At 38.0% G+C, this 144,179-nt stretch overlaps 5 protein-coding genes and 2 long non-coding RNA genes across 9 annotated transcripts in view; 2 read left to right on the forward strand and 5 right to left on the reverse strand.

The window, feature by feature from the left end:
• Nucleotides 1-7,506: 7,506 nt before the first annotated feature.
• On the reverse strand, nucleotides 7,507-58,805 carry LOC136249043 (uncharacterized). The gene is made up of 4 exons (XM_066040950.1): nucleotides 58,755-58,805; nucleotides 42,751-43,455; nucleotides 27,785-27,900; nucleotides 7,507-8,994 (listed from the first exon to the last, which is right to left on the reverse strand). Exons 2-4 carry the CDS (start codon nucleotides 43,081-43,083, stop codon nucleotides 7,689-7,691), a joined length of 1,755 nt encoding a protein of 584 aa, XP_065897022.1. The 5' UTR covers nucleotides 43,084-43,455; nucleotides 58,755-58,805; the 3' UTR covers nucleotides 7,507-7,688.
• Nucleotides 58,806-58,950: 145 nt separating this feature from the next.
• LOC136251772 (uncharacterized) lies at nucleotides 58,951-63,977 on the forward strand. Its single transcript, XM_066044185.1, has 2 exons — nucleotides 58,951-61,486; nucleotides 63,823-63,977. The coding sequence occupies exons 1-2, from the start codon at nucleotides 58,951-58,953 to the stop codon at nucleotides 63,975-63,977; spliced, it is 2,691 nt and encodes an 896-aa protein (XP_065900257.1).
• A 1,371-nt stretch (nucleotides 63,978-65,348) lies between these two features.
• LOC136251774 (uncharacterized) lies at nucleotides 65,349-70,949 on the forward strand. The gene is made up of 2 exons (XM_066044186.1): nucleotides 65,349-67,610; nucleotides 67,671-70,949. The coding sequence occupies exons 1-2, from the start codon at nucleotides 65,349-65,351 to the stop codon at nucleotides 70,947-70,949; spliced, it is 5,541 nt and encodes a 1,846-aa protein (XP_065900258.1).
• Nucleotides 70,950-78,112: 7,163 nt separating this feature from the next.
• On the reverse strand, nucleotides 78,113-81,258 carry LOC136251677 (uncharacterized). Its single transcript, XR_010699147.1, has 4 exons — nucleotides 80,996-81,258; nucleotides 79,646-79,699; nucleotides 78,631-78,763; nucleotides 78,113-78,463 (listed from the first exon to the last, which is right to left on the reverse strand). It is a non-coding gene; the product is annotated as an uncharacterized lncRNA (long non-coding RNA).
• Nucleotides 81,259-85,412: 4,154 nt separating this feature from the next.
• On the reverse strand, nucleotides 85,413-85,933 carry LOC136251562 (uncharacterized). The gene is made up of 3 exons (XR_010699126.1): nucleotides 85,849-85,933; nucleotides 85,742-85,790; nucleotides 85,413-85,528 (listed from the first exon to the last, which is right to left on the reverse strand). It is a non-coding gene; the product is annotated as an uncharacterized lncRNA (long non-coding RNA).
• Nucleotides 85,934-94,191: 8,258 nt separating this feature from the next.
• On the reverse strand, nucleotides 94,192-130,404 carry LOC136251777 (uncharacterized). Its single transcript, XM_066044188.1, has 27 exons — nucleotides 130,178-130,404; nucleotides 125,212-125,268; nucleotides 125,085-125,156; nucleotides 124,566-124,616; nucleotides 124,419-124,473; nucleotides 124,180-124,367; nucleotides 123,991-124,123; nucleotides 117,745-117,852; nucleotides 116,366-116,454; nucleotides 115,414-115,470; nucleotides 114,121-114,360; nucleotides 113,587-113,652; nucleotides 113,448-113,525; nucleotides 112,796-112,864; nucleotides 112,563-112,644; nucleotides 109,661-109,836; nucleotides 107,277-107,330; nucleotides 105,646-105,757; nucleotides 105,472-105,596; nucleotides 104,648-104,900; nucleotides 104,272-104,462; nucleotides 104,170-104,208; nucleotides 104,006-104,119; nucleotides 103,658-103,872; nucleotides 102,817-102,857; nucleotides 101,361-101,463; nucleotides 94,192-96,238 (listed from the first exon to the last, which is right to left on the reverse strand). Exons 1-27 carry the CDS (start codon nucleotides 130,352-130,354, stop codon nucleotides 96,010-96,012), a joined length of 3,174 nt encoding a protein of 1,057 aa, XP_065900260.1. The 5' UTR covers nucleotides 130,355-130,404; the 3' UTR covers nucleotides 94,192-96,009.
• Nucleotides 130,405-137,769: 7,365 nt separating this feature from the next.
• Nucleotides 137,770-144,179, reverse strand: part of LOC136249046 (uncharacterized) — a 27,639-nt gene continuing 21,229 nt past the window's right edge. For all 3 annotated transcript variants that reach the window (XM_066040953.1, XM_066040952.1, XM_066040951.1), the window contains 4 exons: nucleotides 139,581-139,756; nucleotides 139,048-139,107; nucleotides 137,985-138,099; nucleotides 137,770-137,937 (listed from right to left, as the gene is read on the reverse strand). In XM_066040953.1, the coding sequence (XP_065897025.1) occupies nucleotides 137,867-137,937; nucleotides 137,985-138,099; nucleotides 139,048-139,107; nucleotides 139,581-139,756 (422 nt within the window). In that variant the 3' untranslated portion in view covers nucleotides 137,770-137,866. The remainder of the gene's footprint in view (nucleotides 137,938-137,984; nucleotides 138,100-139,047; nucleotides 139,108-139,580; nucleotides 139,757-144,179) is intronic.

The raw sequence follows: 144,179 nt of genomic DNA on the forward strand, positions 1-144,179 counted from the left end.
AGGTAGCGGTGTAGGCGACCTGGTTGCCAACGACAAAGGGTGTCTCAGAGCCAGATTATTTGGGATCAGGCAGGCACTAACTTTCAAAGGCCCTTCATAGTGACCGAGCGACCTACAGTCAACAGGGATAAGAATGTTGGCAGAGGAAGCCAATGGGGGAAAGGAGAAGCCTGGTGAGAGTGCACAGGTAGAGCCTCAGGACCTTAGCGAGAAACCTGTAAGCAAAGCAGCACCTCTACAGTTGCTACTGCCTGCACCAGGCTTGCCTACAATCTCCCACAAGCTAGTCCAGAGGATATGGGGCTTAGAATTCATAGAGATGGAAGAATTCCTGCCTACCAACAAGACAGTCATGATGCTAGAAAACCCTACCTCAGTACAGCAAGGGGTATTGGGAGCTCTCCAACAGTTGCAGCTAGTGGGCAGTGGCAGGAGAGTGGGGGACATAATGACTTAGCTACAGTGTTATTCACTATATGTAGCTGTGATGAGCAAACAAAGACCGGAATTGGTGGCACCCATGATAGCTCACATGCACATGGTGATGCATGTGCATGCAGTGAAGGGTGGCATGTTATGGCTACAATATGATTGGAAAGTTTAGAGTGATGAATGCAGATGGCCCAACATCATGGGAGAAATGTGACCCCTGGTCATTGTTCTCCTGTTTTCCGGGGGTCGGAGGTGTTGAGGACCCTTTCTCTCCAGCCCATAGCCCAGGTATGGGAAACTAGAATGCCTATGGCATTGGAATGGGCAGTAGCCAGTTAGCTGATCAACAGACTCCTGGTGGGAGAACCCGTCGACTGAGCAAGGCCTGTGGACTTTTCAACTAGTCTCCGTATGGGTGCTATTTTGGGGAAGAGTGCATTTATGCACGCACACAGGTGTACCGTGTGCCATAGTGAGGAACATGGTAGACAAAACTGCCCAGCACTAGCCAAGGAGACACAAGGGCGGCCCACCTCGTCATGGCAACTAACAGGACACATCTTTCAGAGACAGCAACCACGTGTATTGCTTGGCACAGGAATGAATGTTATAAATCACAGTTAATAGTAGGCAGGAACAATATTATTGGAGTTGCAGTGTGGTGGTCAAGGGTATCCTCACTCTTTCCGTCTCTTTAAGGTGTGACTCAGAGGGGGGTACCATGGCTGCACAGTAACTAGGAGGGTCCCAATAGCTAGTTATTAAAGGGGAAGGGTTTGCATGCCACTAGATAGAAATGGGAAGGGGGGGTAGGCACCTGGGTATAGCATATGAAGAAGTATTTTACATTGGCTGTTCCTCTGTTGGCAGGGGTCAGAGTCCATCATAATATACAGCAACTGCTACAACTGGATTTGTGCAGGTGCCAGGGTACAGTTCCACCAATGCTGAGGAAAGGAAACTCGCCTTTAAACATAGAGGAGTGGAGGCAGTTGCTGAGGGACCACCTGGATGTGGAACTGGTTCAGTACCTACTGGCTGGTATTATTGAAGGTTTCCAAATTGGTTTGGACTATAGCAGGATCTGTACATCAGCTAAGTGCAACCTTTCATCGGCAGAAGAGAATCCAGAGGTGGTAACAGCTTACCTACACTAGGAGGTAGATTTGGGAAGGGTGATTGGTCCATTACCAAAAGTAGTTACTCAGGAGGTTCACATTAGCCCATTTGGAGTAATCCCGAAAGGCAACTAGCCTGGCAAGCAGAGGCTAATTGTCGACATGTCTAGCCCTTGGAACCACAGTGTCAGTAATGGGATATCAGAAGAACTGTCGTCATTATCATACATCAGTGTGGATGACGTAGCAAGGGTGGTGGCCCTGTTAGGCAAGAACACGTTGCTAGGAAAGAAAGACATTAAGAGTGCTTACAGGATGGTATTGGTTCACCCAGAGGACAGAATGCATGGAGTGACAAGGATATTATGTTGACACTTGTTTACCTTTTGGGCTGCAATCAGCCCCAAGAATTTTTACAGCCTTGGCAGATGTCATTGAGTGGGGAGCTCAACGCTGGGGTGTCACTTGGCTATTACATTATTTCGATGATGACATCACCATTGGGGCACCAGGATCCCAGGAGTGTGCTGCAAATATGGCAACCCTTCTAGAACTGTGCAGGAGGTTAGGGGTACCAATAGCCAATTAAGGAGAAGTGTGATGGGCCAACTACGAAACTGACTTACTTGGGCATTGAAATCAACACAGTTGCTATGGAACTGCGCCTTCCTGGTAAAAAGCTACAAGTAGTAAAGGCAGAAGTTCAGGAATGGCTAAGCTGTGAATCAACCAATAAAAAACAGTTAGAATCGTTAGTGGGCATATTGCAGTATGCAACAAAAGTAGTCCGACCAGGTCACAGGTTTGTGAGAAGGATAATAGAGCTCATGGCATCAGTAAGGAATTCCAAACATCCTACACGGCTGAATAATGAAATTCGGTCTGACCTGTAATGGTGGGGCCAGTTCATAGAGAGATGGGCCTACTTCTTGCCAAGGAAGACAAACTGTACACCTAGAGACTGATGCATCGGTAAGCTGGGGATGTGCAGCAGTGTGGGGTTCACATTGGTTACAGTGGGAATGGAATGACGTGGCTAGTCATTGGCAGATTGCTCCCAAAGAACTACTACCAATACTCTTTGCAAGCATGTTATGGGGGAAGCAATAGTCAGAAAAATGGGTAGTCTGTCACCATGACAACATGGGCAGGTGGTGGAGACCATGAATGGGGAATATAGCAAAGATCCCCTGCTAATGCAGCTGCTGAGGTCCCTATTCTTTATCACTGAACACTATAAGTGCCTCATAGAGGCAGTACACTTCCCTGGGAAAAATAATACTCGTGCTGATGCACTATCACATAATAAATTCCACCAATTTTTACAGGCCTCAAACACCGTGGATCAAGCAAAGACCAGAATCCCACAGGAACTCCTAGATCTGCTAGTGAATAAGCATCCGGATTTGGACATCACCACATTAGACCAGGCACTATTGGACAATTTGGCCTTGAAAATCCAACAAAATTTTCAAAGAAACCTATGAAAAGTCAAAATTTCATTGGTGGCCCAATGAATTTTATTTTCATAGTATTTTCATTGGACAAATCGATGAATATCCAATGAAAATAACCAATGAAAAAAATAATTAATGGAGTATTCATTGGTATAATTCCAATGGATTTTCATAGGTTTAGTATTGGAAAATGTAATGAAAATTCTAGGCCACCCATTGAAATTTTGACTTTTCAGAGGGTTTTCAAAATTTTTCATTGGATTATCATGAGAACTCTTCCAGTAGCAAGGTTGTTCACAGCTTGTACCAAACTGGTCTAGCACAATCAACACACAAGGTCTATGCAGCAGGTAAGAACTATTTCCTAAACTTCTACAGTAAATACAATGTGACACCACTTCCAGTAACTGAGAAAAAACTGTGTTATTTTGTAGCATATCTGAAACAGGAGGGCCTATGACACCAAACTGCGAAATTTTACCTATCAGTGGTAAGGCACTTGCAGATTTTGCCTGATCTGGGAGACCCGACCCGAAGATGGGTGACTGGAGTAATTAGGGGTATGAAAAGAGAGCAAGCTGGTCAGCCACCAAAGAAGAGGCTTCCCATCACCCTTAAAATCCTGCGGCTTATACTTCAGCAATGGAAAGAAAGAGTCACAAATTGGGATATCATCATGTTATGGGCGGCAATGTGCTTATGTTTGTATGGTTTTCTCCGAGCAGGGGAAGTGGTAGTTCCCTCCGATAGTAGTTTTGATCCCTCATAGCATTTATCATACAAGGACATTGCAGTAGATAGTCTGAAGCAGCCTTCACTCATCACGGTTGACATCAAGCAGTCAAAAACAGACCCTTTCCGTAAAGGTGACCAGATAATCATTAGCCGTACAGGAGGCCTCCTGTGCCCAGTGGCAGCAGTATTGGTTTACATAGCATTGAGAGGCCCAGGAGATGGCCCATTATTCCGTTTCAGAGATGGGCATGCCCTTACAAGGGAGCGTTTTGTTGGCCAGGTGAGGAAAGTGTTACGGAAGGTGGGCATAGACCAGAACGCATACTCAGGCTATAGTTTCCGAATTGGGGCAGCAACAACTGCAGCAGCTCAAGGAATCCAGGACTCACTAATTAAAACAATGAGTTGATTGCAGAGTGTAGCATACCAGTTATATATAAGAACACCACTGGTGGCAGTAGCCTCGACACTAGCTGGAGCAGAATAACTTGAAAAACTCAGTCATAGTTTATGTATATATGTGTGTTTAGATTGTGTGCACATGTGCATTGTAAAGTTCTGGGGGTGTATATCAGACTGGGATGGTGAGCCTATGGGTCCTATGTACATTGTTTGGGGGGGACTTCGTCTTGGGCCTGGTCCACCTGTGGAAGTTTCACATTAGGACTTTACCAAAAGATATTTTGCCCTCCCCCCCCCAAAAAAAATGTTTATAAGGGGGGTGGACTAGTTCAGAGAGGTAAAGCAGGCCACGCCCAGTCACAAGCACACCAAACTTGAGGTTTGGCAGGTGCAGCAACATTGGAGTATAACTGTATACTGAGCGAATGAAAGTTAAATGAACAGTGAAACAGAGTTAAGGTTATGGAATATTATAAAATGCGTGGGCGGAACAAATTACAAAACTTGCTTTAAACCAAGCAGGGATAAATAATTTCAACAACTGTGTAGTGGTAGCAATACAACTAATTGCGCTTGTTTGTTTTTACTGCAGAACAGCGACTCTTCTTGGGTGTGTTTTATAAAAACGCGCCGCCAAAAACCAGATTACCGAATCCTTATAATTTCAACACAAGCAACTAATCAACTAAAATATCTAGGTCCTGTGGAAGCGATTTTTAAAGTTACTGGTTGTATAGATGTTTTATTGAACTTAGTATTTTTTTGAGTGAAACAAGCGCTTTGAGGCTTGTATCTCTGTCACTGGGAAGAAACACGCCTAAACGCTTCCACAGGACCTAATTATAATAAATTTAATATACAGTATCACTATGCCCCAGAAATTCCAATAGAGCCTACAGCTTTTGCCATATTTGGCGGCAGAAAAACATGGTAGTGACAGCTGGAGCTGAGCGATGTACGGGCTGGGCTGGCTTACCCATAGGCGGCGGAAAGGGAGGGGGGGGGGCTAGGGGGCTAAAGCCCCCCCTCAGAATGATATCACACCGAAATTATCTTTCTTGGAGTGGGGCTGAAAACCGTGATAAAGATCGAGATACTCTAATAGAGCAGTCACTCTAATAAAGTAGTCAGTGTGTAGCGAGCTATGAAAGGATTTTTATGTAGTTTATCAGCTAGAAATGGTAGCTGGTGAGGTGGAAAGCTCTTGTCAGTTGGTTGCGACCTTTTTTTTTTTTTTGGTCTCACCTTACCAAACTATAGAAATAAGTCTGGGTCAGCCCAGCCCCCCCTCATATCAACTACTTCCTCCGCCGCTGGGCTTACCTGTCTTACTACAACAACTTGTAGTGTTCCATCTGCCTCAAACTACACTGTGACTACATCAAAACATTAAATATGAAGGGCTTCACCTTCATTTTAAACTTTTCACGCTGCTAGACTGGTTTTATGGGCTTCTCAAAAAGTATCGATAGGCATTCAAAATTTTGAATAATTGCCCGTGACTATTCCATAACCTTAACAGGAGGAAGCAGTGCCCCAGGTGGGCTTTAATAAGCACTAGCGCATGCGTGGAGATTGGTAGTGAAGTCTAGGCGTTCTGTCACTTACTGGAAGATTGTCTCGCCCACCCACCCTCTACTAGAATATGGTAATGCCCCTAGTAAGACATGACTGGGTCTAGTCCATCTGGGGAAGTTTCATATTAGGACTTCACCAAAACCCAAAGGGGGTGGACTAGTTCAGAGAGGTAAAGCAGGCCACGCCCAGTCACAAGCTTGAGGTTTGGCAGGTGCAGCAACATTGGAGTATAACTATACTGAGTGGACAAAAGTTAAATATTGCACATGGATTGGAAACGACTCCATAATTGCACAAAACGGTGAAACATTCCTTGTATTAAAGTGTATGGGAAAACTTATTTCATGGTGAAACTATAGCCGTTTACACAGAGGAAGACAGTGTTTTATATGAAACCAATTCTAGTACTTATTCTTCTAGTGAATAGTAATGAAATGAAGAACCCCCACTTGACTTTGTGAGCGCGTATTGGCAGTTTCTGTGGCCAGGTGCATAGTTGTCTGAATGTTTCACTATCGTGTAGCCTCACACGATGCCAACTCACCATGTTGTGTTGCTAAAGAAACAAAACAGATACTGCTCTTTCACGTGTGCCAAGCGTGTGTAAGTACAGTTCCCAATGCCATGATTTGCCTAGTGCCTACACAAACATTCCGTTACATTCACATTTCATCCACTCGATAATTCAGCATTAACTTATCCTACATCAGGTTTTAATAACTAAAGAAATAAAACACAGTCATGTTCTTTAAATTGAGTGGCTAGAATATCCTTTCTTTCACCATTACCAGTGTTGGGCAAGTTACTTTCTAAAAGTAACTAGTTACATATTACATATTACTTGCAACTGAATTATTTAGTTACAGTTACATATTACCCATAAAATAAAGTAACTATAATATTACATATATATTACTTTGTGTCCACAGCCTTAAGCTGTCACGTGTGAAACTACCACCTTATCACGTGACATGATTGCGTTGTTGGACAATGTGCAAATCTTGGTTATTAGTAAGAAGCTGGTGAATAAGCTTCATTCAGTAGGCTTCATTACTTCGTTGTGGCTAGGCGTTACTCCGTGGATTACTAACGAGATTAGTAACTTCGTTACTTGTAGTAATAATATCACGTAATATTAGATTCGTTACAGTAACTATAGTACTTAGGTAAAGCGTTACATTTGTAAGTAAAGTAACTTGAGTTATATTACCTGTTTTTATAGCGTATTTCGTTATATTACTTAATTACCACAAAAGTAATAATATTACGTAACGCGTTACATAAGTAACGTGTTACTCCCAACACTGACCATTACCTAGTCAGAGATTACTCTACACAAACATACCAGAGCAACATACTTACCACAAACAGTGTAATTAACCATAACCTATGCAATGCCCAGCAACGAAACAACTTTAGGGATGATAACAAGACACTACTACTTGATGACAAGGCCCTATATTTAGAAAATCGTTCTGCAACACAGCTATTGTTACAATATATTAATAAAGTATAGAGAAAATTAAAAAAACACTTTCAGTCACTGCACGATACTCAAGCAAGTAGCTATAAATAATTATTAAAAATTACATGTTAATAGGGCATAACAGAAACACCTGCTGCTTAATCAACTCAACTACATCAGGGTTAGATGTGAGGAATGTTATGAAACAATAGCGAAGCAATATATTACCTGTCCCAGCTGGCATACATAGCTATACGAGAGGTCTGACACCAGTTGGAATTCTACAAATATTATTTGTTACTTTTTAAAGACTCCTAAATAAAATTAAAATCAATTGGTATAATTTAAAATGCATGATGCTACAATGAACAGTACATGCATGTAGAAATAGTGCAAACCTCAGTAGCATCCCAATTACAAAAATACATAAAATATTACAATTACACCACAAGTATAAAACAAGCATTTAAATCCTACGTATATACATCATCCATTTACCACCTACAACAGTGGCTGCACACTACTGGAGGCATCATTTATATACTGATGCCAGATGCAATCCATAATCAGATTATTATCCTGCATGGCCTTCTCAATCCAAGCTATCATGCTTGCATCATCAATTTTTTGCTGTCCTTCAATTTTCATGCTATTGACCTCATCTGTAATGCCATATATACAACGGTTCCATTCTGATATGTTCAGTGTCTTTACATCATAATTATCAGCTGTCACTGCTTCAGATATTTTATGCATGCATTTTAAAATTTTGTGACGCTTCTTTTCGATCTCAGCCTTAAGGTTTGCAAGCAGAACTTTCGCTGCTGTTTCTACATTTAATTCCTTGAACAATTTGTTATGTACCCACTTCAGGTGACTTTTTCTAGACACTTCAAGGTTTTTGTCAACCTGCAGGCATTCATCAATATTTTGTTTCTTAATAGAAAAGTTGCTATAAAGAGTAGACTCGGTTCCTTTCTGAGGGTTTAAAGTGAGAATTGATGGTCCTGCATGTCTACGTGAATCTGCCATTGCAACAAGACTATCTCTCCGTCCATCCCATTTTCTGGTACATTTTGCATCCAAAACTGTATCGCTTGTTTCATGGGACTCAGTTGCTTGGATGATTTTTACAAGGTGCATTGGCCTGAAGTTAGGCTTAATATCAGTTGGATTATATACCTTCGATTTTATGATTGGAAGAGGGAAAACATTACCAAAATCAGTTCTCTGATGCTGGATAAAATTTTCACCGCAAAAAATGATAACACTTTCAATCAAAATAGGTTTCTCAATTACATTGATTAAATGGCTGACATATCCTTGAATTCCCATTGTTGCACCAATTAGGATCCTTGAACTGCAAGTTGGAATGTGTGGAAACTCAGCAAATGGCATTTTCCATTCCATGCATGGATCCTCTTGATTACGAATAAAGCCACACGGAGGTTCTGTTACTAGTAAATGAAAAGTAACACCAGATTTTAACACGAAGCCTGCATTGTGAGTAAGTGGGTAAAATATTGATTCTTCACCTTTCTGTGCTTTCAACATCTCGTCCATGAAATATTTAGGTGCCGCTGCATATATGATACTGGGGGCATGTCCATCACATGATCCATCCAAATAACACTTTTCTTTGTCATTTTTATGAACTCCTGTGCTCAAAATGGCAGTATAAGGAGATTTTCCGTTTTCATGACATATCAATGCTGCAATGATCTTGTCATGCTTGCCCTTATCCCGAGTAGATATATTCTTTATTTTCCTTATTTTCTCGTAGCAAACAACCAAGTCATCATAGTACCTACATATGTAAAAATTCACTGCTAAAAAATAACAAAAATCAATTCTAAACCACATAAAACGACATATGTGATCTAGACTGGGAAAACTGATCTCATCGCCTATTTTATAAAGTATCATTAAGTATTCAGTCTTTTAGCTCACCAATGGTTGAAATTATGTGTACCACAGTTTATACCAACTTTTTACTTTCCAGAGCATCATATCCACTGCACAAGTATCCAACAGTTAACTTTCCTGCCACTTTAGATTGACTGTATCAATTGAGCTCCTAACAGGGTGGGTGGTGGTGGCTGGAAGGAGGGAAAGTAGCTGTATACAAAATTAAAAGGGAAGGCATAGCAATGAAACAGGCCAAGTTATAGGCCATTCAGGTCTCAAAACTGGCTAAAATGAAAGGACTTTTATAGCACAGGTCTTTATTCAACACCATGCACAGCAGCCACATACAGCCATCTCCAAACTGCATGGCCAGAGCTTCATTAGGGTCCCAGATCACTCATATGGATCACCACTGTGCTTGGGAATAGCAGCCAGCAAAAGCAAACCACTCACATCTAGCTAATTTTGATTGTGAAATTTTATAGTTCATTCATGTACTGTAGCTTACTAACTTTGTGTTCTTATTGAAAATCAAATTTGCTGCCATGGGCCAGTTTTCCCAGACCCAATCACATATGTAAGTACATTGTTACATATTTTTCACACCTCAGATGAAAGGTAAATAATCAGTGTATATAAATCACATTTGTACTGACTCTAGAATGCTGAAAGGAATATCATACACACACCAAACTGCGCTATATCAAAATATTCCATACTTAAGTATGCATATACCTTGTTAATACACAATGCCTAGAAACTATCATACTTCCTTATTAGGGACCCACCGATTATGCTCATAATTTTACCTATTATGCTATGCTGCACTGCTCAACAATTCACCTATTATGCTTAAATTAATGCTCAATATTTACCTATTATGCTCGATTATGCTCAATGTTCATGCCTTGTTAGTTCATATGCTTTGCTACTAGTTTAACACTGTATAGAAAAAAAATGAGTGGCTGGAGCATAAATAATAAATTCTTGCTGCATGTAAAAGAAAAGATCGATATACTCTAATAAAACAGTCAGTTTGATGATTGTTCTATTAGAGTTACTGACTGCTCTATTAGAGTATATCGATCTTATTTTGCAATTGTCATTTTCCAGCAAGAATTTATACTATCGTACAAATATTTAACCTATTATGCTGGCATTATGCTCAATGCTTTTAGGTACCTATTATGCTCAAAATTATGCCAGCATAATCGGCGGGTCCCTATTCCTTATTATCTCTCTTCTATATATATCATACAGTATAGTAGAATTGACACAATCGCAGTGAGTTACTACAGAAGTTTAAAAATCCACAAAATTATGGATTATTCTACTATCCATGTTACATGGATAAAATCGCAAGTAAAATACAGGTAGTTGGGACTAACCAGCACACTTGTCTGCGCCATGCATTCAATTGTGTCTGATAAGATACCGGACTATATACACCTAATAATACTTAGATATGTCAGTTTATAGAATTATGGAATTTTATGGCTTTATTTTAAAAACCATACAGGTGGTGGATGGGAAACTGGAAATAAATTTGGAGTGGTCAACTCATTATAAGATTGTATAAAACTTGAAAGAACTTATACTTCATTTAAGAGCAGATCTGCAAAAACCCAACATAATCACACAAGTATAAATTTTAAAAATTCTGTAAATTATTTTGCTTTGTGTTTAGTAAAGGAAGGGCCTAATAATAAAAACCTGGATATTTTGTTTACTCAAGAGCAGTTTGAAAATCTTTTATTTGTTTAGTAGATGCAAGGATATGGAAGTTATGGGCATTTGTTTACGTCACATCGAAGTGATAATATGCGATTGATCTTTCTCACCCTTTTATGTAGTGAAGAAAGACGATACAAGTAAACACTTACCCAGTAATTGATTCCGTTACTCATGGCAAACATGATGGTGTAAATTTCAACTCCACGTGTCATTCTGCTTGTAAGTTACAACCATTTTAGTAAGCGTCCGTAATTAAACAAATCAATTGTTTCTGTTGTTGGGCTATAACTCTCAAATTAATTAGCACATGAGGTTGAAATTTTGCCAGAACATGCATTTGGTTAAGTAGATTATAAATATTTAACAAATAGGAATTTGAAAAATAGACGATTGTGTTGGGTTTTTGCAGATTGGGTGACATTTGTAAGCACAACTAACTATTTGTTTGAGATAACATCTCTAGAATAATTAACAAACCATGCATGAATTGACCTGGTGTTGTTGCACAGCTTAATTCAGTTTAGTCTTTTTTGCATTATAGGTGTAAAGTCTGTGATGCTTTACCCCTGATGTTTTGTGAACAAACTATGAAAGAGCGCATGTTTCAAAATAATAGAACTGTATTAGTAGAGGTGTGTTTACTTGAGCAATGTTGGTGAACCATGCTTTCAAGGTAGTCAAAGCTATGGCTACTGATTAAAGAAGAAAAAAGCTTACGAAGTACAACTATACTGCACACAATATCCATGCTTTGGAATGCCATAAAGCACTTCTCAAATACAGGCAATGATTCTTCATTGGGTGCATATCTCCAGTTATTTATCTGGTAGTGTTGTCTGAAAACAACAGTGAGTAACAAACCTCACCATATTTAAACAGTCAGTTACACACAAAATGCTGAATGTCTTTTAGCACAGTGCGCCAGCCTGAAGCTTCCCCTTGTAAAATCATGTCAGCTGGAAGGATTTTCCAGGTATCCACAGCTGTAGCCAGCCAACTGCATTTGAATCTATCTAGTATTCTAAAATTACAGGAGTTTATAAAGCATAAATGTTCATCTGGGTCCCGGGAGTGAAGGTGATGAGATTTGCGATGAGTTGGATTATCACACAACTGTGGACGGTAAGTAGGTTAATCCTCACATCCTTGTCCAGCTAATAAATGACAAACCACAGTGGCATGTTGAGGGGTTGAAAAAAAAAAGGAAATGAGCAAGTCCGTTCAATGCGAGACTGCAAATCATCAAGTCAACATAAATGAGTATTGGCAGCTCCTAAATAAAGATGTGTAGACATGTACAACTGTAGTGGTGTACATGGATAGTAGTTAACATAATAAAATAACGGAATTTGCTGCCCACCACGTGGCAAAACAATCAAGTTGGAGTGGCCTTGTCTATAAATAGTAGTGAAACAAGTGGAAAGAAAACTTGGGAATATTACAACCTAGTAGAGATCCTCACAGTAAAAGTGAAGAAACTAGGAAAATCATCACTTGTGAGATGTGACTATACTACGAGTAACAGGATGCATTTTGCATTCTAATGGGGTTAAAAGGTGGAGAAATTAGGGAGACCATCACATGACAATGCATAGTTTTAACTAACATAATACTAGTTGTACCCACGCAAAATACGCTGGGTTACTAAGACTATCAATATGTATTAAACACTGTATCCAAAAGGTGCATTTGAACATTACAATTGATCAAGTAGTAACCACATCATACCATACCAACAGAGACATGATTTGGTATACAATATTTGATATGTATACACATGATTTCTTCAATGAAGTATTTCTATAATGTCACATGTTGGTGACGTGGCACATCAACAAAGAGTGACTGATGTCACAGTTTTGATACTGTTGTTTGAAAATATGGTATTAACACTGGAATTTCAGCTCTGCCTGAGCATCTATGCAGTCCTCATGCAGGTAGCATCTCAAGACTGATGTGTCCCTTATAGCCAGCCATACACAAAGAGATCTACATTGATGCACTCTATTATGCTGATGGCCCTGGAATATGTTTTGAGCATGCGACAAGCAAATTTCACAATTGGTATGGAGTTAAAGTAGTGTTGAATGTATTCTACTTCATTTGGATGGTGTTGCCTAGGCAAATTGATCTGTAGCTTACTGTCAGAGGAATGATCAGTTTTCATTGCTAATGATCGGTGCATCACCCACAAAGAACAAACAGTAGATCAGTGATTATATGGATATCTGTAATCAAGACACACGGTAGTGTGTCGTGCGGCCCAAGAAGCCGGCGCGCAACACCCGTGAGTATATTGACAGGAAGAACAAAAACGCAATTTTCGCACCTCCGTAGCTCTGTGCTGCCTTGATGAAACAAGACGATTTTTACTGTGGACACGCCATCCAACTTCAGCACTCCACATTCCAAATTTGAGCGAAATCATTTCAAGCGTTCCCAAGATATGCGACTTCAAAAGTTGGCTTAGTTTCTTCGTTTTTTTCTTCTAATTTTTCTTCCTCTTTTCGCACACTTACAAAAACTGCTATAAAACGCGAACGCCATATCTGATTGCCTTGAAATTTGGCACACAGAAGGGGGGTATAAAGGCGCATCTTGGTACCAACTTTGGCTTGAATACGATAAACAGGCAAAGAGTTATGAGCGATTATTCACGAAAAATAACACCAATATGTTGTCACGCCTACAGGGTAAACCGCTTATGGGAAGAAGCTGAAAATCGGTGGGTGAATAGGTCAACTATTGAACCTCCAAGCCTTTTGTGGTTTGAAAGAAATCGAGCTAAAAACCAGGAAGATACAACGAAAAAACCAACAGTGTGTAACAATTATGCAATCGAGATTAGCTAATAAAAAAAAAACGACTGCTCGGCACGCCCACCAGATAAACCACTTGGGGTAATGCTTTGAAAATCGTTGTACAGATGGAGTAATCATCTTAGAAAGGCTCTTCAATGGTGTAGAAGAATCAGACTTAAAGTTATAACACGAAATCCAACTTGGTGCAGCAAGTGCAAGATTGAGATACTCTAATAGAGCAGTCATCCTAATAGAGCAGTCACCCTGAAGAGAATTCAAGAGATCAGCTAGAAACAAGTAACCATCAGCTACAAACAAGTCACCCTGTAGAGAGATCAGCTACAAACAATTCACCATGTAGAGAGATCAGCTAGAAGAAGTTACCTTGTGGGGAGTTCATGCAACTATGGATATATAGAGATAGAAGAAATCACCTTGTAGAGTTCAGCTACAAAGATACCACCATGTAGAGAGTTCAGCTACAAACAAATCGCCCTCTAGAGACATCAATAGAAGAAGTTACCTTGCAGAGAGTTCAGCTACAAAGAAAACATCATGTAGAGAGTTAAGCTACAAACAAATCTCCCTGTAGAGAGATCAGCTAGAAGAAATTACCTTGTAGAGAGTTCAGCTACAAAGAAACCACCATGTAGAGAGTTCAGCTGCAAACAAATCACCTGTAGAGAGATCAGCTAGAAGAAGTTTCCTTTTAGAGAGTTCAGCTACAAACAAATCACCCTGTAGAAAGATCAGCTAGAAGAAGGAACCTTGCAGAGTTCAGTTACAAAGAAACCACCATGTAGAGAGTTCAGCTACAAACTAGTTACCTTGTAGAGACATCAGCTAGAAGAAGTTACCTTGTAGAGAGTTCAGCTACAAAGAAACCATTCTGTAAAGAGCTCAGCTGCAAACAAATCACCTATACAGAATTCAGCTACAAACAAATCACCCGGTAGAGAGATCAGCTAGAAGAAGTTATCTTGTAGATAGTTCAGCTACAAGCAAATCACTCTGTAGAAAGATCAGCTAGAAGAAGTCACCTTGTAGAGAGTTCAGCTACAAAGAAACCACCATGTAGAGAGTTCAGCTAGAAGAAGTTACCTTGTAGAGGGTTCAGCTACAAAGAAATCATCATGTAGACAGTTCAGCTGCAAACAAATCACCTGTAGAGAGTTCAGCTACAAACAAATCTCCCTGTAGAGAGATCAGCTAGAAGAAATCACCTTGTAGAGAGTTCAGCTAGAAGAAGTTACCTTGTAGATAGTTCAGCTACAAACAAATTACCCTGTAGAGAGATCAGCTAGAAGAAGTTACCTTGCAGATCGTTCAGCTACAAACAATTCATCCTGTAGAGAGAGTAGCTAGAAGAAGTCACCTTGTAGAGTGTTCAGTTACAAAGAAACCACCATGGAGAGTTCTGTAATAAATATATGTATCATACAGTACGATAGTTCTGTATGGTAGGGACGACAAAGATGTGGGCGTGGTCTACGAAGATAAATCAAACCAAAATCATCTTTGCAAACCCTTCACGGCCACTTGACAGTATTGGTCAGGTATAACCAAGCCCAAACATGCCTTCAGAACAACCAGAAGCATTTTCGATTAGGTGCTACGAAATTAAAAAAAAAAAATTATTTTCGCGAATTTTCTACTGCCTCACTGCCTGCCTGCCTGCCTGCCTGCCTGCCTGCCTGCCTGCCTGCCTGCCTGCCTGCCTGCTGCGTTCAGTCAAGCGTAGCGGAAAATTGGCTACAGCTACAGCCTTACTTCTTAGGCGGAAATGCTTCGAATTCATGGAGATGAAACTTTTAGTATTTTAAATATCCTACAATGTATGCGCTATTGCTTACTGATTTTCCTTTGATCCTTCTTTATCATGGCCATTGCTCATCAGTATCAATAGGGCTTCCATAATCATTGTGAATACACGTGTTATCGCACCAAACTTTTAGAATACGTTTGTGATTTGACGTTTGGTTTATACAGGACGTTTGGTTTATACAGGACCTATTGTACGTCGTCGACAAGATACACGTGTAAGACATCTTGTTTAGTATTAGCGTGTTTGTTGTTTAGCAGCTAGGTTTAACTGCTAGCATTTCTAAACGCATTTCTTTGTGACTAACACATTCTTCGCTATTACAGTATTAACACTCCTTTATGTATCCTTGCATGTGCTTACTACTGTCTACACAAGTCAGCAAAACCATATACATACATGATTGGAATAGTCAAATAACTATCTAAAGCTGTTAACACTATTAAGTGTAAAATGCATATACAAAACTTCTAATTCAATGCATGAATAATAATGTATTAAGTGCATAATCTCATAGAAACCCTGCATATTATGTTTTGTCACAGTTCCTTGTCAGTTGTCAGTCGCCCCAGCAGCATCGTCCTTATGTGCAACAATTACTTATTGTGTTCCGCCATATTCCCACTACAATGATCAATGTGTACTGTATAGCTAACCTATGACAGGTACAAAGAAAGCACAGCTTATTTGGTAACATCATTGTTAACAAAGTTATAGCTAACGAATGTGTAAAAGGTAGAGTAGGGCTTATCATACAGTACGATAGTAACTGTATAGTAAGGAGTAGGCGTGGCCCACAAAATAATATCACCCAAACATCAGCCTCAATTTTCCCTTACAACGATGAGGCAGTATTGGTGAGGTAAAACTAAACCCAAACAAGCTTTCAGATCAACCCGAAATGCTTTCAACAAGTTCTTGATTAAAATGCTGTGTAACGGGTTCAACATAGCTGACTACGAAGTGTAATGGTAACTTCACTTTTCACACGATAATTGATATAGCTGGGGCACGCGGTGCCTTTTCAGATGCGGTATGCGTGGGGTCACCAGCTATAATAAAATTATTTACAAAAAGTTAACAAACAAGTACACGAAAAAATTTGGAATTTTCAACTAGAGTAGGGACGACAGTACAATGATAAAAAGTACTGAAACAAGTGCATAGGGGTAGTGAACAATACTAAAATACAGTTAAATAATAAGACGTGTTATATCCCTACTGTGCTTAAGATGCCATAATGGAAATGCACAGTAGGGATATAACACGTCTTATTATTTAACTGTATTTTAGCATTGTTCACTACCCCTATGCACTCGTTTCAGTACTTTTTATCAATGTACTGTCGTCCCTACTCTAGTTGAAAATTCCAAATTTTTTCGTGTACTTGTTATATATATAACTAGCATTGGTACCTGCCCTATGTGCAGGACCATCTCCACATTGAACATTTTAATGCCACGAAGAGGGACTAAGCATTAAACACCAGCACTGCTAATGTAGCTATGTAGGGTACATGGTGATGTCACATTTTTTAAAGAGCATGAGGTTTTCTTATGTCATTAATGATGCAAAACACTAAAGTTTATTGTTTGTGGTTTTGGCAGGAATGTAGTTTAATTATTCAGTGCATCTTCCCTACCAGTGACTTCAACGTGCTGTATAGAACAAACAAAACCTTTGCTGCTTTACATGAGAACTAACGCAACAATAATTAATATATTGGGAACCAAGCATAAATATTAGTGTCCTATATTTGCTGTGTAGCATGTATGTCGATAGTGCTTTAAAGTACATGATCCTTATGCAGTACATAATAATTTATAGTGAAACATGCATGCAAGGCTAGCTAATTAGTTAAACTGCATGCGAGCTAAGGCAATTGTATACAGTATACCCTACATTACATACAGGTTGTGTACACACGGTACAGTTTCAGTTTCTACATTTTGATGTTTACCTTACCGACTGTCACAAAGAGAAATGAACTTGAGCATAATTTAAAGTCAACACAATTTGCAGTTATAGTTACTGCATGGCAAGCAAAAGTTCAGAACTTGTCCTATGCACTTTCAGTTCTGATGTTGCAGTGACACATATACCTCTTGCCATACAAAAACCCAGTTTTGAAACACCTGCAGTGTAATTGACCAATAAGGTAATGTATGAATCTTTAGAGTGAAAGCATGTAAGCAGGATAGTGAAACAGTTGTGCCAGGTCAGATGCAGTTCCTCGGTGTAAACTATGGATCTGCATGGTTCCAGTATTATCATTTTTCAGATGCACAGTAGTATTTGTTCAATCATGCAAGCTGCCTATTACTACAGCAGTATTGAGGTAAGTCTGAACAAACAGTTTTCCATGTCAGTGCACACCTATGTGCTTAAAACAAAGATGTAGATATTCTGGATACTGGTGAAAGAAGCTTTTACCTACTCTAATACAACACACTGGACCAACACACAGATGGACAAATATGTTAGCAATTTGTCTGCCCTGTCCCAAAAGTGCTATAAGAGTCCCCATTATGTGAGGTAATTCAGTGCCAGTGCTGAAAAACTGATCATAAGAGTTTGTAGATGAAGACTTGCATGGAACAGATAGAGCAAAAAGTTGCATCAAAAAGGTCCCAAAAGTGAAAAAAAAGTTATGACCTAGGCGGGGATTGAACCCTGGCTGGTTATAATAACTTGGGGTTAAGGGAGGTGCACAAATCGCCACAGTTGTTTATCAGTGGTTTTGACAGGAATGTAGCTCAACTTTTCAGTGATCCTTCCCTACACCAGTGCCTTCATCGCCCTATAAAGAGCGAACAAAAGCACGTATTGACTTGCTACAACAACACTCGAGTTGCCAGATGATGGGCGTTTAATTTCGCTAAAGTCCCGCCTCGATACGTGCTTTGCATGCCAAGATATGATGAGCTAAAAGTCGTGTTTTAAAAAGGTGTTCACAAAAGGGTACTGAGTAGAAAGAAAAAATCTGTCAACACGTGGATTTGAACCCACGACCTCTTACACGCTAGTCAGGCGTTCTACCACTTGAACAGTATGTGCTGTGGTTTTCAAAGGAATGTTGCTCAAGTTTTCTCTACACCTTGGCCTTCTACGCGCTGTAGAGACCGAACGGAAGCACGCGTGAACTCGTGATAACAATCTTAGAGTAGGCGGATGGTGAGCGCTTCATTATCAGCACAGACTATGCCGATTCGCACCAAGTCTGGTGAGTAAGCAGCGTGACCGTCAGACAGACAGACAGACAGACAGCTTTTCAGCTTTATATATATAGATTTGTACATTTACTGATAAAATCAGAAATATTTAAAGTACATCTGCTTCATCTTTTCTTCTTCCTGTGGTAAAGAAAAAAAGATAGGTTAAAAAAGTCCCAAAGCCGGTTGGTATACAAGTACAAAAAGAAATGAAATCTAATCCAAAACAGCCAAGCTGTAAAAAAACAGTGCGGCCCTCAAAAAGGCTATGGTGAAAAAAGATGTGAAATCCAAGGTGGCGGCCAAGAAATGGCTGTGATGGTAGGTTAATGGTAAAAATTTTAATAACGACAATTTAGGTGAATTTTGTGCCAATTGACCAAACAGCACCAAAATTCACCTGAATTGTCGTTATTAAAATTTTTACCAGTAACCTACCATCACAGCCATTTCTTGGCTGCCACCTTGGATTTCACATCTTTTTTCACCATAGCCTTTTTGAGGGCCGCACTTTTTTTACAGCTTGGCTGTTTTGGATTAGATTATATTGACCATTAGATTTTGTCATCAGTGTGTGTTCTATTAGAGTATCTGAACTGAGTTCTGTTTCTTCATCAGTGGCCTAGTCATGGTATTGTGTGCATGGCACTGTTGCCACAAGTTGTGGTGTTTAATGAAGTGTGTACTGTATATAATAATGTGTTGTAGTCAACTTAATCAGCTGTAGCAAGAAGTAACTAATATGCAATTGAGTTTTGATAATAAAAAAAAAACAATTGCTTGCCATGCTTACCAGGTAAATCGCTTAAAGGAATGAGCCATAAACCGGTAAATAAATTATGGTAGAAAGTTCTTTCAGTGGTTTAGATGAATCAGATTTAAAACTACTGAGTTACATTTAGCAAATGTGCGATCAGGACACTTTAATAGTGCAGTCACCCTATTAGAGCAGTCAGCTACATAACAAGTCACTGTATTACAGAATTCAGCTATGTAATGTAGGTAGTTAAAGTACATAAAAAGTCACTCTGTATAGGGTTCAGCTACACTACAAGCCACTCCTTACAGAGTTCAGCTACATGACAAGTAACCCGGTAGAGAATTCAGTTATGTTACAAGTTACACAGCTCACCCTGTAGAGAGTTCATTTACTTTACAAGTCACCCTGTAGAGAGCTCAGCTACATTACAAGTCACCTGCAGAGAGTTCAGTCATGTTACAAGTCACCCTGTAGAGAGTTCAGTCATCCTGTGGATATTTAAGCATTACAAGTTGCCCTGTACGTCAGCCACAAACAAATCACCCTGTACAGTGTTTAGCTAACATTTCAAGCCACCCTTTAGAAAGGTTAGCCATGTTACAAGAGAATTCAGCTATGTTACAAGTTTCTGTAGAACGTTTAGCAAGGGAGTTCACTTACCTGTACAGCAGTCAGCTATGTTACAAGTCACCATGTAGAAGCGTGTCACGTGCCTCAAACCACAGGTGAGTATATACCTACATATACCAACCGTATATACACACATACATATACTTATCCAACCACATGTGAGTATATACTTACCTGTTCCCAGGTACATTATATCAAGACACACCATAGTGTGTCATGCTGTCAAGTACAGCCAGTGCGGACATGCAACAGACAAGTGTGTATTTTACAGGAACCAAGAAAATACCGTTTTCACACATCCGTAGTTCAATAATGGTTGAATGAAAATTAACCATTCTCACTGTGGAAATTCCCTCGGGGTAGGGTACCTCCCATTCCACATTTGAGGTGTACACACCCATTCATAACTCATGTGTGCTTAATTAAGTCGATTTGCTTAAAATTTGAAAGGCTGTAAGAGCATAATACTGCACATTCACATTCCAATTTTGGTACCTATCAGACAAAAAACAAGGAAGTTATGATGCGCAACTTTTGAAAATCTAAAGGCGATTTGTTGTCATGCCTCCAAGGTAAACTGCTTGATGGAATAATTTGAAAATCGGTCTGTATATGGAGTAACTATCATAGTGCAAACCTATTGTGGTTTGAAAGAAATTGCATTAATAGTCATGGAGTTATAACAAAAATGCCAACCATGTGTAAATAGCCCACAATCAAGTTTTGTTAATAAATAAGTATTACTGGCCACGCCTACCAGGCAAACTAGTTGATAAAATCAGCTGAAAACAGGTAGAGAGGTAGATTAATTATTTTAGAACGGTCTTTCAGTAGTCTACAAAGAATTAAAAACCACTGAGTTACACTACGGATAGTCAACTAGGTGTAACAAGTGCACAATCGAGATATATAGTCTAATAGTGCAGTAACCCAAATAGAACATTCAACTACGTAATAAATCACTCTATTAGAACGTTCAGCTACAATCAATTCACTATGTAGAGAGTTCAACTACAAGCAAGTCACCCTGTATAGAGTTCAGCTACAAACAAGTCACCTTGTAGATAGTTCAGCTACAACAAGTCATTCTGAAGAGAGTCCAGCTATGTACATTGCAAGTCACTCTGTAGTGAGTTTAGCTACAAACAAGTTAGTAGAGATTTCTGCTACAAGCTAGTCTACTTGTAGGAGAGAGGAAATGTGATAATTTTCATACAGTATTAATTTTTGCATAAAAACTGCATCATAAAAATATCCAGAGAATTCAGCTCTTGATATCTTCTTCCTCCTTCCTGCAAAAAAAGAAAAAGACAAGTAAAAGAAACTCTAAAGCTGGCCACAGGCTGGCTTTGGAGTATACAAATACAAAAAGAAGGGATATCTATAGAAAAACAGCCAAGCTGTAAAAAAAGGGTGTGACCTCCAGAGTGAAAAAAAGATGTGAAATCAAAGGTGGCAGCCAAGAAATGACTGTGATGGTAGGTTAATGGCAAAAATGTTAATAACGACAATTCAGGTGAATTTGGTACCGAATCCTTGGAGGCAACACAAATTCACCTGAAATGTCATTATTAAAATTTTGCCATTAACCTACCATAACAGTCATTTATTGGCCAACACCTTTGATTTTACAACTTTTTCACCCTGGTTTTTCTGGAGGCCACATCTTTTTCACAGCTTGGCTATTTTGTATAGATACTTATGTACCTGTGTACGTACGTATATGCCTAACATCCGGAGTAAATAAAAGAGTATACAGCCGGTGGTTTCTTTAAAGTTTGATGTCATCATGGTATCAAACAGTACAATAGTACTATTTAAGTAGAGAATGCCCTGAAAATTTCATGCCGCAAAAAATTCTGCCTTTAAAAATCATCCTAGAGACATTTTACGCAATGAAAATCACCTTTACAGAATAGTACTAGTCCATATCAAGACACACGATAGTGTGTCGTGCGGCCCAAGAAGTCGGCACGCCACACCGTGAGTATATTGACAGGAAGAAAGAAAACGTCATTTTCACACATTTGTATCTCGGTGATACCTCATCCGATTGGAACCAAATTTGCTGCAGAGTTGCCCGCCAGCTAGGGGACTCTACATTCCAAATTTGAAGGAAATTACTCAAGCCATTTCCGAGATACGAGTGGCCAAAGTTTCGTTTTTTTTCTTCGTTTTTTTTTTTCTTCTTCGTCTTTTCGCACACTTGCAAAAATTGCTATAACACGCAAACGCATACTCCGATCGCCTTGAAATTTGGCACACAGAAGGGGAGTACAAAGACGAATCCTAGCATCAAATTTGGTGCACATCCGGTGAATGATTCAGGAGTTATGACCAATTATTCGCGTAAAACAAGATCGATTTGTTGTCACGCCTACAGGGTAAACCGCTTCATGGAATGAGTTGAAAATTGCTATGTAGATGGAGTAACCATCGCAGGAGTGCCTTTTGGTGGTTTGAAAGGAATCGAGATAAAAACCACGGGGATATGACACAAAACCCAACCTGTGTCACAATTACGCGATCGATTTTTAGTAATAAAAAAGTATTAGTTTTCACGCCTACTAGGCAAACCGCTTAGAGCAATGAGCTGAAAATCGGTGTATAGCTGGAATAATCTTCATTGAAAGTCCTTGCAGTAGTATAGAAGGATTGGATTACAAACCACTGAGTTATGATTCGAAAGCCAACTCCGTGTAGCAAATGCGAGATCGAGATACTCTAATAGAACAGTCACTCTAATAGAGCATTCAGCTAATTTATTTACTCCATTATAGAATTCTATTATCATATTCTGTAGGGAGTTCAGCTGCAAACAGTTAATCTTATAGACAGTTCAGCAAGAAGCAAGTCACCCTATAGAGAGTTCAGCTACAAATATATTTCTGTAGTGATTCATAACACACTGAAGAGAGTTCAGCTATAAACAAGTCATGCACCCTGTAGAGAGTTCGGCTACACTCTCTAGAGAATTCAGCTACAAACAAGTCACTGTGGAGAGAGTTCAGCTACAAAGAAACTATCCTGTAAAGAGTTCATCTATACAAACAAGTTACCCTATAGAGATCACCTGCAAACAAGTAACCCTGAAGAGAGTTCAGCTACAGACAAGTCACTTTATAGTTTATACAGTGTTCAGCTACAAGTAAGTCACTCTGTAGAGAATTCAGCTACAAATAAGTCACTCTATAGAGAATTCAGCTACCACCAAGTCACTCTGTAAAGAATTTTGCTACAAACAAGTCACCGTGTAGAGAATTCAGCAACCAAAATACTACTCTGTAAAGAGTTCAGCTATACAAACAAGTTACTCTGTAGAGAGATCAGCTAGAAACAAAAGAGAGTTCAGCTAGAAGAAGTCACCCTGTAGAGAACTCAGCTGCAAAGAAACCTGTAGAGAGATCAACTACAAACAAATCACCCTGCAGAGCATTCAGCTATAAACAAATCACCCTGTAGAAAGTTCAGGTACAAACAAATCACCCTATATACAGTTCAGCTACAAAAAAATCACTCTGTAGAGAGTTCAGCTACAAAGAAGTTATGCTACAGTGAGATCAGGTTGAAACAAGAGGTTTCAGCTACAAACAAATTAACCTGTAGAGAGTTCAACTATGAACAGATCATCCTGTAGATAGTTCAGCTAGATACAAGTCACCCTATAGAGAGATCAGCTAGAGGAAGTCACCTTGTAGAGAGACCAGCTAGAAAAAGTTACCTTGTAGAAAGTTCAGTAACAAAGAAACCATCCTGTAGAGAGTTCAGCTACAAACAAATCACCCTGTAGAGAGTTCAGCTGCAAACAAATCACCCGGTAGAGAGTTCAGCTACAAACAAATCAACCTGTAGAGAGATCAGCTCGAGGAAGTCACCTTGTAGAGGGATCAGCTAGAAACAAGTCACCTTGTAGAGAGTTCAGGTACAAAGAAACCACCATGTAGACAGTTCAGCTGCAAACATATCGCCTGTAGAGAGTTCACACAGCTAGAAACAAATCACCCTGTAGAGAGATCAGCTAGAAGAGGTCACCTTGTAGAGAGTTCAGCTACAAAGAAACCATCATGTAGAGAGTTCAGCTGCAAACAAATCACACTGTAGAGAGTTCAGCTACAAAAAGATCACCCTGTAGAGAGTTCAGCTAGAAGAAGTCACCTTGTAGAGAGTTCAGCTACAAAGAAACCATCACGTAGACTCTGAGAGTTAAGCTGCAAACAAATTACTCTGTAGAGAGTTCAGCTAGAAGAAGTCACCTTGTAGAGAGTTCAGCTACAAAGAAACCATCGTGTAGAGAGTTCAGCTACAACGAAACCACCATGTAGAGAGTTTAGCTGCAAACAAATAACCTGTAGAGAGTTCAGCTAGAAACAAATCACCCTGTAGAGAGATCAGCTAGAAGAGGTCACCTTGTAGAGAGTTCAGCTACAAAGAAACCGCCATGTAGAGAGTTCAGCCTCAAACAAATCACCGTGTAGAGAATTCAACTACAAACAAATTGCCCTGTAGAGGGATCAGCTAGAAGAAGTTACCTTGTAAAGAGTTCAGCTACAAAGAAACCACTGTGTAGAGAGTTTAACTGCAACAAATCACCAGTAGAGAGTTCAGCTAGAAACACATCACCCTGGAGAGAGATCATCTAGAAGAGGTCATCTTATAGTGAGTTCAGCTACAAAGAAACCACCACATAAAGAGGTCAGCTGCAAATAAATCACTTGTTGAGAGTTCAGCTACAAACAAATCCCCCTGTAGAGGGATCAGCTAGAAGAAGTCACCTTGTAGAGAGTTCAGCTACAAAGAAACCATCATATAGAGTTCAGCTACAAAGAAATCACCCTGTAGAGAGTTCAGCTAGAAGAAGTCACCTTGTAGAGAGTTCAGCTACAAAGAAACCGCCATGTAGAGAGTTCAAATCACCATGTAGAGAATTCAACTACAAACAAATCGCCCTGTAGAAGGATCAGCTAGAAGAGGTCACCTTGTAGAGAGTTCAGCTACAAAGAAACCATCATGTAGAGAGTTCAGCTACAAAGAAATCACCTTGTAGAGAGTTCAGCTAGGAGAAGTCACCTTGTAAAGAGTTCAGCTACAAAGAAACCACTATGTAGAGAGTTTAACTGCAACAAATCACCAGTAGAGAGTTCAGCTAGAAACACATCACCCTGGAGAGAGATCATCTAGAAGAGGTCATCTTATAGTGAGTTCAGCTACAAAGAAACCACCACATAAAGAGGTCAGCTGCAAATAAATCACTTGTTGAGAGTTCAGCTACAAACAAATCCCCCTGTAGAGGGATCAGCTAGAAGAAGTCACCTTGTAGAGAGTTCAGCTACAAAGAAACCATCATATAGAGTTCAGCTACAAAGAAATCACCCTGTAGAGAGTTCAGCTAGAAGAAGTCACCTTGTAGAGAGTTCAGCTACAAAGAAACCATCATGTAAAGAGTTCAGCTGCAAACAAATCACCCTGTAGAGAGTTCAGCTACAAAAAGATCACCCTGTAGAGAGTTCAGCTAGAAGAAGTCACCTTGTAGAGAGTTCAGCTACAAAGAAACCATCATATAGAGAGTTCAGCTACAAAGAAAGCACCCTGTAGAAAGATCAGCTAGAAGAAGTCACCTTGTAGAGTGTTCAGTTACAAAGAAACCATCATTTAGAGAGTTCAGCTGCAAACAAATCACCCTGTAGAGAGTTCAGCTACAAAAAGATCACCCTGTAGAGAGTTCAGCTAGAAGAAGTCACCTTGTAGAGAGTTCAGCTACAAAGAAACCATCGTGTAGAGAGTTCAGCTACAAAGAAACCACCATGTAGAGAGTTTAGCTGCAAACAAATCACCTGTAGAGCGTTCATCTATAAACAAATCACCCTGTAGAGAGATCAGCTAGAAGAGGTCACCTTATAGATAGTTCAGCTACATTTCAAGTCACCCAGTAGAGAGATCAGCTGCAAAATAATATCCTGTGGGGAATAATGGGCATGTAATAAATATATGTATATAATTTGTATAATTACTAATAAAATCAAAAATAATTGAAGTATTAAAAATCTTCTTTAAGTTCTTTTCTTCTTCCTGTGGTAAAGAAAAAACATATGGGTTAAAAAAAAACCCAAAGCCAGCCATTGGCCGGCTTTGCAGTATACAAATACAAAAAGAAGTGATATCTAATCAAAAACAGCCAAGCTGTAAAAAAAGGTGCGGCCCCCAAAAAGGCCATAGTGAAAAAAGATGTGAAATCCAAGGTGGCGGCCAAGAAATGGCTGTGATGGTAGGTTAATGGTAAAAATTTTAATAACGACAATTCAGATGAATTTTGTGCCGCTTGGTCTTGGCACCAAATTCACCTGAATTGTCGTTATTAAAATTTTTACCATTAACCTACCATCACAGCCATTTCTTGGCCACCACCTTGGATTTCACATCTTTTTTCACCATGGCCTTTTTGGGGGCCGCACCTTTTTTTACAGCTTGGCTGTTTTTGATTAGATAATATATAAAATATAACAAAACACAACGGATATAGAATTTTTAAAAACCGCCCAAACTCTAATTTTAGTCTCACTGCCTGACCGACCATAGTCACAAGGTTAGAGGCCAAACGAAGCAGCGCACGGCCACTATTTTACACCACAATAAGAAACTCACCAGTGGGATGTGCCTTTTGGAGTTCTGACAAGTGCAGGCCCTCTGCGCCTTTCTTTTCTTTTATCTTCAATCAGGCTGCTTGTCTTCTTCATCCAACGAAACCATATCGAGGCATTAATTTTCCGTATCAACACTTTCTTTCAGCAATATACACACTACAGAATTGTTTCAGAGCTGGATTTCAGAAGTGCTTCAGTCCTAAGAGATATACTAGCTAGATATCTGCAAGTTCGTAATTAAGATCTGGTTCGCAACCACACCCATCAATTAAAGATCTACGTGAACTAATATTGATAGAGTACAGAGACCACACCTCTTAACAATCTAGTTAAAGATGATCTCACCCATTACTGGTCTAGCTAGCTGCACACCTTTTGGCTGACTCAAGATATACCCTAATACAACAGTCACTCTAATACAACAGTCATGTATGATACTCTAATAGAACAGTCACAAGTTACATTGTACAGTGGAACCTCAGTTATCCGAACCCCTTGGGACCAGGGATGGTCAAAGTCCTTATCTCTGAAACTTTGTATAAATAACCTTAAAATAGCATAAAGGAAAAAAAAATTTATATATCAGTTATTCAACTACCATAATAGAACAGTCACTACTCTAATAGAGCAGTCATTTCAGTAGTTTGGTTAACCGAGAATCCAAACAAGCGGGGTCTGGATAACTGAGGTTCCACTGTAGCTAGCTGTGCTACAACACAAACCTAAATAAACTAGTATTTTTTTTAAATGTTAATTTAAAAATGAAGTAGGGATCTATGCAACAAAAAGTAGTGAAACGAGATGAATGATGGTATTACAGCATAACTCAGTGGGAAAGTCCCTACTTTGGCACATTGGCTATAACAATTATTTTGCTCAATGCCAAAGTAGGGACTTTCCCACTGAGCTATATATACTGTAATAATAGCCATTTGTTATACTGTACTAGTATTTTTAAAAATTGTTAATTTAAAAATGAAGTAGGGATCTATGCAACAAAAAGTACTGAAACAAGAGATGCAAAATGCAGTAAATTGGTGCAAGTTTTCACTGAGCATTACATACATATCATGCAGTACACTGTTAACTAACGTTTTCACAAAATCTACCAGTTCTATTTGTTCAGGTCCCACTTCATTACCACGACTGCTGTTAAAAAACACTGTTCCAGGTAAATCTGATGGGCCACTTAGATAATCAGGCAACAGCTATACAAAATCATACAATAATATATAACTATGTCATTACATAACAGTAAACACTACACAAGATTGGTACCTGCCCTTTGTGCAAGACCATTTCATGTTTCACATTCCATACTAACCACAATGACAAATCAATTAATGCATTGGAAATGAAGCATTAAATATCATGTCCTAAAATGTTCAGTAGCATGCATGGTGATATTGAACCTTATTCCATGGCACAATAGTAAAATGATGAGAACATATGGGATAACTAAACAGCAGAGCTAAATGTAAACTAAAACAATACTTAATATCAATACATGTCCAAGCTATGTGCACTAGTAGTACATATCCTATAATTACATCACACACAGGTGTACACTTCTTGACACCTGGGTGAATTATTTTAATAATTAAGGTAATCAGTTAGCATTCAAAAAGAATTGAAGATACAAAAGAGATGGCACTCTAAGAGAACACACAGGACTGACACACAGACAAATGGACATGCACCCAATTGGCCTACCCATACCTACCTTAACACAGAAAATTTGGATTTTCAACCAGAGTGGAACCATATCGCACATTGATAAAAAGTGCTGAAACAAGCAGGAGTAGTGCACAACACCAAATCACAGCAAAACAATAAGAAGTGTTATGTCTCTACTGTGCATTTCCATTATGGTATCTTGAGCACAGTAGGGATATAAAACACTTCTTACTATACACTACTCCAGCTAGGGCTCTCACGATTAATCGATAATATCAATTATTCGATGAAAATATATAATTGACTTTTATTTTGTAATTGATTAATCGCGTAGTATACACGACATCAATAAAAGTAAATACTAAGTAAAAAGCCTCTTTGCTCACTACAACAAATAGAAAGCCTCTCTGTACTATTCCATAAAGCACTAAGTTATGAGAAGCCATACAACTACATATAAGTAGTACTACTACTAGTGTTAAATATTCTTACCCAGATCTTCTGAAAACTGTAGCTGGTATACTTTAACAATAAAGAACTGCACCACAGGAAAAATAAACTGATTATCTCTATATAGCAACATCTTAATAACTTATCAAAACATGGAGTAATCTGGACAAGGGAGAATGTATTAAAATATTTGTGGTGCCTAATTGTCTGGGAGGCCACACCACCATAGGTAACCAGGTATTGTTGTGCTTTATAGCAAAAGTCGCATCACTTCAGCCTGTAAGTGCTGACAGATTTCCAATGTTGCCATAATTGTAGCTGCCTATCAACTGCTCCAATTCCTTCAACCACTATAATGTTATTCTGGGTGGTGCGTAGACTACCACTACTAACTGTGTACAGTATTGATTAAGTGTAACTGATGCTATATGCATGATGTTCACTACATATAGATTAATCGATTTAGTAATCAATGATTAATAGATTAATAAATTAATTGAAACTGAAAGCCCTAAATCCAACTTGGTTCACTACTTTTTATCAATGTGCTATGGTCCCTACTCTAGTTGAAAATTCCAAAAAAATTGTGTACTTGTGTTAATAACATTTCCATTTCAGGCCAATAGCCTACACTGGATGAGTAATCACCCATAGCAATATGAGTGTAACCACTGGAATTGTTTTATACCGATACAAAATTTTGTTGAAAATATTTCAACATGAAAATTATTTGCTAACCACACCACAAAATAATTTCCCACGCAATAAAAGTATAACGAGCTAGTTACTATACTGCTGTTCCAACAAGCCATCTACTTTGATAATCCAGAGGATTCACAGTAGTGACTAGTGATTCAAAGAAACTGGCAGCCTAAATCAACATCACTAATTTTGAAATTTCCTACATGGAACGTAGGCATCATGGAGGCAACAAGAATGGAGTAATTTGAGTGCAGGTGTTGTGTGCGTGGTTACCACATATGTCTGACAGTATAGGATTCAGTTGTAGGAGAGACACTAGAGTATGCAAGAGAACCACTCAATGAGCATGACAACTTGGTATTCTGTAGCAGCAAAAAAGATGGCATCATCATCATCATCAGACACCTGCCAAGAAAGACTGCAAGGATTTATTTACTATTTTTGCATCAAGGTGGATGTATAATTTGCACAATAACTGGCAGAAGGCATTATTCAGCAGACCGACCACAACGTGGTATGGAAGTTCCATGCCTAGTTATTTTTAGAGCACCCTCTAAAGAAATACAGAAGTCTAAAACAGTTTTCTGTAAATGATGAAGATGAGATAAAGGAAACTCTAACAATGTGTATATAGGCTCATCACACAATGATTTGTACATGTACACAATTATTGCCTAACATAGTACTATTAGTACTTTATTACTGTTAAATTATAGCGTTGCATTTCTTCATCTGAACTTGACAGCAGCATTACACAATCCTGAAAGTAGCTGTTACCGGTAAGCTGTACTCTTGTTGTACCTCGCTCATGCATCATCCAAGGTGATGACAGGACAGTCATTCTTGTTTGATCCCAATTTAAAATCAACCCAGGTGGGATTTCCTCCATTGTAACTGTTTCAACTGCTAATCTAAGAAATGACACTTTGATTTCAGAAAAATCTGCCACACTGTATTTGCTCTTAGCTGTTGTGGCTTTTCTTTTGACATAATTCAACCTCCTTAGGAAAGAATAAGCCCAGTGTCTGTTAAGACGTATATACCCCACACCACTTCCAGCTTCTTCATGCTCTAGGCCAGCCTCTGCATGTCTACCATAGACTTTTAATATCCCACAGGCAGCTGCCATTACCACCTTAGATGACACCACTGCATTACCTTCCTTCACTTTCTTGACACATAGCTGTAATTTTTTATCCAGGTATTTTCCCAGAAGTAGTGGTCTTCCACGTCCCTTCTCAGGCAGAGTCCTTATAGGTTCAGTAATACCACACTGCTGGCAGAGTTTTAAGTCCTCTTGATATGCATCACGTATTGAATGGGTAGTTGTCTCTGTAACACAAAGTTTCAACACCAGCGTCTTGCAGTTGTGGCAACACTATATTGGTGAGCATAACTTCTGATCTTTGCACGTTCTGTGTCTGAGTATCTATACAAATTGCAGGACTTATTATAATAGGCACAATGCTAAACTATGGCCATAGATTATGGCACAATTAGTACCTGTTGTACGCTTCATGCTTTCCAGTGGAGCAGGAGCTGCCACATGTTGTCTTCAACAAGACTTCCTGGTTTGCAGAAGTTATAGCACTAGGAGTAAGCGAAGTAGAAAGTAATAAGCAATGATCTGGTAGGTCCAGTTGATCTTGACAACAGAGTTCGAAGTAATTTAAAATAGACATCATTTTCTCGGTCCGACTTGACGCTTCAAGCCAATGGTAACTTGACCTTGCAATGAACCGGCAACTAACCTTGCAAACACTCACACCTTGTGTGTACTGTGACTGCAGAGTTATTTTCGTAGCTAAATTATTTTTATGCAATATATTTTCATGGGCCTGTGCACCCACGAAAATATTTTAGCATTGAATATTTCCAGACTACAGTAATTCTCACCTTTAACTAATGTTTCCCAACTTGTAGAATAGCAAGGAAACTGAAATTCCTTCATCTGAGAGCTTCTTGTGGCAAGACTCCAATTCATGATAATAGTCACGTTCCATGTGAGCATTAATTTATTCCCTTAATCGATTTCAGTCTGAGCCTTTATAAAACAAACAGGGTGGTACCACTATACCTCATCCACATCAAGGTTATTGCTTTGATGAAATTGGCTTACTCTTTTGAAGTACAACTACTTTATTGGGATACATGTACATTTCAATGTACATCGGTATACTTAGTTACCTCCCTGTGAAGAGGTATCCACTATACCTCATCCACATCAAGGCTATGCTTGTTTTGATGAAAGTGGCTTGCTCTTTTGAAGTGCAACCATTTTGTCAGGATACATTTCAATGTACACTGGTGTACGTTTAGTCGCCTCCCTAGCTGTGAAGAGGTATACATACATGGCAAATGTATCCTCTGGAATTCTTTTAATCTGAGGTGGAAAAGTGTTACATATTATACAAGTAGAAGGAAACATTATTTGGAATAGTGATCAAAGAATAAAAAGAGTAGAGAAACAAGGGAATAACAAAAGTAGGGAAACAAGAGAGGTTGCCTATACCTACATATATACTAGTTGACATTTAATCCCTAATTCAGTCATGCTCTTGTTTCACTACTTTTTTGTTATCCACAACTTTGATTCCTAATCAATCAAGACACATGATAGTGTGTTGTGCGGCCCAAGAAGCCGGCGCGCCACACCGTGAGTATATTAACAGGAAGAAAGAAAACGTAATTTTCACAAGCTATGTAGCTCTGTGATCCCTAATCTGATTGGAACCAAATTTGCTAGAGAAGTGCCGGCCAATTAGAGGAGTCTACATACCAAATTTGAAGAAAATCGCTCCAGCCATTTCCGAGATACGAGCGAACAAAGTTTCGTTTTAATTTCTTCGTTTTTTTCTTCTTCTTCTACTTCTTCTTCATTTCGCACACTTCGCAAAATCCGCCATAAAACACGAATGCGTGCTTCAATCCGGCTGAAATTTGGCACACTTGAAGGGCTCATTAAGGCGGATCTCAGTACCAACTTTGGTAGGAATCCGATGAACATTCACGGAGTTATGATCGATTATTCGCATAAAATAAGGTCGAAGGTCTGTCACGCCTACAGGGTAAACTCCTTGAAGGAATGAGCTAAAAATTGCTATGTAGATGGAGTAACCATCGTAGGAGTGCCTTTTTGTGGTTTGAAAAGAATCGAGATAAAGACCATGGAGATATGACACAAAACCCAACCTGTGTCACAATTATGCAATCGATTTTTACGAATAAAAAAGTATTAGTTTTCACGCCTACCAGGCAAACCGCTAAGAGCAATGAGCTGAAAATCGGTGTGTAGCTGGAATAATCATCATAGAAAGACCTTGCAGTAGTACAGAAGAATCGGATTACAAACCACTGAGTTATGATTCGAAACCCAACTACGTGTAGCAAATGCGAGATCGAGATACTCTAATAGAACAGTCACTCTAATAGAGCATTCGACTACGTTTATAACTTACTCCATTAAAGAATTATATTACATTGCAAGTTATTCTGTATGAAGTTCAGCTACAAACAGTTAATCTTATAGACAATTCAGCTAGAAACAAGTCACCCAGTAGAGAGATCAGCTAGAAGAAGTCACCTTGTAGAGAGTTCAGCTACAAATGTAGAGAGTTCAGCTGCAGACAAATCACCCTGTAGAGAGTTCAGCTAAGAAAAGATCACCCTGTAGAGAGTTCAGCTAGAAGAAGTCACCTTGTAGAGAGTTCAGCTACAAAGAAACCACCATGTAGAGAGTTCAGCTACAAATAAATCATTCTGTAGAGAGTTCAGCTACAAACAAATCACCCTGTAGACAGATCAGCTAGAAAAAGTTACCTTGTAGAGAGTCCAGCTACAAAGAAACCATCATGTAGAGAGTTCAGCTGCAAACAAATCACCCTGTAGAGAGGTCAGCTACGAACAGATCACCCTGTAGAGAGTTCAGATATAAACAATTCACGCTGTAGAGAGATCAGCTAGAAGAAGATACTGTACCTTGTAGAAATTTCAGCTAAAAACAGATTACTCTGTAGAGTTCAGCTATGAATAGATCACCCTATAGAGAGGTCAGCTACAAGCAATTCATCCTGTACAGAGTTCAGCTACCAAGAAAACATCATATAGAGAGTTCAGCTGCAAACAAATCACCCTGTAGAGTATTCAGCTACAAACAAATCGCCTTGTAGATAGACCAGCTAGAAACACGTCACCCTGTAGACAGATCAGCTAGAAGAAGTTACCTTGTAGAAAGTTCAACTGCAAACAAATCACCCTGTAAAGAGTTCAACTACAAACAGATAACCCTGTAGAGTTCAGCAGGGGCGTACGCAGGAATTTGGAAAAGGGGTTTCCACTATATACAGCTAAGTGACTGTTATATTAGAGTGGTTTATATTACCTGACTGCTCTATTAGAGTATCTCGATCTTTTCACCAAAATCATAATTCAGAACAATGCCATAAGTGTTGCTATCATCTTACAAACTATTATTTAACTGAGATAAAAGTTTAAAATGTGTCCTGCTCCATGACAGATTCCAGATTCTGGTAACCTGAAGTTTCAATTTCTTAATATTTCAAGTAGTGTGTAAAATTCAAAGGGGTTTCCTGAAACCCCTGGAAACCCCCCTCGGTACACCCCTGTTCAGGTAGAGTCAAGTCACCCTGTAGAGAGAATCCTGTAAAGAGTTCATCTACGTACAAGCAAATCACCCTGTAGAGAGTTCAACTACATTTCAAGTCACCAAGTATAGAGATCAGCTGCAAATTATCCTGTGAGAATTAATTGACATGTAATAAATATATACATTATATATATAATTTGTACATTTACTGATAAAATCAGAATGAGTTAAAGTATTTATAAAATCTGCTTCATCTTTTTCTTTTTCCTGTGGTAAAGAAAAAAATGTATGTTAAAAAGCCCCAAAGCTGGCCATAGGCCGGCTTTTGGGTATACAAATACAAAAAGAAGTGAAATCTAATCAAAAACAGCCAAGCTGTAAAAAAAGGAGTGCCGCCTTTGAAAAAGCTATGGTGAAAAAAAGATGCGAAATCCAAGGTGGCAGCCAAGAAATGGCTGTGATGGTAAGTTAATGGTAAAAATTTTAATAACGACAGTTCAGGTGAATTTGGTGCCGCTTGGCTAAGCTACAAAGAATCACCCTGCAAATAGTTCAGCTACAAACAAGTCATCCTGTAGAGAGATCAGCTAGAAGAAGTTACCTTGTAGAGAATTCAGCTACAAAGAAACCATCATGTAGAGTGTTCAGCTGCAAACAAATCATTCTGTAGAGAGATCAGCTAGAAACAAGTCACCCTGTAGACAGATCAGCTAGAAGAATTTACCTTGTAGAGAGTCCAGCTACAAAGAAATCATCATGTAGAGAGTTCAGCTGCAAACAAATCACCCTGTAGAGAGTTCAGTTGCGAACAGATCACCCTGTAGAGAGTTCAGTTAGAAACAAATCACCCTGTATAGAGATCAGCTAGAAGAAAGTCACCTTGTAGAGAGTTCAGCTACAAAATAACCACCATGTAGAAAGTTCAGCTGCAAACAAATCACCTTGTAGCGAGTTCAGCTACAAAGAAACCACCATGTAGAAAGTTCAGCTGCAAGCAAATTACCCTGTAGAAAGTTCAGCTGCAAGCAAATCACACTGTAGAAAGTTCAGCTAGAAACAAATAACCCATCAGCTAGAAACAAGTCACCCTGTAGAGAGATCAGCTAGAAGAAGTTACCTTGTAGAGAGTTCAGCTACAAAGAAACCATCATGTAGAGAGTTCAGCTGCAAATAATCACCCTTTAGAGAGTTCAGCTAGAAACAAGTCATCCTGTATAGAGAGATCAGCTAGAAGGATCACCTTGTAGAGAGTTCAGCTACAAAGAATCACCCAGCAGATAGTTCAGCTACAAACAAGTCATCCTGTAGAGAGATCAGCTAGAAGAAGTTACCTTGTAGAGAATTCAGCTACAAAGAAACCATCATGTAGAGAGTTCAGCTGCAAACAAATTACCCTGTAAAGAAGTCAGCTACGAACAGATCGCCCTGTAGAGAGTTCAGATACAGACAATTCATGCTGTAGAGAGATCAGCTAGAAGAAGATACTGTACCTTGTAGAAAGTTCAGCTACAAACAGATCACTCTATAGAGAGTTCAGCTACAAGCAATTCACCCTGTAGAGAGCTCAGCTACACAGAAATCATCATTTAGAGAATTCAGCTGCAAACAAATCATCCTGTAGATAGTTCAGCTATGAAAAGATCACCCTGTAGAGAGTTCAGCTAGAAGAAGTACGTACCTTGTAGAGAATTCAGCTATAAAGAAACCATCAGGTAGAGAATTCAGCTGCAAACAAATCACCCTGTAGAGAGGTCAGCTACGAACAGATCACCCTGTAGAGAGTTCAGATACAAACAATTCACCCTGTAGAGAGATCAGCTAGAAGAAGATACTGTACCTTGTAGAAAGTTCAGCTACAAACAGCTACATGTAGAGAGTTCAGCTGCAAACAAATCACTATGCAGAGAGTTCAGCTATGAAAAGATCGCCCTGTAGAGAGTTCAGCTAGAAGAAGTCAACTTTTAGAGAGTTCAGCTACAAAGAAACCACCATGTAGAGAGTTCAGCTGCAAACAAATCACCCTGTAGAGAATTCAGCTACAAACCAATTGCCCTGTAGAGAGACCAGCTAGAAACAAGTCACCCTGTAGACAGATCAGCTAGAAGAAGTTACCTTGTAGAGAGTTCAGCTGCAAACAAATCACCCTGTAGAGAGTTCAACTACAAACAGATAACCCTGCAGAGAGTTCAGCTAGAGTCAAGTCACCCTGCAGAAAGAATCCTGTAAAGAGTTCATCTACGTACAAGCAAATCACCCTGTAGAGAGTTCAGCTACATTTCAAGTCATACAGTAGAGAGATCAACTGCAAATTATCCTGTAGGGATTAATTGACATGTAATAAATATAATTATACATTATACACATAATTTGTACATTTACTGATAAAATCAGAATGAGTTAAAGTATTTATAAAATCTGCTTCATCTTTTTCTTTTTCCTGTGGTAGAGAAAAAAATATAGGTTAAAAACCCCAAATACAAAAAGAAGTGAAATCTAATCAAAAACAGCCAAGCTGTAAAAAAAGGAGTGCGGCCCTTGAAAAGGCTATGGTGAAAAAAGATGTGAAATCCAAGGTGGCGGCCAAGAAATGGCTGTGATGGTAGGTTAATGGTAAAAATTTTAATAACGACAATTCAGGTGAATTATGTGCCAAGACCAAGTGGCACCAAAATTCACCTGAATTGTCGTCATTAAAATTTTTACTATTAACCTACCATCACAGCCATTTCTTGGCCGCCACCTTGGATTTCACATCTTTTTTCACCATAGCCTTTTCAAGTGCCGCACTCCTTTTTTTACAGCTTGGCTGTTTTTGATTATGATTTTCTAATTTTTTCATTCCACTTGTTTGTTTACTTTTTAATAGCATAGTTGTGACTAATGAACCCATGCATAGGAAAAAATGTGCCAGGCATGCCATAAATGTGATTTTGCATCTGAATGCGTCCCAACAATCAATTACTGAAAAGTGAAGTGGCTATTACACTTCGCCTTCAACTATGCTCTACCTGTTACACACCAACACAATTGAAGAACAGTACCAAGCTGTGGTGATTTTGAAGGGCAAGAACACCCAGAACTCCATGATCCCTACAACTATACTGTATGATTTTGAGAACTAATTTAATTTCAAGTATGGAGAAATGCATAACTTTGTATTATAAGGAAGGTCTTCTGTGAAAAAAGATGGATTATTGTTTGCCATGAACTTAATGGTACTTTTATACACAACAATAATGTCTAAACAGTTTTTGGTCATCGTGACATGAACCATTTTCACCACAGACAGTTATACTTGAGATACCAGAAAATAATTGAAAGTGGTTGTACATGAGGGCACTAGTTGTCTGACAAGTGAATTAGATTGTGCCATGAGTGACCTTGCCAACTGCTAATGGCAAAGTGCAGTTGGGAATGTTGCTGGACAAGCTGTAGAGGAAGAATTTTCACAAGTTGTGTACTGTTGTAGTTGCGAGATCCTTTTGCGGCAGCTACATCTTGTTTTCTCTAGCTGCCAATCTTGTTACACAGGCAAATTATAGTGCCAACGCAAGAAATATCTTTTGCCAGAGGGAGCTAAAATGACAACTATTGTTTGGTTAAATAACTTAAGCTACAATACACTAAAAATTAGGTCATCAGCTACCAACTGCATAATTTACTGTAGCAAACAATATTCATCACAGCTTTGAATTTTGCATTCAAAGTTTACAATCGACATTCATTTAAGCACTATTTGTAACAGTAACACAATCTGTAATTCCATAAAATACATAATATTTTATTTTTTAAACATGCACTACATGAAATGTAATGGACTGGTTATCAAGACTCACGGTAGTGAGTCGCGCGGCCAGTAAAGCAGAAACGCGCGCCGCAGACAATAAATGACGCGACCACTATGTGAGGATTTTACAAGAACGAACGTTGTCAAATTCGGCCTTCCTGTAATCCACCCGTCACTTACGCTATCCCTCTGAAACTCTGGAGTTGAACTCATCGTGTCACTAGTAACTACCACACAAGCAGTGAAGCAAATCCATGCCGATTGTTTCGTGACCGAGGTTGCCGACATCAAAGGTGAAGTTTCATTTTTTTTTTTTTTTTTTTTTTTTTATCGCATGCGGTTAGACGCAACCGCAGGTGTATGCCTTGCGTTCCTTTGTGCATTCCGAACATTGATCGCCCTGTTATCGCTTCAGTATTCACTCAATCACCTCAAGATTCACATCATCGATTTCACCATACATGATTACCCTACAGTCGTGATTTCAGCACCAAACGAAGTTTCAGTCGTCCTCAGTCGACCTAGAGGCCAAATACAAATCCCAGATTGTTGTTTTCCGCAATACTCGCTTGGCATGTAGGGCAATGTGTCTTTAAACTGTTCTAAAAGTTTCGTTCAGATTGAAACATTTGTTTTCGAGAATGGCTAGTTTGAAATTTGAATTTAGTCGCCCCCACGTCATTTGCTCTCTAAGAATTTTACTCGGAATTTAAAGAATGACGCAGAGCACAACTGCGGTCACTGGGTATTGATGAACTGGCGCTCTATGTAGTTAATCAGTACATATAGCCACCAAGAAGTGTGCTGCCATAGATTATAGTCCATAGATATAATCTATGGTGCTGCATACCATCCTTCGTTTTGAAATTAGTCGCCCCCACATAATTTGTCCTCTAAGGGCGCGGCTTAAAGAATGACACAAGAGTACAACTGCGGTTACCAGTTGTTGACACAAGTTGTGAGTAATTAGCACATGTAGCTAGCTTAAAAAGGAAGTGTGCAAAATTGCCTAATACAATTGTCACCATGCATTATTGCATTTTATAGCACCCCCACACAAAATTACACATGTAATTACAACATACAGAGGAGACACATGAATACCAAACACTTTTCACAACAATAATGTAAGAATTGTACAATAATGACTGTAATATAACTGCTATGCAAATGTTTTCCAGTGGCCCGCCATGGTAGCAAGTCTCACATGACGGCATGTATATTCATCCAAGGGAGTAACAAGTAAGTATGATGACAACAAGTTGGTATGACTTCATTTGTAGAATCCAGATGAGTGGGTGTGGCTCCAGCATGTCTAAACGGTTAACAAACATTCCTGTTATAAATACGTGCTAGAGTTGCAATATAATAGTATAGTATTTAAATGCAATAATACATAGTCTCCATTGCATCACTATCAAACGACACTAAGTGGAGGATATTGTTGCATCTCTAGTATGTACACTCTATCTATCAGTACAACCTGTCTTAATGGCCACTATAGTATAGAAAGACAACCACTCTTGAAAAGCCAATTCCAATTGAGAATTTATACACTGTTACCTGCTGAATGAGTGAAGGTGGCAATAAACAAGTTCCACCGTAATTTATACACGTAATCTGATCCTGTATATTCTGTCAGTGGATGAGATCCACTTGGCCAGGACAAAATGTGACTCAAGTGCCCTGGATGATCCAACTTATGACCCAGTGGCACAATGGAACTGACTATTTATAGAGAATACAATTATATTTATTTCTAAGATGTGTGGATGTGTGGACACATTACAACACATTACATGTACATACAAGACATGCTACGTACTGTTTTAGAATTTCAAGTCACCACATTATACACGTACCAGTCAACAATGCTTCATAGTGCCCATCAGTAAACCTGAAGAAAAGTTACGAAAAATAAAAATTCACATAAGTACAATGAAACCTCATTAATATGGCAGGCTGTGGGACCAAAAAATTTGGCCTGAATAACAAGGTGGCCTTATTAATGAGGTCATAAGTAATGCTTAGCTATATTTGGGACCTACTAGAGGTGGTCAATATAATGAGATGGTCTTATTAAAGAGGTGGCCACTAAGTGAGGTTTCACTGTACATATAGTTCACAATATTGTGAACAATATTAATGGTTAACAATATACACTGAAACCTGCAGGTCACTTCTTGTGGAAGATTGCTCTCTACACAAAATGACACATTCAGAGATTGTATTTAGATGGATGATACAGTAATGCATTGTGACTTCAATACTCATGATGTGTCACTGCTAGGCAGCAACCATATACACGGCACTGCCACATCGCACTTGCTCGCACACACAATTTTGCTAAAGATTTTACAAATTGATAATTAAGGGGTGTGGCAACTAGCTGTTTCGCTAGCAAGACTGTGTGGCAGCTGTTTCCCTTCTGTACAAGTGGCCACCAAGACAGGTCCACTGTGGATGAAAGCCAGGCATTAGATATTTGGTATTTCATGTGTTGAAGACATTCCAGGGCTTCTGGTAGTCTCAAATCTCACCACAGTTTAACTTAGGCAGTGTTGTGGTCACCACTAAACTACTGGAATGCTGTGTTATGTTCATCTTATGCTTGGCTACTATATTGTAGAACTGAAAAGGATACTCTGAAAAATATATCCTATGGATAATGACTTCATCACTTTCTTCATCAGGAGCTTATAAGGACCAATAGTGAAACTTTTTACACTTGGGGCTGACAGTCAACTGCCTATGTCTGAAGCAGTGCTTTTGGTGCTCTAACAGATTGGCTGCCCCCTTGCTACCAGCACTCACTATCTCATACGCTGTCATACACTAAATCCATCTCTATAGCCAGTTAGAACAGCATGCTTCTTACCTTTTTTTAAGGCCGCTTAATGCAGCCACCTCTTTAAAAGGCAAGGTCAGAAAATTTTGTCCCTACGGCCTGAATAATGACCAGTTTTCACTGTACTATTAGTGATTAGTGATCATGGGGGATTATTTATTAAGATACTAAGATATACAAACGCTACAACCTCTAAATATAGCAGTAAATTTTTACCCTGGTCCAATGTCCCGTAATAATCGTGACTTCGTGAGAGACTCTACTGTGACAAATACATGTTTATCATGATAATTATGTGCTAATCGCCTTTTTACAATTAAGTTTTACAACACAAATACATGTATAGTTAAACTCACCAATTGCGACTAAATCCTTTCAACACGAAAAGACAAGTAATGAGACAACCTTGGAGACAACAGCTACACAAGCCTATTCTGGTGCGTTTATTTAGTAGTAATATAAATTTTAAAGGCGTTTATTTACAACAGGACATAATTACGCGCCCCTCTATTGTCTCTGTACATACTTGCCTTTTCTCATTTCATTTCACAAGATCTCTTCACTTGAATTAGTCATGATCAATGCTTGAAGTAGATCGAGATACTCTAATAGAACAGTCACATTTCTACAAGTGCCATATTTTTATATTGTAAAGTCTGTAAGTAGCTAGTAATTTAAACTATACAATCCGATGCTAAGCAAAAGTTGTAACTATGCTAAATATTGATTGCTGTGTTACAGCTGTTTTGTGACTGCTCTAATAGAGTATTTTGATCGTTTCAATGCAGTACAAGATGAAAGGCAAGCGTTGTTAAGGGTTTAATAGTTAAAATGGGTGTTAGTTGACTGCAGTTGCATACCACTAACAGGGCCGCCCTGAGAAATTAGAGGGCCCAGGGAAAAGAGTTAAAGAGGGGCCCAGGGGCAAGGAAGGGTCTAGATCCTGACTGCTCTATTAGAGTATATCGATCTTTCTTTAAACAGGTATTCAAGTGGCCCCTTTCGGGCTGTGGTAGGGGGCAAAATACCCCAGTTACCCCCAATGTGGGCGGCCCTGGCCACTAAAATTACAGTTATATTTTAATATTCTGTCACTGTAATCTGGGGTTTCTGTCAAAACCATGGAAACTCACCTACTGTTATCAACAGTACATTGCTTATTCTAACAAAAAGTATTGAAATCCCATCCAAAAACAGCTTATAGCTGTAAAAAAAGTGCGCGTCCAAGTAAAGCAGAGTTAACTGCGACAAAAAGTAATGATATCATAATGCGGCCATGTGCGAGGTGTGCAAGTTGTAAAATTAATATTAGCTAATCAGATAATACAATGTTATTGTTAAAGTGTTAATGAGAACTATGTGATGCTGCTAGTTTTTAAGTGTGTGAGCATCTTCATAAATGCCACATAAATTTAATTCTCAATAAAGCAATGTGTATAGATTCTCTGATAGTAATAAATAGTTTGAGTTTGGCCGCCTTTCCTGTATACAGCAATGCTACGAACAAAGGAAAGGTGGCCAAACTCAAACTATTTATTACTATCAGAGAATCTATACACATTGCTTTATTGAGAATTAAATTTATGTGGCATTTATGAAGATGCTCACACACTTAAAAACTAGCAGCATCACATAGTTCTCATTAACACTTTAACAATAACATTGTATTATCTGATTAGCTAATATTAATTTTACAACTTGCACACCTCGCACATGGCCGCATTATGATATCATTACTTTTTGTCGCAGTTAACTCTGCTTTACTTGGACGCGCACTTTTTTTACAGCTATAAGCTGTTTTTGGATGGGATAAACACTACACAAAATAAACTGCATACACAAATGAACTGCATACACATGTAGGTATCAATAAACCACTTTTGTCACTGTTAAAACTTAATTGCAAATGTAGCAATGAGCCATTTGGGGCAACTTAAAACTATATAGCTGCTACGTACACATGTTTACATTATTCTTATCTATCTTACCTGGTCCCTTTCAGGTGTAAATTGAGCTTGACGTGATTGAGGAGTCATAGGACTTGTAACAGCATTATTTTCTAAAGGAATATTTGGTGGTGGAGGTGCATGAGGTACATCTTGACTTTCTTTACTGCATGACTGTTTAAGATAAGAAGGAAGCTTTGAAGGTGGTTTATGTTCTCTGTTATCCACATCTTCATTTGGAGAAGTAATATCTTCTGGTTGTACTTCAACAATGGGTGGGCCATCATCAGATGGATCCACATGTAACCCTGAGCCCCCAAATTTTGGTTCACCTGATTCAGCATATTCAGAGAGCATAGCTTCATTGGTTTCCATCAGATTAGTACTGTCAGCACTTTCTTCAAACAATAATGGCTGAGATGGTGGTGGTACATGAGCATATTGCACATTTGTGTTTGCAGCAGACACTGGCACAGCCAACTCACTATTACCTTCACTTACAACACTTTGCTCTTCTTTACTATGAGTATCTTCGTCTGTAAGAGTTTCAGGAGCAGATGACAAGTGAGATTGCACAATGCATAACAGTCTCTCAATGGAATGTACATCTTTCAGCTTCAGCTCACAAACTAGCTCTTTTACTTGATCATCAACAATTTCAACAGGACTCCATTCATAGGTACTCAACTTCACCAAACCACTTTCCAGCTGAACACTGTGAAACGTATTGACATCATTGGAAAAAACCTGCATATGATTATTTACGAAGTATGGATTAAACATCATATGACATACAACAGATTTTATGTAATTACCTGTCTACTAAATAATCATACAAAAATTAATGTTTAGTCCCAAATATGATTTTTTCAAATCAAGTGCACAACTGGTTTCCTGAAATTAACTTCTGAAAAACATGCGTGTATGTACATACATATTTATGTACGCAGAGTGAAACCTGTGTATTAAGGACACCTTGGGACCAAGCAGAAGTGTCCTGATTATCAAGGTTTCCTGGTTTTCCAGGTCAGTTTACATGCTAATGGCCATTACCAAGTGTCCAGATTGCACATTTTAAAAGTGTCCTGATTAACAGGTTCCACTGTACATACATACGTGCACATGTGTGTGTGTGTGTGTGCGTGCGTGCATGTGTGAGAGAGAGGAAAGTGGCTAGAGCTTCAGCCTGTTAATCAAAAGGTTCCGGGTTAAGAAACTACTCACATTGCTCCAGTCTACCCAGCTGTATATCGAGGACCTTGTGTCACCTGGGGAAGCAGCCCACACAGCTGTAACATCAATGGGTACCCCCCCTAGGGAAACAAAATTTAATGCCAACTGTCCTTGCCTTATTTAGCAGTGTTGGAGTCATTGTGCCACCTTAGACCTTACCTTTTGCAGTTTACTAGCCATGCCCCAGGAGGATTTGCCTGCATAAGGCTCAAGCGTCTAAGTGGTGCACGGGCATCCCAGTGGTGGTTCGCTGGGTGGAAATAGCTGTGTATTGCACGACTAAGCTTTGTGTGCATGTGTACGTACGTGTGTGTGTACCAAAGCATGATATAAACCATTTGAAAATGTTCCAACTTTAATACAATGCCACTAGCCAAGCTGTAAAAAGGGTGTGCCTTCAAAAGCCTGTGTGAACTTAGAAAAGTTGTGAAATCATTTGCGCATGATTAGCATTAACATCATTACAGTCATTTCATGGCCGACACCTCTTTGACTTCACACCTTTTTTCACCCAGGCTTTTGAAGGCCACACACTACAGAAAAATACCTATCGATCTGATACCAAAGCCACAAGGATCTATGCCTATGGAAATACCTTGGGCCAATCATTGTAGCAGTTCTTTTTTGGTGCTTTCAAAAACAAAAGAATAACACAACAAAAATCAAGCAAATATAAAATTGCAGGGTTCAAGTACTCTAATAGAACAGTCACCACAGGGTTGAAAAATTGTTGTAAAAAGCTTACCATGGTTTGATCCAGGTTTCTCTACACCTAACACCCAAATGTGTAACCACTAAGCAATTACTATCACAGCTGCTCACCTCACTTAATTTCTACTTTACAAATAAAAGTTCTACTCAATCATAATTTCATAGTATGTGTGTTCTACTAGAAGTCCTCAAACAACTGTGGACTCTAAAATATTAGAGTATTACAATACTATAAGTGAACAGTCATGCAATACAATACAATTATAACTTCTGTCTTTAATAATCATTATTGTCTGTAGATAAAACAACATGTGACATAGGGCAGACGTAGGATGGCTTTGGAGCCTTATAAAGTACAAAAAGAAGTGAAATTCACACATAACAGCCAAGCTGTGAAATTAGGTCATGGCCTTCAAAAGCCTGGATGAAAAAGTTGTGAAATCAAAGAAATGGCTGCAATGATGTTTATAGCATTAATAATAGCATTACAGGTTTTTGCAATTGAATTCGTCACTCCATTTGCAGTAGAGTTTGTTGCTTTTGCTGTAGAACTCGTCCTGTTTGCAATTGAATTTGTCGGTAATTTATTGGTTTTGCAATTGAATTCGTCACGTTTGCACAAGAATTTGTCCGTGACAAGATTGGCCGCTGCAGTAAACACAAAAACAAGATGTAGCAGCTGTTTCATGATCTTATTGAAGTACAACTGTTGTAAATAACTCTCTATAAGGCAATAATTGATCCACCTTGTGATGAGCGGCTGGTTTATAGCAGTCAAAGTAACTATGAGGAATTCTTGTGCAAACGTGATGAATTCTAATGTAAAAGTGCCAAAATCAATTGCAAACCAATGAACTCCAATCGCAAACGGCATGAATTCTACTGCAAAAGCAACAAAATCTACTGCAAATGGGACAAAGTAAAATGTAAAAACCTGTAACTTCATCACAGCTATTTCTGTGCTGCTGCCATAATCCATTATCAGTTATAGATCATGGCTTTTTCCCTAACTTTGGTAACGAGAATAGCAATCCACACAAACACAGCCAAGCTGTGAAAAAGGATGAAAAGCCCGGGTATGAAATCAAAGGTGGAAACCAAGATATGATGGGTGCTGTGTGGATTACTATTCTCATTACTAAAGTCACTTTTGAAGAAGCCATAATCCATTACTGGTAACAGATTATGGCATCTTCAAAATACTACACTATAAATAGTAACAAATACATTACTAAGAAGCCCCAAAAGTAATAACTATTATGTAAGTATAACATACAGTACGATAGTACTGTATTTTTTTAGTAGGGACCACAAAAAACAGCATCCAATAACCAGCCTCAATTTTCCCAGACAACAATGAGGCAGTATTGGTTAGGCAAGACAAGCCTTCTGATCAACCCAAAATGCTTTCAACAAGTTGCTACAGAATTTGTAAAAAAATTATTTTACGGAATTTTCTATTGACTGACTGAGTAACTGATTGACTAATGCCTTCAGACAAGCATAACTTGATAACGGCTAAGGCTACGGGCTTGATTTTTTCAGTTTGACATCACTTCGGCCTGAGAAATGCCTTTTGGCATACCACAATATGTACAATGCATTCTTCATGGACTTACCAGTGTCCTTCTGTGTCCCATTCATCTTTACTGACAGCTAAAAGTGTCCATTTGGCGGTAGAACGTAATGGCTTCCCTTCATAACGGAAATCGTCTGTGTTTTTTATAGTGGCTACATTGATTGTAGAAGTACGTACTTTACGAACAGTTCTTGATTTGTACTGCTTAGCCGGCAACAAAGCATAATGGATACTTCACTTTTCAAACAATAACTGACATCACTAGGGTAGAGATGTACCGATAAGGATTTTTCAGCTGTACCGACATCCGATTAGTCTGTACCATTTTTTTTTATAAATTGATTATTTTTTTTACAAAATGAACACATTAAACAAATACAAAATAAAATAAATACGTTAAACAGATGAGTCAAGCTTAACCTCTGCCAAGCGCAGTTCAGCAGAGATAGTGGGGGGTTCCAAAGGTCTCACAGTCCTACTACCCCAGATAGCCAAGATGGCAGAACGGAATAAAGAAAATGAGATGGAGCATCGCATCAGTGAAAGTGTCTTGGTATAGGGTGTGCCATGTTTCTTAGAGAGTAAATCAGCTAAGCAGCTATAGAATATAGTTACTTCCCTACCAAGTCCACCAAACGTAGAAAAAACAAGAGGGGTAAATGAAGCACACCCACACTGCGAACCCTATTGCCATATTCCTGCTTCTTCTCTAACTCATGCATTCGAAAAAGTGATGCAGGCTGAGTCTTAAGGTAGCTTGGTGCGTTGGGGTGAAAAATCCTTATATCAAAAAATGCACCCTGGCGTTTACCCCAAAACCCAGTTGCACAAACATCTGCACGGGCTTCATCATTATGAATAGTAGAAACAGGAGCAATGGTCTCTCCATTAAGAGGTAATAAAGGTGGTTCCATTGCAACATTATAACAGACCTCTTGTAATCATCCAGCTGTCAAGTCACGAAGTTCATTATGACGAATAAAGGTATAAGGCCTCCTACACTGAAGGGGGTGCCACAAACACAGTGACTGGAGACATCATACAATTAACTCCTGCTTATTTAAGTAGAATCCCTGCTCCTGAATAGGAAGAGCTGTCAGTCACAGGAAAGAACACTTCATACTATTCAAACCAACGATCCTCTGCAGCAAGGGATCCAGATGAGACTTGTCTGAATCAGCAACAGAAGACACATATTGTTGCTTAAGCCGGCGAATATCAGATTTAACAGATTATAAATTAAGGATACAGAAGTCATTGGATTGTTGCTCTATCAGGGAAGCCAAGAAAGCACTGATCCACCTAGAACCAGAATATTGAGCATAAGAATATTAATCTGTACCTAAAATAACCGATACCGATTATACTGATCCGATTATTGTATACATAATCTGTAAAGTGTAAAATAGAACAGGTGTATAGCTACTGCATGATGCATATTCTAATGATATTAATTTTAAAGAAAATAGAAGTGTTGTAACTATAAGGTACAACTATACCTGGTTACCTTTAGTTGGTGTGGCCATGCAGACAATTAGGCACCACATGCAAATATTATAATACATACTCCCTTGTCCAGATTACTCCCTTGTCCAGATTACTCAGTGCTTTGATTAGTTATAAGATGGCTACTATACACACATTATCCTGTGGTGCAGTTCTTTATTGTTAAGGTGTAACAGCTACCAGATCTGGGAAAGAATATTTTAACACAAATTAATAGCAGTATTTACACATGTGGTCGTATGGCTTCTTGTAACCTATGGCTATAATGGAACAGTATAGAGAGGCTTTCTATTTTTTGTAGTAGTGAGCAAAAAGGCTTTTCATTGCTGCAAATAATGGTACTCATATTTGCCATGCAAAATTAGCGGCAGCAATATCGGTTCTCAGAGCGTTTGTGCCGATTACCAATACTCTACTTTTCTATTGTCCTTTTTAGTTGTCCAGCACGTGCCTTTCTTTGTGCTGGGGGTGGTAGGCAAGGGCAGTCCATCAAGCCTGGGAAAAAATTACCGATATGGTAGATATTGCCATATCGGCACCCGATCCGATCACCAATCCGATTATCGGTACATCTCTACACTAGGGCACGTGGTGCCTTTTTTTCTTTTGATGCGGTATACATGGATTGCAGAGGTGCTTTTCGAACAGTTCTTGATTCATAATATTGTGAACATAGCTGACAACAAAGAGTAAGGATGATTCACTTTTCAGACGATAATTGATGTAGCTGGGGGGCTTGGCTTTTGATGCGGAATGCGTGGGTTCACCAGTCATAATTATTTACGGAAACAGTTAACAAACAAGTACGCAAAAAAAATTAGAACTACAGTAGGGACCATAGCACATCGATAAAAAGTACTGAAACAAGCTGGAGTAATGCATGATATTAAATCACAGTAAAACAATAAGAAGTGTTATAACTGTACTGTGCTTGTTTCAGTATTTTTTATCGATGTGCTATGTTCCCTACTCTAGTTGAAAAATTCCAAATTTTTTTGTGTACTTGTTACTTTATTAATGTGTTACTTCCAACAAGCAGCAGTCATATTCCTACAATAGCACTACAATCCTGTGTAGTGAATGTGAATTCATGTATGCCTACAGACAGAAACACAATCTGATAAGTGGGGGTGGCTCTACATAAATTTCTTGAGTTTATACAACTGTATTTCCATCAGTTCAACATACAGATCTGATCCATATATTCAAAAGAAGTGAATCAGACCCAGTGACTCAAACAATCCAAATAATCTGGATGACCCGACCCATTTGCAATGCTAAGTAATCACACACGTCTATATCATTATCACTCTCCACCTACCCAAAGTCAGGAAGTAAGTGGGGATTAGTCACCCAGTCATCCCCAGGGCAGTGTTATGGTTACTTGCAACAAGCACTGATACTGTACCCACTTGTTTAATGATTCACGTATGTAGCACATAATGGGATCATGTTTGCAACTCACTAGTTCGAAGTTGCCCCCTGCGTGGGGTAGGTGGGGCATGACTTAAGTTTGTGCATAACTAGCTCTGGGGGTGAACAGAGATTAAATATGGTACTAAATTACTCCACCCATGATCTAAAATTTACAGCTCATTCTTATATACCAAGTTTTTTTTTCTTGTAAAACTACTGTATTTATACAATCAAGTACTAAAGATAATAAGAAATGCGGTTAAAATTATGTCATATAAATAATGTTTGAGAAAACTACAAGGCCTAGAGACATATAGATTCACCTGTGAACGAAGGCACAACCATATAATAATTATGCCTGTTCGTGCTGATGACTTTAACATACGTGTAAATCTATATACATAACACCCAGTACCACACTCATGCTTTAATTTCAGAATTCGCGAAGGGGAAGATTAGCGAACGTTCGCGAGTGATTGCAGGAGAGCCAGAGACCACTTTACACATAAACAACAAGTATTTTTTAATGTTTGTAACTGTATTTTGAGTCCAGCAAATATGTGCTCCAGGCGTCAGTGAACAACCAGCTGATGCGCCAGCACATGAACAATAAGGTAAAGAGTATATTTCAAGGTTTTACTTTTATTGTACATCTTCATTCTTCACTAGCTGGAATTTTTTTTCCACCTTTAGCTACTAATATATAGTCTGTTGCCAATAATCTGCAATCAACAAGAAGATGCATTGCTACATCTACAAAAATGTGTAACTATCTCCTGTATGTTGTGTGTGCATAATATTATCTAATCAAAAACAGCCAAGCTGTAAAAAAAGGAGTGCAGCCCTTGAAAAGGCTATGGTGAAAAAAGATGTGAAATCCAAGGTGGCGGCCAAGTAATGGCTATGATGGTAGGTTAATGGTAAAAATTTTAATAACAACAATTCAGGTGAATTTGGTGCCGCATGGTCTTGGCACAAAATTCACCTGAACTGCCGTTATTGAAATCTTTACCATTAACCTACCATCACAGCCATTTCTTGGCCGCCACCTTGCATTTCACATCTTTTTTCACCATAGCCTTTTCAAGGGCCGCACTCCTTTTTTTACAGCTTGGCTGTTTTTGATTAGATTTCACTTATTTTTGTATTTGTATACCCCAAAGCTGGCCTATGGCCAGCTTTGGGGCTTTTAACCTATATTTTTTTCTTTACCACAGGAAAAAGAAAAGGATGAAGCAGATTTTATAAATACTTTAACTCATTCTGATTTCATCAGTAAATGTACAAATTATATATATATATATATAATGCATATCAAGACACACGGTAGTGTGTCGTGCGGCTCAAGAAGCCGGCGCGCAACACCCGTGAGTATATTGACAGGAAGAACGAAAATGCAATTTTTGCACCTCTATAGCTCTGTGCTGCCTCAATGAAACAAGACGATTTTTGCTGTGGACACTCCCTCCAACTTCAGTACTCCACATTCCAAATTTTAGCAAAACCGCTTCAAGCATTCCTGAGATATGCGACTTCAAAAATTGGCTTAGTTTCTTACTTTTATTTTTCTTCTTATTTTTCTTCCTCTTTTTGCACACTTTACAAAAACTGCTATAAAACGCGAACGCTACATCCGATTGCCTTGAAATTTGGCACACAGAAGGGGGGTATAAAGGTGCATCTCGGTACCAACTTTGGCTATAATACGATAAATAGGCAAGGAGTTATTAGCGATTATTCACGAAAAATAACACCAATATGTTGTCACGCCTACAGGGTAAACCGCGTATGGGAAGAAGCTGAAGGTGAATAAGTTAACTATTGAACCTCAAACCTTTTGTGATTTGAAAGAAATTGAGCTAAAAACCAGGAAGATACAACGAAAAAACCAACAGTATTTAACAATTATGCAATCAAGATTAGCTAATATAAAACGACTACTTGCTACGCCTACCAAAAAAACTGCTTGGGGTAATGCTTTGAAATTCGCTGTACAGATGGAGTAATCATCTTAGAAAGGCTCTTCAATGGTGTAGAAGAATCAGACTTAAAGCCACGGAGTTATAACACACAATCCAACTTGGTGTAGAAAGTACGAGATTAAGATACTCTAATAGAGCAGTCATCCTAATAGAGCAGTCACCCTGAAAAGAATTCAACAGATCAGCTAGAAACAAGTAACCCGTATAGAGTTCAGCTACAAACAAATCACCCTGTAGAGAGATCAGCTAGAAGAAGTTATCTTGTAGAGAGTTCAGCTACAAACAATTCACCCTGTACAGAGATCAGCTAGAAGAAATTACCTTGTGGAGAGTTCAGCTACAAACAAATCACCCTGTAGAGAGATCAGCTAGAAGAAGTCACCTTGTAGAGAGTTCAGTTACAAAGAAACCACCATGTAGAGAGTTCAGCTGCAAACAAATAACCTGTAGAGAGTTCAGCTACAAACAAATCACCCTGTAGAGAGATCAGCTAGAAGAAGTCACCTTGTAGAGAGTTCAGTTACAAAGAAACCGCCATGTAGAGAGTTCAGCTACAAACTAGTGACCCTGTAGAGACATCAGCTAGAAGAAGTTACCATGTACAGAGTTCAGCTACAAAGAAACCATTATGTAGAGAGTTCAACTACAAACAAGTGATCCTGTAGAGACATCAGCTAGAAGAAGTTACCTTGTAGAGAGTTCAGCTACAAAGAAACTATCATGTAGAGAGTTCAGCTGCAAACAAATCACCTGTGGAGAGTTCAGCTACAAACAAATCACCCTGTACAGACATCAGCTAGAAGAAGTTACCTTGTAGAGAGTTCAGCTACAAACAATTCACCCTGTACAGAGGTCAGCTAGAAAAAATTACCTTGTGGAGAGTTCAGCTACAAACAAATCATCCTATAGAGAGATCAGCTAGAAGAAGTCGCCTTGTAGAGAGTTCAGTTACAAAGAAACCACCATGTAGAGAGTTCAGCTGCAAACAAATCACCTGTAGAGAGTTCAGCTACAAACAAATCACCCTATAGAGAGATCAGTTAGAAGAAGTCACCTTGTAGAGAGTTCAGTTACAAAGAAACCACCTTGTAGAGAGTTCAGTTACAAAGAAACCACCATGTAGAGAGTTTAGCTACAAACAAATCACCCTGTAGAAAGATCAGCTAGAAGAAGTCATCTTGTATAGAGCTCATTTACAAAGAAACCACCATGTAGAGAGTTCAGCTACAACTAGTGACTCTGTAAAGACATCAGCTAGAAGAATTTACCATGTAGAGAGTTCAGCTACAAAGAAACCATTATGTAGAGAGTTCAACTACAAACAAGTCACCCTGTAGAGACATCAGCTAGAAGAAGTTACCTTGTAGAGAGTTCAGCTACAAAGAAACTATCATGTAGAGAGTTCAGCTGCAAACAAATCACCTGCGGAGAGTTCAGCTACAAACAAATCACCCTGTAGAGACATCAGCTAGAAGAAGTTACCTTGTAGAGAATTCAGCTACTAAGAAATTATCATGTAGGGAGTTCAGCTACAAACAAATCACCCTTAGAGAGTTCAGCTACAAACAAATCACCCTGTAGAGAGATCAGCTAGAAGAAGTTATCTTGTAGAGAGTTCAACTACAAACAATTCATCCTGTACAGAGATCAGCTAGAAGAAATTACCTTGTGGAGAGTTCAGCTACAAACAAATCACCCTGTAGAGAGATCAGCTAGAAGAAGTCAGAGTTCAGTTACAAAGAAACGACCATGTAGAGAGTTCAGCTGCAAACAAATAACCTGTAGAGAGTTCAGCTACAAACAAATCACCCTGTACAGACATCAGCTAGAAGAAGTTACCTTGTAGAGAGTTCAGCTACAAACAATTCACCCTGTAGAGAGATCAGCTAGAAGAAGTCACCTTGTAGAGAGTGTTCAGTTACAAAGAAACAATCATGTAGAGAGTTCTGTAATATTATATATATAAGTTGTACATTTACTAATAAAATCAGAAATATTTAAAGTATTTATCACTTGCTTCATCTTTTCTTCTTCCTGTGGTAAAGAAACAAAAGATAGGTTAAAAAAGCCCCAAAGCCGGCCTATGGCAGGCTTTGGGGTATACAAATACAAAAAGAAGTGAAATCTAATCCAAAACAGCCAAGCTGTAAAAAAAGGGTACGGCCCTCAAAAAGGCTATGGTGAAAAAAGATGTGAAATCCAAGGTGGCAGCCAAAAAATGGCTGTGATGGTAGGTTAATGGTGAAAATTTTTAATAACGACAATTCAGGTGAATTTAGTGCCAAGACCAAGCAGCACCAAAATTCACCCGAATTGTCGTTATTAAAATTTTTACAATTAACTTACCATCACAGCCATTTTTTGGCCGCTACCTTGGATTTCACATCTTTTTTCACCATAGCTTTTTTGAGGGCCGCACCCTCTTTTTACAGCTTGGCTGTTTTGGATTAGATATTTACTACATGTCAATTAATCCCCACAGGATAATTTGCAGCTGATCTCTCTACTGGGTGACTTGAAATGTAGCTGAACTCTGTACAGGGTGATTTGCTTGTACGTAGATGAACTCTTTACAGGATTCTCTCTACAGGGTGACTTGACTCTAGCTGAACTCTCTGCAGGGTTATCTGTGTGTAGTTGAACTCTCTACAGGGTGATTTGTTTGCAGCTGAACTCTCTACAAGGTAACTTCTTCTAGCTGATCTGTCTACAGGGTGGCTTGTTTCTAGCTGGTATCTCTACAAGGCGATTTGTTTGTAGCTGAATTCTCTACAGGGTGATTTGTTTGCAGCTGAACTCTCTACATGGTGGTTTCTTTGTAGCTGAAGTCTCTAAAAGGTGACTTCTTCTAGCTGAACTCTCTACAGGGTGGTCTTTTCATAGCTGAACTCTCTACAGGATGATTCGTTTGCAGCTGAACTCTCTACATGATGCTTTCTTTGTAGCTGAACTCTCTACAGGGTGAATTGCTTGTAGCTGAACGCTCTATAGGGTGATCTATTCATAGCTGAATTCTCTACAGAGTGATATGTTTGTAACTGAACTTTCTACAAGGTACAGTATCTTCTTCTAGCTGATCTCTCTACAGTGTGAATTGCTTGTATCTGAACTCTCTACATGATGGTTTCTTTGTAGCTGAATTCTCTACAAGGTAACTTCTTCTGTAGCTGATCTCTCTACAGGATGACTTGTTTGTAGCTGAACTATCTGCAGGGTGATTCTTTGTAGCTGAACTTTCTACAAGGTGATCCTTCTAGCTGATCTCTCTACAAGATGACTTGCTTCTAGCTTAACTCTCTAAAGGGTGATTTATTTGCAGCTGAACTCTCTACATGATGGTTTCTTTGTAGCTGAACTCTCTACAAGGTAACTTCTTCTAGCTGATCTCTCTACAGGGTGACTTGTTTCTAGCTGATGGGTTATTTGTTTCTAGCTGAACTTTCTACAAGGTGATTTGCTTGCAGCTGAACTTTCTACATAGTGGTTTCTTTGTAGCTGAACTCTCTACAAGGTGATTTGTTTGCAGCTGAACTCTGTACATGGTGGTTATTTTGTAGCTGAACCCTCTACAAGGTGACTTCTTCTAGCTGATCTCTGTACAGGGTGACTTGTTTCTAACTGAACTATCTACAGGGTGATCTGTTCGTAGCTGAACTCTCTACAGGGTGATTTGTTTGCAGCTGAACTCTCTACATGATGGTTTCTTTGTAGCTGGACTCTCTACAAGGTAACTTCTTCTAGCTGATCTGTCCACAGGGTGACTTGTTTCTCTGATCTCTCTACAGGGTGATTTGTTTCTAGCTGAACTCTCTACAGAATGATTTGTTTGCAGCTGAACTCTCTACATGGTGGTTTCTTTGTAGCTGAACTCTCTGCAAGGTGACTTCTTCTAGCTGAACCTCTACAGGGTGATCTTTTCGTAGCTGAACTCTCTACAGGGTGATTTGTCTGCAGCTGAACTCTCTACATTTGTAGCTGAACTCTCTACAAGGTAAATTCTTTTTTCTAGCTGATCTCTCTACAGGGTGAATTGTTTGCAGCTGAACTCTCTACAGGGTGGTTCTTTGTAACTGAACTCTCTACAAGGTGACTTCTTCTAGCTGATCTTTCTACAGTGTGACTAGTTTCTAGCTGAATTGTCTATAAGATTAACTGTTTGTAGCTGAACTTCCTACAGAATAACTTGCAATGTAATATAATTCTTTAATGGAGTAAGTTATAAACGTAGCCGAATGCTCTATTAGGGTGACTGTTCTATTATATAGAGTATCTCGATCTCGCATTTGCAACACGTAGTTGGGTTTCGAATCATAACTCAGTGGTTTGTAATCCGATTCTTCTATACTACTGCAAGTACTTTCTATGATGATTATTCCAGCTACACACCAATTTTCAGCTCATTGCTCTTAGCGGTTTGCCTGGTAGGCGTGAAAACTAACAGTTTTTTTATTCGTAAAAATCGATTGCATAATTGTGAGACAGGTTGGGTTTTGTGTCATATCTCCATGGTCTTTATCTCGATTCTTTTCAAATCACAAAAAGGTACTCCTACGATGGTTACTCCATCTACATAGCAATTTTCAGCTCATTCCTTCAAGGGGTTTACCTTGTGGGCGTGACAGACCTTTGACCTTATTTTATGCGAATAATTGATCATAACTCCGTGAATCTTCATCGGATTCCTACTAAAGTTGGTACTGAGATCCGCCTTAATGAATCCTTTAAGTGTGCCAACTTTCAGCCTGATTGGAGCACGCATTCGTGTTTTATGGCGGATTTTGCGAAGTGTGCGAAATGAAGTAGAAGAAAAAAACGAAGAAATTAAAACGAAATTTTGTTTGTTCGTATCTCGGAAATGGCTGGAGCGATTTTCTTCAAATTTGGTATGTAGACCGCTCTAACTGGCCAGCACTTCTCTAGCAAATTTGATTCCAATCGGATTAGGGATCACAGAGCTACATAGGTGTGAAAATTGCATTTTCTTTCTTCCTGTTAATATAGTCACGGTGTGGCGCACCGGCTTCTTGGGCCACACGTCACACTATCGTGTGTCTTGTGATCACCAGTGTTGGGCAAGTTACTTTGTAAAAGTAACTAGTTACATATTACATATTACTTGCAACTGAACTATTTAGTTACAGTTACATATTACCCATAAAATAAAGTAACTATAATAATATTACATATTATATTACTTTGTGTTCACAGCCTTAAGCTGTCACGTGTGAAACTACCACTTTATCACGTGACATGGTTGCGTTGTTGAACAACGTGCAAATCTTGGTTATAAGTAAGAAGCTGGTGAATAAGCTTCATTCAGTAGGCTTCATTACTTCGTTGTGGACAGGCGTTACTCAGAGGATAATTAACTAGATTAATAACTTCGTTACTTGTAGTAATAATATTGCATAATAGTAGACTTGTTACAGTAACTATATTACTTAGGTAACGCGTTACATTTGTAAGTAAAGTAACTTGAGTTATATTACCAATTTTTATAGCGTATTTCGTTATATTACTTAGTTACCACAAAAGTAATAATATTACGTAACGCATTACTCCCAACACTGGTGATCACTATGCCAACTAGTGCCAATGTCACACCGCTGATTTACTGGCACATCACCATTGGCCTTTAGTTACAACAGAGTCTATTGTGCCATATTGGCTTGATTGGGATGATTTGCCAGTTGTGCCTTCACCACCTTGTTGTGTCACTTCATTGCATGCTGACTCATCTTCAGAGACATGTCACACCTACAATATAAACAAATCAATTAAAACCACTACAGCTAATTTAACTTGTTTTTGTTGTACTTTTGTGCAAGTTGCATTAATTATTTTTAGTATTGTGATTTTCTGATGCCAGTTAAACTCCTTGCCTGTAAGTTGGTGCATGTACTTGGTTCAATGTTTTGTACATTTTTACTGTACTTTTACTTCACGTGGCTTGCTAGCTGGAATTATTTTCCGCGGTTTCCAATGGTCTGTGATCTATAAGATGCATTGTTGCATATATACAATAATATGTAACTATCTACTGTATGTTATGTAATGTGTATGCATAATAGGCTATGATCACTGTGCCAATGCAACACTGCTGGCACACACCAGCGGCCTCTAGTTACAACAGAGTTTATTGTGATCATTCATAACTGATGTCTCTTTGTTTTACAAGTGTTTCCAGGTGGCACAGTGAGTCCCAAGTTGCTGCAGGACAGCTTTATCCTTCATCTGGCTTGCTATTAAATGATTTTCCACCATCAGTGTTACCAATAGTACATTAAATTGCTGCATACACTACTGCTTGAATGTGTATCTCCAGTGTGTCATCTACGGTTCAGAATATTGTGTATGCACATAGTGTGTACACATTAGCCACACCACTGATGTACTGGCACTTAGCTACCAATTGCCTTTTATTATGCTGATTGTGCTAACCTTCACCACCTTGTTGTGCATAGTGGCCTTACGTTTTGATTGAGTCACCTTCCCACCTACTATACAAACAAATCAGTTAATGCCACTATAGATTTTGTGTAAGCTACATTATAGTATTATGATTTTCTGATGTTAGTTAAACTCTTTCCTGTGTATGTATGCGTATCATTTCTGCCGGCACACCCACTACTCTGAGTGCTGGCTATGGCATTGTTTATACATGCCCTATGGGTAGGTTGTCACATTGGTATATGTACTTGGTTGTATATGTGACCCGGTCCTAGATAATAAATAATAAAACAATTAGCTAAGCAGGAGAAAAGAAGACATCTAACAGTCCATAGGGCCAGAAATATGGCCCATCTCTGGGGAAGCATCTTTGGAGTAAGCATCTTTGTATTTGGATGGGAGAAAAATGGTCTGGTATATAACTCCAATAGCTATTTTGTTCTGAATCCCCAGATTCCTGAGATGAATTGTTTGAAGTGTGGCAAACAAGCCGCGAATAAGAGGTTTTCTTGTTCCATGTGCCTGACTGCCTGTTACAGCTATACTGAGTGATTTCTGTAACAGGAGCATGAAATACAAAAACATTAGTTTACTTTGCTCGCGGCATGTTTACAGTCCTTCAAACAATCCCCAGAATCTAGGGATTAAGAACGAGGGGTACGACACCTTCGCAAATCTGTACATGATTTGAAATCACTTCGTGATTTGAAATTGGATTTGTGATTTGAAACTTGGTTTGAAATGTCACGTGTGATTGCCAGTATGATTTCTAGGGTTATTACTGGGTTCTGAAGGTCTAGGGCATTAGTTCATGATTAAAAACTAGTAGACTATTGTTCGTATTTATCTATGCTGTAAGCTTGTATTGTTTATAAATGTTTTCGAGACTAGTTTTCAAGCAGCATTAATTACTTCCATGGGCGAATCGCTGGAAATTTGTTTTGTGATTTGGTAGCTGAAGGGCGTACGTGATATGTAGAGGTGTCACACCCCCCGATTAAGAATGAAATGGCTATATAAGTTACACCACCCAAATACAAGCAGTCTAGGTACGACACTAGCTATGTTATTTGTTAAACCTTCTGAATCAAAAATTGTATGGCCCTGTTAACTTCATCCGTACCATCATAGTCTATATACCCCTGCATTATATCTATGGTACCACATACCTCATGATCAGTATTGTTTTGTTGGTCACGGTGTAAAACAACAAGTCTGCGACTCTCTTACTCTGATGAGTCGTTGAGCTATGGCGACCATCTTCCCACTTGGGTTACGGATGCAATTCCTGACTGTGATACTTCACTGTTTAACACTGGAAGTATTACTCCTTCATTGATCAAGTCCTGCCTTCGTCATTGTTCCATGAAATCAGCTCCTGGTCCTGATGGGCTTACTTATTACCATTTATTTCATTTACCATGCACCCATCACTTTTTGGCTACATTATTTAATAAGATACTGAATGCTGGAACTGCTCCTGGAAGTTGGGGCCAGGCTCGTATTAAACTGATATATAAAACTGGAGATCGACATGACCCTTTAAACTTTCGTCCAATTGCCCTTACATCGGTGGTTGGGAAACTGTTTCACAAAATTCTTAGTAGGCGGTTAGAGTCGTATTTGAAAGTAAATGGAGTTTTGGATACTACCATACAGAAAGGATTTGTGTCAGGCATGCCGGGTGTATTTGAACACATTTACTCTTTATCAGCAATTATGCAAGATGCTCTGTCAAACAAAAAGCCTTTGATGGTAACTTTTATTGACCTCAAGAATGCTTTCGGCTCTGTTTCACACCATCTTATTTTTGACATGTTAAGGGCAGTCAAAGTACCTTCCTCCTTTTTCAATTATGTTTTTTCATTTTATTCACAGTTGTCAGTTACAATTACAAGTGATCACTGGGAGACAGCTATGATACCATTTCAACGAGGAGTATTTCAAGGAGATACTCTTTCCCCTATGATATTTTTGTTGGTATTTAATCCACTTCTACAGTTGGCAGACTCTTTGAATAATCCATGTGGCTACACATTTCAACTTCCTGTGCCTAATTGTGATAGCCTACCGCCTGTTGGTTCTTTTGTATACATTAAATGGTCCGAGAGTGGTGATGAAGAACCTGGTTGGTATAAAGCTCGTATTGACAAGTATCTGTTTAATGGTTTATGTAAACTTGTGTACAAGGAAGACATAGATACAATGGTATTTGAAGAAGTTGACCTCCACCAGGTGGACTGGAAACCTTGTGGTAAGAGGGCAAAGAGGTTTGTGCCTCTTACTGATAAACCTGCCACTGTTAAATCCAGTTGGAAATCTTCTCCAAAATTTGTCGATTCAATTGCCCATTCAGTGAAGGGTTATGCCGATGATGCTACCTTGATTTCCACCAATTTGGAAACCCATTCTTCTGTGCTCCAAGAGATTGACAAGAAAGCTGCAGACTTGGATCTAACACTTAAGCCTTCAAAGTGCGTTTCATTTCTATTTGATGGCTCTAAACATTTGTCACAGAGAATTCCGTTATCAGGTGGGACCACAAAATTGATTACTGAGGGTGGCACAAAATTTCTGGGAAAACTAATTGATGTGTCTTTGTCAGCTACCAAATCTATTGCAAACAAGAATATGACTTCTCGTCTATCTGGTTTACTAACAGCTACTGATTCTCTTCCTGTTAGGGGAGAGTATAAGCTCTGGATTTATAGGAATTACATCTTGTCACTGTTAAGATTCCATCTATGTGTTGATGCAATCACTAACCATACTATTAAACAACTCGAATCTATGGTCAGTCGTTATCTTAAGAAATGGTTACAGCTTCCAAGGAATGCTACTCGGGTAATCCTATACTATCCGGGAATTTGTTGCCCCAGTGTCTCTTGTGTGTCAAGAGAGGCAAAACTTAGTTTGCTTTCATGTATCTGTGCATCATCTGATCCTCAGCTGCAGGAATTGGGCTTGCATCTCCATCTTGGTAATGATTTTCTGCGGTTCCAGAATCAAGATTATTCCATATTGTCGGCTGCCCAAAGCCAATTGTCCGATATGCCATCAGCACGGTCTCTTTACAAGAGAGCTAAGGATGATTTGACTAGTAAAATTACTTCTGACAGTGAAGCCCATCTCAATCAACTCACTGTGCAATGCAAATTTTTGGATTCTGCTAGGTTAGAAACTAGCTGCAGAACATGGAATAAGTTAATGACTGGATTTCACCCTGGGCAACTTTCTTTCTTGTTGAGAGCATCCTCGGACACTCTGCCTACTGCTGTTAACCTGCGTCGCTGGCACATACAGTGTGGTGCCAAGTGTACCCTTTGTGACTCTAACCGGCCAACTACCGCTCATATTTTAGGTGGTTGCCCAATAGCACTATCCCAACAAAGGTACACCTATAGACATAATCAAGTACTGTTCACTTTAATTTCTCAGTTAATTACTCTCTTTTCTGATTGCCAGATGGTCAGTGTCTATGCGGACCTGCAGGGACATCGTTTTAATGACTCTCCTCCTGAAACCATCCCCTCCAATGTCTTAGTCACTCCTTACAGACCCGATGTTGTCATCTATAACAGACACTCTGCATCGATGGGCATTATAGAGCTTACATGTCCATTGGACTCAATACATCATTTGGAGTCTGCACACAACCGCAAACTTTATAAACCTGAGTATGTACAGCTTTTGGCTGAATTGGATCGTTTGAAGATTCCTCACTGCTACAGAACTGTGGAAGTCAGTGTTTTGGGCCATTTTCAACCTAGTTCTATTGCTGCAATTAAGGATGTGATAAATTTTACCCAGCAAGTATCCCTATTTTCCAAGGGAAGTGCTAGAAATCTTTTGTTCAAGATGGCCAGTGCCTCAATTTCTGCTTCACAGAGAATATTTTATGGTAGGAACTCTAAAGAATGGACAATCAACCCGGACTGTTTTTAATCTGTATATAATTTAAGCTGTAACTTTAGTTTTGTACTTAAATATAATTTTTTTTTTCCTTGCCATGCCCACTGCTGTCCACTGTTGGTCAGACATGTGGTCGCATGTTGTCCGAGGACACATAACACATAATATATAATTTGTTTGTAATCATGCATGTTTTCTCATCAATTATTAGTGATGGTTCTCTCTCACTCTGTATAACGACGTGAGTACTTTGCACGTTCTTTTTCGTACTACTGCCTGCACTCTTTACTGAAAAACTCAGCAATTCCGCTGAAAATTCACCTGCCATTGTTATCTCCCTAGCCGTTTCCAAGAAAAATAAGCGTGCGCCCAATTGAATGGTAATCGACCCCGGATGCTGTGGTTTTCTCAAAAATTACCTGTACAGTTAAGGCCAATGAAACTTGATTAGCAGTTTCGCGTCATCGCCCGCATGCTTTTGATACACCCGCATGGAATTTCATTATTGGTATTTCAGATCGAAATACTCTAATAGAACGGTCACTTTTACTCTAATAGAGCAATCAGCTATACCCTAATGGAAAAATCACTTGTTATAGATTAGTGACGTACCTTAGCTATTTAATGCAAGAGTAACCAGTGTAGATCTCACTGCTTTTGGAAAAATAATGAATAATGAATAATAACCGCCCGCCTGCATCAAATTTTCAAACATCTGAGCGAGAAACTGGTAATCAAGTTTCATTGGCCTAACGAGGTCCACAACGTGAAAAATGATGTTGTAAGAAACAAGTACGGTAATCGCCGACTGTTGCAGAATGTTACCCCTTAATACCCCATCACATGATACCACGCACTCAAGTGCCGCGTACCACTGGAGCTAAACTTTGGTAAGATTTAAAATTGTCAGTTTCTACTACATGATCAGGAAGAGAATTCCACGATCTAATAGTTCTAGGGAAAAGGAGTTCAGATAGGAATCAATTTTGGAGGGTAAGGCCCGAGGGGTAGCTCACAAGCTGGGACTCTCGCACACCAACTGTGAAATCCAATTATAAATCAATTAAATATTTAGAAATCCTGAAATCTATAATTGCTTTTAAATACGGTTCAGTATTTTCTTTTCCATCCGTTCACGCATTAATTTCACGAACTACGGGACAGCAACCAGCTATAATTATCGAAGATGAGGCTTTCAGACAATGGCTAGGCAGCTACAATGACTATTTGGAGTATTAGAGTACTGTATGTATATAGGGTTGGCAATGAAAAAATCAACCTCTATAGTTTCTCCTCCAATTCTGGGTGATCAATCTACCCAAGTCTACATTAAAACCGTAGGGTAATAATACGGTGATTCCCCTTGCTGTTTATGTAGCGCACATTTTAATTTTTCGCGATTTTTCAGGTTTTTAAATAAAAATGGGCAGCAGCATCAGTGATGCTGTTTAGAGCATTTCAATGTTTCCATGAATGGCGCATTACATGGTGGTCACTATACTATCAAAGACGGATGCGTATTCTTGGTGAAACAGATGCTGCGAGTTTCTAAATCATATCATGAGCAAGGGCATCATTCTTTATTAATTACTAGGCAGACAGCACAGCTGGTTTGCCTAGGATGCAAAATCAACAATAGTGCAGTGCATGTTACAATCAATAAGAGTATGTATGTTATAATTACTAATTGTGAACAAAAAGTTACAGTATGTGTGTTACATAAGAAAAAGTTAGCTATAGTGCGTATGCTACAATTACTAATTAAATTATAGTATGTGTGTTACAATCACTAATTATAAACAGTAAGTTACAGTACACATGTACAGCTACTAATTACAAACAGTCAAAGTTATAGTGCATGTGTTACAAGTTACGATATGTATGTTACAATTACTAATTATTAACAATCAATAACTTACGTAATTGATTTGTAAAACAATTTAGAGTACTAGCTTCGATAGCAGGGATAGGTAGTAAGTTCCAATCACGAAAAGTCTTTAAAAAGTAACTATTATGATAATGATTAGTTCTAGCAGTAGGTATGTTAAAGTGAAATGGATGTTGAAATCTTGTTAAATGGGCGGTGGGTGGTGGTTGTGATGTAGGTTGGTATTTCTAGTGATATTAAATTATGAAGTCCTTGGTATAGGATTATGAGCCTTGAAATTTGTCTTCTAATGTTTAGTGCTGGCCACTGCAACCCGGAGAGCATACTGGTCACACTATTTTCCCAGTTACAAATGGGATTTCACCCATCTAGCTGCAATTCTCTGCACTCTCTCAATAGCTTGAATGTCTTTAGATAAGTGGGGTCCCAAACTGAAGATGCGTATTCTAGTTTTGGTCGGACTAATCCCAGGAAAGCAGCAGATTTTACTGATTCATCACATTTGTTTAAGTTGCGTCTCACAAAGTTTAGTGACCTTATTGCGCTACTTGTAATGTTGTTGATATGTGGAGAGAATGACATTGATGAATGAAATAGGACTCCAAGATACAGATGCTGATTTGTACGAGTGAGTGCTTCATTGTCTATGTAATACTGGAATTCAGGTGGTGAGGTAGATAAGTATAACACATTTGTCGATATTTAGGCTCATTTGCCATTGTTTAGTCCATTGAATAATATAATTTAAGTCTTGTTGTAGATGACAATGATCCTGTTCTGAGTGAATGACATGGTATAGAACACAGTCGTCTGCAAATAATCTGATAGATGAAGTAATATTGGTAGTAATGTCGTTGATGTACGATAAAAACATAAGTGGGCCTAGAACTGTTCCTTGGGGAACACCTGAATCAACATGGATGTAAGTTGAACTGTGGCCCTTGATGACAACCCGTTGTGTTCTCTTCGTAAGCCAGCTGAATATCCAGTTATACACATTACCTTGAATTCCATAATGGTATAGTTTCTTCATTAAGCGTTGGTGTGAAACAGTATCAAATGCCTTACGGAAATCAATAAATATTAAGTCAACTGAAAGATGGTGATCCAGTGCTAGTTGGATTTCTTCTACGATATTAAGTAACTGGGTCTCACATGAATGATTGGGCCTAAAACCATATTGTTTGTCACTAAGTATTTGGTAAGTGGTTAACTGTTCCATTATGCAGTGGTAGAGGATGTGTTCTAACAGTTTACTACATATGGAAGTTAGAGAAATAGGTCGATAATTACTAGGGTTAGCTCTGTCTCCTTTTTTGAATATTGGCGTAACATTGGCTGTAAGCCAGTCTTCTGGTAAGTTGCCTGAGTTCAAAGATTGAGTAAATATCACTGTTAAAACTGGAGCTATTTCATCACAACAAAATTTGAGAATTCGAGCTGGTATGTTATCAGGACCACACGATTTGGATGGGTCCAGAGTAGATAGTAACTTTTTAACCCCATCAACTGAGATTGGATCATTAAGCAATGGTGTTGTGATGTAATTGCTGTGCATTATTTAGAGTATTAAGAGAGATCGCATGTGACGTTGCCTCGTGCTAGTTGTTGTAACGAATGAAGTAGTCTTAGAGGTATACGAGAACCAACGAATCCCTCACATGGTCCTTCGAGTCGACTACGAGCTAGTGAAAAACAGCAAGACAGTCAGCAGCAGAAATTTGAGCTAAATTTATCTCGAAATTTATTTCTAACCACAAACGCGGACACCTTGGTACCAGGTTATAAACGGTACCCAACCAGCTAGTGTATTGCGTTAAATGATCGCGTAATTCTCTGCTGACCCCTTACAGGTTGATCGGATTCAGTTGGTGGACATTAATTAGAATACATCGTTTAAGACACTTCTACCGACAGTTGATGTATAAGAGTAACATTATTAGACATTAAGTTAATTACAACGATGGCTGAAGCCCTTGCAAGATTGAAAAAAGTTCGAGCAGGACATAGATCGTCTGCTTCAAGACTCATGAACCAACTAGAGGAAGCTAGTGCTGTCACAGGAGGACCGGCGCCTGAGAAGTTACAACAATGGAAGCTTTCTTTAACAGAAAAGCTAGACAAACTTCGTGCATTAAATGATGAAATATTAGCATCAATTGAGGAAGATGCAATTGCATATGAAATTGAGCAGTCTGATGTGTTTTCAGAACGGATACAGCAATGCATATGTCACGTGGAGCAACTAATTTTATCCAAGCCACCACTACCTGCACGCACTCATCGAGCCTCCCCACCACATGACAGTCCAAGCAAGCCACCTGACGAGCCACCAACAACTGTTACTGATACAACTACTCACACAGATACCTTACTGGCACCAGGGCATGATACAAGAGATAGTGGTAGCAAAGTAAAGCTTCCTAAGTTAGTGCCAAAGACATTTAACGGCGACCTTACTAAGTGGGAGGCATTTTGGAGCACCTTTGAGTCATCCATACACCTCAATCCAACCTTGTCGGCCGTTGACAAGTTTACGTACTTGGATTCCCTGTTAGAGGGCCCTGCAATGCGAGCTATAGCCGGACTTAAGCTCTCTGCTGGTAACTACACAGAGGCGATTGACACTTTGAAGAAACGCTTTGGCAACAAGCGACAAATTATCTCCCATCATATGGACACCTTGTTAGAATTAGAGTCTGTCTCATCAGTTAACAACATCAAGGCTCTTCGTCGTTTTCATGACCAGGTTGAGTTTCAAGTGCGCAGTCTGAAGTCACTTGACGTCCCATTAGATTCATATGGGAATTTGTTGTCATCCTTGTTTATGAATAGACTTCCCCAGAAGCTTCGTTTGATCATTAGTAGAGAGGTTGGTGATGCAGAGTGGAATATTGATCAATTAATGGGTATTGTTGAACGCGAGATAAGCACACGTGAGAGATCATCCAGTGGTGGGTCACATGTGCCAACTACCGCGGCACTGCTGATAGGTGATGGTCAATTGAAGTGTTCTTATTGTAGACAGGGACATTCCTCAGCATCGTGTGGTGTTGTTACTGATACTTCACAGAGAAAGGTGATCCTGAAGAGAGCAGGGCGTTGTTTTGTGTGTCTTAAAAGACATCATATGAGTAAAGACTGTCGATCCTCTATCAGATGTGCACGTTGTGGTGGCCGGCACCATATCAGTATTTGCAAGAGCAGTTATACTGCCAATAAGGGTGATGGAGACAAGCAGCGCTCAGACTCACAGGATCATGTTGGTTCCGGCCCAACCTCAGTAGTCCAACCCCAGCCACCACCCAGTCAGCATGTCCTGCAGCAGACTATCCCACAACCTCTTCCACAGCAACAGTTACTACCAACACCAGGGCAGCAGACGCCAGTGACAACTCAGCTCTATTGTGTGAATACGCAAGTGCCAGTGTTACTACAGACAGCCAAGGCTTATGTGCACAAGTGGAATGATCCAGGATGTGGGATGACTATAAGATTGATGCTGGATGGGGGGAGTCAACGTTCTTACATAACCCAGAGAGTGAGAGATGCCTTGGGATTGCAACCAGAGCGTACTGAACAAGTACAAATTAAGACCTTTGGCTCAGATAGTACCACAATGCAGACTGTTGAGGTGGTCAGACTTGCTGTCCCTCTTAAGACTGGCACTACCATCTACTTTGTGTTCTCCACAGTGCCACTGATCTGTGAGCCATTATCATGCCAACCAATTGCTTACACCAAGGAAAAGTACCATCATCTTTCAGACCTTGATCTTGCTGACTTTTCTAGGGTTGGTGAGGAACTTCAAGTAGATGCCTTGATTGGAGCGGATCACTATTGGCAGTTGGTAACTGGAGAAATCATACATGGAAAGAGTGGACCAACGGCAATCAACACCCATTTAGGCTGGGTACTGTCCGGCCCAGTTTGTAGTGAAGCCAATGTACACAACTTGAATTCCTATCACTCACTGCTTGTTCAATCGTCAGATACATCTTCCCTGGACAGTGTGCTTAAGAGCTTTTGGGAGCTGGAGTCACTAGGCATTCAGTCAGTTGAACCATCTGTCCATGATGTTTTCAAGGACTCAGTAATGTTTAGAGATGGCAGATATGAAGTTACACTCCCATGGCGAGATAAACAGACAAGGCCTCCCAGTAACTTTAAACCAGCTAAGAGGCGACTCCTAACACTGCTTAAGAAGCTGCGTCATCATCCTGAGGTACTACAGGAATACCATGCCATCATACAAGAGCAGTCATGACTGGGTATTATTGAGAAGGTCAGTGAGGTGTCTACTCACAAGAATGGCACTGGAACACATTATCTACCACATCACGCAGTCATCCGCCAGGACAAGTCAACAACCAAGTTGCGGATAGTCTATGATGCCTCTGCAAAGGCAGAGGGCCGTTCACTCAATGATTGCTTGTTTTCTGGGCCCAAGTTTAATCAGAGTATCCTAGACATCATTTTGAGGTTCCAATGTTACCGAGTCGCACTAGTGGCAGATATAGAGAAAGCCTTCCTAATGGTGTCTGTTACCAACTCAGACAGGGATGTGCTGCGGTTTCTGTGGGTGGATGATGTACACAAGGAATCACCAGTAATAGTGCAAATGCGATTTACCAGAGTAGTTTTTGGTGTGTCTGCCAGCCCTTTCCTACTCAATGCCACTATACGCCACCACCTTGAGAAGTATCGGGATGAAAACCCAGATCTAGTAGACACTCTAATGAAATCAATCTATGTTGACGATGTTACGTATGGTGCTGATGGGGAGGATGAGGCTTACAAGCTTTATGTGTTGTCTAAGAAAGTGTTTGCAGAGGGTGGATTTAATTTGCGTAAATTTGTCACCAATTCATCGACCTTACGTCAGAGAATAGCATCTCATGAACAGATCTCGTCACCTGATGTACATTTCAAGAGTAGCGTCATGGAAGAGGACGCAACCTATACAAGTGATCTCCTGACAGGAAGTGTACCTGGCGGACAGAAAGTTCTTGGCGTAAGTTGGAACTCAATAAATGATGTGTTAGAATTTGATATCAGACAAATAGCCATTTCTCTGCATACATTGACACCAACCAAGCGTAATATAGTTAGTTTTGCTTCACGTTTTTATGACCCTTTGGGCTTTTTGTCTCCAGTGATAGTGATGCTGAAAATATTTTTTCAAGAGTTATGCAGGTTCAAGCTTGGTTGGGACGATCACCTACCAAATGAGTTGCTAACTAAATGGACAAGCTTGCTATCAAAATTCCAGGGTAGTGTCGTTACCCTTCCGAGATGTTACTTTCACTTACCAGGTAAACCAATGGCAAATGTCCTGTATGGGTTCTGTGATGCCTCCACTGCCGCATATGCAGCTGTGGTCTACTTATGTGTTGGCTCAGAATCAGCCTATTTTGTAGCGTCTAAGACACGAGTGTCACCCCTTAGCCATCAGACTGTTCCTCGGCTTGAATTGTTATCTTGTCTCCTACTATCTAGGCTCATTTCCACTGTAGTTGCGGCTCTTGAATCAGTTATCAGTGTTCAAGTGGGTTCATGTTTCACGGACTCAAAAGTAGCTTTGTTTTGGATTCAAGGAGAGCATAAGCAGTGGAAACAGTTTGTTCACAACAGGGTAACAGAAATCCGACGACTAGTGCCAGCACAACACTGGGCACACTGTGCAGGGAAGGAAAACCCGGCTGATATGCCGTCTCATGGTATTTCATCTCAGGAACTAGAGACAAGCCTGGTGTGGAGACATGGCCCTTACTGGCTATCGAAGTTCTCTCCAGCACAAGTCACTGATGAGCTACCTATACCAGAAGATTGCATGTCAGAAATGAAACTGACCAATCACACCTTACTAATAGCAACAGATCGTAGTGGCATAGGGAAACTGATAGACTGTGAACGTTACAGTAAGTTACGTAAGCTATTAAGGGTGACAGCACTTGTGAGGAAATTTATTGCAAGGTTTAAAATGCTAGTTCAACACAATGGCCCTTCTATTGATTGGACACTGACAGCTGCAGACATAGAAATGGCAGAACTGGACTGGATTAATGACTGCCAGAATCATTTGACTGATGATAGCAAATTTGAAGTGTGGAAGAACCAGCTAGACTTGTTTCTAGACCAGTATGATGTTTGGAGGTGTGGAGGAAGACTGAAGAAGGCAAACTTGCCGTATGCTCAAACACATCCAATTTTGCTCCCCAAGCAACATCCTTTGACTGCTTTGATTGTAAAGAGTGCCCATGACCGAACCTTGCACGGCGGTGTGAAGGATACTTTAACGGACATTCGCTCCAAGTATTGGCTTGTCAAGGGCAGACAATTTGTTAGAAAAATAATTCATCAGTGTGTGACATGTCGCAAAGTGGAAGGCCCTCACTACAGAGCAGTACCTCCACCGCCACTACCAGACTTCCGTGTCACTGAAGCACCACCATTTTTGTACTGTGGAGTCGACTTTGCTGGGCCTCTCTATTTTAAGGAGAGTGATGGATCAGGAAGCAGCAAGGTATGGATAGCATTATATACGTGCTGTGTTACACGTGCTGTTCATCTGGAATTGGTCCCAGACATGAGTACTCAAACATTTATCCGTTCATTTAAGAGGTTCAGTGCCAGAAGAGGTGTACCCGCACAAATAGTCTCGGATAATGCCAAGACGTTTGTATCTGCAGCACAGACACTTCAGGATGTGCTAAGGAGCCCAGAAGTACAGCAGCATTTCGCAGGTATTAATGTTAAGTGGGTTTTTAACCTGGAGAAAGCACCATGGTGGGGTGGTTTCTTTGAGAGGATGGTCCAGTCAGTTAAGAGATGCCTAAAGAAGTCTATCGGCAAGGCTAGGCTTTCGTATGATGAACTAATAACAGTATTGACGGAAATTGAGGCAATAATCAACTGTCGACCCCTTTCATACTTATCTGCAGAAGACTTGGATGAGCCACTTACACCATCTCACCTAATGACTGGACATCGTCTATTATCCTTGCCAAATGTCACTGGATCAGTTGACAGTAATGATGAGGACTTTGTAGTGAGTTGTGATGATCTCAATGACAGGGTACAGCATCTGAACAGTATTCTAGAGGACTACTGGATTAGATGGAGAGATGAATATCTTCTTCAGCTCCGGGAACGTTACAATACTGTGGACAAAGTGGGAGTCCCCAGATCGCCAGTACCTGGAGAGGTAGTTATTGTCCAAGATGAGAATCATCCACGTAATTTATGGAAGCTTGGTAAGATAAATGATACGATGAAAGGTGATGATGGCCAGATCCGTGGAGCTATATTGGATGTTATCACTAATGGGAAGCACAAAACAATCCGTAGACCGATAACGCAATTGTATCCACTTGAGGTGATGTCAAGGTCAGATGTCGTTCAGAAGCAAGGCTCTAAGGATCAGGATGACACTAGGGAGGTGACAGTTGATCCTCCAGTCTCTCGACCTGTTGACAACCCAGCCTCTCGACCTGTGCGGACAGCAGCTCAAAGAGCTCGGCAGCAAGTACATGAGTGGATAACTGATGCTAATCAAACCTGACAATATGTATTGTAAGTGTATGTTATGTTGTAATTAGGTAACCATTTAGGAACCCTCTTAAAGTTGACCTGGGTCAACTTAGGGGGAGTGTGATGTAATTGCTGTGCATTATTTAGAGTATTAAGAGAGATCGCACGTGACGTTGCCTCGTGCTAGTTGTTGTAACGAGTGAAGTAGTCTTAGAGGTATACAAGAACCAATGAATCCCTCACAGGTGTTATGGGAAGTCCAGAGCATTCAGGAATATTAGATAGATTTTCTTTGGTAAAAACAGATTGAAATTGTTTGTTTTCTACTTTGAGTGGTGCAATTCCATGAGTATCTTTACGAATAGTTTTGACATACCTCCAGAATTTCTTATAGTTCATGCCCTCATTATTGGAGAACATCTTGTTTTGATACTTACTGTGAGATTCACGGATAAGATTTGTTATATTGTTCTTCATGTTACGGTAGTCACACCATGCTTCCTCAGTTTGTAAATGTTTTGCTTTATTGTATAACTTTTTTTGTTGTTTCATTTGTTTCTTGATGTCATGAGTTATCAGTTATCCAAGGTAGTTCTTTAGTAAATCTAGACATTATTTGTGGTACATTTTTGGTTACTGCATTATTAATTGCCTGCTTGAATTTGTCCCAGTTTTCTTGTACACTGTTGGAATAGGGGTCTGTGGAAAGAAATTCAGTTTGGAAGTCTGACATGTCAGATTTAAGTTGAGTCATGTTACCCCTGTCATAAAGAAATATTGGATGTCTAATATCATCAGATTCAGGTCTGTTATTCAGTATAAGTTCACAGTACACAGCTTCATGATCTGAGATGCCAGGAATTACTTCTATGTTACTGATTGATTCAGGGTGTGATGAAAATATTAGGTCAAGAATATTCTCTCCACGGGTAGGTTCTGTAACTAGTTGATCTAGTCCAAACTCATTTATGGATTCTAACAGTGACTGGTTAACATCAGTACCATACATTGGGTTAGGATTGATTTGGCCTGTACCATCTATCCAGGAGATACTAGGTAGATTGAAATCTCCTGCTAAGAGTATTTGTGGTGTTTGAGATGACGGAGATGTTTGACAGAAAATTATTCAACATAGCAATAGGTGTGACATTGTTATTTGGTGGTCTATAAAATGAACACAGACATAGTGGTTTATTCTTAGGAATCTGTAGTTTGGCCCAGACCATTTCTACTTCACTGTATGGATTTGATAATTCTGAGGTAATAAGACTATCTCTAAAACCAATAAATGCACCACCACCACCTAACGAGCGGTCTTTTCTGATAATTTTGTAGGAACTAGGTAAAATTTCCAAAGATAAAAAAATGTTGAGTCAATATGAGATTCATTTCCGAGTACAATGTCAATGTCATAATGTAAGAGTAGTGCAGGTAATTCATTTCTTTTATTCTGGCTTCTAACACTTTGGTAATTAATAATTAGAAATTTAAGAGTATGATCATTTTAATTTCTACTTTGTACTTCTGGGTCTAGTCAATTATTACTTGTTTGATCCATTTGCTGGTCTCGGGAGGTTTGCAACTGATTCAAGACAAGATTGGAGTTTTTAACTTCACCATGAAGTTTTTTATTTACAAATATTTTATTGCCCCATATTTTAATTGCTCTACATTCAGTGTCTTTGTGGATCAAAGTCCATCTTTCTTTCAGAAGGATAGATTCAATATGTTGTTCTTCAGGAGTCATATCGGGTTTGATCCTGATACCACTGGGAAGGGAACTTGTTTTAGATAACAGTAAGGATACATCAATAGCCCTGTTGAACCTAGTTAGGATGGGCCGAGGACGTCTAGATTTTTCTTGGTATTTGCTAAGTCTATGAAGATCACGAACTGATAAAGGGTTAATGTTCTCATCTACTTTGGTAATGATTTGAACAACATTACTGAGGTCAAGGCCTGAGCGTTCATGTCTTGGAGTACCCTTGGGACATTCATCAATACCATAGATGACAACCTTAAATTTACGGTCCTGTTGGGAGTTGTCTTGAAATGTTGTTTTCTTTGTACCAGTGATGTCAGCAGTGGCGTTTGATGCCTGGTCAGGGGTAGAGGATTGCTTAGTAACGGAAGACTGTAACAAAGTTATGGTTTCTGTCAGTGAAACGATAACAGAGTTGAGATCCTTTATAGTGTTTGCAAGCTTTGATATTTCTTTGTTCTGGCTTACCAACATGCAGTACGAACACAAGTATTCTGTGTCTGGCTCACCCAATTTGTCGAAGGCGAGATGAGTCACTCCAGCACACTTTCTATGTAGCTAACCCTGGAAACTTCCTTCACAAAACATGGCTTCATCACCCACACAGTGTTCGCCAGGTTCTAGAATAGGTTCTTCGCAAATTAGACAGTCAACTTCGCTGTTTTTAACGCCTTTGGCCTTTCTTTTCTGTGGAGACGTCCCTGGAAGCTTTCTCTTGGCCCTTCGGCTTGTAGTCGTCATAGCACTCTGCTACATAGAGGATTTCAGCATCTAAATATAGCCTTAAAGATGAAAATCTTGAAGAGAAATTCAAAGCTTATTTGTATTCAACAAGCTACATGCCAAAATACAGAATCAACAATTACATCTTACAAGTACTGATCATACATCATTACAAAACACTAAACCTTCTGACCAAACCTCAAATTGACTATCAGATTCTAAGATACAAAGTGATTCACCATTGTCTATTCCTTCTCCTGATACAATTGATTCACATATTTCAGTTAGTTTTGATACTCAAGATTATACATGTGTCTCTGATGCCACAAATACTTACAGAAAGCTAAAAATACTAAGTCTTAATTGTTGTAGCTTAAGAAGCAATCTCAAGAAAGCAGCTCTTTTGGCCCTGATCAATGAATATGACCCTGATATAATTTGTGGTTGTGAATCTCATTTAGACGAATCTTATCTGTCTGCAGAAATTTTTCCTAAAAACTATAATGTATTTAGAAAAGATCGCACTGAAGGAGCTGGAGGAGTTTTCCTATGTGTGCAGAAAGGTTTTTCTGTAGCTGAAGATCCTACACTTAGTGTCGATGCAGAATTGGTCTGGGTTAAAATCATTTTGTCCAACATGAAACAGTTATACTTGGGTTCATTTTACCGTCCTCCAGATCACAGAGCTTATCCCATGCTAGAACTCCAGACACCACTAAATAAATTAATTGATCAGTGTTCCAGCTCACCCAATATCATACTACTTGATGACTTCAATTTTCCTAGCATTGTCTGGTCAGATGGTCAAGGTCAAGTTTGTCCTAGCCCTAATTATGGTACTGAAGTAAATAACTTATTTCTGGACATAGTAAGTGATACTGGACTAGAACAATATGTTGACTCACCTACTCGCCAAGGTAAAACTTTAGACTTGGTGCTTTCTACTAATTCTAATATCCATGATCTAGAAGTGGTACCAGGCATGTCAGATCATGATGCCAGGGGCGGATACAGGGGGGGGTCAAAGGGGGCTCTTGACCCCCCCTCCAAAAATTTTTAGTATACCAAGATCGAGATACTCTAATAGAGCAGTCACTCTAATAAAGCAGTCACAGTATTAGAACAGTGTGTAGTGAGCTATTTAAGGATTTTTATGTACTTTATCAGCTATAAATACGTGGTTGGTGAGGTGGGCAGCTATTGTCAGCTGGCTGTGACCTTTTTTTTTTTTTGGTCTCACCTTATCAAACCAGAGACAATGTAGTGCCTCAGTTCATTTTTGACCCCCCCTTTCCATAAGTCTGGATCCGCCCCTGCATGATGCCGTAGTATTCAGTTTTTCAATAAACCATGTACCTGATCAACAGCCCCCTCTTAAGGCCTTTTTGTGTCATAGAGCTGATGTGGAAGGAATAAAAGCAGATTTATTAAATTTTCAGAACAGTTTTCTGCAACAGGACCCAAGTTTGATGAATGTTGGAATGACTTTAAAGAAGCTGTGTATAATACTATCTCCAAGCATGTCCCTCAAAGAACTATACGATCAAAGAACTATACGATCAAATAGTGGTTTGCCATGGATTAATAAAGAGTTGAAAAAGGACATGAAAGTTCGCAAGCATCTATATGATATTGCTAAAAGAAGCAATAGTGAGGGAGACTGGAGTACTTACCGCAGAATCAAAAACCAAATTAATAACAAACTCAAAGTAGCTCATAACAACTATTGTAGTAGACTATTTGATGACTCCTTTGGTGGTAGCAAGAGACAGTTTTGGAAATTTATTAAGGCTAAGCGCAAAGATGATGTTGGAATCTCCACTATAGTTGTTGATGGAAAGCCATGTACTGATGCTAAAAGTAAAGCTGAGGCCTTGAACAGTTATTTTAAATCAGTGTTTACGAAAGAAGATACAAAGAATTTACCTAATCTGGCAGATCCAAGCTCTGAAGTCCTATTCCCAAATATATCTGACATTACATTTTCAGTGGAAGGCCTACGTCAATTATTGTCTAACCTTGATACAAATAAAGCCAGTGGTCCAGATGAAATTCCATCATTCATCCTTAAACAGTTTGCTGTGGAAATTTCTCCTATCTTACAAGTCATTTTTACAAAATCACTATCTTCAGGCTTACTACCATCAGATTGGAAAAAAGGAAACATTTGTCCAGTCTTTAAGAAAGGTAGACGTGATGAAGCAAGTAATTATAGACCGATATCCCTTACTTCTATATGCTCAAAAACAATGGAACACATCATTTTTCACAACATAATGAGCCACCTTAATGCCAATGACATCCTAATAGAAAACCAATATGGCTTCAGAGCTGGTCATTCTTGTGCTACCCAACTCATTACCCTAACAGAAGATATTCTACATGCTCTAGACCATCAGAAACAAGTTGACATCATATTGCTTGATTTTGCTAAAGCTTTTGACACAGTTCCACACCAGCGATTACTTACAAAATTACAATACTATGGCATTAGAAACAATACATTTAACTGGATCAAAACATGGTTAACTGATCAGACACAATGTGTACTTCTTAATGGCAAATCCTCAACCCCAGTAACAGTTACATCAGGGGTACCACAAGGAACAGTACTTGGTCCTCTGATGTTCTTGTTGTATATTAATGACATTACCAGAAGTATTTCATCCCCACTACGGCTGTTTGCTGATGACTGCTTGTTATATAGAGTAATTGATTCCCAGCATGATGCTTCCATCCTTCAGCAAGATCTTGACAGACTATCAGAATGGGTACACATATGGCAACTTAGGTTTAATGTATCCAAATGTGTTGTAATAAGAGGCACCAGATCTCAGTCACCTATCATTCATAACTATGAACTGAACAACCATACCTTAACAATTACTGATAGACATACGTACCTCGGAGTACTCTTGGATAAACATTTATCTTGGTCACCTCATGTATACAAAATAACAGGAAAAGCATCCAGAACATCAAACTTTCTTAAGCAATTGTTCTACACAAGTGAAAGCAGCAGCATATTTAGCAATGGTAAGACCACAACTGGAATATGCATCAGTAGTATGGGACCCTATTTATAACAGCGATGAACAGAAACTTGAAAATATTCAAAGAAGAGCAGCAAGATGGGTATTGAAAGATTACAGTAGATACAGTTCAGTTACTTCCATGCTCCAACATCTCTCCTGGCCTGAACTTAAAACTCGACGCAAGATATCCAGACTGTAGACATTTTACAAAGCACTTCACAACCAAATTCCCTTATCTATTCCATCCAATTATCTTCCAATGACCAGAGAAACCAGGCAATATCATCAGTACCATTTCATACTCCCTACAACATCTACTACAGCTTACCAAAAAAGTTTTTTCTCTAGAACAGCTCAAGACTGGAACTCGTTGCCACAATTCCTAATTGAATTAAATGATTCTGACTCTTTCTCAGTTAATATTTCTAATTATTGTAGTAATGTACGTGTGTGATTTTTTTTTTCCTGAGCGCATCAGCAGTGCTGGCTGCTCAGTAATAATAAATAAATAAATAAGTAAAGCAACCATTCCCACAATCAAAGCTACGTCGCATCAGTTTGCGTTGGCACGTAAACACTGTAAATCTCCACTTAATAAGGTCCAAAAAGGTGCCTAGGAGTTAGTATACCAACCTTGAACTTTGTTAAGTGAGTTTCAGTTGATGATTTTTCATTGCAGACCAGTCAAGCGCCATTTTAGCAAAAATTGAAGTACAGCGAATCACCTTTTAAGCAAGTGTATTTTGTAGAGCACCTCACCCAATAACCCAAAACAGCAATGGACAACATTCTAGATGTTCCTGCCCATTTCTATGAAAATTAGCCGCAATCCGTCTAAATTTACGACACAGCTATATCCCAAACGGAAGGCATTTGGTCGCTACCGAACCCACCATTTAAAACAAGACCATTGGTAGGCTCCATTCCCTGAGTTACAAGTTAATCCAAAGAGGGTCGATTTTTTCATTGCCAACCCTACATTATGGGTCAGGGGGTATATTGTTGGTCACATACAGGTGTAGCTAGCTTAAAATAAATAATAAATTTAATAGGTTGAATCGTGCAGATTTAAGATGAAAGGAATGTTACCACTTTAGATCAACATAAAGTGATCATAAGCTAACCACAAATCCAATTAAGAGGTTACACAGGACTTCAAACTATGTCACTTTAGAAATACAATTCCAGATTAGCTACCATGTAGTAAGCAGGACAAAGACATGAACTGTATGTACTAAGTTAACTAAGGTGTTTTGGCAGTCTTTGGAGTGCTTCCATAACATTTACTATAATTCGATATGAAATGATGACCTCGTGAACATAGTGACTCATAATGCCCCCATATCAGTTGAAACGCAACCGTCAAAAAATACGCTTTATTACGCGTATTTAGTTGCACAGCTTGTTTTCCCGCATAGAAACAAGCGCTTCTTCCAGTAGAACACCGTCTGATTACAAGCGCTTGTAGCTGCCAGATGCAACGCTCTTTCCTGTTTAAACTGGGGGTCATGCAACATCAGGTCACTAGTCTCTCCCACAGCAACCAAATTCGACAGGTGCAGTAAGTTAGCAACGAACTACAAAGCACTGAACAAAGTTGGTGAGTAATGACAAGGTGGTTTTGAGGTGTGGGTAAAATTTGTTTCAAGCCATATTAGTGTTGCTAATTAATTTGCACAACTAGACAAAAGTCCAAACTTGATAATTATGCTGTAAAAAGTTGTGCACTTTGGCTGCTGTTTACACATACAGTAAGATGACAAATAGCATTTTTGCACACTTTAAATCAACAATTTCTAAAACAGTTATCTGGTGGAGACTTCCTATGCCAGAATACTGCTGCCACTACTCCGAGTTGACCAGAGATGAAAGTTTGTACCATCAAATTCAGCAATAACTTGAAACTGCTTGGGGTACAGCCATCTTCGAGGACTCCATTCTTACTGTGTCCAGGGTAAATCCCACATAATACTGCTCCTGTCGTGGAGATACACAGAGGCCTGGTCATCCATTACAGTCCTAATCCTGTAATAGTTTCAAAGTACATCAAAGATACAACTGGATGTACTAGCCATTAGAATGTAGTATTATTAAATGTGAGGTAAATTGATCAAAAGAAAAAAATCACACTAAAATCTATTGAGGAATGGATAGCTAGCTACAAAGAGACCTCACAACACCGACCAACTTACCAAGGCCACTTTCATCTATCCAAGTCATTGTTACTTCAAAAGGGCCTTCTAATTCCAAAACGGAGTTATCATGGTACGACACTGCATCTGGTACAATCAGTTTGTTCTGGCAGCTTTTACAAACCAAGGTTACCTGTACAGTACAAACGTCACAAGTACACATGGGTACAATACAGTTTCTTACACTACAGCAGTAATGAAAAAAACTTCCGTGACATTTCCCTCATACATACATACATACATGCTACAAAAGTACATTTCACACCATCAAAATCCAGCAAATACAATTCTCAGTGAATTCAGAGTTTAGAAGACAACAACGCCCATCATACTAAATCAGGGGGTGCTAACAGGAACAAAAATTTGTAAAGCAGAGACTCATAAAAGAGATACCGTATGACAAGAAAAATTGATGAATCTACATTTCAGCAGCTTTGGTAAATTAAATGTCCTCAAAAATCAACAAATTATAGATCTAAACATACTTTTAAAGGTATTTACAATTTAAAATTTCCTGCCTTATGGTAATCATCCATTTCAAGTAACTATTATTATTTCCAGCAGTGATTACAAATTTAAAACTTCAAGGAGTTATTTTATTATTATATTATATATACAGTGAACCTCTCTTAACAAACGCCCCGAATTAAGGACACATAATAGAAATACCTCCCTAATAAGGACAAAAAACTTGGTCCCAACAGGTCTGTTTAATACATTTTTTACTTCTGTTTTAACCTCTGAAAGAGAAAAACCTCTATATTACAGCAAAAAAGTGGCCAAAAATTCTGGGTCTCAAAATGTCCGTAATAGAGAGGTTACACTGTAGTAGCTCCGTGCAATTATGTACAGTGGTAAAGCACCATTGTGAAACACATTAAAAATGCAACTACAGCTGGTCTAAATAAAAACTGTAAAAAAATTCAGGTTACCTTGGGACAATATTTGAGTCCACATAACATACAGCAATGTTCTAACTTGCCAATATTTGCTGTAAGCAATGGGAAGCCCTTACCATTGGATGTGAAATCACAAGTTGCCGAATCCAGCTGCACTGCAAGAGTCTGACCTAGTATAAGAGGTTGTAACTGATGATTTATTTTTAATATGTACACCACTGTGTGAAACTAAGATAGCAGTAATGGTTATTATTTTGAAATTACTGTAACACGAAATTTTTGTGGGATGGAAAGATTGTATGGATTTTGCAGGCATCTTATCTACAAAATTTTATCATAGATAATGTAGGGAGATGTCTTTCCCATAGTTTTATGTACAGGCAATCCTTGTTACGAGTCCAGACTATCTCACTAACTCAACTTTGTTTCTTCATGAATTATCTTGTTAGTTTCCTTATCACTTTTACATTGGGTGAGTGTTATCAAATCATGATGGTATGCAGCCAGTTTATTTCAAACTTCATCGTTATGCATGGTTCCACAGGTATAACACCAATATTTTTTGTGGCACTATTTCTAAGCACCAAGACAAGGTATGAGAATTTTTTTCAGTATTAACTAAATGACTAAATAATAGTTATACGGGCACAATGTGGAGTCTATGAAATTTATAAACCCGAAGGCCCAGGCTGTAGCGCACGAGCGAAGCGAGGGTGCTACTACGGGCCTGAGTGTTTATAAATTTCATAGACTCCACATTGTGCCACTATAACTGCTTTAGACTCTATTTCACATTACACTCAGATTACTTACCTCATCCACGGCTGTTTCTGCTGTAGGCTCAGAAAAACCAGCTGGTTTTCTTGCAAAAATACTAGCGCCATGGCAACTATGCGGCCTCACATGACAAAATAATCGCGCTCGTTAAATCACTGCACGTGAACAATGCATAGCAATTGGATAAACCTAGATTTTGAGCATATGTTATATTGTGCCTGAAGGCGTGGAGTACATTAGAAAACAAGGTGGAGTATATGAGATTTATTACCCACCCAAAACGGCCTAAATAGAGTCTAAAGATCTGTATGAAGATTATATTTGTGTAAACTGAGGCTGATACCGTTGACTACTGAACCCGTAACGAAGATTGTCCATAATGATGTCACTGTTGCGAATATTTACTTGTACTTGATTTTACAGTCCATGTACAAAAGGTGTGGAACAACTGAGACATTTTCACAATTGAAAGATCTATATCTGAACTACAAAAATTTCTTTCAAAAAAGTTACTTTTACATTTTGGCAATCCACAACAGTTGTTTAACACCTTATGGCACTGTGGTGTATGGTTTATTGTGTATAACAAGATACTGAATAACAACCTCTTCTATATTAATAACGGAGTACAAATTCGTTTCACAAATGTATACAGTTTCATACAGCTACTACACGTGCTCCATACAAACCTTATCACTTTCGTAGACTCAGATTTTGTGCACTCTTTTTCGTTTATCCACAGCAAAGTGAAACCAGGAGCAGTAAAATTCTTGTTCAGTTCTAACACTGAAATACTCCCAGCCCACACGTTTCAAGATTAAATAAACGGCATAATTATCTTCATAAATCATCTCTTCAAGTGTTTTTATTCGAAAATATGCCAGAAATTTACTGGTTGAACGCCATTTCTCTCGTCCGCGTGGCCTGTCGAAAACGCCATTTTGAACTTCTTGTAAATTGCACGTGCAACTAAAATCGCCCATTTTTTGACGGTTGCGTTTCGACTGATATGACTTGTAATAGTAATACCAACACTTACATGGCTTTAGTGAAAGGATCAAATGCCCAATACATGGTAAGTAATTTTTTTGAAATTTTAGGATAATGTAGCATATGGTTACACCTTTCCCTACAAGTAGTATGAAGTATTGGGGTCACTGTATTAGGTGATAGCGGTGCTTTTAACGTAAGCGACTCTTAATTACCACAGCCACTCTACTAGGTGCTGAATATTTCGTGAATCAACCATTACAAAGAACAATATTGTGTTCCTGTCGAGGCTTTTTTGGTTCCCTCTTGTCTACTGTCCCTGCTTCCTCACAAGCAGTAGTGAAAACGCAAGTGAACCATCTTTAGGAAGCAAATAAAATTTTTAAAATGAATTGCTTATTAAATATTTTGAAATACTTAAATATTGAAATTCTCGTACACAATTTTGGATTTTTAAAGCTTGTGAGCTACCCCTCGGTAAGGCCAGTGGTCTTATACCCTCTTCCTATCTGAACTCCTTTTCCCAGAGCTATTAGATTGTGGAATTCTCTTCCTGATCATGTTGTACAAACTGACAACATTAACACTTTTACATCTTATTAGGCCACTCCAAGAAAATTCATTTTTCCCATTTCCCGCCTGCATGCAGATTCTCTTCCTGCATGGTCGTTCATTACTGCTGTCAACTGAACATTTTATTCATTTGATTGCATAGCAGTAACTAGTTAGGCTTGCGCCAATTATGCCGGCATAATTTCGAGCATAATAGGCTAGCAAAAGCATCAAGCATTATGCCAGCATAATAGGACGGTTTTCAAGAATTTTAATTAAAATGCGCAATGCGTGTACCAAAAATACTGCAAATCATGAACACACTGCACATTATTACTGCACTTCATATCAAAAACCTTGCAGTTTTATTATTTTTACTATTATTCTAGGACCGCTCACATACAACCAAGTACATACACCAAAGTGACAGCCCCCTGGTGAGGCTATTAGGTGGTGAAGGCACGATCCCCAAATCAACTCATTATGTCACAGTAGTGACAGATACAACACAATAGTGGCATCGTAACTAAAGGCCACCAGTAGCTAAGTGCCAGTACGTCATTGGTGTGGTAATGGCACAGTGATGTGTACACAGTATAATATGTAATTATGTATACAAAACATACAGGAGAGAACTATAAATTATTGCAGTGTTGTATGCAGCAATACATTATAGGCAATATCAACAGATAATAGTGGCAGATCTAGAAATTTTCAGAGGGGGTTTCAGATTCCATGTTGTAATTGTGATTTCAAAGGCTAAAGTATGAAGTTTTTTGCCAGTACAGAGTCCTTCTATAACACACGTGGTGATTTTATCACTCACACGACGACTCATCAATAAATTGGAGCGTGCGCTACTTTCAGAGGGGGTTTCAGCTGAAACCATTGCAACCCCCTGTATCCGCCACTGGATAAAAATTATTGGCCAATATACAGTACAGCATCAACATCAACTAGAAGGTTCATCAGTGGTGTAGCAATGACACAGTGACAGGTGACACACTATAATTATGCATACACAACTTGCAGGAGATAGCTACACAATACTGTAGGAGTATGCAAGCCAGATGAACCAGATAAAGGAAAACAGCCAAGCCGGTGCCCTAGCGGTGAAGGCAAAAAAGATTAAGCATGCATTGAATTGCCTGACACCAACACAAAGGAAGTTCGCCATGCCAGCTGCACAAGACAAAATTGTTTACTTGTATTTTATATGTAACTATATTGTAAAGAGTGTGGCATGTGTTTTAATATTTTCTTGTATTGTTAATTAATTACATATTTTATGTGACTGGCAGCTGGCATGGAGACTTGAGCCGTTACAAACATAAAAACTTACTTGTAGTCTTCTTGTTTACGTGTAAAGTGGCCTCTGGCTCTCCTGCAGTCACTCCACAGACATTCGCCAATCTTCTCCTTCGCGCAATCTGTAATTAAGCAAGGGTCACTGTGGTATATAGAATTACACGTATGGTCAAGTCATCAGCATGAACGGGCGCAACGATTATACGTTTGTGCCTTCGTTCACAGGCGAATCGATCCCCGGTTAGTTTATGTCTCTAGGCCTCGTAGTTTTCTCAAACATTAATTACTTATTATTTATTCATTATTATCTAGGACCGTGTCAGATACAACCAAGTACATACACCAACGTTGCAACCTACCCATTGGGCAAGTATAAACAGTACCATAGGCAGCACTCAGAGCAGTGTGTGTGTACCAGTGGAAATGATACATATGCATACGTACACAGGCAAGGGAGTTTAACTGGCATCAGAAAACCACAGTACTATAACACAACCTACACAAAAACCAAGTTAAGTTAGCTATATTGAAAGTAACTATATATTGTAGGTGTGACGTGTCTCTGAAGATGACTCAGCAGTGAAGTGAGGCTATGCAGAACAAGGGACATGGATTGGTGAAGGCACAATTAGCAATTGATCCCAATCAAGGGCACAACAGACTCTGTTGTAACCAGAGGCCATGCACTGGTGATGTGCCAGTATATCAGTGGTGTGGCATTGGCACAGTGATCACAGTCTATAATATTATGCATACAGCCATGCACAACATACAGGAGATAGTTATACATTGTTGTGTATGCAGCACTGCATCGGCTTCTTGTTTAACTATTACAGACTCACAGTAGAGTAGTAGTTAAGCCGAGTGGAAAATAATTCCAGCCGCTAGCAAGCCAGATGAAGGATGAAGATGTATAATACACAGGGGTGGGCATGGGTGGGCATTTGCCCAACCATCACAGTTTCTTGCCCAACCATCACAAGTAGCTTAAGATTCACACGAGGATTCATAGCAGCATGCACAAAACCACCCTACTTTGATACTGTAAAGTGTAAACATGTACCTCATTTGTTGAACCATGACTTCGAAGAAGGGATCGAGATAGATGGTATATCACGTGATCAATTCCCGCGGAAAATCCCTTGGGAAGTCTCATACAAACTCAGACTGGAACAACTGCATCTCCTGCCTCTCATGTATCACTACGAACTCCAAGATATACTGTTTCTAATAAAATCCTTAAAGTCACCCACTGATAATTTTAACATCTACAACTACATTACTTTTGCAAGAGGCAACACCAGATCTGGGATTAACCAAAAACTGAATCATCCAAGGACATCATCAGTAACACAACATCATTTTTACTTTAACAGGATAGCCAGACTATACAATTACTTACCAGTCATTGATCTTTCACTATCTACCAACACAATTAAATATCGTTTAACTAACTACTTATGGTCGCATTTTACTAATAACTTCAACCCTGAGAGAGCTTGTACATTTCACCTTTTGTGCCCTTGCCACCGCTGCTCTAGAGCGCCAATTTCTACCAATTTTAACAATCTCTAGCTATCTATTGTAATTATAAGTAACTAACAGTTGTAATTATTAGTTATTGCACTGTATTGTATGTATGTTTCTTTGGCAGTGGGTATCTATTACCCACTGACCTTTAATGCAGTCCTGAACTGCATTAAAAAGTATTAAAATAAATAAATAAAAATAAATAAATAATAGACGCACGTGCCACGCGCCTTGGCACGGTTTAAATTCGAAATTTAAAGTGGAGTCAAAGCGTGGTACACTGCAGTCGTAGTACTGTATCTTTGAGTCACAGTGAGTGATAATCGTCAGTAGGATTCAGTGTGGATCGTGCTGGTAGCAAAAGATTTCGTTTCAGTGGACTTGTAAGCGTATTTTTTTTTGATAAGGAAAGTACCGTATAGCCTAACTTACTGCTGATGAAAGAAAACAGGAAAACGTACTCTTCTTGATATTGGCATATGCAAATGGAGCTGGAAATGGAGAAAAGGCAAGTCATTATAAAGCGTCACGTACACAAATTGTACTGATTAACCGAGTTGTGGTTTACACCAGATTCATGCAAAATGTACATTGGCTGCTATAAGTCTGGGACAAAGCTTTCTTGGCATGCTGGTATTTGTGTTATAGTTCATAAATTAGCGCCCCCGGCCTTCATTTGGGGCCATGTTTTTTCATATCGCTGTGGTGGTTGGTCTGTAAACTATATTGCCAGTTGATTGTAGTAAATATGTGATGAACTGTTTACATTGTTGGTTCTTGTAGGTTCAGCAGTTTGATGTCACGTGATACTCAGCTACGGCGATCGTCGGTGGATGCCTGCCCTACAAGTTTAATAGATAGCATATAGTCTAGCATAGGTAGCTGTAGGCCTTGTGTGCATACACTTTTTCATATTTTTCTTTGATGATATCTCACATGAAAGTGAGCGTGTTTCTTGTGTGTAGTTAAGTTGATGTTATGCCCAACCATCAAATATTGGCTGGCTACGCCCCTGATAATACAACTACCGGTACAAGTATTACATTACTCATTACCTTGTTGTTCCAGCTGGTTGTTCACTGCAGGACGCCTGGAGCGCATATCCTGCATGCAAAATACACAGTTACCAACATTTAAACATACTTGTAATGTTGTTGTTTACGTGTAAGGTGGCCTCTGGCTCTGCTGTAGTCACTCCGCGGACGTTTACTAATCTTCGAGCAATCTGTAATTAAACAAGGGTGTAGTGCTGGGCGTTATATAGAATTACACGTACGGTAAAGTCATCAGCACGAACAGACGTACTTATTATACGGTTGTTCCTTCATTCACAGGCGAATCTATCCCCGCTTAGTTCATGTCTCTATAGGCCTCGTAGTTTTCTCAAACATTATGCACTTATCAATTTCATGCAATACAGGGGATTTGACAAATCGTGGTGTCAAATTCCCCACTACTGGGGCAAAATCGGCTGTCAAATCCCCACCCCTATAGTAGGGGATTTGACAACACCTCAAGCGCATAGCTATATTTCATGCATGCAACTAATAATAAACCTACCCTGTAGCTAGTAAAATTATAGCAAGTACGATTTTATTGTTTAGAAATGCAACTACCGAAAATCGGTCAGTGAATTGGACAATTGCCCCAGGGGTGGAGACAAGAAGCAATGTCAAACCCGGGTGGGGCATGAAATTGACAAGTGCATTATTTATTAATGACGTAATTTAACCGCATTTCGTATTATTCTTAGTACTTGGTTGTATAATGACTGATTAATCACACTTTATGGAAATAAGTAAAGTGCTAATAATAAGATCTAATCCAAAACAGCCAAGCTGTAAAAAAAGTGTGCGGCCCTCAGAAAGGCTATGGTGAAAAAAGATGTGAAATCCAAGGTGGCGGCCAAGAAATGGCTGTGATGGTAGGTTAATGGTAAAAATTTTAATAACGACAATTCAGGTGAATTTTTGTGCCGCTTCACAAAAATTCACCTGAATTGTCATTATTAAAATTTTTACCATTAACCTACCATCACAGCCATTTCTTGGCCGCCACCTTGGATTTCACATCTTTTTTCACCATAGCCTTTCTGAGGGCCGCACACTTTTTTTACAGCTTGGCTGTTTTGGATTAGATTTCATTTCTTTTTGTATTTGTTTACCCCAAAGCCAGCCTATGGCCAGCTTTGGGACTTTTTAACCTATGTTTTTTTTCTTTACTACAGGAAGAAGTAAAGATGAAGTAGATATACTTTAAATATTTTATCAGTAAATGTACAAATTATATATATAATACATATGTGACCGGATTTGCAAAAAGGGGCCTTCCACACACATCCAATTTGCCAACTTTGACAATTGATAACTTCAGATTGGAAAGAGCTATTGCCTTGAAATTTGGGCAGTGGTGATTTCTTTGCAGCTGAACTCTCCACATGATGGTTTCTTTGTAGCTGAACTCTCTACAAGGCAATTTCTTCTAGCTGATCTCTCTAAGGGAGATTTGTTTGTAGCTGAACTCTCTACAAGGTAACTTCTTCTAGCTGATCTCTCTACAGGGTGATTTGTTTGTAGCTGAATTCTGTACAGGCGATGTGTTTGCAGCTGAGCTCTTTACGAAATGGTTTCTTTGTAGCTGAACTCTCTACAAAGTAACTTCTTCTAACTGATCTTTCTACAGCGTGATTTGTTTGTAGCTGAACTATCTACAAGGTAATTTCTTCTAGCTGATCTCTCTACAGGGTGATTTGTTTGTAGCTGAATTCTGTACAGGTGATTTGTTTGCAGCTGAGCTCTTTACAAAATGGTTTCTTTGTAGCTGAACTCTCTAAAAGGTAACTTCTTCTAACTGATCTTTCTACAGGGTGATTTGTTTGTAGCTGAACTATCTACAAGGTAATATCTTCTAGCTGATCTCTCTACAGGGTGATTTGTTTGTAGCTGAATTCCGTACAGGTGATTTGTTTGCAGCTGAGCTCTTTACAGAATGGTTTCTTTGTAGCTGAACTCTCTACAAGGTAATTTCTTCTAGCTGATCTCTCTACAGGGAGATTTGTTTGTAGCTGAACTATCTACAAGGTAATTTCTTCTAGCTGATCTCTCTACAGGGTGATTTGTTTGTAGCTGAATTCTGTACAGGTGATTTGTTTGCAGCTGAGCTCTTTACAGAATGGTTTCTTTGTAGCTGAACTTTCTACAAGGTAACTTTTCTAGCTGATGTCTCTACAAGGTGGCTAGTTTGTAGCTGAACTCTCTACATGGTGGTTTCTTTGTAACTGAACTTTCTACAAGTTGACTTCTTCTAGCTGATCTTTCTATAAGGTGATTTGTTTGTAGCTTCAGTCTCTACAAGGTAACTTCTTCTAGCTGATCTCTCTACAGGGAGATTTGTTTGTAACTGAACTCTCTACAGGTGATTTGTTTGAAGCTGAACTTTCTAAATGATGGTTTCTTTGTAGCTGAACTCTCTACAAGTTAACTTCTTCTACAGTAGCTGATCTCTCTACAGGGTGATTTGTTTGTAGATGAAATCTGTACAGGTGATTTGTTTGCAGCTGAGCTCTTTACAGAATGGTTTCTTTGTAGCTGAACTCTCTGAAAGGTAACTTCTTCTAACTGATCTTTCTATAGGGCAATTTGTTTTTGGCAGAATTTTCTACAGGGTGATTTCTTTGCAGCTGAACTCTCTACATGGTGGTTTCTTTGTAGCTGAACTCTCTACAAGGTAACTTCTTCTAGCTGATCTCTCTACAGGGTGATTTGTTTGTAGCTGAACGATCTACAAGGTAACTTCTTCTAGCTGATCTCTCTACAGGGAGATTTGTTTGTAGCTGAACTCTCTACAGGTGATTTGTTTAAAGCTGAACTCTCTAAATGATGGTTTCTTTGTAGCTGAACTCTCTACAAGTTAACTTCTTCTACAGTAGCTGATCTCTCTACATGGTGATTTGTTTGTAGCTGAATTCTGTATAGGTGATTTGTTTGCAGCTGAGCTCTTTAAATAATGGTTTCTTTGTAGCTGAACTCTCTCAAGGTAACTTCTTCTAGCTGATGTCTTTACAGGGTCACTAGTTTGTAGCTGAATTCTCTACATGGTGGTTTCTTTGTAACTGAACTCTCTACAAGGTTTTAAAGAATGGTTTCTTTGTAGCTGAACTCTCTACAAGGTACCTTCTTCTAGCTGATGTCTCTACAAGGTCACTAGTTTGTAGCTGAGCTCTCTACATGGTGGTTTTTTGTAACTGAACTCTCTACAAGGTGACCTCTTCTAGCTGATCTTTCTACAGTGTGATTTGTTTGAAACCGAACTCTCTACAAGGTAACTTCTTCTAGCTGATCTCTCTACAGGGAGATTTGTTTGTAGCTGAACTCTCTACATGATGGTTTCTTTGTAGCTGAACTCTCTACAAGATAACTTCTTCTAGCTAATCTCTCTACAGGGAGATTTGTTTGTAGCTGAACTCTCTACATGATGGTTTCTTTGTAGCTGAACTCTTTGCAAGGTAACTTCTTCTATTGATCTCTCCACAGGGCGATTTGTTTGTAGCTGAACTCTCTACATGGTGGTTTCTTTGTAGCTGAACTCTACAAGGTGATTTTTTCTAGCTGAACTATCTCTTTCCATAGTTGCATGAACTCCCTACAAGGTAACTTCTTCTAGCTGATCTCTCTACAGGGTGACTTGTGTGTAGCTGATCTCTATACAGATTTCTTATTTCTAGCTGATCTCTTGAATTCTCTTCAGGGTGACTGCTCTATTAGGATGACTGCTCTATTAGAGTATCTCGATCTCGCACTTGCTGCACCAAGTTGGATTTCGTGTTATAACTCCGTGGCTTTAAGTCTGATTCTTCTACACCATTGATGAGCCTTTCTAAGATGATTACTCCATCTGTACAACGATTTTCAAAGCATTACCCTAAGCGGTTTATCTGGTAGGCGTGGCAAGCAGTCGTTTTTTTATTAGCTAATCTCGATTGCGTAATTGTTACACACTGTTGGTTTTTTCGTTGTATCTTCCTGGTTTTTAGCTCGATTTCTTTCAAACCACAAAAGGTTTGAGGTTCAATAGTTAGCCTATTCACTCACCGATTTTCAGCTTCTTCCCATACGCGGTTTACCCTGTAGGCGTGACAACATATTGGTGTTATTTTTCGTTAATAATCGCTCATAACTCTTTGCCTGTTTATCGTATTCCAGCCAAAGTTGGTACCGAGATGCGCCTTTATATCCCCCTTCTGTGTGCCAAATTTCAAGGCAATCGGATAACGCGTTCGCGTTTTATAGCAGTTTTTGTAAGTGTGCGACAAGAAAAAGAAGAAAAAAAAAAACCAAGAAACTGAGCCACTTTTTGAAGTCGCATATCTCGGGAACGCGCGAAGCGATTTCGCTCAAATTTGGAATGTGGAGTGCTGCAGTTGGAGGGAATGTCCACAGCAAAAATCGTCTTGTTTCATCAAGGAAGCACAGAGCTACGGAGGTGCGAAAATTGCGTTTTCTTTCTTCCTGTCAATATACTCACGGGTGTTACGCGCCGGCTTCTTGGGCCGCACGACACACTACCGTGTGTCTTGATCGAGATACTCTAATAGAGCAATCACTTACAGGGGCAGATCCAGGAGCGAGCTGGCAAGGGGAGAGGCACAAGCTATGACTTAATGCATCACCGAACTTCGATTACTTTTGATGATCACTTTAAATTTAATTGTAACAACACAAGATCTCATTCTAGGACACTTATGACTAAATCATCGGTGATTAGGCCACTCCAAATAAATTCTCTGTTTCCCGTCCTGGACTCAGGCATATTTGCATGCGGGCGGGCGGTCCATTTCCATTATTTCATTATAAGATTGGCTAGCTTTTCAAGCCATTATTTGCCTGGCACTGCCAAAAAGGCTGCATAAAAGCATGCTTAAGCTTGTTCCTTCCTTTGTAAGTTGCAAAAATAACACAAACCTGAAGTTTGTGCTGACTTAATAGCACTGCTAACACGTGAGCTGACACTGTTTCAAGATAGCTTTTACTGAGCCTATCAGTATGCAAGAATAACCGGAAAATAATGAAAGAATACGGAATAATGGAATATTTAGAGCTGGCAGTAGAGTCTAACCAGATGCGGGCGGTGGACGGGAAACAGAGAATTTATTTGGAGTGGCCTTAATGCATATCGTTACTCTTTTTTTGTACATATAATTTTCTTGCGGAATAAATTACCAGCTTCTGTATGTGTTGTAAATTCACGTAAGGTTTTTCGTTCTGCTGTACTTAATCATTTGCATGTATATAAGGCCAATGAAACTTGATTACCAGTTTCTTGCTCAGATTTTTGAAAATTTGATGTGGGCGGCGATTATTATTCATTATTTTCCAGAAAGCACAACACACATCCCAAACATGAAGATTTCTGCCCAAAAAAGTGAGTCTACATTGATTACTCCTGCATTAAATAGCTAAAATACGTTACTAATCCGTATAACAAGTGATTTTTCCATTAGAGTATAGCTCATTGCTCCATTAGAGTAAAAGTGACTGCTCTATTAGAGTATTTCAATCTGGAATACCAATAATGAAATTCCATGCGGGTGTATCAAAAGCATGCGGGCGATGACGCGAAACTGCTAATCAAATTTCATTGGCCTAACTTCTTGTTTGTTTTTTGTTTTTTGCGTTATGTAAATATTTTTGTAGTTTGTGTTGTGATGTTATTGTTTGTTTGGGGGTGTTCTTATAGGTTCTTTAGCCTTTTACTCTCCCCTGTGAATTTCACAAATTAATAAAAATCTAATCAAAATCAACAAGATAGTAGTTGGGGGAGCTAGATAATCTTGTTTTTAAAACAGTTGCTGCATTTTTGAAGCAGCAAATAATCATTTCTTAGTAGTGTCTCGCTGTTGTGGCCTTTGCAGATGGTTGTGAAGTATTTAAAAGGCTCAGAATGTCGTAAACAACATCAGCACGATAATTATTTTTAGAGGCGCTTAGTACGCACGAAGGTGTTGCGTGACAATTTCACTGCTAGTTAACATGAATCTGTAATAAATGCAAGTAAAATATGTATATTTTCATGAGTTTTATAAATTGATCTTAGCCTGACATAAAGTTTAGTATTTTAATCAGAAGTATGGCTGCATGGCCTCCAGAAGGGAAGGGGGGGGGGGGGGGGCATTTGCCTCAAATGCCCCATCCTGGATCCTCCATTGACTTACTCCAATACAGCAGTCAGGAAATGCAGATATACTCTAATAAAACAGTCAGCTCTCAAGCATAATCTTGATTTTTAGAACATAATTTTGAGTATAATAAGCTGGATTTTTGAGCACTGCTCAATAGCATAATAGGCAATTTTCAAAGCATAATTGGCTCAAGTCTATAACTAGTTTTGCATTCAGAAAGCCCATTTAGCTAGCTTTTCACTGTTCAGGTTCTTAGTTTAAATATTTCTACTGTATTCTTACCAGTAAGTTAGTTATGAATTTTGAAGAGGGAAATATCTGTAATGAATAATGGATAATGAACCGCCCACCCACGTGTATTTTTGAGGTCAATGAAATGGGAAACAAGCAATTTCTTGGAGTGTCCTAAGTGTAAATATTTCTTACTATTACTATGAGTGGAGTTCAGTGCTGGGGCAATTACTTTTAAAAGTAACTCGTTACATAATTATTACATATTACTTGCAACTGAACTATTTAGTTACAGTTACATATTACCCATATAATAAAGTAACTATAAAAATAAATATATATTAGATACTATATTATGTTGTGTCCACAGCCTTAAGCTGTTATGTGTGAAACTATCACCTTATCACGCGACATGACTGCGTTGTTGGACAACGCGCAAATCTTAATTATAAGAAAGAAGCTGGTGAATAAGACTCAATAAGTTTCATTCAGTAGGCTTCATCACTTCATTGTGACTAGGTGTTACTCAGTGGGTTACTAATGAGATTAGTAACTTCGCTACTTGTAGTAATGATATTACATAATAGTAGACTTGTTCATACTTAGGTAATGCATTACATTTGTAAGTATAGTGACTTGAGTTATATTACCTGTTTTCATAGTGTATATCGTTATGTTACTTTTTTACCACAAAAGTAATAATTATTATGTAATGTGTTACATAAGTAACGCATTACACCCAACACTGGTGGAATTAGGAGTGATTTGAAGGATGTGATTGTAAGGGATGTCTACTTGATGATTGATAATTTTGTAAAACATTACTAGAGTTAGCTCATCTCTTCTTTTTCCCATTGTTTTCCAGTAAAGTTTGTGTAGCATGGTTGTAATGCTTGAATGTCTCGAATAATCTCCAAATACACATCTAGCGGCATTCGAGTCCTTTGTAACATCTCTACTTGCTGTGTGCTAACTTTTATGTGAGAGGAACAAATCACTGCCGCATAGTCAAGAATAGGACTTATATATTCAGATAGCATTTGACACACATCAAAGTGCAATGGCAAGATGCAGACTCCTCAGCTGCCAAATCTTTTATGCAGCATTATCCTGACTCCCAAGTAATGCTCTGTGGAGGGCATGTGGCCAGAGCTCATACAAATGTTTGGGTGAGCTAGCTAAGCAAAAGAGCTTTTCTTCTGCTTTGCAAGGTATGTACAAAGAAAAGTTTCCTGATGTGGTTACAGTGAAGTGTCATTGTCCTAACTGGCATTTTAAACAGTGTGACTGTTTAACTAAGAGTTTCTTGTGTGGAGCCCATACCAACTTTTTCTACTGTCTTATACAAGCTGGGACAGACCCCAGTGCCTTTGCTTTCCGTTTGCTGTTACTAGGCAAATACCATGCATGTGATGTTCACACATGTCAGTGCAACTTTCATGCTCTGATTGCAGTAGCTATATATATGTATATACATATATGGTAGGTTTGTGCTTCTGAACAACACATGTATTTGTGGTACCTACTGGACTCCTGTAATGTAAAGTTATGTAGCTATATATAGGTATTAGTACCATCATATGCTTGATTGAGTCTTGAGCCTGGTGAGAGCTGTATAGATTAATCTAATGTGGTTGAGTATATAATACATGTGGCCACTGATGACTGTACACTTGAATCATCAGCAAGTTAGTAGCTAAATAATTATATACGATAGTTAGCTAGTTACACACTCCAGTCTTGTGATAATAAGCTAGGAACTCTGGAACTAGAACATTAGCAATGACAATTCACACATTCACAAACATTTATTCTGGTGTGTATGCATGTTTAATGTGACTAATTATTAACATGCATCATGTCATTCTTACATGGTGCTGTGAGTAGTTAACAAGTTCTCAGTCTTCGTGTCATTCTTATACCTAGTTAATTGTTTTATTAGGGTGAATGGTTTTGTAATTAAGCATTTTCTCAAATAGGCACCTTAATACCCAATGACTACCCATTAAATTGCTCTTGTGCCATACTTAATCATACGATTTATTATATAGCTACATTTAGTATGACATGTCCATTGCTATAATTAGAGTGTGCAGTGTTGAATTATTTTTTGCAACAAATCCAATTATGTGCACCTCAAAGTACAAGTAGTAAGAGATGTCAAAAGGGGTATACAAGAGTATGAGTAAGTGTACGTAACTAGACATTGTTACAACATTACAAGAGAAATAAAAACTTTACCATGTACGTACACAGACACAAAAAACCTGGTTAACTATAGAGAGCTTGAAAATAAAACACAAACCAAGTGATATGTAAGATCAGAATCACATACATATGCCAAGAAATTTTGTAAGAAACATTACAAGAAACAGTGTAATTGTTGAGCAGTAGCCAACGGGTTGAAATGTTTCTGGGGTTGAGTGGGCAACTTCACTGATGTGTACCTCCTCTCAATGACTGGCATGTACACAAACCAACTTCATGTTCATCACACTCTGTATCTGTAGTACTAGTTTCACAGACAAGCACTTTAGTTTTCTTATTCAGAGGATACTTGCGGTGACTGATGTATTTGTGTTGTGTAGATCCACACTTACACTCACTAAGCTTGCTGATACTAGTCTTTCCCCTACTATGTGATGCTGAGTTTTCATCGTCGTCATCTTCAGTAGAATCATTATCATCAGAAGATCATCCATAAGTGTGCTGGATAACTTGGTTCCGACTCCAAAGTTTTCACTCTTCTTGTTCTTGGACTCTAGCCTGTTTCCATTTTGTTCTTTTTTTCTTAGCCTGATCAGTCTGTTTCTTCTCAAGATTCCTATAACAAACTTCATTTGCTTTCCTTAGTGCCTCAGCCATACCATCAAACTGGGGAAGTTTCAAGCTAGCAAACAGGTCTAAAAGCCAATAAGAAAGCCTTTGTCAAGTATTTCATATTCAGTAATCCTAGGTTTGTACTGACCATGTAATGGATGCTTTACAAGTACTTGTCCTTAGACCTAAACCTTGTCAGTGCATCATGCGAAGCCTCAGGGTAGTCGGTGTGAATAATCTGCGATGCCTTAGCAGCTCTGTTGCTACACTCTATTTCAAATGCAAGGGAAGAAATGGACAGGTTAATGGATTCTTTGCTTTATAATCTTCGCCCCAACACAACACATTGTCATCTTCACAGCTATCATTGTGTAAGAGGAGTGTCAAGAGAGTGTCGGTTAGTTGTTAGTTGATGGTGAGTGGTGTCCCAAATTGTAATCTGAATTAAGTAGACCAGAGTCAAATATACTCCCACAATGCTTTCAGGAATTTCCCTAAATTATTACCTATTGTGCTCTTCAGTGTCCCCCAATACAATTGCATTATGCTCCAAGGTTTGCAACATTTCTTACCATAATCTTGGAACATTTTAATCAGTGAATGCTCTATTAGAATATTTCACTACAAAGTGACTGTTCTATTAAAGAGTATCGATCTAAGGACCTACACACAATGCATTTGAGTGCTCTATTGTGGTTTGCATTTCTCACTGACTGCTCTATTAGGGAATATCAATCTATTTTCAAGGAATTAAGCTCCATAGTTTGAAATATCCACCTAATATGCTAACATTATACTGGCATAGCACTTTAGCTATTATGCATTTTATTATGCTGGCATATTTGACGCAGGCCTAGAGTTAAGCATTCAGTCCTAAAGAAATGTGGTTATAGGGTGAAACTTGATACTTTGAGGACAATGTGAAAGATGATTCTAAAAGTATGCATGTAGTCTAATTAATGCTTTCATGCATTTCTAGGGTTAAGGTGTTAGTATGTGCTATATTTGTTAAACTCTCTATATGCAAAGGTACATGTTTATGTACACATTATTATGTACTGTAGTTACATGATGATTATAACTATTCCATCTGATCTATACAGTGTCTTCTTTTACGCTGTTCACATTTTCAAAACTAGAACCTCCTTTCTCAACTGTTTGGCTATTGGATGGATGCGTTTCACAGTAAGGAGGACAACCTGCTACTTCAACGTATCGATTTGGATCATAGTCAGGTATCATATTGCTAATTTCTGAAGATAGTGTGTTAAATGATGGTCTTTGTTCAGGATCTGCATACCAACATCTCTCTACCAGTGCATACCTGTATCAAAGGTTAAGCAACACCATAAATAAAATACAGTGGAAATCAAAATAATTTGGGGGAGGGCTGTCCACCATATAATTGAACTGCTTTTGTACAAGCTAGTTCAATTATAAAACAATAACAACAGTTCCCAGCTGCATGGAAGCATTAAAAACTTATTTATTTGTTCATTTATATTACTTGAGCATACACCTATTCCAATAGAACAAATATGTTTCATCAAAGACATGCTCCAACCAAATATTTCCCCACAACTAAACTGACACATGAGAAAGTATCTGAGAAATATGAAAGTGTCTATAACACTTGTAATGAAAAGCATAGGCGGTGGAAAGGGGGGGGGGCTAGGGGGCTAAACCCCCCCCTCAGAATGATACCACACCGAAATTACCTTTCTTGGAGTGGGGCTGAAAACCGTGATAAAGATCGAGATACTCTAATAGAGCAGTCACTCTAATAAAGTAGTCAGTGTGTAGCGTGCTATGTAAGGATTTTTATGTAGTTTATCAGCTAGAAATGGTAGCTGGTGAGGTGGAAAGCTCTTGTCAATTGGTAGTGACCTTCTTTTTTTTTTTTTTTTTTTTTGGTCTCACCTTACCAAACTATAGAAATAAGTCTGGGTCAGCCCAGTCCCCCCTCATATCAACTACTTCCTCCACCGCTGATGAAAAGTTCTGGTATTTAAAGGTCTTACGAAGTGCTATCTCAGAAAAAAAACCCTCATCAGCATTGAATTTGACGAGCAAACAAGCAATTACTGTAACTACATACACACTCATGCACCAACCATTCTCACAGCTGTAAGTTGTTTCAATATAGCTTGGTCGGCATTTCTTGGCTTGATTTTTATGAGGTTGTGTAGATTTGTGGAAGAGTCTATGGTTTTAATCATCCTGGATTGACTAAATTTACCAATAACTTAATTTGCAACTCTTTAACCGGTTTGTGTGGCATTTGTAAGGTTGTTTTTTGGTCCTTTTCCTCCATTTTTCTTGCATTATATTGTTACGCATGAAAATTTGGTGGTTATATATTCAACACCTGTGATTGAGATCAAAAGCACCGCACTGTGGTATATAACTGATATACCATGGCAAACTGTGGTATATAACTGATATACCATGCTTTGTGGCTATGCTTACCATGGTTCATTCCGCGAAATCCTTATCTAAACAGTAAACAAGTCTCTAATAACAAGCTCCCAAGAATTATTCACCTGAGCACTGTGAGCAATGAGAAGGATTTTAGATGAACTCTTGTCTCCTTCACTGAGTTGCAAGTAGATGGGCGTGGCACTGCTAAGGAGTCAAAAACATCTAGGATTTCTACTGATTTCAATCTTCAACAGGTACTGTTTCACTATAAATTGCTATCTATAATCATTTCATCTACTGGGGTGTAGAATATAACAGTTATAACACAATTACTCAAGATATGACAAAAATATATGTACTTGTGCCCTGCGGGTGCTCGTGCATATATTTTTGTCATATTCCTTGTAATTGTGTTATAGCTACAAAATATATATATATATCCACACAAAAGAGCCAAGCTGTGAAAAATGGTGCGGCCTTAAAAAGCCTGGGTGAAAAGAGTTGTGAAATCAAAGGTGGCAGCCAACAAATGGCTGCAATGATGTTAATACTAATAAATTTTAACAATGCACAGCCATTATTGAATTTGATTAGCATTAGTATCATTGCAGCCATTTGTTGGCTGCCACCTTTGATTTCACAACTGTTTTCACCCAGGCTTTTTAAGGCCACACCTTTTTCACAGCTTGGCTGTTTTGTGCAGATATCACTTCTTTTTGTAATTGCAAGTTCCAAAGCCAACCTATAGATGACCTTGATAACTTTTTTCCCTTTACTACAAGAATCATCGAAGACTGCATGGCTATATGAAGAACTGAAATAAGATGAATTTTGAAGGTGTGTATACCCCAATGATAGCTGGACAGATTCGACTCAAACTAGAAATGGGAGATGCCCTACCCTGAGGAAGCTTCCACTGCAGAAATGGTTAATTATACCATTTAAGCACTATGGAGCTACGGATACATCAAAAACTTTTTTATTCAGATGTTTATTATTATTCCCAGGGTTACCAGCACCCCTTGCCACCACCCTGATATCACAGAACTATATGACACTACTCCTTCTGAATAGAGACAAGGAGAACAAGTCTTCTGTAAAATACAGCACTCAGTGTACTTGGCCACACAACACAGCTACTTTCATAATTTTTGTTTGTAGAGCAATCTAGATTTTCCATTGGTAGATCTATGAAATTATGAACTTGACTACTGAGAGGATTTTAGCTAGAATTTTCGTTTATAAAGTAGAATTAAAGTGAGATGATCAGCCGTGATAGCAGTGGCTCAGTGGTTAAGGATTTGGGTGTTCAGTATGGAGGTCCCTGGTTTGAACATGCTCAGTAACTTTTTTTGACATTTTTATGCAACCTTTTATCCTTCAGTGGCTGTTCTATTAGAGTATTTCAACCCTGCGATTTACAGTTGTTTGGTTTTTGCCTTGTAACTCTGTAGTTGTCAATGCAATTTCTTTAAAACCACAAAAGGTTTGAACTATGATGGTTAACCTATGCGTATACTGATTTGTATGCTATTCCCATAAGTGGTTTACCCTGTAGGCATGACAACAAGTCGGCATCTTTTATCACAAATAATTGTCCATAGCTCTATGAATATTAATCAGATTTGCACCAAATTTGGTATGTGATTGTGCCACAATAAGTTCTTAAAGTGTATCAAAGCTCGAGACACTTTAGCTGCACGTTTGCATTTTATAATAGTTTTGTAAAGTGTGTGAAAAGAAGAATCTAAGCCCCCCGAGCTCCCTAAATGAAGAAGAAAAAACGAAGAAATTAAGCCAAATTTTGAAGGCTTATATTTCACAATTGCATTATGCAATCTTGCTCAAATTTGGTATGTGGGGTCCTGAAGGTGGAGGGCATTTGCAGTATAAACATTATTCCAATTTGAGAAGGGAACACGAAGCTACGTATGCGTGAAAACCAAGTTTTGTTTCTTCCTATAAATATACTCATGGTGTGGCGCTCTGGCTTTCTTGGCCACACGACACACTACCATGTGCCTTGATATAGATCAAATGTTTCAAACCATGATTTCTACAAACTATTCTAGTTGCAAACTATGAAGGATTTTGCTGAGACGGTCACAAATTCAAGTAGCACATACAAGTTATAAAGGGAAGGACATAACTAAGTAAATAGAAATACATTATAGCTGCAATGGCTGTCATTTTAATGGCAGCATTTATAACTGAATAGATACCCCAAAACTTTGATGCAGCAGATGGTTATAATTCAATACTTTTAGTCATCATTACTAAAGGTGTTTTGCCTGTGAAACTACTTCTTGCTAAAACCAAGAATTGCATGATATGAGTATGTAAATGTTGTGAAAGGCCACACAAGTGCTTTTCGACTGCAACAATAACTGAAGTTAATAACCAACACATTGCTATTTCAGCACATCAGTCCTTGCATTCTAAGTGACGATAATATTATTATGCACAAAGCTACAAGGTGATTATGTACTTTAGCCCAGAAATACACACTTGCATAATTTTAACATGTGTTTTGTTACCTCTGTCGTACCAGTGTGGGCAATGTTATGTACTACATGACAAAATTATGTTGTCAGTGGTAGATACAGGGGGGTTGCAATGGTTTCAACTGAAACCCCCTCTGAAAACAGTGCATCATGCGCCCAAATTTATTTACAATTTGTGTGGGTGATAAAATCACCAACAGTTATACATAGTGTATTACAATGGGACTTTTTCTATTGGCCAAACTCCATACTTTTGCCTTTGAAATCAAAAATGCCACTACAAGCATTAAGTGACTCTACAAATAATTATCATTTTAATGAGTACAAGTGCCGTTTTGTTTCAAAATGTTCTGCAAAGGCCTGGATCAGTAAGATTCAACTATGAACAATGTTGTGGAGTGGTTTTTACCGATTCATTGCTAGCTAGTTTAAGCTGTAGATCTTTGTACATATAGGCCACTGAGCTATCAAGACCTTGATCAAGGCTGAGTTAACATTCACCCTACCTGGACTATATATACATGTACACTTCTGAAAACTTTCCGAACCTGAAACCTCCTCTGGATCCACCACTGGTTGTGGTAAATACCATATTAGAACTATGGACAGGCATGCATCACTGTGAGGTAATGTTTAAAATGGGTGCAACAAGATTATAGCTATATATACCACTATAGCGTGGGAATTCAAAGGTGCCACTCACGAATATTTCCCAGGGCAATGTCTTGATATTGCCCACGTAATATCATGGGAATGCAGTTTGTTCAAGGTTTTGATGCCCAACCAGTTCAAAGATATGATACGCTTTGACTCGTGATATTGAGCAAGTGGAGTGTTAATTAAATTAAATTGTGGGTTTGGGTTTACAGGTTAGGGAAAAGTTTAGCATAGTTGCTAAGTTTCAACTAGTTAATAGTTACTAAACTAATTCTTATCAGTAAAAATAATCAATGCATGAATGCGTATTGCACCACTTGTCAGCCATTAAATACAACACAAAGATGAAAACTAGATTTAAATAGGTGAGTAAGGTACAGCTGTAATATATTAACTTATTCTCTCAATAGCAAAAACAATTAGTAGGCTTAATGATAAAACTAAAAACTAGATCCCATGCACATCTGGTGCTGTGTGTGCAAGCATAGTGACATGTGAATAACATTCTGAGGGCTATTATCCCACATTATTGAAACCACTATTGATCATCAGACATTGATGTATAAAATAAATAGGGTGAATTATCGTTAGTCATATATACATATATATATACACCCTTAGCCCTTGGACCTGTGGCCCTAGGTGTATTATATCAGTGAAATCCCTTGCAGCCATGGTATAACTAACCTCTGGGTTTACACTACAATAGTGTAATTTTAAGTTATAAGGAAACTAGCAATTTATGATGAAGCACACACAAAGGACTTGAAAGAGCAATATAACACAATTACATAAACAAAGTGCATTAGTTAACAATTCTTGTGATTACTGATGCACATTTAATTGTAACTATATATCACTTACAATTTAGGAGGACACAGATAATTACTAGGACATTCCATTCTGTACCCCTTCAGTAGAGCATCAACAACTTCATAATTTGTCAATGAAGGATAGGGATAATCACCTAGATAACAATTTTTTTTTTTTGTAAATTATGTATACAAAATTAGATGAAGCTGTTTACTCTAAGATTTTTCATAGTGTTTTCATGCAGTATAATGTACACAAAAAATTGGAATTTTCATCTAGAGTAGGGACCATAGCACATCGATAAAAGGTACTGAAACAAGCTGGAGTAGTGCACAATATTTAATCACAGTAAAACAATAAGAAATGTTATATCCCTACTGTGCTCCAAGATACCATAACGGAAATGCATAGTAGGGATATAACACTTCTTATTGTTTTACTGTGATTTAATATCGTGCACTACTCCAGCTTGTTTCAATACTTTTTCGATGTGCTATGGTCCCTACTCTAGTTGAAAATTCCAAATTTTTTGTGTACTTGTTTATTAACTTTTTTGTAAATAATTATTATGACTGGTGAACCCACGCATACCACATCTGAAATGGCACCGCGCGCCCCAGCTATATCAATTATCGTCTGAAAAGTGAAGTATTCATTGTCAGCAGTACAAATCAAGAACTGTTTGAAAAGCACCCCTGCAATCAAAGTAGCCACTATGAAAAATACAGACGATTTCCATTATGAAGGGAAGCCATCATGTGCTACTGCCAAATAGGCACTTTCTGCTGTCAGTAAAGACGAATGCGACACAAAAAAGGACACTGGTAAGTCCATGATGAATGCATTGTACATACTGCGGTATGCCAAAAGGCACCTCTCGGGTCAAAGCAATGTTGAACAGTGAAAAAATCAAGCCTGTAGCCTTAGCCGTTATCGAGTTATGCTTGTCTGAAAGCATCAGTCAGTCAGTCAATCAGTTAGTCAGTCAGTAGAAAATTCCGTAAAACATTTTTTTCTTTAATTCCGTAGCAACTTGTTGAAAGCATTTCAAGTCAATCTGAAGGCTTGTTTGGGCTTAGGTTTGCCTAACCAATACTGCCTCATTGTCGTCAGGGAAAACTGAGGCTGGTTTTTGTGTGATGTTATATTCGTGGGCCATGCCTACTCCTTTGTGGTCCCTACTATACAGTATTATCGTACTGTATGATAGTGATAGCCATCAATTTCAGGTTTAAGTTTTCTTTATCAACCATGTGACTTAACATTACTTTGAAGCAAGATGCATGCATCACGCATTAAGTAATTATCTTTATCATCTAAATATGTCATAAAAAAATTGACATAAAACCTGTCAGCATTATCAAAAACTTTCACATATATTACACAAAATATTCTTCCACACAATTTTTTTTTGTATTTTTTGCACAAAATAATTGTGCGTATTGAAAACTATTCTCTGTGACATAGAACTTCTTTGACAGTATTAAGTGAGAGTATAGTAACTTACCAAAAGTAAATAGCTCCCAAATTACGATGCCAAATGACCATCTGCAAACAACAACAATTATTACAGCGTACAACAATTCAACAAAGTTCTGTAATTCAATGGCATTGGAGTATATAGTTATATCAGAGAGTACAGGATTTTGCTCTTATTTTCAACATGTAGTCCACTAGATTACCACGCAGGACATACAGATTTGAGAGTAGTGTGAGAATATGAAAATACCATTGTGAAAGACACTACTATATGTATTACGTACTTAAGAATAAACTACGATAGTACATAATCTCTGTACATTCCATAGAGAAACATGAATTAGCATTTTATGACTGCATGTATTTCAGAATACTTGACACTAAATAGGACAAAATCAGTATAGTATATTTATAGCAAGTAAATTCATATGAAACATTACGTTTAGAGAAAATGAAGTATATACCAAAGAGGCTAGCATGAAAATTTATGAGTAACTCTCTGGCATTGCCTGCATCTAAAATGTAGTTATTTATAAGTCAAACAAGCATTTAGACATTTTAACCAAAATCTCTTGGTAATATTATACTATAGCTAATTATCTGTATTACAGTTAGTATAAAATAATATATTAATCAAAAGTATAGGTCACTATAGGTACAGTCCAATATAAGATCTTGTATAAACTGTAACAAGTATATAACATTTGTAGCTCATTAAATAGTGTCAGCAATAGCAGCTATAATGAGTGATAAAGTATTCAACTGGGTCACAAGTGAACTGTAAGAAACAAAAAACCAGGCTTCTATACGGGTACACACAAATATTGACAACTCAGTGTTACAGTAACTGCAAATGACACAAAACATACACATCTGATTGAACACTGAATTTCTGCTCTAAAATAGCCTCAATTGCCATCCATCTTATGGGAAGTTTCCCATCTTGATTTTGCACATAAACTGGGTCATCGTAGAGATGTTTAGACAGACCAAAATCAGTAATCTTCATTGTATTATTGTCACCAACCAGGATATTCCTGCAAGCCAAATCACGATGTATAATGCCTTTTCCACCCAAGTATTCCTAGAAAAGTACAGAAAAAAACCATAGCACTCCAAAAAACATGTTATTACAATTTAATTGCTCCATCATATTATACAATGACAATTTTGCAATATGCATTCAACAACAAGTTTGTAATAATGAGCTAACACACCATTCCACAAGCAATTTGGTATGCAAAAGTAATTAATTCTGCAACATTCAGTGACTTCTTTTCTTCATTTATGATTTGTTGAGGCTTCAAGTGTGAATACTCATTGCTGGGTTCCTGTAATGATTTAACATCTATAGCATGACACATAATACATCACTGTTTACCAAATATGGTGCTGCATCCTTATTCATTTCTTGAGAAGGCTACATGTAAAAACATTCCAATAACATCTAACAGGTAATATCTGTGCTTGAAAATGTACTTACTTTCCTTCTATATCTTTTCAAAAACTCAAGCAAATTTCCACATGGCACAAATTCCATTACTAAGGCCAATGGCTCGTTTGTGGTACTACACCCAACCATGTTAACCACAAAAGGATTACTTCCTTCAGCTACTTTCTTCATTACACTGATCTCTTGCAGAAAGTCATATTTTAGATCACCTCCAGCATCCTCTGCATGGGTAATGTACTTAATAATTATACAGGTTTACATACACTTAGAGATTTGAATTTACATGTAAAGGATAACTTCTTAAAAAAATATGCATCATATTTACGCTTCAAGATGAGTCATACAGAAACACACCCCATAATAATTTCTCTGTGCTGCATGTATGTATTTTCATGCATTTCATTACCTTGAAGAATTTTCACAGCAACATGTGTTCCTGCAGTATATGACCCATTGGGTGACTTGGTTGCAGTTGCAAGTTCTCCTCTGTAAACTTGACCAAAGTTTCCACGTGCAAGAAAAGTTGAATCATCCAATAAAATGTTGTCAGGAGAGATTTCCCACAAATCCACAGGAATGGGAATGTGATTGTTTTCAAAGAGATCTGATCTACGGTTATTAGCACTTCTCATGGGTGTCCCTGGACCAACAATGGATTTCTGCAGTTGAAGCATGATGCATTAAACAATAGATTAAAATCTTAATAACATGTTCATACTAAACACATGTGTATATACTAAACAGTGGGTGTGAGGTATGTAATGTTATTATAGAATACCTATCTGGAAGCATTAATATTATTGCAGTGGCAGATCCAAAAGGGAACAAGTGATTGAGATACTCTAATAGAGTATATACTCTAATAGAACAGTCACCACACATAACACTATTGAGAATCCTCCACAGTTGCTGAGTATGTAAAAACTAGCATCTACAGCACCATCCCATGCATGGGAACAATTAGCCTGCTAAGAATATTTTGTAAATGAATTGCACATGGTCTTGTGTATGCCACTCTTTAAGTCCATAATAATTATCACTATAACTACAGTAGCTGAAATACTCATGACTGTCACGTATCCCTATACAACTCTTGATCAATGCAGTCCACTACCTTGGTGCATCCCTTTGCCAAATCCTGGATTCACCCCTGTATTGTCACCCAGCCAGTTAGCATTATACTGTATGCGGTGGAAGTTACATCACATACTCTAGTACACTGATACGTACGTCAATTATAATAGTGCTCTTTTCACGTTCCTTGTGTACATAGCATAAGCAGATTACTATAACTGCCAGTACCACAGCTGCAAAAGCTATACAGCCAACTATGGCTCCAGATGCAATGTAATACCCTGTGATAGAATCATATAGAGATTTTGACAATATATTAGTTGACATTACTGTGATATGGTGGATCATTAGATGACGATTGCTTAGGTGGAAAGAAGTCCACTGGATCAATTAACAGGTTGTTGCTCCAGGTGTAATTATTGCAACCATTATCAGCTCTAACCTGTAATCATGTATAATAGTATATTAAATTGCTAGACATGTAGCTGATTAAGTACTCTCTCCGCCAAATTTGTAGACACTCCACTCTACTACTATAGCTTATAAACCATACAATACATTCCATAATACTACTCAAGAACTCAATTATCCAGTTGTTGTTTACAGAACAGCCATTACATAACTTTAAAGTACAAAAGTTGGCCCAAGTGAAAGTACACATAATATCTCAACAGTCTAGCACTGCTATAATAAATAAACGTTGCTAAACTCTAAATGACTGGTCAATGACCTCACTTTCTGTTTGTTCAATGCCAGAAGCCTAGTCAATAAACTGTCAAGCTTTGTTTATTCATCCAATTTCAATGTAATTGGGGTTACTGAGACATTATCATCTGGTGTAATGAAATTCTGCCACAAGGTTATACAGTGTATCAAAAAGATCATAGTTCAAGGGGAGGAGGTGTCTTACTAGCTATTTCAAATGATCTAGATACTGAAGTACTTCCATCCCCTGATATAACTGTAAGACTAAACATTAAGCATCCTGTAAAAATCTTCCTAATTTATATACCACCTTAATCCTCAGTTACAAATGAGTACTGTGAAGCTTGTCACACACATATTTCTACCATTTCAAATGGACCCGACCCAGTCATTGTCATTGGAGACTTTAATCTACCTGATATCAACTGCATGGGCTACACTTTCTGGTACTCCAACAAATTTTGTGACGCTATCTTTGAATGTAACTTTAAACAGTTGGTGGAACAAGCCTCTCACATTCATGGGAGTATTTGGACTTAATTCTTACAACCTGTTGACAGTTGAAGTGACTATCTCCAAGCCAGGGATTTGAGCAAGTACACATGTGCATATATACACATGAGGCTACTGATTTGAGGTGTACAAAAGTAGCAACACACTATATACTTTTATCTGTCTCCTTACTGTTTCCTTTTGTTAGTAGTGTCATTATCACTGTGAAGAATCTTTTACAGCGCTTATCATTGACCATCAAAAAGTGTGAAATGATGTAAGTTTACCCACAATAGTGTGCGAGGGATCAGTTATCCCTGTTCCTGTTCACTTGAGGGGTGTGACCAGTACAGGAGTTACTAAAATTGTTTACAGAATGCTTAGAAAATGATTCTATGGACATTTATTATTGATTCACCATATTTCCATTATGGCAGTGTTTTATTGATTATAAAATTCATGCACAATCTTAGTATGATTGTGAGAGAGAAGATCCAAACATTACTATCCTATTAAACGTATTTTATACTAATTCATTGGTAAGGGTTAAACACACGTGGCTTTGAACAGCAAAAATCACAAACACAAATATTACGTCAAATTTTTTGGTCCAAAATTATAAATATAAGTCATTTACAAGCAATTTAGTTACTGCCAAATAGTGCCATGTAAGTAGAGCCATGCTTGTCAATGGAAACAGAATAAAGGTGGTTTGCAAATTTATACAGGATCATCAAATACACAAGCATTAACTTGAAACATACCCTGATGATGGTATATTGACCAATATCTTCATCCTTTAAGGTAGGTTCATTATTCTGTAAACCAATAATATATAACTCATCAAACAATACAAACTACAGTATATACATACACAATAATATTATGCTTTGCCATATAATGTAACTGTTGTATACATGGAGGTTCAGCATTTCACCAGTGAAACTACAAACCTTCATGATCCTTAATATACAGTACTACTGTACTGATTACTCATTCAGCATATGTATCTATAATTCCTTTACCTTTACCGACTGTATTATAACTGTGAGAAATAACTGTCAAATTAAAGTGACCACCATGTAATCCCTACTAAATATATACATTATTTGAATCAAAAATCATTAACCAGAAGCCAGCTTCACAATATTTAAATAATTATTTAGTGGAACTTTCAACTGACTGACTAACACATTAACTAATGCCTATAAACAATCATAATTCTTCCTAAGACTATGGGCTTGATTTTTCACCATTAGACATTGCTTCAGCCCAACAGGTGTCGTTTGTATGAACAATACATATCAGCGTTGAAACCGGGTCACTACTGCTGACCGGGATGACCCACTGACCCTCATAGCAATCCAGGCCAGGCCCGGATTTGACCCGGATTAATTAAAGACGAGGCGTGCGATAAGAGCTATGTTTCAGGCTCAAGACTGCATTTTGAGCGTTGATTCATGTTAAGTAAACGAGTAGCTATGTAATTACTAAGCGGGTAAGTTAATCAGTCAGTAGGTTTGGTTCCACATAGCTACTGTGAGTTTACAGACAGCAATTGAGTGTGGCTTTGTGCATACCTAGTATTACAATTTCTCAATATATTAAAGTGGGTGTGGCTCACAAAAGTACTTATCCTGCTGCAAGACTAGACTATGTACAACTCGTACAATAATCGATTAGTGGGCGTGGCTCATGTAATCTTGCAAACAGCAACAGACACAGTTTTTTGTGCTACAGACTGCACTCACTAATAAATGGGCATGGCTGAGCGTATGCTGTAATGTGATAAATGGGCATGGTACATGAAAGAGCTGCGCCACTAGCGTTAATAAGTTCCACATCGTCAAACTAACAATTTCATTTCTCACATGATCCAATCCGGGTCAGACCTGGATGACCTGGAAAAAATGTGACCTGGATGACCCAACCCGGTTTTAACGCTAATTAGGCATGAGGCTATTATGCTCCAAAAATTGAGCATTATGCTTTTGAGCAGTGCTCAAAAAATCACCTATTATGCTTTTGAGAATTGCCCATTATTCCCAAAATTATGCCACCATAATTAATTGGCTAATAATGCCAGTTTATTGCTGTATCAGGCCATTTTCATTGATGTTTAAGCTTCTAATAACCTTGAATTCTTTAGCTGGTTGCTGTATTAGAGTATTTAATTTCAATGTGACTGCTTTATTAGAGTAAATTATATTCAGTGACTGTTCTATTAGAGTTTCTGACTGCCCTATTAGAGTATCTCGATCTTTTTTAACGGAACTATGCAATCTGCAGATTTTCCTACTGTTAAAGCTTTATAATCACCTCAAAATGCTAGCATAATTCCTGATTCCCACACATACCTATTATGCCTGAAATTATGCCGGCATAATTGCCGCATCCCTAACGCTGATACATGTATCATGGACTTACCTTTGTTCTCCATTGCATCCCATTTTTGACAGTGCATGGTGTCAATTTGTGGTAACACATACTGGATTCCCTGTGCACATCTATAATGGCAATCGTCCGTATATTCTCTGTAGTAACTGGATTGCCTGCAGAGGCACTTCTCATACTGTTATTCATTTGTAACACTGTATAACAGGCAGTGAAACATAGCTGAAAATGAAGCGTAATGGCCACTTCATTTTCAGTAATTGATAGTTGGGTGCACAGTGCATGGGACATTCTATCAGATGCAAAATTAATTTTACGATATGTCTGGTGTCATTACTTTAGTGCGGTATAAGTGGGTTCACTAGTCATAATTGTGCTGCAAAAAGTAAACAAACAAGTACAATGAAAAATTAAAAACTAATTTTGATTAGGGATCACAGAAATAAAAAGTAAGGGGAGGTCGCCTACACCTACAACTATACTAGTGTAAATTTAATCCCTACTTCAGTCAACATCAATTAAAAAGTTAGAAATTTTAAATGCAATGTCATTCAAATTTTACACTCGGGTCATCCATCCTATTATATATACATGTTTGTGAATCCATTAAAAAAATGCCATTGCCCAGCTATATCTGTAAATAATCAGGATCACAGAATCAATTGCAACAGTTGGGGACATGGTATATGACCAAGACAGTAAATCTATAGATTTACTAAGCAACCAACAGAACATAATACACAGTATACTGTACCTCTGTTGTTTTTTCTAATGTAGTGGTTGTATCATTAAAATAAAACTCCACAACATAATGAGTTATGTGTCCATAAGTAAGCTCTGGGAGAATCCATGTCAGGTTGACCACTAGAATACCTGTTTGTGTGCTATTTGATTGTACTCTTAAATTTCTAGGAGCAGTAGGAGGACGGCCTACATGTAAATATACACTGGCAATAATGTATGCATTACTATTGGGGTTTTAAGACTTTATCTTTACACATTATCACTGACAATGATGAAATATATGAATGTTTCATGAACAAAATAGTGCATACATACATTCTAAAAAGACACCACACACTTTATTAAAAATTTCACGTCTATATCAGTAACGTATAGCACTTATAATTTCAACAGGGAAAATTTTTGACAATGAGTATCACAATTTGTCAACAATTTCCCTCAAACTTATTAGCTTTAGTGTATTCTTCAATACAGGGGCGAAGCATTTCATCAAAATTTTATCAAAAATGCTTGATCATCCAATTCATCAATATTTTACCTTGTAAAATATTAATTTTGTGCTACGCAGTATGTAATCTTGCTCACAACATGTACAGTCTATAGCTCTTGCTTTGCACCTACTCTGTATAACATTGGCAATGTTTGAGCTTTGAAAGGGTATTATTTTCTAACAATTGCTGCTATGATGGCGACCCGGTTTCAACCGTGATGTATACAGCAATACCCATTAATTTTGTCAGCATTTATGAGCTCCTGTATACTCAAAGTAATAAAATTTCCTAGCTAACACACACCACCCTTCCACCACATACCAAGCTCTAACTATTACTCCATACTTTTGTTTTAATGCTAAACACACAACATATATAGAATGAGCAATCAGCTCCTTCACAAGGTGGGTAGGCACTGCATTTGTGACTTAGTATTGGTGGCAAAAATGAGTGGCAAAAATGGGTGGTGGTAGTAAATCTTGGCTCCTATAAGAAGTCATATCAAACTGTCCAAAAAATGACAGGGGTATAGCTATTGAAAGCTGCTATATATGTCAAACAAGTCAATTTTGGTACAGTTTACTTTTACAAGTACATATCTAGCACTATTGATGATGAACATTAGATGATGATGAATATTGATCAAATTTCAAAAACAGCATTATATGTTACACATAAAAATAATGTAAGGTGTATGTATATCTCATAACCAGTTTGAGTGTATCTGTTTTACAGTGTTTTATGTACATATATATGGACAACTTGGCTACAAAATCCTAAAATACAAATATCTTTCAATTTGTAATCGCAATAATGGTTTAATCTGCCATACCTTAGTTCCAATAGTAGGAATGCAATAAATTCCAAATTACATCATTTGTTTTAGTAATTACACACTGTAATACAGTGACAATATCATAGACCCCTTTAACTACAAATGAAAGTGATATCATAGCTGGCCAATCAAATGGGCTGACAATAGAGTACAACAAGTATTGTTGTTTTGAGTAGCCAATCAGAATACATGGAAGCCTTTCATGTGCAAAAACCAGTAACATTTGAAGTAGCCAGTCAAGCATTTTAAGTGTTGAAAGAATGATGCAATCATAAGATAGAGGGTAATAGCCACACAGAACTGGATAGGTGTGCACTACAAAGCACTATGTAGTTAGCAGGAAATAGTTAATTCTCAATATAAACAACCATGGTATGCAATTAAGTTTATTTGTAACTACGAAACTATGGCCCCTATGTATTTTAGCTTTTTCTTTGTGTGCATATTAAACAGTCCTTGTTGGTAGTTCATGTCATACTGAAGCATGATATAATTATGTAGCATTATAAATAATTGCTCTCATGCGACATCATTTGTGCATGTAATCTAGAAAGCAGGGAAGACAAAGCCTAGACCATAAAGGAATGTTACCAGAAAAAATAGTACAAAGAAAACATCAATTACAATTATATTGTTAATCAAAACTGTAAAACTTGATAGTTAGATTAAAGCAAACACCACTATCAATGCTATCACATGTGAAAACTAGGTTTACTCCGTTGATAAAGCAATACAGTGCTACTAAAATGCCTGAAAGCATCACCACTAAGTGCCTACCTTACTAAAGACCACTTGTCTTAACTCAAAAACAACTCGCACATAAATGATGTCATAATTAACAGGTCACTGATATCGTTATCTTTATTAGTGGTCACAGCACTATCCAACAAGGATCAATTAATAAAGTCGTTCCAGACGTTTCTCAAAATCTTTATCACTAATTGCTACACCAAAGTACACAAAATTATCAGCTAATCAAAAGTAATGTCAAAATACACTGAAGTCTATGGAAAACATACTTTTGGGATAATTCCAGTAAAGCCATACAAGAAGCTAAAAAGTGCTCTGTACACTATAATCAGGAGCTTATGAGCTGCCAAAGGCGGCAAAGAAGCATGAAACTTACGTAGCCAGCTGGGTGCCATCAAAATCCAAATTCATTAGCGATTAGTTTCCATATAAGGAAAGTAAAATCTCATTAATCGACCCCGTATACTAATTGTGCACGACACTCGTAGCAATTTATTCAAAAAACATGATGTAATTTGGATTGTGATGGAACTGAGTTTCATGCTTGAAGGCGGCTCATAAGCTCCTGCTATAATAAAGCGCTATCACACACATCTTCATGCAATTAAGGAAGAATTGTATAAGTAACAGTCAAATTGCACTCAAATGTGTGTGATTTTCTAATCAAAAAATTCATTCATAGTTTGACCATCTGTATAAAGCTTTACAAACACATTGCTCTGTTCATATTCACTATGCGAGTGACAATATGATTTACATTCTAGGAATCCCACGTATGTATCTCATACTTATCTCAGTTGTAGCATGCACTTCATGTATAGAGTTTGTGGACTCACACTCTGCATTTCCAGTATTAATCCTTCGTTGAAAATATGTACATCTGTATGATCTATATTCTGGCTTGTACAGAAATGAAAGCTACAGAAATACATGTATATATATACATAATTACATATTCACATAATTACACTGTTCATTATAGCATGAGACTATCTCAATTGACTATTATACATACTAATATAGTAAACCCTTCATCTAGCTAATATTGTGTACATTCACAAATACATACCATCATTGATAAATTTTGACTACTTGGAAAGGACTGGTTTAAGGTGATGCTGTATTCACTTGCATCTTCCTGCAACACAATATTTATTCAATGTGCATACAATACAGGCTAACAAACACAATATTCTGTTATTATAACTAAATACATGTACATCCCTAAGGTGTCCCTTTTAAAGTGTTCCATTGTAACTACGCAGACACTTATGTAATTTAAAAGGTATGTTGTAAGTGCACAGCAGTGGATTTGACTCAAGCACATGTTGCTGTCAGACCTTCAGTGCTGGCCACTGTAAAGTACTAATAAGAATAAGTGAAAAGATGGTAATTATAATTATAGAGTATGCAAAATTTAATGTTTCTGGATACATGGTGGTTTTATTTGAAGTCTGCCTGTCTAATCATGACCAGGATGACTGCATTGGAGCTATATATCCAGCTAAAGTTACTGCAGTGGTCTTTTAATACAGGTTGCACTATACTTGTACACCTTCATTGTAAGACAAACTTGGCATGGTCTTGTATAGTGGTCATTGGAGGTTTATACTCCATGCAACGAAATAGACTACAAAATTCCATGCAAAATTTCCACTGTTTCTTAGCCACATGACACACTACCAAGTGTTTTGATATTTTATATTAAAATTATCACTTACACATTCCTCTATACATCTCTCATGGTCAGTCCCATTATACTGGAGTGAATTACAATTGTCTGAACAAGTGTAATGTCTCTATAGCAACAAGGATAAGAAATTTATATACACATTGACACAGGTATTCATAAACACTTACATTTCGTTTGTCACTAAAACATTCAGGCTCAAGACCAGTTGACTTGGCAGGAAACAAATAGCTTGGCTGTATTGTATGCAAAAATGTGATCAGTAAAGAGTTCTGTAGAATACACTATTGAGATATCAAAGAATCTACTGCATACTCCATACACAGTGTGATTATATAATGTCATGATTATATACACATAAAGTAGAAATGGATCTTAGACATGCCAAAATTTTAAGTGTATATATGTAGAATTGTTTTTCATGATATCACATTCTATGGCTGTAGTTATTCATTTTATGAATGGACGCAGCCTTAAGTGTAAAAAGACATTATAGGCATAAATCAACTTACAATCCAATTATTTATAACAATAAATGTGTCCCATTATTTCCTTGTAAAAAGACTACAAGCCTACTTCATGAATAATGTTGTATCTATAGGCATTCACTATGATGTTACAGTAGAGCCATCTATACATATGCAGCCACATGACATGTTATGCATAAATTCACTGCCTACGTGCACTGATAATATCATACTTACAAACTTATAAGCAAGTTTATATTCAGTACTGTAGCCATCTATTATAATTCTGAAGTACTGTAATGCCTGTAGTGCTGCTGGATCACTTTCAAGAAATACATGAATGGTATAGTTACTCGTTCCATTGATATTAAATTGCTGGATCAGGGAATCATTATAGTCAGGTATAGCGCATATCCTCTCTGTTGACTGAGTTACCACAATGGTGTTATTATCACTATACCTTGGCATGGAGATGAGCTGAATACAAATGGCACATGAATGTATGAACACTGCAGTACTAAGTGTAATAATTTTAAAATGATAAGTAGGTTTCAGAAATAAAACGTAGTGAAACAAGAGATATGAATGATGATATTATAAGTGGAAAATTCCTGCAGGGATTTTCCTGCATAGCTCTGTTCACTAAAGCCGTCATTCATGTAATTGTCTTGTTTTACTACTTTTTATTGCTAGAACCCTACAGTACTTCATTTTAAATTTATTATTATTATCTAGTTTGTTAACTTTGTGATAAAGAGGTCTTTAGAATCCAAGAATGTACACTGTTTACATCATGTTGATGCCATGAAGTAATATCAGAAAACATGTGAAAATATTAGTTGTGCTCTAATGTTTTAACTTGACCACATTTATGGTTATTACATTCTGTTTCAAGATACAGTAAAGGATGGACATTTCTACATTTCAAAGGAAAGCAAGTCAGTAAGTATGAATGCTTTTAGGCCAAATGCTATATATACAAGCCACAATTAAACAACTTCAGACACAATACTCCACCACAGATAATATGGATATAAAGTGCTTAATATATTCATTTATTAGCTGAATTACATAGGTGGTTTTTTAGAACATCCAATAGAGTTCTGTGTTATATATCATTGTTCTACATAATATTGTATAAATATTGTGGCATACACACTCTCGGATTCTTCTGTGATATATGCATGCATGTGCTATACATTTGGCATATGTGACCGGGCCTGCGATAACAGGGCATGTGGGCACAAACTACATCTCGTCACTCTACAGGTCATATGTCAGTACTGGAACAGAATATCTGGATTCTGTAACTTGCATCATAAAGCCAATCAAATGCTTATCAAGAGCTGAAAGTTGCACTGTAATAACATGATGGCATAAAAAGTTATGAGTGATGGAAATGTGAAAAAGTAGACAAAAATCATGTGCCTACATGCTCTATTTTTGCAGGCCCAGTCACATATAATGGTGGGCACCCTTCATTTTCAAGGGGCTATATACTATACAGTAGATGCCATGATACTCACTTACAGATATTTGATAATCACATCCATTAAGTATTTGTCCAACTATATATTTTGTTTGATCCTACAGTCATACAGCAGTAAAATACACATTAACAATTGCCACAATACCTCCTCAGAAATTGATGCATATACCAGTACCTTGTAATTTTACATACATGCATAGGACTAATGGACTATGTCTGCAAACCAGTGGTCAATTACTGCATTTTCTAAAGAAAAGCCAACTATAGCTAATAGGATGTGATATAAATACCTGGGCTTTTACCTAGGATATAAGTGAAATAGTTTTCATGTCTGAGCCTATTATGCGTTTGAAATTTCCTATTATGCTTTTTGAGCAATGCTCTAAAATTATGTTCCAAATATACCCAACTATTCTCCACTATGCCTAGTCTAGTCTATATGCCTAATTTATGACAGTTTTAGTCCATCAATTCACAAGCCTTCAATGTGGGTCCCTGGTAAGATAGTTGCCATAACATTCTTGACTGCTCTATTAGAGTATTTCAATGTTTTAAGGAAAGGATCCAAACAATGCTGCAAAAACACATTGTGCTACTCGCATATTGCATAATGACCTTTATCAGGCATTTTCCATGGGTCAGTCCATTCCAGCTTTTTGTTCCCATCCCGTTTCCATTTCCCTCAAATTGTACTTACCCCCCCGTGATGCCACTTTGCTTGTCCAACTAATCAGATTTTCTTTCTTATTTGGCAGGAAACTCTACAAGTACTGGAAGTGATCTCAAAGGTAATAAGTTGATGCATTTGTTGTGTAAATTTCATATGCATGCTCACTACCCAAGGTAACTTAAATTCTTTAAAAACCATTAATTTTATCTTGAAATTTCTAATGCGCTATATAATTTGGACCATTTCCAAAATTATTATACATATAATAATATTATTTATACTACACACAATATACTGCTATGATACTGTTTTGCTATACATACCCTTTTTAATGTTATCACATCTAAAGTTTTACAGCGTCGTCTGCTCTCCGGCACTATGCTTAACATAAACCCTTCCAAATATGTTACATCTGCAACAAAAATGGCTTATCATCACTATACACCAAATTGTAGAAATTGAAGATACTTCACCTCTGAATAATTTGTCAATAATGAATTTGATGGCAAAATTACACAATTTATGTACAAACAAAGACAGTGATGGCTATATGTCAATAAACCCCATATATCTATATGTGGCCTAATAAGGAAAAGGGGTCTTCCACGCACATCAAAATTAATTTACCATTCAAAACTATACAGAATAAACTTTAAAATTTCTTCCAATTTGGACAGATGTGAGTTACAGCATTGCTTAATGAATGAAGAAAATTTCAGGTTTACATCTTTCTGTAACATTGTCGCCTTTCAAGTTTGCACAATTGGATGTGTGTGGATGGCTTCTTTCATAAATTTGCTACATATATGAAACTTAGATGCACTGTTAGTTATAGTCAGACACCACATACCAGCCTCTTCAAGGCATAAATGTTGAGTAGGAGGCAACATAGAAACTGAGGTGTAGCCAAGGTTTCTATTGCATCATTCTAACACCTCCTACAAAGCATTTAGTCACTGGTATTGGTCTCTAACTGTTTTAGAAAATGGTCAAAAGGACATTGTAGCTATGCCTCACACCTAGTGATATGAAAGACTGCATGGGAAACTCCACTCAAAATTTTACCTGCCTCTCAAGGTTCAGTAGGTGAGACAACACATTTGCTGGTAACACACACTGCTATCAGCAACTATTACATCAGTTTGAAAAGTGAGTCAAAAATTAGTGACAATACACCTTGGACAGTAATGTATAAACCTGTATAGATGTAACAGATGAGTATCCTCATCTACTACCCTAGTCGAAAAAAACTACCACGAGCTAGACTTGACGGATTGGTTTCACCATGCCTCGTGTAAAAAGAAGTGAAAGTGGAGTCATATACCTAGCAACATTACTGTAAAGGTGCTCATTGTGTCATGGCAATGCAGCCCAGGAAAATAAGACACTAATACCTGCCTTGGAACTCCAGTTACCAGTAACTCATGATCACCGGTATAGGTGGTGAAGAACATGCATCAGCTAACTAATTATTAGGTTATAGTTGTGCTATCGTTTTGTTGTAATTATTACTAAAAGAGTTCTGTTGTAGTCTCTTCGTAAATAAGAAACTTCAAAGCATGGCTCACATACCATTTTCTAATGAGAAAAAGGACTAGGATTTGCAAAGCTAGTGCCAAGTAATTTTAACACGACAATAGAAGTAACATACACAACACACAGTATAGGAACACTATGAACAAATGCAATATTAATTTGTTACCTTTAGGTAATTCCCACTGCAAATTAATTATAAACTTTCTTGATACATTAAATCCAACCTCCTCTCCAAAACAAGACTGTAAATTAGTAGCAGCTTGTGGATAAAATGCTATAGAAATTAAACACACATACTTATATATGAATAGCCACAGTATTCTGCTTGCATTGTTTGTGTATAAGTGCTTATCAGAAACAAAAGCTAGCTTATATCATGTATAATTAAATACAACTGCAAAACAAACTTTCAAATGTCAGCAATTGCAAGGACCACTATAATCAAAAATATAGAATAAATCTGTTTATTTAAATGTATGCAAAGCAGTGCATCTTTCATAATATTTCAATGCATAAGTGCAACATAGAAAGGGACAGGATGGCACATACACTAATGCGTATAAACAAATAAGGTAGTATTGTTATAATTTACAAAATTGTCAGGTAATGATGTTAGAATTGTGACTGTTCTATCAGAGTATCTCAATCTTTAGCACAAAATTTCAAACTTATTTGTCTCATTTTCTTCATAGTGCACAGTTTATAACTGTAAAGTGCATTTATAACTGTTGACTTTTATTTGCCCATTGGCTTTCTGTGCTTCTGAATATAGTGTGAATGCATGATTCCAGTTTCTGGTGCCAATATAGTACAAAAAGAAGTGAAATCCAAGCAAAAACAGCAAAGCTGTATACAAAGGGTGCAGACTTTAAAAATCCTGGGTAAAAAAAGTTGCAAAATCAAAGGTGGCAGCCATGAAATAGCTGCAATGATGTTGATGATAATAAAATTTTATTAATGCACAAAGCCATTATTAAAATTGCAGCCATTTCATGGCCACCACCTTTGATTTCACAACTTCTTTCACCCAGGCTTTTTGAAGGCCACACCTTTTTTATGCATGCAGCTTGGCTGTTTTTGCATGTATATATATATCTAATCAAAAACAGCCAAGCTGTAAAAAAGGTGCGGCCCCCCCAAAAAGCCATGGTGAAAAAAGATGTGAAATCCAAGGAGGCGGCCAAGAAATGGCTGTGATGGTAGGTTAATGGTTACATTTTAATAACGACAATTCAAGTGAATTTTGTGCCGCTTGGTCTTGGCACCAAATTCACCTGAATTGTCGTTATTAAAATGTAACCATTAACCTACCATCACAGCCATTTCTTGGCCGCCTCCTTGGATTTCACATCTTTTTTCACCATGGCCTTTTGGGGGGGCCGCACCTTTTTTTACAGCTTGGCTGTTTTTGATTAGATATCACTTCTTTTTGTATTTGTATACTGCAAAGCCGGCCTATGGCTGGCTTTGGGGCTTTCTTAACCCATGTGTTTTTTTCTTTACCACAGGACGAAGAAAAGAACTTAAAGAAGATTTGTAATAGTTCAATTATTTTTGATTTTATTAGTAATTATACAAATTATATACATATATTAATTACATGCCCATTATTCCCCACAGGATATTTTTTGCAGATGATCTCTCTACTGGGTGACTTGAAATGTAGCTGAACTATATACAGGATGGTTTCTTTGTAGCTGAACTCTTTACAAGGTGACCTCTTCTACGTAGCTGTTCTCTCTACAGGGTGATTTGTTTGCAACTAAACTCTCTACATGGTGGTTTCTTTGTAGCTGAACTCTCTACATGATGGTTTCTTTGTAGCTGAACTCTCTACAAGGTGACTTCGTCCAGCTGATCTCTCTACGGGGTGATTTGTTTCTAGCTGAACTCTCTACAGGTGATTTGTTTGCAGCTAAACTCTCTACATGGTGGTTTCTTTGTAGCTGAACTCCCTACATGGTGGTTTCTTTGTAGCTGAACTCTCTACAAGGTAACTTCTTCTCTACAGGGTGATTTGTTGTGGTTGAATTCTCTACAAGGTGTTTTGTTTGAGGCTGAACTCTCTACATGGCAGTTTCTTTGTAGCTGAACTCTCTACAGAGTGATTTGTTTGCAGCTGAACTCTCTACATGATGGTTTCTTTGTAACTGAACACTCTACAAGGTGACTTCTTCTAGCTGATCTTTATACAGGGTGAATTGTTTGTAGCTGAACTATCTACAAGGTAACTTCTTCTAGCTGATCTCTCTACAGGGTGATTTGTTTGTAACTGAACTCTCTACATGATGGTTTCTTTGTAGCTGAACTCTCTACAAGGTGACTTCTTCTAGCTGATCCCTCTACAGGAGGATTTATTTGTAGCTGAACTCTCTACAAGTGATTTATTTGCAGCTGAACTCTTTATGTGGTGGTTTCTTTGTAGCTGAACTCTCTACAAGGTGACCTCTTCTAGCTGAACTCACTATAAGATGACCTCTTCTAGCTGATCTCTCTCCAGGGTGATGTGTTTCTAGCTGAACTCTCTACTGGTGATTTGTTTGAGGCTGAACTCTCTACATAGTGGTTTCTTTGTAGCTGAACTCTTTACAAGGTGACTTCTTCTAGCTGAACTCTCTACAAGGTGATTTCTTTGTAGCTGAACTCTCTACATGATGGTTTCTTTGTAGCTGAACTCTCTACAAGGTGACCTCTTCTAGCTTATCTTTCTACAGGGCGATTTGTTTGTAGTTGAATTCTCTACATGGTGATTTGTTTGAGGCTGAACTCTCTACATGGCGGTTTCTTTGTAGCTGAACACTCTACAAGGTAACTTCTTCTAGTTGATCCCTCTATAGGGCAGTTTGTTTGTAGTTGAATTCTCTACACAGTGATTTGTTTGAGGCTGAACTCTCTACAAGGTGACCTCTTCTAGCTGATCTCTCTACAGGGTGATTTGTTTCTAGCTGAACTCTCTACAGGTTATTTGTTTGCAGTTAAACTCTCTACATGGTGATTTCGCTGTAGCTGAACTCTCTACATGATGGTTTCTTTGTAGCTGAACTCTCTACAAGGTGACTTCTTCTAGCTGAACTCTCTACAGGTGATTTGTTTGTAGCTAAACTCTCTACATGGTGCTTTCTTTGTAGCTGAACTCTCTACATAACGGTTTCTTTGTAGCTGAACTCTCTACAAGGTGACCTCTTCTAGCTGATTTCTCTACAGGGTGATTTGTTTCTAGCTGAACTCTCTACAGGTTATTTGTTTGCAACTAAACTCTCTACATCCATGGTGGTTTCTTTGTAACTGAACTCTCTACATGATGGTTTCTTTGTAGCTGAACTCTCTACAAGGTGACTTCTTCTAGCTGAACTCTCTACAGGGTGATTTCTTCGTAGCTGAACTCTCCACATGATGGTTTCTTTGTAGCTGAACTCTCTACAAGGTGACTTCTTTTAGCTGATCCCTACAGGGTGATTTGTTTGCAGCTGAACTCTTTAGGTGGTGATTTCTTTGTAGCTGAACTCTCTACAAGGTGACCTCTTCTAGCTGATCTCTCTACAGGGTGATTTGTTTCTAGCTGAACTCTCTACAGATGATTTGTTTGCAGCTAAACTCTCTACATGGTGCTTTCTTTGTAGCTGAACTCTCTACATGATGGTTTCTTTGTAGCTGAACTCTCTACAAGGTGACTTCTTCTAGCTGAACTCTCTACAGGGTGATTTCTTTGTAGCTGAACTCTCTACAAGGTGACTTCTTTTAGCTGATCCCTACAGGGTGATTTGTTTGCAGCTGAACTCTTTAGGTGGTGATTTCTTTGTAGCTGAACTCTCTACAAGGTGACCTCTTCTAGCTGATCTCTCTACAGGGTGATTTGTTTCTAGCTGAACTCTCTACAGATGATTTGTTTGCAGCTAAACTCTCTACATGGTGCTTTCTTTGTAGCTGAACTCTCTACATGATGGTTTCTTTGTAGCTGAACTCTCTACAAGGTGACTTCTTCTAGCTGAACTCTCTACAGGGTGATTTCTTTGTAGCTGAACTCTTTAGGTGGTGATTTCTTTGTAGCTGAACTCTCTCCAAGGTGACCTCTTCTAGCTGATCTCTCTACAGCGTGATTTGTTTCTAGCTGAACTCTCTACAGGTGATTTGTTTGCAGCTAAACTCTCTACATGGTGCTTTCTTTGTAGCTGAACTCTCTACATGATGGTTTCTTTGTAGCTGAACTCTCTACAAGGTAACTTCTTCTAGCTGATCCCTCTACAGGGCGATTTGCTTGTTGTTGAATTCTCTACACAGTAATTTGTTTGAGGCTGAACTCTCTACATGGCAGTTTCTTTGTAGCTGAACTCTCTACAAGGTGACTTTTTCTAGCTGAACTCCATACAGAGTAATTTGTTTGCAGCTGAACTCTCTACATGATGGTTTCTTTGTAGCTGAACTCTCTATAAGGTGATCTCTTCTATAGGTGAACTCTTTACATGGTGTCTAGTTTCTACCTGATCTCTCTACAGGGTGATTTGTTTGCAGCTGAAATCTCTACAGGGTGATTTGCTTGTAGCTGAACTTCTTACATTGTGTCTAGTTTCTAGCTGATCTCCACAGTGTGATTTGTTTGTAGCTGATCTCTCTACAAGTTGATTTGTGTGTAGCTGATCTCTCTGCAGGTTGATTTGTTTGTAACTGATCTCTCTACAGGGCAATTTGTTTGTAGCTGAACTCTCTATAAGATGATTTGATCTCTCTGCAGGTTGATTTGTTTGTCGCTGAACTCTCTAAAGGGTGATTTGCTTGTAGCTGAACTCCTTACATTGTGTCTAGTTCCTAGATGATCTCTCTACAGGGTGATTTGTTTGTAGTTGATCTCCATGCACACTGATTTGTTTGTAGCTTAACTCTCTACAAGGTGATTTGTTTCTAGCTGATCTCTCTACAAGTTGATTTGTGTGTAGCTGATCTCTCTGCAAGTTGATTTGTTTGTAGTCGATCTCTCTACAGGGTAACTTGTTTGTAGCTGAACTGTCTATAAGGTGGTATGTTTGTAGCTGATCTCTCTGCAGGTTGATTTGTTTTAGCTGAACTCTCTACAGGGTGATTTGTTTCTAGCTTATCTCTCTACAGGTTGATTTGTGTGTAACTGATCTCTCTGCAAGCTGATTTGTTTGTAGCTGATCTCTCTGCAGGTTGATTTGTTTCTAGCTGATCTCTCAACAAGTTGATTTGTTTGTTACTGACCACTCTAAAGATTGATTTGTTTGTAGCTGAACTCTCTGCAAAGTGTTTTGTTTGTAGCTGATCTCTCTACAGGATAATTTGTTTGTAGCTGAACTCTCTGCACAGTGATTTGTGTGTAGCTGAATTCTCTAGAGAGTGATTTAATTGTAGGTGAACTCTCTACAGGTGCATGACTTGTTTATAGCTGAACTTTCTTCAGTGTGACTTGTAATGTTCTGAATCTCTACAGTGATATAATTGTAGCTTAGCTCTCCACAGGGTGACTTGCTTCTTGCTGAACTGTCTATAAGATTAACTTTTTGCAGCTGAAGTCCCTACAGATTAACTTGTAATGTAATAGAATTCTATAATGGAGTAAATAAATTAGCTGAATGCTCTATTAGGGTGACTGTTCTATTAGAGTATCTCGATCTCGCATTTGCTACACAGAGTTGGCTTTCGAATCATAACTCAGTGGTTTGTACTCCAATTCTTCTATACTACTGCAAGGACTTTCTATGAAGATTATTCCAGCTATACACCGATTTTCAGCTCATTGCTCTTAGCGGTTTGCCTAGTAGGCGTAAAAACTAATACTTTTTTATTACTAAAAATCGATCGCGTAATTATGACACAGGTTGGGTTTTGTGTCATATCTCCGTGGTCTTAATCTCGATTCCTTTCAAACCACCAAAAGGCACTCCTACGATGGTTACTCCATCTACATAGCAATTTTCAGCTCATTCCATGAAGCGGTTTACCCTGTAGGCGTGACAACAAATCGATCTTGTTTTACGCGAATAATCGGTCATAACTCCTGAACCATTCATCAGATGTGCACCAAATTTGATGCTAGGATGCGCCTTTGGACTCCCTTTCTGTGTGCCAAATTTCAAGGCGATCGGAGCACGCGTTTGCGTTTTATAACAATTTTTGCAAGTGTGCGAAAAGACGAAGAAGAAGAAAAAAACGAAGAAAAAAAAACGAAACTTTGGGCGCTCATATCTCGGAAATGGCTTGAGCGATTTGCTTTAAATTTGGAATGTAGACTCTCCTAGCTGGCGGGCAACTCTGCAGCAAATTTGGTTTCAATCGGATAAGCCATCACCGAGATACAAAAGTGTGAAAATGACGTTTTCGTTCTTCCTGTCAATATACTCACGGTGTGGCGCGCCGGCTTCTTGGGCCGCACGACACACTACCGTGTGTCTTGATATACCAGTAATGCACATCTCTGTTGATGATGAATACTCAGAAATCCCTTCTGAATTAACCACTGCAACTGATACATTAGCTGACTGACAATGAGCAGAGTATTGTGTTAGGTCAACAACATCAGTGCTAGGATTATACTATAGGGTACATTATTCCATGTTAATACAGTCACACAATTCATGAACCTACATACCAGTAAACTGTGGGATGTAACATTGTTATCTAGTGGAGATACTCTTACAATGTAGGCAAATGGACCAGAATTTGATCTTGCGATTGATGTGTTCTGAAAATCATTACTAATCTGAATTTTAGCCTTATACACATAGGGTTTCCCAGGCACTGGTACCAGTGTAATGTTGGTGTTACCAAGACTGATTCCTTTAGTAAAAGAGATAAGCAATGAATACAAACAAGCAGGTACATACTTACCAGATCTGCTAAAATTGATGGTGGAGTTACAACCAACCATACAAGTTGTAAAATCCTATAATTATATAGAAAATTAATAGCAATTTGAATAATATGCACATGGGAAACATTAATAGAAAACCCATCTGATGCACATTATAAACTTACACACTCATTACATTCAGTTGATGTAGTTTCTGATCCATTAATGCAGCTTGACTACAGAAGTTTAAAATAAGATTTACACATTCACTATACATACATTCACTAACATTCTAGTAATGCATATAACGTTACTAAAAGTCAATTAATCAGCACGGCTCTACATACAGTTCATGTGGGTAGTATAATAAAAGCTGGTATTGAATTCTACAGTGTCTAGCTACATAACAACTATGAACATGTTATATACCAAAATTGGAAAAGCACCTGTATGCATACATTACCGTGTACCAGCTACATGGATTCTGCTATGTTAAATATTGTTATCACTATTTATACACCTAAATTAAATGAATCCCTATAGGTATTACATAAACATTGTAAACATCAATTTGCACACACCGTGTGCCATATTGGTTATAATTGTTAATAGCTAAGTACTACAATTGTGTCTCCATTATAGTCAATAATTGTAAGCACATCTATGACATCACCAACACATATGATTACACAATATTTACTTACACATTTCAGTTGACATTCACTGAGTAAACTTGGGTGTCTACTGTGATTGCAACCAGCAACACATCCATTTAACTACATTAAACAGGTGCAATATTAACATAGTATCATCATCAATCTATCTACTAACCATTACTCTTTGAGTACAATTCAATGATGAAAAATTTAATGTGTCAAAACTTGTATCCTATAAAATGAATACACAGAATGACATACAAGGACAGATTAAACTAAAGCACATACATATCCCATACACAGAATTTGCACTGGTCAGATTTTAGAGTGAGTAAGCATCCAACAGCTGTAGGAGCACAATGCATTGCCTGTTATACATTTAAATAGGCAAGTTATATATATATGCGCTGAGAACACACATGATCTACTGGTCCATGAAATGTAAGTGATTCTATATAGTTAAATTAGTAGAAATTTTAGGTTGGATTAGATCAAAATGTAAAAAGCAGTGAAATAAGGGAATAGCAAAAAAGTAGTGAAACAATAAATAAAGATTGCCTATATATACCTGCAGATATGAGATATTCTGATGGACATTTAATCCATCTATAAACCATGACCGAAGATTAAATGTCCATGAGTAATATTATCTGCAGGTATAGCACTCTGTCTAGTTTCACAACTTTTTTGCTATTCCCTTGTTTCACTATGTTTGTTTATTCTTTGATCCTTAAAGTTTAATTTTGTCCTTCTACTACTTGTCTGTTTACTTTTTATAGTATACTTATGACTAACGAACTCACGTTTACTGCAACAGAAGAAAGAATGACGCCATAAAATTAGTTTTGAGTCTGAACATGCACAATTATTGAAAAGTGCATTGCCATCTTAAGCTATATTCCACCTGTTACACAGTGATACAAAACAAGAACAGTACAAGAAGTGTCTTTGCAATCACTACATAAAATATGGGCAATAAGCATAGTAGCTACCACCACAAGCACAGGGAAGCCGTATTGTACTACTGCAGATCGACACTTTACGTCGTCAGCAAAAGGAACTGGACCACAAAGGAGGACAATTGTGTATGTATTGTATGTACTCTGGGTTGGCAAAAGGCTTGTCTCAGAACAAAGCAATGTCAAACTCAAGCCCATAGCCTTATGGATTGTCGAGTTATGGTTGAAAGCAACAGTTAGTCAGTCAGCTAGTAGACAATTCAGTTAAATTGATAGGAATTTTTAAATATAATTCCATAGAAACTTGTTGGAATTTGTGGTCACATATTTTGGCTTGGTTATGCTTAACCAATACCACCAAGCTGTTTTGAAGGAAAATTGATCAGGCTGTTTTGTGGGTGATTTTGAAGTGCAACAAAGCTCCATGATCACTATCATATGGTACTATTGTACAATATGATACTACTGTACTGAATGATGCTAGCCTGATTGGGTACCATTTTTGACAAGGTTTGCATGCTTGTGGTCAAAAATGTCAGAATAGTCTGCTGACTGCTTCTGAATCATAGGCAACATGCTTGCTACTGGTTTCGTCTGTTGTCTCAAAGGACCATGTAGGTGATTTTAATAAGCCACAGACTGTAAATGTACCTTAAACAACTTGATTACTAACACAGTTCACCTGCAGTCACCTGATTTTTATAATCACACAACAATTACATCACATGGAAATATTAATGATGCTATTCCAAACGTCAAAAACAACTTCAAGTCATTTTTGGAATTCTACTTGGCTTATGCATCAGCCAAAGTCATAATTTATGTGCAGACAAAATTAATAATTATAATGACATACGCTTTGACTGCATTATCCCTTCCACATGGGTAATTATAGTGATAGTGATGAAAATCTCTCACCACCAACAAAATCATGTGCATGTTTACACTGTACCATGACATCCTGCTATTAATTATATTATCACCAATGAAGATATGAAGCATCATTCACACCAACTGAACGTTTCTAAATATGCTGGGGTACAACTTTAGTTAGCAACAATCACCTATTACATGCATGCTCTTCATAGTCAAAAAATTGCATTAGAACATTACGCAAGTTATATCCCATTATGAGAGTGATACTGTTGTTACTAAATGAGTCTGGGGATGAGTATTTGTTTATTATTAAAGTGAATTTCTGTTCGAGTTCCCACTTTGTGTGCAAGATTCGTCCAGATTGTGTGATCTAATTTCTACTATAGAGACACTATTATACTGGTTATAATCTATAACAATGGACAATTTTATAAAGCAGCAGTGTCCAGGTGTTATTCAACTTTGTCTGGGATTGATAGAATGGCGTCCCGTGGCATGCAAGGGCTAAAAAGACTAGCAGGAGGGAGACTGACTCGGAGATAGAATGATGGAGTCAGGGGTTATCAGAAAAAGTTGGTTCCTAACCATACACTGCTGGGATTGATGGCCAGACTGAAAAATTGAAATAGACTATTTTTTGTGAGGTTTTAACATTAGTTTTAAAACATTGCAATAGTATAGTGTCACTGTGTCAAGGATTAATCATGTTGTTGTTACTAGAAGGGTTGAACTGGTCTGTATTTTGTAAAACATTTCCATATTATATGGTTGCTTGATCCATTGATAAACAATACCAATTGTGGCTGGTATGTTGTCATGAACTAGTCTGAGTGGCTCCACTACAGAGTAAGTTAGTCATTAACCAATTTATGACATTTCTCTGTCTAGCTGTATGTCCAGCACATTCAGTTGTGTTTTGCTTTTACTTTCCAGCATAATATTCCATGCACTCTGATTGCCAGCTTGCATTTTGGTATATCGCATCACACACTCCATTTTCTTTCCATTCACTATGTATTTAGTTAATTGATAACCAATTAACATATGAAATTCAGGCAAACACATTTTTCAGAAAGGACATCTGGGTCCAGAACAAGGCTGCTTTTATTGTTTTATTATGATAGGGTTGTAACACGGTTACAAGGGATATGACAAAAATATATGTATGACTCCCAAGAGCACACTAGCACTTGAGGGTGAGTGTGTATATTTTGTCATATCTGTCCAAATATCACAGTAAACATAGCCACAAACTTTCAGATTGCCATGATATATCACTTATATACCACAGTTCGCTGTGGTATTATATACCACAGCATGGTGCTTTAATTTTCACCACAGGTGTATATAGTAGATATATGTATGTAGAATCACAGGGTTGTATATATGGTACATATCATTATCAGTGTTGGGAGTAACGTGCTACTTATGTAACACATTACGTAATATTATTACTTTTGTGGTGACTAAGTAATATAACGAAATACGCTATAAAAACAGGTAATATAACTCAAGTTACCTTACTTACAAATGTAACGCGTTACCTAAGTAATATAGTTACTGTAGCGAATCTAATATTACATAATGTTATTACTACAAGTAAGGAAGTTACTAATCTCGTTAGTAATCACTGAGTAACACCTTGTCACAACGAAGTAATGAAGCCTACTGAATGAAGCTTATTCACCAGCTTCTTATTATATAACCAAGATTTGCACATTGTTCAACAACGCAATTATGTCACGTGATAAGGTGGTAGTTTCACACGTGACAACTTAAGGCTATGGACACAAAGTAATATAATATGTAATATTATTATAGTTACTTTTTTTATGGATAATATGTAACTGTAACTAAATAGTTCAGTTGCAAGTAATATGTAATATGTAACCAGTTACTTTTAAAAAGTAACTTGCCCAACACTGATCATTATTATAGTCAGCTAGTGTCACTATCAGTCACATAATCCCAAAGCCATAGTTCAGATGGTTCGGGCAAATCCCTCTTTTCAGTGATACAAAATTACTGAAAATCACACCACAGGGTTTGAGATGGTATATGTGATGTTAAATATATTGGAGTGCAAGACGTCTGGACTGTCCAAACTGACTGTTGTCAGTTGGCTGTTACAGGAAAACCAAGAATATTTGGAAGATCATAATATGTTTTGCCAGCTAAGGGACTTGAGTGTGGACTAGGAGGAGACCAGTGTGAAGTTGGTTATAAATTATTAAAGTTTATAGTGTCTGTAGCTAGCATACAACAGCAGTGCAGATTTCAGCTAGTTGGATGCATACACAGATCATTTTATTCGTACTGGTGTATGCCACATTATTTTCATCTAAAACTGGCTGAAGCAAAAGCACCCTAGACTTCTCCTAGATACTCCACTTCTAATCTGCATCCCCTGAAGGCTGCATCCCCTGAAGGCTACACCCCCGGTGCAAGCGTTCTGCATTAAGCACGCAGAACTCAACTAAGGCACATCTGGCATGGCTTTATATAGGCCGGTTGCCATGGCCAAAAGCAGACTAAATGACTCTGTGCTCGTGTTGGCCTTTGTGCCCACGTAAAAAAAAAACAACGTAATTGATGTTGCAAGATCCAGTTGAAACACATTTGAACTGCGCAAAATGTGACCCAGATGATCCGAATGACCTGCCCAACTTTCATGCCACTTGTGTGGCTATCAGACTATTAGTCAGATAGGCTATAAATGAAGGTCTAGTAACTACGTCATTACTCAATACGTGTAGTCAAGTAATTAGTTTATCATGACAGTAGGTTTATAATATAACTCTGTATATAGCTATTCGTAGCCACACATTCCAGGGGCGGATCCAGGAGCTGGCAAGGGGAGGGGCACAGAAAAGTTCAGATTCACACCATTAAAAAGGGGAATCAACTACTAGCTGCAATCTGTTGTAGTTGATATACACATATAGCAGCAAATAATCACCTCTCAGCAGTGTTTCACTGTTGAATTGTGCCATTAGGCCATTGCAGAAGGTTGTGAAGTCTTAAAAGGTACTACAAAAGCTAAAGCATCTGTCAGACGATAATTATTTCTAGAGGCGCTTAATACGCACAAAGGTGCTGGTGGCGGCAGTTTTTGTAGTAAAGAGAGGTATATGTCTGCCAAAAAGTATTCATTTCTTGAGTAATAAACTAATATTGTCCTAACTGGAATTATCAAAGTGATAACTAGCTATTCTTCCTAAAAGGAAAGGGCAGAGTAGGGGGGGGGGCATTTGCCCCAAATGCCCCATCCTGGATCCGCCATTGCATTTATGATCAGTAGCTTACCGTTAAAGCACACGTCGAATAGCACACACCATCAACAACCACATCGCTTTCGTCTCTTTGAAGATTTGTAGAAGTGATGCCTGGCTTGTAACACTGATCTTCGCATCCGTAAACCAACAGCAACCATCCTATCAGGAATGCACAACCTCTAGGTAAGTAATTTAGGTGGCGCATCATGAGTATAGCTAACTATAGCCACGTATATATACAACGACAAAAACTGACTAGCTACAATGGGATGAATGGTTATATGTACTAGGCTAAGTACTCAGTTGGCCACCTGCAATTGGAAGAACAGGACGTAATTATTGACCTTAGAAAACCTAGAAATAACTCAAATATTTGTACTGCACCTTAGTATTAACGTAATAATAGGAACAAACGTTAATTACTGGTTTCACCACACTACCTTGCATGGTTTCACCATCTTTCAATTCGTCTGGTATTCCGCTTTTTCTAGTAAACTGTTGACTATAGCTGTAATCTAGTGCATCATGCACTGCGCAAGAGTAATAGTGGAGACAGGAAACAGAATAAAGTTGAATGCCTTCAGGTGCTGGCTGAATTTGACCGCCGTAACATCCGTAAGTACTATGAGACAATCGAGATAACAGTGCTGGCCGGGGCCACTAGCTAGCTACCAGCTTTCTACGATCAGAGGACTCGCATTCTTATCTCGGAATGATGTTAATATGTACAGTCAGTGACAACAAAACAACAACAAAAATGCGGTAAGAATCGAGCCCGCATCATCCATGATGGCTTTTCCCTCATACACACAATTCTACGATAGATTCAGACTACTTGCTCTGTAAACTTAATGCCAAATTTAACACATGTAGCTACACTATAACAAGAAATGAAATTAAATCTGTCATATTTTTTGTTGCCATAGTAGAATCCTATGTATAATTCCATTGTATCTTGTCCTGTGCATTACCGCAGTCACATAATAACAGAAATGTTACAATAGCTATCCGTAGTTAATGTATAGCTATAATATGAACATCACACATCTCATGCATAACAATCAGATTAGTTAAAAGAAAACTCACATGCACTGTATGTACCTTAATTAATATTAAATAGCCACCACACATTTATGAGCCAGAGATTAGCATATTGAAATCCCAAGTGCAGCTTGCAATAACTATAAGGAAGTGGTTACTGAACCGAAAGGTTTGTATTTATGCATCTAGTAGTTGCCCCGAGCATGCAACTTTAGGGGACACGATAAGTAGTGTTAGGATTAGGGCCGGGTTCAGCTTTGGTTTCTTTTTTACCTTTAGGTTACACGTTCTTCTGACTATATATTGAGACTACTAGCTACTTGAGTAACATTTATACGGTAGAAAAGTAGGGGAAGCAGTAGTAGCACAGTGGTTAGCACACTTGCCTATAGTTCCAGTAGTCCAGGGTTTAAGCCCCGGTTGAGTTTTGTGGTTGTTGTTTTTTCCATTTAGTGTCTAAGTTTTACTGTAGGTTCAATAGCAAGTACAGCTTACTGAACCAACTTTCCGTTCAGTATCCACTGCCTAACTACAATTGCCTTTACAAATCTGTTGATAGCTTTGTCTGCATAACAGGTGGGATTTGGCATTAATTTGTGCAACACATCAAAATAAAAACTAGATGTCATACACTGGTAACTTGAGAAAATTTGTACTGTATAAGTATGTACAGGGCCGCCCACAGGGGGAGGCAACTGGGGAATTTTGCCCCAGGTCCCAGCCTGAAAGGGGCCTCTTGAATGACTGTTTAAAAGATCGATATACTCTAATAGAGCAGTCAAGATCTAGATACTTTAATAGAGTAGTCACAGTTTCAGAGGAGCAGTGTAGCAAGCTTATATATAAGGAGATATATAGTTGGTGAGGGGTAGCTATTGTCATTGTCAACACGTAATGACCTTTTTTGTTGGTCTTCAACTTATAGCTAGGCTGAAGTTGTGATTCAGAGTGGAACCCTCTTTGCCCCTGAGGCCCCACTTTAACTCTTGCCCTGGGCCCCTTAATTTCTCTGGGTGGCCCTGAGTATGTACTTATAGTATAGCGGCACAACTAAACAATTGTGCACTTTTTCATAAAGCCATGAAACTTTCCACATAAATAGTACTCCTCAATACATGTATTTTTAGATATAGACTAGTGCCATTGCTGATTTGACCTTTGGTGACCTTTACTGCCATTTTTGTACAGAAAATTGATCAATTTTGTTTTTAACTCCCTGAGGCAGGAATTAACTTGTAAAACATGGTGCCAAACACAAGATCTTGCAGATAGAAACAACGTGGTTTTTATTTGAAGTCAATAGATGATTTCATTCTTAAGTTATGAGTATTTTTATTAGCTGTAAATTTGATAAATTTATATGCATAATTATCTGCCCACAGGTAATTCACACCTTGAGGGCAGGTAAATTTATCAAATTTTGCAGCTAGTTTTTTATTTTTATTAAGGCTTTACAGCACAAGTGCTGAAGGTCTGTAGGACACCTGGTCCTACAGCCTGTTTAAAGTTGTTACAGAAAGTGTGTTTGAAAAGGTGGAGAAAGGAGAAAAAATCTATGACTGGACCTACGTAGTAATAATGATCATAACTTTGTAATGAAATCACGTATTGACTTCAAATAAAAACCAAGTTGTTTCTATCGGCAAGATCTTTTGTTTGGCACGATGTTTTAACAAGTTAATTACTGCCTCAGGGAGATAAAGACAAAAATGATCAATTTTCTGTACAAAAATGGTCATAAAAGTCACCAAAGGTCAACTCAGCAATGGCACTATATCTAAAATTACATGTCATGAGGAGTACTATTTATGTGGAAAGTTTCATGGCTTTATGAAAAATGCACAATATTGCTAATTTTGGGGGCTACGCCACAATACTAATATGATACCTAGAGTATTAATTGCTAATCTGCTATTATGGGTACATAATTATGATAATGCATAGTTTCATCTGATTATAAAAACAGTCTACCCCAGGCTACCTATTTTGGAGCAAATCTCCTGGTGTTTACAATCATATTAATTCAAAGTGTATCATATCATTTATGTACTTCACTCTAATAAAGTTGAGAGTTATTGATTTACTGATATGATTTACTCTATGTATTCAGCTAGAGCCATTCTACTGACTAGGGCCATTCTTCCTTGCAGGAGTGACAGCATATATACAGCAATACTAGCTATACACAGCATTAAAAAATATCTACACTGAACCAAGAACAACTGGTCACAACAAAAGCTTAATTATTTCAGACAGCTACGACCCAAATGTAAAGCTGAAAATTATACATCATTAAGTAGATGTGTATGCATGATAATCATGTCAGAATTGCTGGTAGTGAAGATTTTTAATAGCAATATGGAAAAGAATCATATTCCACCAGTGAGAAGTGGTAAACCTGAAAAACCTCTGAGTAAATGAGCAAAATAGTTATTTGTCCTAGTTTTATGTTGAGAATGGCAGCAACCAACTGAACTTAACTGGAGGTGACAAAGGAATTGGTGGTATTGGCAAAACATAAGAAAGGAGAACTGAAATTGAATAAGTTTCCTAAATGGCAACCAACTGAATTGTGGATATATAGTACTGAGATATATTGACCATCTGTACTGCCTGCATGGTTTTTCATACGTTCCAGCCGATGTAACGACTGTTGACAAAATGCAGACCAGGGAGGACATAATACAAGTGAGATAAAGTAACAGGTCAATGCTTTTGACAGTTAATAAGGTAAAGATGCTATATCTTGCAAATTGAGATATTTGGTGGGCCCATGTTATATATATAGCTTACAGTCAAAAAACAATACTGTACTGATTTCAGATTAGAGTTACTTAGGAAGCTCTGGAAACTTCACTTTGAACCACATGACACTGGATTTTGTCAAAATTTTAAGTCAGTTATGTATATAAGTATCAGTTGCAACTGTGTATTCACAGAAGCTGTTGCAAGGGTGGAAGTAGCACTACTGCAATGGGGTCAAATACATGAGTATTTGTGTTAATTACAAATTTTGAGTAATTGTATTTGTAGTTTAAAAACTGGATGTATTTGTAAGTAAATACTTTCCTGATGTATTTAAAAACTTACAGTTATTTCTAAAACTTTTACCAAAATAAGATTATAAAATCAAATGAATCTTTGATCATAAGCAGTCATTTGAACATCAGCGGGAGTCAGAGCCCCAACCAAGAAAATGACATTTTCAATGATTTGATAGATGAGACGATATCCCAAAAAATATCACTTCAGTGGTTGACTGTCACCACGCTTACCACAAGAGAAGATCCACTGAAGTTCTAAGGCTGGGAGATTATATCAACTGTGGGATTAATTGTGATTGTCTCTGAACATTGTGATGTTGAGATGTGGATTATAAATGATCGTGACGTTGTGAAATCACATGCAAGTGTGTATTAGCAAATTCAATGGTGTCACGTACGTACTGTTGTGGAGGAACTCAGTCTGGAAACAAGCCTACACTTTTGAGACAGTTTATTGTGTGAATAAATAGACAAAATAGCCTACCCGGCCTATTAAAAACCATTGAATTTCTATATAAGGATACTATTATTCATTATATTAAACTGTAACTGACTATGGCCTTTATTGTAGCTGTACACAATATTAATGTCACCTTTTTTGTTAAAATAAATTGTTATTATAAAGTTATGCATATAGGATGCTAATGATACATATGTTGCATCCTACAATCATGAAAGTAGCAAAATTTTACAATTGCTCAGCCCTATTAAGTTCTGGAAACTAAATATTCCTTGTTGGCTAAACTATAGCAACCCAATTTTTGTGTGTGCCGGCTTTGTATGCACCCATTGAAAGACTTTGGCTAAAAATTGTTTTTTACAACTAGCCTATATAACCTGAGACTGGGGGGGGGGGGGGGGTGAAGAGAGGGCTTGTGTGACAAAGTGCCAGTAAAGAGGAAAACTGTAGGGATTTCTAGTGGAGTCTGGAGCATCTTAGAAAGCTAAAGGGACAAAATTAAAAAATATAAGAACTACATATAATTGTGTACATGCAAGTCTTGTTTTATTGGATTTTATGGTAATTTTATTAATTTTTATAGCGCACTGTAAGAAAGAAGATTAAAACTAGTTGGATTGTAAGGCAAATTTTAATCAAAGAGTAGACCACAAAATGGAAACTTTTCTAAATGACTATCTCAAGATTGGATCTTGAGGTACTTTTAGTCAAATCCCTGCCGTAGTAAATTAAGATGTACAACACTTAGGTATATTATTATAACTTTGAGTTTACACTTTTCTGTGGTGTAGATGGCTATTTTTGTCTCTGAGTTTTACAACTAGCTAGCCCAATCTGCATTTACAACTAGCCAAAAGTCATTTACAACTAGCTTTTCAGCCACAACTAGTCCTGCTTCCAGGATAGTGTAGGAGTTAAATCAGTGGTGTGCAATGATTAGTACAATGAAATATAAAATATGAAAATGATGATCTTTATATATTTAGTGGAGGAATGTTGGTGTTACATACCAGTAGTTGTGTATTAACAAGTGTTGGCCATAGTTACATGCATATAGCTTAAATCTTCAGTTTAATTTATTAATGTGACGTTTTTGTGTATAATCTTGAGTATCTCATTTACATATGGCTTCTCCAAAACTCTAAATCTGATCTCTTTCAAACCACTGAATCTGAAGATTTAACGAGCAATAATGGTTTATCTTATCAATAAACATGTTTTTAGCTTATTAGCAATTTATGCTGTAGATGTGACAACAAATCAGTGCCTTTTTTAGCTTCATTGCACTTATGTTGATAGAAATTCACCTGTAAATGTAAATCCCAAGAGATGTTCACATTTAATGCAGTTTTGTTATAAAGACTTGAGAAATATGCATAAGTCATTATGGGGAAATAATGGCACACTTTGATGGTTCATCTCTACCTATATTTCAGTACAGTGGAATCTCTCTTATCCGGGAAATCTGGTACATACATGTACTACCGTCAGTATCTCAGAAATTTCTGTAATTAAGAATTGCATGCTATTATGCTAAAGTGACTAACTTAAATACAAGTAATGTTGTTTTTGCTATCAGTTAGAGCTATGCAGTTTAATGGGCAGAGGGGGGAGTCACTACAGAGCATTCATGGTCACTCCCTCAGGCTGTTAAAAATCCATTATTATCACCTAGCAACCAAACAGTAGTTATTATTAGTAGAATAAACAAGCCACCAATCTGGTAAACAGCGACATTTAGGCTCCATGTCTGGATTCAGTAGAATGGAGTAGTGGAATGGAATGTTAATTATGATGTAACTTAGTGCTCATCATTTAATAAGACCACCTTCTAACAAAGACCACCTCTTTATAAAGACCGTTTTACTTTAATGCCTAAATTGTTGTTTTAGAGTGTATTCCCATAGGACAGTCTTATCAATGAATAGTACTTGTGCCACATGTTATGCCTAGAAAAGCCAGTGATTTACATGATACAACAATACCCCTATACAACTGTACAAAAAAGATGTGTCTACAAAACTAAGCAACTAAAAAGCTAATTAGTATGATAATATCTGGTGAGGCCAAGAATGAATGTTAATAGTACTGGTGTTTACAAAAAATCCTATATAACATTAATCCTCTATCATTGACTCGTGTAGTCTGACTGCATTCCTACCTTTAACTTTAATTAGCTAGTAAATTGGTACCTTTTATCAATAGTCATTGTAGAGGAGAAAAATGTGGCCAAATTACTAGCCAATTAGAGTTACAGAGAATTAATTAGGAATACAGTAAGACTGCACAATAACGGACCAAATTTTTATAAATTCTAGTTAGTTGCCAGTATTAACATTCATTATTTAGGATCTCATCAGATATTAGCTCCTTTAGTCGTCAGGTACTTTTAGTTTCATGGACACGTCATTTTTGTACAGCCAAGCTGTTTCTGCATGGAGATATTGCTGTATTACAAATCAGATATTACTCTAACTTTTCTAGGCATGTGGCACACAACTGATCAATAAGACCATCCTTCTAAAACAACAAGATAGCAGTAATTTAAACATTAAAGTAAAACGGTCTTTATAAAGAGGTGGTCTTTGTTAGAAGGTGGTCTTTATAAAGAAATGACCACTAAGTGAAATTACCTAATTACCATTTCATTCCACCATTCCAGTTCATTGAATCCAGATACCTCCTCCTTGTGCTTTCATCTAAACCAAACTTCATTACGGTGATTAATTTGCACTTTCCAGACAATGGAGGTGCCCAGATAACAGAGGTCTGGATAAGAGAGGTTCCACTGTTTGTGCAGGGACTACTGATAGTGGAGGGTATAAATATCTATTTGATGAAGGGAGCATGGAGATAAGTATGAAAACTGTGTTGTTTTTCCTTTTTCTTAACACACTGGTATGGTGTGTCAGCTTCCATTACCACATTACACACCATGATTGTGTGTCTTGACTCAATCCTCAAGGATACATTAATAAAATAGCAAAACAAAATTAAATTCCCAAATATGTAATCTATAGGAACATAATAGCTTTAGTTAGCCATGCATGCACAGATACAATGTACTTGCATCCCATATCTGAAAAGTTAGGTACATTGAGAACATTAATTTTATACATACATCAGTTATTTGTGTTCTCCAATTTTTCTAATAAACATAGCAAATACAAAGTTATCATTCTGCCAGCACTGCTGCTGCTGCAAAAGCTATACACCCAACTACTATTCCCGTTGCAATGTTATAACCTGTGGTAAAACAAAGTAATATGAATATAAAACACAATTGCTATTACTGTGATAAAGTGGATTATCAGATGATGATTGTTGTTTGGGTGGAAAGAAGTCCACTGGATTAATTGCTAGGCTATTGCTCCAGGTGAAATTTTTGCAGCCATTATCAGCTCTAACCTGTACACATGTATATATAACAACAGTCTCACTTTAAAAAATGTCTATAGTTTCTGGGAGGCTGGTACCCCCCACACACCTGCTTATATGTACCTACCACTCTGGTGCACCTCCCCTTTTCAAAACCTGTAGCTATCCACCCCTGAATTTTGCTGCTGTCAAATTATTGTGCAATAAATGAAACTTGAATTATCCCGCTTTTTGTAAGATCCACTACCTTATAGCTATGCGTGAGTTACCTCTTACCTATGGGTGAGTGGTTAATATATATGCAGTAGACAAAATTCATACTTCACACATACACGGCTGAACACTTTTTGGTTCATTGCAAAATAATCTGCATGTCTACATGCAATACAACTATATATGTATCACTGATTCCTATATTGAAGCTTTTGATATAATTATTGTAGTTTCTGTGTGCAAATATCTAAATTGTGGCAAAAATATCTGAACAGTATAAATACCTGCATTTGCATTACTGTGCTAAGGCCACAATATATAGTACTCTGTAAACAGGGACACACTTAGGTAATCTGTGTTGCATGCTATGACTGTTTAATTAGAGAATCTGGATTTTGCTTAAAATATTTCTTTGGAAATGGGTGGGGGAGGGAGAGAATGTACCTTCTCCAAAATTACCAGTGAGTTGCTTTGGCTGAGCACTAAACCAATATTAACTTTAGTATGGTAAAATATTGTAAACAGCTTTAGAATGTATAACAGGGTTAAGTTGAGAGGGGGTGCACCTGCTCATGTGCACTCTCCTAGATTTACCACTAAGCTTTTGCTTTTTCAAATTTTAAGACTTACCAATGTTTACTAAACATTATAAAGATAAAAGCATGCAGTTACAAAATGCACACTTAATGCAATACACATATTATATACACGCAGACACACAGACATGCATTAAGTACTACGTATCATCAAACACATGTAACGTACTCTGACGCTGATGATGGTAAATAGATCAATATATACATTCCTAAAAGTAGTTTCATTGTTCTGTAATATAAAATTTACTAACTTTTATGTACCACTATGCTATATAATAATAATAAACAATTTATATTAAGTGGATCTGACAAGTAAAGGAGGGACCTCTCCCCACATGTTTCATTAAGTAGATTAGTGGTAATACATCCACACAATAACAGCCATGCAAGCTGTGAAAAAGAGTCCAGCCTTCAATAGTCTGGGTGAAAAAAGTTGTGAAATCAAAAGTGGCAGCCAAAAAATGGCAGTATTGACTAACATCATTGTTGCCATTTCTTGGCTGCCACTTTTGATATTATACTGTAGCACTCAGTTTTGCCTCATGCTATATTAGTTCCTCACCCATATCCTCATGATATTTCCATATTGTACTGGCAGCAGTGCTTTAACTAGTACTAAATAAGTATATACCTACTTTACATATTTATATAAGCTACATGTATATATACAATAAAACCAACATAACATAATTCAAATCATACCTTTGTTTTCTTTGATGTTATTACAGCTGTGTTGTTGTAATAAAATTCTACAACATAAAAGTTGATGTGCCCATGAGTATGCTCTGGAAGAGCCCATGTTAGGTTGACTACTACAATATGGGTTTGTGTGCTATTTGAAAGCACAGTTAAATTTCTAGGAGCAGTAGGTGGATGGCCTAGAAATACACAATAATTTCAAAATGCAAGACTGTTGTTTATTCAGATATGTGACCTAGTCTGGGAAAACCGGTCTTATCGCCAATTTAAAAGTATTGAGAAATGCTGGTTTCAAGTATTTAGTGTGTTGTAGCTTGCCAATGGTTGAAGCTATGTGTACCAAATTTTCATATGTTTTACACCAATTCCTTACCTTCCAGAGCATCCACTGTGCAAGTAGCCAACAACTAAGTTTCCTGCCATTTTAGATAGTTTTAAACCGAGGTTGACTATATCAGGCAAGCTGCAAAAGGGGTGGGAGGCAGGGGGGGGCCTGGAAGGCAGGTAAGATGGTGTTCAAAAATTGAAAGGGAAGGCGTAGGGATGAATTAGGCCAAGTTTTGGGCCATTCAGGTCACAGAATTGGCTAAAATGAAAGGAAACTCACAACAGAGGTACTTATTCAACACCACAGAGCTGTACAGCCACATACAGTCATCCCCAGGCTGACCAGAGCTCCATTAAGGCCCCACACCACACATACGGATCGCCACTGGGCTTGGGAAAAGCAGCCAGCAAAACCAGACCACTCAAGTCTAGCTGATTTTGATTGTGGAATTAGATAGTTTATTCATGTAGCTTTGTGTCCTGGGTGAAAAATCGAATCTGCTGACATGGGCGATAAGACCGGTTTTCTCAGACTGGATCACATGTAATCCCTTACATACAACACCTACGTAACTATTTTGTCATAAGGCTCATGTTAAATCAAGACACGTGATAGAGCATCGTGTAGCCATGTACAGCCATGCAATGAACAAGTGTGTATTACATAGTAACCACTGGCATTTTCATGCATCCATACCTTGATAAACAGAAGCTAACCATTTTTGCAGTACAAACTTCCTCAGGGTAGGAGGGCACCTGTTTTTTCACATTTGAGCTGAATCCTCCAGCTATCACTGAGATACACACCTTCAAAGTTTGTGTTTTCTATAGATTTTATTACTAGCATTGGTACCTGCCCTATGTGCAGGACCATGTCCATCCACACTAACTAAAAGTCATAAGCATTAAATATCAGCACCATGTATTCACACAGAATGCATGAGGATATCACTTTTAAGCCTGAAAGCAATAATACTGAAATGTTGTGACCATAACAGTACTGCATGTATCTAAGCTAAGCTAAGACAACTACTGTATTGTGTGTATATATATATATATATATATATATATATGTTTACCACACAGGTGTGCAATACCTGTAACATCATTTGACGACTTTCACTGACCAGTATCAAAAAGAAATACCATAGCATTGGTACCTGTTCTACAGTGCAGGACTTGCTGTATTGTTTGGAACCAAGCATTAAACTTCAGTACCATTTATGTATGTATAGCTATGTAGCATGCATGGTGATGTCACATTAAATATGAGGCTGCATCCTGCAAGTACATGGAAATAATGTAAATGATGCAGGCGGGTAAGCTTAACATCAGAGCTATGAGTAGCACACATTCAGAAAAGAATGTTGCACAAGTAAGAAAAATGCATCTTATAATATAGAAAAAAAGATTGAACTAAAAAGGTTGCCAAAGCAAAAAAAAGGAAAGGAAAAAATCACCATCTGGAATTGAACTCAGACCTAGGCTAGGGTTTATGAGGCACATGCCTTGACCACTTAGCTGAACCTCTAACATTTTTGGGAAGACATTAAAAACTATCTAATAAAAGCATGTACTGAGGATTTGCAAATCTTTGCAACAGGTCTGTGAAGTGTAAAGCGGAAAATGTGATCCAGTATGTCACTTCCTACCTTTCACTCATGTAATGGTGTAGACCAGACCAATGGTTGTGATTCAACCAAGTTGCTTGTTGATAGATTTTAAACTCATGCGTCAGTGTTTCACTTGTCTCATGACATGTTATAAGAATTTTAAATTTTACGTGATAGAGATGCACGTGAATGCATTGCACTTAGGCACTGCAAAGATTTGGAAATCCTCAGTATATGTTGAATGGTATAGGTGTTTACTTGTGGCTTGGCTTGCATGTGGTTTATAGAAAGAATTTCAACCAAATATTTGTGTACTAATAGCACTGTAAATGACAAATGATTGCAGTTAGAAGCTTCATATAGAAACGAGGTAATTCTTAATGATGAGCACTTTGTTTGGCACGAAAACCACTTCAATATGTGCATCAGCTGGCAAGAAAATTGTTGGATGCCATCAGAATTGTAGATGGGACAGCTTTTCAGTTAATATAGATAGATAGATAGATAGATAGATAGATAGATAGATAGATAGATAGATAGATAGATAGATAGATAGATAGATAGATAGATAGATAGATAGATAGATAGATAGATAGATAGATAGATAGATAGATAGACAAGTATATATAAGAAACAAATGAGTGTTGCACAGTAGGGATATCGATATTCACTTCTTATTGTTTTACAATATGTAGACATTACGTACTACTCCGATCCAGCTTGTTTCAGTACTTTTTATTGCAGCACTATACACTGTCCCTACTCTAATTTAAAATTTAAAATTTTTTCTTATACTTGTTTGTGGACTTTTTTGCAAGCTCATGACCACTAAAGAGCCTGCTTTTCGCAAAACTAGTCGCAATATTATACAGAGTTAATCACAGCACTATGGTTTTACTAGATTATGACTCATGCAATAACAACTAGTTAGTGGGCATGGCTCTACATAAGCCTGCAGACAGATGTGGATTCGTGTATACCTACAGACTGATAAATGGATATGGCTACCATATGCCTACATACAGTTATTTACATAAGTGGGTGTGGCTCACGAAAGAAGCAGGGCTATGCCATGATGTGTTACTACACGTCCACATCATTACAATAATTAATTTAGCACGTATACCAATCTGGGTCAGACTCGGAAAATCTGTAAAGTGGGTCCTGGATGACCCGACTCGGCTTTAATGCTGTTACTAAATTTATTGACTTTAATGCACATGGCTAGTTTGCCATGAGTTGCTCTCACTGATCGATATCAACTACCAACTTTGTAAACCACCAAGCCATGTTGTTCAAATAGTTTGGTGCAACGCTAAACTAACTATGTGTATTCGAATAGTTTGATACACCCGTAGATGGAAGCCCTACTGTGTAGTCTATTAACACTATCAGTGGTAGAACCTTGACTGATGGCCATGGTAAAGAATGGATAAAAGGTTATGACAATAGTGCAAGCATTGTATGTTTAACAATATACCAAAGTTTTTTCTTCATTGAATTAGAAACGTTTCTGTGAAAAAAATTAGGACTGTAGCTGTAGCCAGTTTTCTGCTACGCTTGACTGAACATGTCAGGCAGGCAGGCAGGCAGGCAGGCAGGCAGGCAGGCAGGCAGGCAGGCAGGCAGGCAGGCAGGCAGGCAGGCAGGCAGGCAGGCAGGCAGGCAGGCAGGCAGGCAGGCAGGCAGGCAGGCAGGCAGGCAGGCAGGCAGGCAGGCAGGCAGGCAGGCAGGCAGGCAGGCAGGCAGGCAGGCAGGCATTAGAAAATTCCATTGAATAAATTTTTTTTTAATTCTGTAGCAACTTGATAGAAAGGTTTTGAGTTGATCTGAAGACACTTTTGGGCTTGATTTTACCCAACCAATACTGTCATGTTGTTGTTGTGAGGAAAAATCGAGGCAGGTTTTTGGGTTATATTATATCACGGGCCATGCCCACACCTTTGATGTCCCTACTATACAGTACTATCATACCGTATGATGTAAATAGATAGATAGATAGATAGATAGATAGATAGATAGATAGATAGATAGATAGATACATAGATAGACAAATAGATAGATAGATATGCCAGTAGATAGATAGAGAGTTTATTCTTCTTACTCTTCTTCTTTTGCACAATTAAAAACATTGATATAACTTGCACATACTATAGTCGATTTACTTCAAACTTGGAGGATAGTAAGAACATATTATAGCACATTTACAGTCCAATTTTAGTACAGATAAAATAAATGAACAAGGGAGTTATGTACAATTTTTGGAAAATCACAAATGCTATTTGTTATCATGCCTACAAGGTAAACCACTTGAAGGAACAACTTACAAATAGGTCTGTACATGAAGAAATGGCTAAAAAAAAGCAACTATGTGTAAGAGGCACACAGTTTAGATTTGGTGAATAAAATACAATTTGCTGCCTCATGCATACCAAACAAACAGCTTATATGTATAGGGGAATGAGCTTAAGATTGGCATGACTGTAGATTAGTCACTGTAGGAGTGGTTGGTCCGTTAAAAGAAATCAGATCAAAATCCATAGAGTTATAAACAAAAACCGACTTAGTGCAACAAGTGCGAGATCAAGCTAGCACTACTCTAATAGTGCAGCAATCACCTTTATTAAAACCATTTAGCAATGTAGCAAATTACCCTATTACA

The sequence above is a fragment of the Dysidea avara genome, chromosome 3 (genome assembly GCF_963678975.1).
Source record: "Dysidea avara chromosome 3, odDysAvar1.4, whole genome shotgun sequence".
NCBI classification, from domain to species: Eukaryota; Metazoa; Porifera; class Demospongiae; order Dictyoceratida; family Dysideidae; genus Dysidea; species Dysidea avara.

Coding starts and splice junctions, on each gene's coding strand:
- LOC136249043 (XM_066040950.1), bottom strand. CDS start 43,083: ATGGAAACCAATGAAGCTATGCTCTCTGAATATGCTGAATCAGGTGAA. Junction 27,901..42,750: donor TTACACCTGAAAGGGACCAG/GTAAGATAGATA, acceptor GATTTTGTATAG/CTGTTGCCTGATTATCTAAG. Junction 8,995..27,784: donor CTGGTAGATTTTGTGAAAAC/GTTAGTTAACAG, acceptor TTACATATGTAG/GTACTATGATGACTTGGTTG.
- LOC136251772 (XM_066044185.1), top strand. CDS start 58,951: ATGAAATCAGCTCCTGGTCCTGATGGGCTTACTTATTACCATTTATTT. Junction 61,487..63,822: donor TTCACAGAGAATATTTTATG/GTAGGAACTCTA, acceptor CCCAAACTGAAG/ATGCGTATTCTAGTTTTGGT.
- LOC136251774 (XM_066044186.1), top strand. CDS start 65,349: ATGGCTGAAGCCCTTGCAAGATTGAAAAAAGTTCGAGCAGGACATAGA. Junction 67,611..67,670: donor AGCTGCGTCATCATCCTGAG/GTACTACAGGAA, acceptor ATTATTGAGAAG/GTCAGTGAGGTGTCTACTCA.
- LOC136251777 (XM_066044188.1), bottom strand. CDS start 130,354: ATGATGCGCCACCTAAATTACTTACCTAGAGGTTGTGCATTCCTGATA. Junction 124,368..124,418: donor CATCAATTTTAGCAGATCTG/GTAAGTATGTAC, acceptor CTTTTACTAAAG/GAATCAGTCTTGGTAACACC. Junction 104,120..104,169: donor AGGATGCAGCACCATATTTG/GTAAACAGTGAT, acceptor AAATCATTACAG/GAACCCAGCAATGAGTATTC.